Source organism: Rhinatrema bivittatum, chromosome 3 (genome assembly GCF_901001135.1).
Source record: "Rhinatrema bivittatum chromosome 3, aRhiBiv1.1, whole genome shotgun sequence".
NCBI lineage: Eukaryota > Metazoa > Chordata > Amphibia > Gymnophiona > Rhinatrematidae > Rhinatrema > Rhinatrema bivittatum.
The window spans coordinates 520,417,012-520,561,190 of record NC_042617.1 but is presented as its reverse complement, the minus strand read 5'-3'; the positions used below and the strand labels follow the sequence as shown (position 1 = coordinate 520,561,190).

At 43.4% G+C, this 144,179-nt stretch overlaps 1 protein-coding gene across 2 annotated transcripts; it reads left to right on the top strand.

Annotated features, from left to right (window-relative positions):
- Nucleotides 1–60,474: 60,474 nt before the first annotated feature.
- SLC35F6 (solute carrier family 35 member F6) lies at nt 60,475–142,935 on the top strand. Of its 2 annotated transcripts, none has more exons than XM_029596239.1 (6): nt 60,475–60,662; nt 100,729–100,801; nt 101,538–101,709; nt 125,711–125,923; nt 136,532–136,642; nt 142,138–142,935. In XM_029596239.1, the coding sequence occupies exons 1-6, from the start codon at nt 60,586–60,588 to the stop codon at nt 142,608–142,610; spliced, it is 1,119 nt and encodes a 372-aa protein (XP_029452099.1). In that variant the 5' UTR covers nt 60,475–60,585; the 3' UTR covers nt 142,611–142,935. The 2 variants fall into 2 exon arrangements, with proteins under 2 accessions (XP_029452099.1, XP_029452100.1); XM_029596240.1 differs by lacking the exon at nt 60,475–60,662 and adding an exon at nt 60,907–60,987.
- Nucleotides 142,936–144,179: the final 1,244 nt, after the last annotated feature.

Below are 144,179 nucleotides of genomic sequence, written 5' to 3'. Positions count from 1 at the left end.
TTGCACACAAGTCAGGTGAATTTTAAAAGGAGTTACTTTTATGCATGTAACATACTATGGCCAGAAAAGAGGTGTATGTGGGGGGGGTGGTGATAGTGTGCAGCTGGCCACATCGCGGCAGCGTGGCAACGCTGCACACTATCACCCTATTACAGCACAGGAAAAGGTGATGTTTCCCACTGGGCTGTCGGCGATAATGCGCTACCGCTGTCGCCTGCTGCGCTACCGGGCCACAACCCCGCCCAAACCCCGTCCACACTCATCCCCTTCCCCCGATTTAAATACTGCCGCCGCGATGCGGCTGGTATCGCATGCAATAAGGCCCTAAGCCACGCGATGACGGCCCATCGCACAATAAAGAATGACCCATCTGTGTGTGTAAAGTGCTTTTATACATGTTTCACCTATGGACAATTCAATGGCATATATTGTATCAATTTTCTAAAGCCCACTTACACGGGTAAAGTGCATTTACACATGTAAAACCCAATTTTATAGCATGTAAATCCTTTTGAAAATTACCTGCTTACACATGTAAGTACACTTTTGCTTGCAAAATTGCTACAATATATACCATTTAATTGCAGGTTTGGCTTCCACTCCCTTGAGTGTGAAACTGTTCATACATTTATCACTTTTTCTTGTGAAGAAATATTTCCTTATATTACTCCTTAGTGTTCCTCCTCCTCCTCCTCCTCCCAGTCCCCCAACTCATACCATGAGGCCCTTGTTATGTAAATTCCTTTCCACAGCAAAATGTTTTGGAGGTGAATGGGGTTAGGAAAGCAAAAAAGCCTTCCTAGTGAGGATAATACTCTGATGGAAGACAGAGTTGAGAGAATGGAGAAAGAAATGAGTTCTATGCAGTCAAACTAAATCCCTCTGGTATGTTGGGAACAGGGTTAGATAAAAAAAAAAAAAAAAAGCAGACTGTGCTTTCCCCCATGACAATTTGGGAGTTTTCTTACTTTTTTTTTTTTTGTTTAAAAGGAAATGAGCTTATTTAATATTTTATTATACTCTGCAACACAAAATCTCCCTGGACCTTCTTTAAATATTTCTTTTGCATGTTTACCTTTGAAACAACTCATGTTTGAATATGCTGGCTTCAGGATGACTGCTGACTCCGTGGGTGAAAGTGCAGCTCTTTGCCTGCCCCCTTACCCTGCTGATGAGCAGCATTGTCATGCAGTTTAAAGGGCTTTGATCATGTCCCTTCTTTGGTAAGGAAAGGATGACTATATGAAATCTGAGCCAAGTCTCACTTTCTGCAGAGAACTTGGTATGTGTGTTCTCTATTTCTGTGACTGTTTGTTCTTGCAGTTATATAATGGATTTCTGACATTATCTCATCCCTTTTTTTTTTTTTATTAAGAAAATGAAAAAAAAAAAAAGATTTATTTTTGTTAAACCTGATACAGTATTAGAATGTAAAAAGACTTTGTTAATGATAGTGAACTTTGTGATTTTGTGTAGAACTATAGATGTTAAGGTAAGACTCCAGCTTTCATCTTCTGGCCCCTACATGGTTAAGGATTCCTTTAAAACTGCAGAATACATAGGTTTGCTGATCAGATTTGCTTCCCACGGCCAGTTAAACATTTCAGTACCCCCACCCTTTCTAAGCCCCCTTCTAAAGGCCCTGGGTTTAGGCTTACATGAGAAGAGGCAATGAACTCCTGAGTGAGACAGTGGGCCTGAATTTTGGAAGCAGGTACCCAATAGTTTTCTTCAGGACCGAATCCCTTCCAGGAGATGATAGTGCAGTTTATGTTGGGTATAGTTAGAGACAAGAATGTCTTGTACTTCGTACTCTGTCTCTTCTTCAATATGTTATTATCCGGTATGGTTGTGGACCCTGGATCGTAGTGAGAGCTGACTCCACCCACAGGGAGGAGCCCTGTGGGGACTCACTACGATAGGCGTGGCCTCAGCTGAGACAGACACAGAAGTAAGAGACTTTATTAGACTGGAACGTGGGCAATACTTACCGAGTGAAGTTAGGACAGTCCAGAGTAGTAGGGTTGCTCAATGATGATATCCCTGGTAGTGGCCCGCAGAGCGGGATACACCAGGAACTCCTCTCCCAATGACACATCTCTCAGGGTAGATCTGGTAGTGGCCCGCAGCGCGGGGTACCCGAGAATCAGCAAGTAGTAGTTCAGAGAGGTGCAGGAGGTCAGCAGAGCAAGGTAGATGATGGAACTCACTCCAAAGTGAAGATGAAGGTAGCTGAGATGAGCATAGCAGTGGCACGAGGCACGGGGTACCGGCAAGATGGTAGAAATGAGAAGAGTACTCACAAGGCTGAACTAGACAGGATCCTGAACAAGGATAGATGGAATCTCCAGACAGGAAGGCCCTCCAAGGAGCAGATAGCCAGAACATGACAAGGCCCCTGAGGAGCAGGTACCTAAGGCATTCTAAGTCCAGGAGTTCAGGGACGAGTTCAGAGTATTGAAGTAAAGCATCTCTACGAGGAGTGGAATAAGCAGGAAGGAAGTCCTTGCTAACTTGTAGGAAGCATAGACTGGATGGATTAAATACACTGGTGGGTTACATCATGAGGAGGGGATACCCCCGAGGTTTCCACCATGACGTGAATAAGAGAGGGCCTGGCACATGCGCGTGCCCTAGGTAATCCCCGATTCAAAATGGTGGACGGGCTCGCCCACGCCGTCCCGGGAACGCCGAGGAAGGCGGTGTTTGCAGGCTGAGGCCGCCATGGCTTTGAGAATCGCTGGAGCAGGGAAAAGAGAGGTGAGCAGCAGAGGTCGTAGCTGTCTGCAACCGACGGGCGCAACGCAATAGTTATCTCAGTTGCCTTGGGAAGGGTCCATGAAGGTCAAGACAAGAGTAGAGGCTTGATCAGAGATAAGTGGAACATGCTGAGTACCTTGAGTGTCGGTGGCAATTTCAATTGGTATGTGACTGGAACTATCTGGCAACTGACAGAAAAAGGTTTAGTGAGGTAAAAAACTTTGTGGAAGTTTTCAGGGGAAGATTATTGGTGCTTAGCCAAATCATATCTCCTGGCTGAAGGTGAGGGGCTGGTCAACATTTGTCTGCCTGGTTTTTTATACCTCTCAGTAGCCGAGGTAAGAAGTTGACGCGTCCATTGACACAATTCTTCAAAATCTTGGCCCACCTCATCAGCTGTGGGGCAGAGGACTGCCAATGGAATCTGAAGTAGAACCTATGGGTGTCGGCCTTACACAAGCTTGAAGGACGATGACTCTGTAGAATCTCTTTTGTGAATTCTGCCCAGGGGAGTAGAGAAGCCCAGTCATCCTGTCATTCATTTACATAAGCCCTTAGGAACCCTTTAAGAACCTGATTGGTCCTTTCTATCTGCCCATTGGTTTGCAAATGGTATGCAAAAGTCCAAGAAATCCCAAATTTCTGGCAAAGACTCTTCCAGAATTTTGCCGTAAACTGCACTCCAGTCAGAGAGAATATGTTGGAGCAAGCCATGGAGTCTAAAGATATGTTGAAAGAAAAGACGAGTCAGTTCCGGGGCCGAGGAACTCCAGAGAGCAGTATGAAGTAAGCCATTTGAGAATCGGTCCACCACAACCTAGGTGATAGTACATCCACTAGAGGGAAGAAAGTCTGTGATAAAGACCATGACCATGTGGGACTAGGGCTTTTCGAGAACTGGTAACAGTTGGGGAGGTACCCGTAATGGAGAAGGTTTTCATGGGTAGTGATTCAGATGGACTGAATCAAATCACGGTGAACCTAGAAGATGTGGTAGATCTGATTGACAAACTGAAGAGTAGTAAATCACCTGGACTGGATGGTGTACACCCCAGAGTTCTGAAGGAACTAAAAAATGAAATTTCAGACCTATTAGTAAAAATGTGTAACCTATCATTAAAATCATCCATTGTACCTGAAGACTGGAGGATAGCAAATGTAACCCCAATATTTAAAAAGGGCTCCAGGGGCGATCTGGGAAACTACAGACTGGTTAGCCTGACTTCAGTGCCAGGAAAAATAGTGGAAAGTGTTCTAAACATCAAAATCACAGAACATATAGAAAGACATGGTTTAATGGAACAAAGTCAGCATGGCTTTACCCAAGGCAAGTCTTGCCTCACAAATCTGCTTCACTTTTTTGAAGGAGTTAATAAACATGTGGATAAAGGTGAACCGGTAGATGTAGTATACTTGGATTTTCAGAAGGCGTTTGACAAAGTTCCTCATGAGAGGCTTCTAGGAAAAGTAAAAAGTCATGTCCTTTTGTGGATTGCAAACTGGCTAAAAGACAGGAAACAGAGAGTAGGATTAAATGGACAATTTTCTCAGTGGAAGGGAGTGGAGTGGACAGTGGAGTGCCTCATGGATCTGTATTGGGACCCTTACTTTTCAATATATTTATAAATGATCTGGAAAGAAATACGACGAGTGAGATAATCAAATTTGCAGATGATACAAAATTGTTCAGAATAGTTAAATCACAAGCAGATTGTGATAAATTGCAGGAAGACCTTGTGAGACTGAAAAATTGGGCATCCAAATGGCAGATGAAATTTAATGTGGATAAGTGCAAGGTGATGCATATAGAGAAAAATAACCCATGCTATAATTACACAATGTTGGGTTCCATATTAGGTGCTACAATCCAAGAAAGAGATCTAGGCGTCATAGTAGATAACACATTGAAATCATCGGTTCAGTGTGCTGCGGCATTCAAAAAAGCAAACAGAATGTTGGGAATTATTAGAAAGGGAATGGTGAATAAAACAGAAAATATCATAATGCCTCTATATCGCTCCATGGTGAGACCGCACCTTGAATACTGTGTACAATTCTGGTCGCCGCATCTCAAAAAAGATATAATTGCGATGGAGAAGGTACAGAGAAGGGCTACCAAAATGATACGGGGAATGGAACAGCTCCCCTATGAGGAAAGACTAAAGAGGTTAGGACTTTTCAGCTTGGAGAAGAGACGGCTAAGGGGGGATATGATAGAGATGTTTAAAATCATGAGAGGTCTAGAACGGGTAGATGTGAATCGGTTATTTCCTCTTTCGGATAATAGAAAGACTAGGGGGCACTCCATGAAGTTAGAATGTGGCACATTTAAAACTAATCGGAGAAAGTTGTTTTTTACTCAATGTACAATTAAACTCTGGAATTTGTTGCCAGAGGATGTGGTTAGTGCAGTTAGTGTAGCTGGGTTCAAAAAAGGTTTGGATAAGTTCTTGAAGGAGAAGTCCATTACCTGCTAACCTTGCCAGGTTCTTGTGGCCTGGATTGGCCACTGTTGGAAGCAGGATGCTGGGCTTGATGGACCCTTGGTCTGACCCAGTATGGCATTTTCTTATGTTCTTATGTTCTTAAGTTCACAAAGGGGCAGATTTTCAGAGCCCTGCTCGCCTAAATCCGCTCAAAACCGGGCGGATTTAGGCGAGCAGGGCCCTGCGCGCCGGTGAGCCTATTTTACATAGGCCTACCGGCGCGCGTAGAGCCCCGGGACTCGCGTAAGTCCCGGGGTTCTCCGAGGGGGGCATGTCGGGGGCATGTCGGGGGCGTGTCGGGGGGCGGGCCCGGTCGTTGCGGCGTTTCGGGGGCGTGTCGGCAGCGTTTTGGGGGCGGGTACGGGGGCATGGCTACGGCCCGGGGCGGTCCGGGGTCGTGGCCGCGCCCTCCGTACCCGCCCCAGATCGCGGCCCGGCGCGTAGGAGGCCCGCTGGCGTGCGGGGATTTACTTCTCCCTCCGGGAGGCGTAAATCCCTGGAGAAAGGTAAGGGGGGGGTGTAGACAGGGCCGGGTGGGTGGGTTAGGTAGAGGAAGGGAGGGGAAGGTGAGGGGAGGGCGTTAGAGGATTCCCTCCAAGGCCGCTCCGATTTCGGAGCGGCCTTGGAGGGAATGGGGGTAGGCTGCGCGGCTCGGCGCGCGCCGGCTATACAAAACCGATAGCCTTGCGCGCGCCGATCCAGGTTTTTAGCAGATACGCGCGGCTCCGCGCGTATCTACTAAAATCCAGCGTACTTTTGTTTGCGCCTGGAGCGCAAACAAAAGTAGGCCTATTCGCGGAGTATGAAAATCCGCCCCTTAGAGAATAGCCACTGCCATTAGCAATGGTAACATGGAATAGACTTAGTTTTTGGGTACTTGCCAGGTTCTTATGGCCTGGATTGGCCACTGTTGGAAACAGGATGCTGGGCTTGATGGACCCTTGATCTGACCCAGTATGGCATTTTCTTATGTTCTTATGTTCTTAAGAGCCTCTCGGGACGGGCATGAGAGGACTTAACCATATAATTAGGCACAACTCCACATAGCAATGAACATCTTGCCTCACTCAAGGCCACCAATATTGGCGAAGGAGTAGTTCCAGTGTTTTGGCTAGGCCACGATGACCTGCCAGCCAGAAGTCATATGCTCATTGAAGTACTTTCTCTCAATTGCGTTTAGGAACAACTGTCTTCCCCAGAGATATAAAGACGCTATTGGCCACCAGAATTCTCACAGGGTCAATGATGTGGTGAGGGGGTTCCTGCCGATCTTCTTTCTCAAAGGATCAGGATATTACATCTGCCCACTGATTCTTCTCCACTGGGAGGCACCTAAGTTCAAAATCTAAATTGTTAAAAAAAAAATAAGGATCAATGAGCTTGTCGTGGATTTAAACGTTGGGCTTGTTGAAGGTACTGAAGATTCTTTTAGTCCTTTTTTATTGTGACCAGATGTACTTGCTCCCTCCAGCAAGAGGAGCCATCCCTCCAAGGCTAGTTTAATAGCTAGAAGCTCTCTACCACCAATGGTATAATTCCAATCCATGGGAGTGAACATCTTGGAATAGAAGAGACAAGGAATGAAAGCATCTTAATCGTTTTGCTGCCCCTACCACAATGCAGAGGCATCTACCTCCTTGATAAAGGGGTTTGACTGGTACAGATGCTGGAAGCAAGGGCCTTGAGGGAACACTGTCTTAAGGCAGGTGAAGGCATGGACAGCCTCTTGCAGCCAATTCCTGATATTGAGTCCTTTTTTATGAGGGCTGGGAGAGGTTGTCTGTAGTAGTTGTCAAAGCCTAAGAAGCTTTGCAAGGCCTTGAACCCTCCAGTTGAGGCCAGTCTTGGATGATCTTCACCTTTTCAGGTTCCATGCACAGACCATGAGGGGCGGTCGCATTGGAAGGATGGCCAGGAAGAGGTTCTCCATAGAGTGAGATCTATAACTGGTTTCTTGAGGGTCACTATTGGGAGACTGTATTAGTGTACCAATGCTTCCTCTATGAAGTTGTCCCCGGCTCCAGAATCCAGGATTGTATCTGTGTGAAATTCTGTACCATATCAGGTAAGGCTGAAAGGGACAAGTATTTGAGAAGAGAATGTAGTCTCTCTGATGAACCCTAGGCTGGGAAATCTCCCACCTTTTTGGGACATCGGCCGTGAAGTTCCCCTAAGTGGCATAATATAGGCAAAAGTTAAGCCATCGACATCTGCATTTCTCCTCCTCCATCAGTCAGATCCAGCTGAGTTGCATAGGCTCCTTGGTTGAGGTGGCAGGCATGGTGTCCTTGTTAAGGGTCACAAAATGCTGGAATTTGGGTGCCAGCTTGAAATGCCACTGAAAAGCTTCTCTCTCCCAGGCTCGCCCTTGGAAGAGGATATTGACATGGATAGTAAGCATAATGGGGTCTTCAATGCTGGGTGTAAGATCTCTACCAGCCAGTTCATCCTTGATCCATTCTGCAAGACCCTGCTAGAAAATGGTGACCAAACTTTCATTGCTTCAATGGAGTTCTGAGGTTAGAGTCCAGAAATATATGGCATAGTCCCTATCTGTTCTGTGCCTTGCCTAATCTTGAGCAGTTTGGTAATTGCCAAAGAGGACCAACCTGGCTCTCAAAGATTCTTCAGAACTGCCTGAGGACATCATCCTATGAGGGGATCACTCCTTTCCCGTAGGGGTGATGCCTAGGCTAGAGCTGACCCAGCAAAGAGAGAGAAGATATAGCTCACTTTGTTCTGATCAGAAGGAAAGTTGACAGCCTGTAGCTCAAAATGCATTAAGCACTGATTAGTAAAGCCTTTACAGGCCTTGGGGTTCCCTTTATACCTGGGAGAATGTAGCAGGTGTAGTATGAATTCTAAAGGCTGGACCAGTGCTGCTGGAGGAAGTGCGATGAGTGCTGGGGCCAGTAGATAGCCTGGATGGCATCTGTTCATATGGCCAGACCCTGGAGTAGCCCCACTATTTGGTTGAATTGTTCCTGCTGGTGCTGGACTCCGTGGGCTGAACCAGGTATGGCTTGAGCTGAGGGCGAGTCCACCTAGCTCATGGTTTCAGCCATCTGTCACAAAATGTGAGCCCTTGGTGTGGTTTGGTTGAGGCAGCCTAGCAGGTGAGCCTATTATACCCATGCCAGAGGACACAGCAAGGGAATCCAGGCTTCAGGTTCCACAGCACCAGCTTCAAGAGTCCTCATATTGCTTACAGCAGTAAAGGACCAGAAGGGCGTGCCTAACAGTATGTGCATCTTAGCATTCCTTACTATAAATTTACTACACATTTCATACAGAATGAATTTGCCATATTTATTCGTGTATAAGTCAAAAATGTTTGCCTCCAAAACCGGTCCTTAAAGTCACAATCGTCTTATCAACAGGTCAATCCACATAATGCCGGTACGACGGCACTTGCAATTGCGCAGGCATGTCTTCTCCGCTCCCAAGCCAGGGTCTAAATGGCGCATTTAGAACCATGTGGTTCAAAGCGTGCCACTGGGACACCGCAGATGAGGAGGGAGGACATGCCTGAATGACTGAAGTTTGTCACCATCCTCATAGCAACAGCAAGGGATCCAGAGGAGTTATGGGGAAGAGGCTGTCCTACCACTACACTGGGAGACCGTGAAGAAGGAAGAACATTCCTGAGCAAGTGCCTTTGTTGTCCAGATAGCAGCGGGTGAGTTAAGGAATCGGGAGGGGGAAGGATTCAGAGAGCAGGAGCAGCCATTAGAACAAAAACATTTTACCCTCAGGAAAACGAGCGCTGAGAAGAAAACAAGAGAGCATCTTACACCACATCAATGAAACTGAAGGCTATAGAACGTGCAAAGGAGACCAATAACTATGTAGCTGCAAGAGAATTTGACATTAGTGAAAAACTCAGAAATTGGAGAAAAAAGCAAAGAAAAGCTGCTAGAAATGCCAAAGTCAAAGAAAGCCTTACATTTCAAAATTGCACCTTTTGAAGGAATGGAAAAGAATTTGAATGGTTGGTTCTTGGAGGAGAAGTCCATTAATTGCTATTAATCAAGTTGACTTAGGGAATGGCCTCTGCTATTACTGGCATCAGTAGCATGGGATCTTCTTGGTGTTTGGATACTTACCAGGTTTCTGTGGCCTGGTTTGGCCTCTGTTAGAAACAGGATGCTGGGCTTGATGGACCCAGCATGGCAATTTCTTATGTTCTTATGGGTAATGGAATGCAGACAGAATGGCTTCACTGTGACTCAAATGGCAAAAGAAGAAAAATATTCAGTGATCGAAGGTCTGAAAGAATTCACAGCATTGTCTGGTTGGTGTTCACTGTTCATGAACTGATATAGATTGTGCCTTCGTCAGCACACAAAGATTTCACAGAAACTGCCTAAAGAGCTTGATGAAAAGATCTGTTCTTTCCAAAAATTCATTATTCAGTAGAGAATAAAGAATTATTTTGATATGAACAACATTGGTAATATGGATGAAATGCCTATGACATTTGATATGCCTGGCAATAGCACTGTAGCTGGAATTGGTGAGAAAACCATACTTGTAAAAGCAACTGGTCATGAAAAGACCCATTTCACGGTGTCCTGTCTTGCCTAGCAGATGGCACAAAACTGCGTCTGGTGGTAATATTCAAGAGGAAAACAATGCCAAAGAACCTAAAACTTCCAGCAGGCATAACTGTTCGGGTTCATCCTAAAAGCTGGATGGATGAGGAAAGAACGAAATGGTGGTTGTGCGATGTGTGAGGTAGGCAACCAGGCATGAGGCTAAGAAAATGACGATCACTATTGGTGCACAATATGTTCCGTGCACATATAAACAGAGGATGTGAAGGACGATGCAAAGAAAATGGTGATCCCATTAGCAGTGGTTCCAGAAGGTCTGATATCATTGTTCCAGCCTTTAGATGTCTGTCTCAACAAGCCGTTCAAGATCCAATTGTGGCATATGTGGTAATGATGGATGTGTTCCAGTCAAGCAAATTTAATGAAAGGAGGGAACCTGATGAAACCAGGCATTGATTTGGTAGCATAGGTAAAGGATGCCTGGAAGTCAATTCCTCCAGAAATGGTAGAGAAGTCATTCCTGAAATATGGCATTAGCAATATTATGGATGGATCAGAACATGACATCTATGAAGTGAAAGCTAAATCAGCATGGATGATGATTCAACAGATAGAGACAGTGAAAATAACATTTACACTGATGGCATCACAGAGAACAGTTCCATGATTTGGACATTCCGACAATGAAGAATCGGAATTGGAATGGATTTGAATTAAAAAAGGATTCAAACAGCAGGGACAGCCATGGGGGAGGGAGGCAAGGATTCATACAGCAGGGACATTTTCTTAAGATGCTAAATAATGTTTCTTATGAGACGCTTTACTCTGCTTTTAAAAAATAAATAAAAGCTATTTTCTTAAATTATCAGTTTGTTTCTTAGTATGATTTCACCATTTCATAAGCCCCCTAAGTTTTACCCTCGACTTATCCACAGGTGACAGATAGTTTTTGATTTTGGGGCCCAAAAAATACCCTTAACTTATACATGAGATTGACTTATACACGAGTATATTCAGTAGTTCAAAATGATAGTTAATAAGGTGGGTAATTAATATCTTGATTAATTGTAGTGTTTTGAGGGTCAATTTCAGACAAATCTATATAAATAAAAATATAAATGTTCGTTTGTTCAAAATCTTAAATCTCTGAAAGTTCTTCACCGATTGCTTTGAAATTTTGACACAACGTTGCATTCGAATATGCGCGTTTTTATATACCTATATTACATAGATGTCACACCTGCGACAGGTAAAAACATACTTTTTGGGAAAAACAGTGCCATCTGTTGACTGTAAAAGCAACACACGCTATCTACAATATAAATGGGCTCTGACCGACGGACAGCAAATGTGCAGTAGAGAGCAGCTCTACCACGCATGTGTGGACCATAGAGCTCTGCGCTATGGGGTAGATTTTAAGAGGCGCGCGAACAGCCTACTTTTGCTTGTGCATCAGACTCAAGCAAAAGTACGCTGGATTTTAGTAGATACGCGCGGAGCCGCGCGTATCCACTAAAATCCTGGATCGGCGCGCGCAAGGCTATCGATTTTGTATAGCCTGCGCGCGCCGAGCCGCGCTGCCTCCCCCCGTTCCCTCCAAGGCCGCTCCGAAATCGGAGCGGCCTTGGAGGGAACTTTCCTTTGCCCTCCCCTCACCTTCCCCTCCCTTCCCCTACCTAACCCACCCGCCCGGCCCTGTCTACACCCCCCCCCTTACCTTTGTCGGGGGATTTACGCCTCCCGGAGGGAGACGTAAATCCCCGCGCGCCAGCGGGCCTGCTGCGCACCGGGCCGCGACCTGGGGGCGGGTACGGAGGGCGCGGCCACGCCCCCGGGCCGTAGCCACGCCCCATACCCGCCCCCCAAAACGCTGCCGACACGCCCCCGGAACGCCGCGACGACCGGGCCCGCCCCCCGACACGCCCCCGACACGCCCCCCTCCGAGAACCCCGGGACTTACGCGAGTCCCGGGGCTCTGCGCGCGCCGGGAGGCCTATGTAAAATAGGCCTCCCGGCGCGCAGGGCCCTGCTCGCCTAAATCCGCCCGGTTTTGGGCGGATTTAGGCGAGCAGGGCTCTGAAAATCTACCCCTATGTGCTGGGTGTTACAGAGGGGAGGAGAAAAGGGCAGACGAATCGCCGCTCCGAGAAACGGCTCAGCCCATTCCTCCACCGCTGGGGAAGGGGGGAGAGAGTAGGGACTGCTGGACAGTTACACACAGGAGGAGGAAAGGGTAAAAGAGTCGCCGAGCCAGTCCGTCCACTGCCGGGGAAGGGGGGGAGGGAGTTGGGACGGCTGGAGCAGAGCTAATGCGTATTGTGAAATTAAACCAGACTGAGCCACAGCAACGCACTCCGAGAAACGGCTCAGCCCGTTCCTCCGCCGCTGGGGAAGGGGGGAGGGAGTAGGGACTGCCGGACAGTTACTCACAGGAGGAGGAAAGGGTAAAAGAGTCGCTGAGCCAGTCCGTCCACCGCCGGGGAAGGAGGGGAGGGAGTTGGGACGGCTGGAGCAGAGCTAATGCGTATTGTGAAATTAAACCAGACTGAGCCACAGCAACGCACTCCGAGAAACGGCTCAGCCCGTTCCTCCGCCGCTGGGGAAGGGGGGAGGGAGTAGGGACTGCCGGACAGTTACTCACAGGAGGAGGAAAGGGTAAAAGAGTCGCTGAGCCAGTCCGTCCACCGCCGGGGAAGGGGGGGAGGGAGTTCGGATGGCTGGAGCAGAGCTGATGCGCATTGTGAAATTAAACTAGACTGAGCCACGGCAACGCGTGGCTGGGTACAGCTTGTGTTAAATAAATCAATAGAATAAAAGTATGTTACATTAGCTTTACTTCACTATTCACTTAGAAATTTTAACTCATCAACAAATCAACTAAATTAAGATGCAGAAACTAGTCCAGCAGCGAAAGGGAGGTCAGTCTTTTTCACTGAGTGCCATATGCATGATTATCTCCCAGCTGGCGAGAGATTGTATGTGTGCTCTAGCGGCAAAGAGCTCCTAGAACTCAGAGAATGAGTCCAATCTCCGGAAGCTAGAGTGGGAGACCTGGAGGAGCTAAGGGAGACAGGAGGTATGTACAAGAGACTTTCAGGGACATAGCAGAGAAGTCCCACCTCCAATCTGGCAGCCCCTGTGCTGCCTTGGAGGAGAAAGGTCATCTGGAAAGAGATCACCACCTTGATGAAGCAGGAAGCAATCTTATAGCGAGGAGCTGCCCTCAAGGTGATGTAGTATAGGGCTCTGGGACACATGCCCAGGAGAGAAGGGATAAGACGGCTGTTGTAGTTGCCAATTCAATTATTAGGAAGGTTGATAACCGGCTGGTAGATGTGAGGATCACTTGATAACTTGGCTGCCTGATGCAAAAGTGGTGGACCTCATGCATCACACAGAAAGGATTTTAGATAGTGCTGGGGAGGAGCCGGCTGTCTTGGTACTTGTGGGCACCAATGACATAGGAAAGTGTAGGAGGAAGGTTCTAGAAGTTAAATTTAGGATTTTAGGTAGAAAGTTGAAATCCAGAACCTCCAGGGTAGCATTCTCAGAAGTGTTCCCCGTTCCATGAGCAGGATCCCAGAGGCAGGCAGCGCTCCAGAGTCTCAATGTGTCGATGAGAAAATGGTGCAGGGAAGAGAGTTTTAGGTTTGTTAGCAACTGGGTATCATTTTGGGGAAGGACAGGCCTTTTCCGAATGGCTGGGCTCCACCTTAACCAGACTTGAACCAGGCTGCTAACACTAACCTTTAAAAAGAAAGTAGCGTAGCTTTTAAACTAGATGGTGGGGGAAAGCTGACAGTCAATCAGAAGCTCATGGTTCAGAATGATGTATCTTTGAAGAATACTAATTGAACAGGAAAATTAGAGCATCCCAATAGAGAGGTTGCAATAAATGCCAAAGCGGACCAGGTGTCTTTAAAGAGCAAAAAGACTGAATTGTCCTTGGCAACAGATGCACAGGTTGTTAATACAAACAAAAAACAATCTTTATAATGTTACAAATGCTAGAAGTCTAAAAAATAAGATGGGAGAGTTAAAGTGTATAGCACTGGATGAAGAGGTAGATATAATTGGTATCACAGAGACCTGGTGGAAAGAGGATAACCAAAGGGACACTATGATATTAGGATATAAGTTATACTGAAATGTTGGGATGGATAAAATTGGTGGCAGAGTAGCACTATATGTTAAAGAGAGCATCGAGCCAAACAGAACAAATGTTCTGTACGAAATGAAATGCAATGTTGAATCTTTATGAATAGAAACACCAGGTGACAAGGGAAATAAAATAGCAGTGGGGATGTATTACTGTCCACCTGGCCAGAATGAATAAACAGGCAATGAAATGCTAAAAGAAATTTGGGAAGCTAGCAAAATCAGCAGCAAAGTAATAATGGGTGATTTCAATTAACAAAACCAAACAGCAACAAGAGCAAAACCTGCACTTCAGCAAGTAACATCCACAAAACAGTGCAAGTAAATGTAGTAGTCCCAAATAAATTCATCAAAAATTATAAGTTTATTGTGTAATCTCATCTTATTGCAGCAACTCCACTGACTTCAAACAGCAAACCTCACACAGAGGTCCCCCGACACGGACCCGTGTTTCACCGTGGCTGCGTCGGGAGGGACATGAGATTTCACGAAAAAATCTAAAAGGAATTACAGACAGGGACTAAATTAAACAATGGACAAACCAGCCGACCAGAATCAAACCTGGGTATTGCAAATTTCATACCTTAAAGTGAATCCTTCAGACGTGGCAGGGAGTTCGCCTATCCCATGTACAAACTAACCTTTACACATAACAGTGTAATGGCACGTTGGGAAGAACCAATCATGAGACTTCAACGAGCCAATCAAAAACTCTCCTGACTCAACGGCACCAAACGCGATCAGATAAACAAATGCCATTCAAGTTCTCTATTAAGACCAGATGGAATTACAGTATCTAATGTGTGAATCCATCTCTGTTCTCTTCAACCGAGGTCCCGGGGTGGCGACTACTTAGAACACCTCATGGATTTAGCCAAAGGAAGCCTTGCCTCACTAATTTGCTACATTTTTGAGGGCATAAATAAATATATAGATAAAGGTGAGCCAGTTTATAAATGCTTTCTGGAAATCTAGATACACCATGACAAAGTCCCTCATGGGAGACTTCTTATGAAATTAAAAATGGGATAGTGAGCAGTGTCCTATTGTGGACTGCCAACTGTTAAAAGAAAAAACGGAGAGTATAGCTATATGGTAAATTTCCCAGTGAAGAAAAGTGAATAATTGAGTTCCCAGGTATCTCTGCTGGGACAACAGCTTTTTAATATAGTTATAAATAAACTAGAAATGGGAACAATAAGTGAGGTGATATAATTTGCCAATGACACAAACTTATTCAAAGTTGTTAAATCATAAGAGGATTGTGAGAAATTGCAAGAGGACCTTGCAAAACTGGGAGACTGGGCATGCAAATGGCAAATGAAAATTAATGTGGACAAGTGCAAGGTGATGCACTTAAGGAAGAGTAATCCAAATTATAGCTGCACAATGCAAGGTTCCATATTAGGAGTCACAATTCAGGAAAAGGGTCTAGGCGTCATCATTGATAATACGTTGAAATCTTCTGCTCAGTGTGCAGCAGTAGTCAGGAAAGCAAATAGAATGCTAGGAAATATTAGGAAAGGAAGATAATAAAGGAGAAATTACTAATTACATGATAATTTCCTTTTCTTTAGTACAGACTAATGAATCCAGAACCATTGGGTTATGCACCTCTACCAGCAGATGAAGTAAGAGCAAAGCTGACATCACAGTATATATACCCTTGCAGTGACATCAGCCTGCCAGAATTCTCTGCAAAAGCCAACTGTGGACAAACTAACAAAAACTTGATTATTAGCTGAGTGCTGGAGTGGTTGTCTGTTAACAGGAACCCACTAAGCTCAGAAAAGGAGTGCAACAATACTAGTCTAGGGAGTGGATTAACACTTACCAGTACTCCCTGGAACACGCAGCCATGCAGGACGACCATAGCACAACCATTCGGCAGCCAAGTGTGGGAAGGTGGATTTACCTGTCTGTACTAAAGAAAAAGGAAAATATCAGGTAAGTAGTAATTTCTCCTTTCTTAGTGTTCAGACAGGTGAATCCAGAACCAGTGGGATGTACCAAAGCTACTCCTGAACAGGGCGGGAGGCTGCCCGCAGTCCAGTCAAAACTGCATGTATGAAGACTGCATCCTCCCGGGCCTGCACATTCAGGCAATAATGCCTGGAAAAGGTGTGGAAAGAGGACCACATCGCAGCTCAGCAAATGTTGATGGGAGACAATCTAACCTCTGCCCATGACACTGCCTGAGTCTTAGTGGAATGAGCCCTAACCTGACTAGGCAACGGCTGCTCAGTATCCACATATGCAGCCATGACTATCTCCTTAATCCAATAGGCTATTGTATCCCGCAACTCCGATTTACCCCTATTATTCCCACCATGGACTATAAATAGCCGATCCATCTTCCTGAAAGGTTTAGAAACCTCTAAATACCTTAAGATATACCTCTTGACATCCAAGGGCCGGAACCAGAGATATTCTTTTGTATCTCTTTCCCTGTCCAGAGATGGCAGGGAAATAGACTGATTCAAGTAAAAATCAGAGACAATTTTTGGCAAAAAGGAAGAACAGTACGCAGCTGTATCGCCCCTGGAGTCACTCATAGAAACAGCTACTGGCAAGACAAAGCCTGTAGTTCATATACTCAACGCGCCAAACAAATTGCCACATGAAACACCATTTTCAAGATCAGTAATGCCAAGGAAAGGTTACGCATCAGTCAAAAATTAGGACCCGCTAAAAAATCCAAAACCAGATTAAGACTCCATAAGGGCACCGGTAACTGTAAGGGAGGATGAAGGTGCTTCACTCCTTTCAAGAAATGGGCCACATCTGGATGGGTTGACAAGGGTCCACCATTCACCTCACCTTGGAAACAGTTAAGAGCCGCCACCTGTACCTTTAATGAATTAAGGCCCAACCCTTTACTCAATCCATTCTGCAAAATTCCAAAATGAGCGGATCTTAACCAAATGAGGAAGAACCCATCAATCTTCACACCAAGCCTCAAATACTCGCCAAACCTGCATATAGGCTAAGGAAGTGGAGAACTTTCTCACTCGTAGCAAGGTGGCAATCACCACATAGAATATCATGCTTCAGCCTCTCAAGGGCCATTCCATAAGAAAAAATCAAGCCTGATCTTCATAAAGAACACATCCCTGCCAAAGCAAGATCCCTGTGGCAGGAACCAGAGGGGAGATTCCAGCAGGAGTCTTCAAAAATCTGCATACCAGATTGGCCCAAAAGACCAATCTGGTGCCACCAGAAGCACCATCCCCCTGTGACTCTCCATCTTCTGAATCATTCTGCCCAACATGGACCATGGGGGAAAGACATACAGCAGCTTGTCCTCCATCCACTCCAGAACGAGGTCATCGATGCCAAAAGACTTTGTATCTCTCCTGCGACTGAAGAAGCAAGGAACTTTCACACTGTAGCAGTCACCAGTAGGTTCATAAATGGAAGGCCCTAGTGATCCACTATTAGCTGAAACACCTTGTTTGAAAATTACCATTTTCCTGGATCCAGACTCTGGCTGCTGAGAAAATCAGCTCTTACATTGTCTTTTCCTGCAATGTGCGAGGCTGAGATCTCATGAAGATGCACTTCTGCCCATTCTGTAAGTTGCGCTATTTCCTGTGACACTTGCTGGCAATTGGTTCCTCCATGCCAATTGATGTAAGCTACTGTCATTGCATTGTCCGATATCTGTACTGCTCAACCCTGCAATCTGTCGCCAAACTGCAAGCATACCAATCGTACCGCACCGGCTTCCAGCCGACTGATGTTCCAAAGAGACTCTTCTGTACTCCAGGGCCCTTGCGCTGTCAGCTTCTAAAAGTGAACTCCCCAACCCTGATGGCTTGCATCTATCGTGAGTACCAGCAAGTCTGGTGATCTTAGGGAAACTCCCTTTTTAGATGATCCGCTTTTAACAACCACTGCAGTTGACCGCAGACCTCCATTGGCAGGTGGAGCCAAATCGAATAGTCTTGAGACTGTGGGCTCCAATGAGACAGCAGAGTGTGCTGAAGATGACGCATATGTGCCTTCGCCCACAGCACCACTTTCAGGGTCGCCGCCATCAAACCGAGCACTAATAGCTAGGATCACACTGTCGGGCATATTGTGCTCGTCAATAGATGCACCTGCGCTATCATCTTCTAAATTCGGCCCTCTGGCAGGAACACTCTGCCCTATTTTGTGTTAAACTGAACACCAAGATACTCTAGTGACTGTGATGGCTGAATTTTGCTCTTTGCCAGGTTCACGAGCCAACCTAGCTCCTGCAACAAGGAGATCACCTTGCACGAGACCCGGAGGCTCTCTTCCAGAATCTTGGCCCACATCAGTCAGTCATCCAAGTTTGGGTGTCCCAGGATCCCATCTTTTCTCAACTCCACTACCATCATAATCTTGTAAAAAGTTCTGGGTGTGGTGACCAAACCATAAGGTAGTGCTCGAATGATAATGATGCTTCAAAACTGTGAAACACAGACATTGTTGATGCTCTAGTCAAATGGGAATATACAGGTACACCTCTGACAAATCCAGAGACATTAGGAACTCTCTCCGAATGTACTGCCATTATAACTGAGTGCAAGGTTTTCATGCAAAAACGAGTCACATGCAAAAGACGGTTGACCCCTTTGAGATCCAGGATGGGACGAAAAGAGTCCTCCTTCTTGGGCACAATGAAATAAATGGAATATCAGCCCATATTTTGAGATGTGGGCACTTGACCCACAGCCTACAGGCTGAGGAGTCTTGACAACATACACTCCACTGCCTGTCTCTTCTTCGGAGAGTTGCAGGGAGACACTTGAACATGTCCTGAGAAAACACTGAAACTCCAGTGCATAGCTAACTCTTATCACATCCAGAACCCACTGGTCTGTCATGAACTCAACCCACCTCCAATAAAAATGAGAGGCAACCTCCTATCTCCTGTTCCCGGGGGTAGGTCAGCACACCTTCATTGGGAGGCTCAGGATGCTCCACCACCTGAGCCTGCACCCCCGTCTGGGCTGTCTGGGACAAAAGGACTGAGATCTAAGCAAAGGTCGAGTCCTCTGAAAAGCCGCTCCTCTGTAGGGTTGAAAATGTCTGAAGGAGCACAGTGCCTGTTTCATATCCTCTGGTAATTGAGGAACCTGGGACTCACCCCACATGTTGGCCATTTTTTCCAGCTCACTCCCAAACAAAAGCGAGCCTTTAAAGGGCAACTTCACAAGGTTAGACTTTGAGGTTGTATTGGCCGACCAATTTCTCAGCCATAGCTGATGCCTAGCTGCTATTACCGAAGCCACCCCTCTGGCCGAACTGCAAACCAAATTGCAGCCCGCATCTGCCAAAAAGGTGGCTGCTGGTTCCATCACTGCCCTGGAATTCACACCAGATTCAATCAATCTCCTGAGAGAGCAGTAAACAAGAGCGAGCTTCCTCTTGTTCCCTGGTGGCTATCTCCAAATTCTTTGCTATTGCTTTAGAAGCCTGCTTAAGGATAGCCTCACTTCTCCTATCCTGTGCATCCTTCAAGGCCACTCCCCCTTCTAAGGGGACAGTGGTCTGCCTGGTAACTGTACACAAAAGCGTATCCACCTTCAGAAAACGCATTTGCACTCTCACAACTGGATCCAGGGGTACAGTCCTTCCAAGAATCGTCCCCTTTTAAAATTTGTTTCTGGGCGCCTCATTCAAGATCAATCAGTTCTTGAATAGACTCGATAACAGGGAAGAAACAAGAGGCTTTACGCAAAAGAATTCAAAATGGGATCTTTCTTTGGCTCAGACAAATTCAACCCCTGGAATTTCCAGCACCTTCAATGTCTTGGAAATCAGAGCCGGTAACTCATTTCTATGAAAGAAACGCAACATAGTTCTATATGGCTCCAAACCCAGAGGAATTTCCCCATCTTCCAGGGAGGAAGGATCGGCTTCACAATCTGTGCCATCTAGGTTCTTGTCATGAGAAGGCCTGCAGCAGATCTAGGCTTACTCCGATGCTTACTCACAGACCAGGTGTGCAGAATCTGCAGCTTGTGATCCTGACTTGTCATGATTGGCCAGGGCCAGGGACTGTGCCTGAAGAGAGGACTGACGTCCTTGAAAAAATTCTACCCAAGAAAAAGCAGAGGGATCCATGTCAAAACCAAGGGGCATCGGACCTGCGACCACTAAACTACCTTCCCCCGCTGACGAATCGATTAAGGGCGTCCCAAATTCAGGTGACACCTCTGGCAGCTCTTTCTCCATCCCCTCACCAGGCTAGGAAGAACCAGGCTTAGCAAAATCTGACGGAGGCAATTCTCCCTGAGCCTCCAAACAGCACAGATGCAAGTTAAAGGGAATACCAGGTTCAGATGCCTGAATATGACAAGCAACACATAGAGCAATGCGCGTAGGCTTCTTTGCAATGGGTGTCATTCTGTCAATAGTGTGCTCAGTTGTTTTTTTTTTCCACACTGCAAAAAACTAGGCGCCCAGAAATTAGGCGCTCAACACTGTGCCTTGATAAGCACACAAACTGAGCTCCCACCGGGATGCATGCACAAGTGGGCACCCCTTTGTGCCTAACCAGAACTGACGGAACTGAAAAGGGCAGTCTTTTGCAGAAAAAACGTGCAAAAATGCCAATGCGGCCTACCACACAGCAAGCAAGCTAAGCTTAAGAGTGAGGCCTAGCCAAAAAAGGCTGCTAAACTCACCAAGCTGCCTACATTCCATAAGCTCCCCCGGAGACAGGAACAACCGTCGGAATAGTGCACAGAGCACAGAGACTGGGGAGGGGGGGAGAGGAATCCTTACTCAATGCCCCTTCCTCTTATTTTTTTTTTTTTTTTTACAGCTAAGTCCATGTCGACTGAAAAACCAGCTACCAAACCAAGACGCTCATCTGAGGGAAAAATCCAAGAAATCACCTCAGGAATTCTCAACTGAGGAAGGAACCATAAGGTAACACCCCAGGAGAGCGAGGCAAATAATTCTTCTGTTCTCCTTTGAAAAATCCTTTTTTTTTTAAGCAATCCCCAGTAGGGCGATGCACGTCCACCATCTGCTAGAGATGGAGAATTCTGGTGAGCTGATGTTTCTGCAGGGGTATTTATACTATGATGTCAGCTTTGCGCCATCACCATCTGCTGGTACAGGTGCATAACCCACTGGTTCTGAATCCACCTGTCTGAACACTAAGAAAACAGAGAATATCATAGTACCTCAGTATCGCTCTATGGTGCAAACTCATCTTGAGTATTGTGTGCAGATCTGGTTACCACATCGCAAAAAATATACAGCAGAATTAGAAAAGGTAGAGAGAAGGGCGACCAAAATGATAAAGGGGATGGAACGATTCTCCTATGAGGAAAGGATAAAGAGGTTAGGTCTCTTTAGCTTGGAGAAGAGACAGCTGAGGGGAGATATGATAGAGGTTTATAAAATGAGTGTAATGGAATGAGTAAATGTTAATCAGTTGTTTACTCTTTGAAAAAGTACAAAGACTAGGGGGGCACACAATGTAGTTACAAAGTAATACATTAAAAACTAATATTTCTTTACTCAATGCATAATTAAGATCTGGAATTCCTTGCCAGAGAATGTGGTGAAAGCTATTAATGCAGCTGCATTTAAAAATAGTTTGAACAAGCTCCTGGAGGAAAAATCTTTAAACCATTATTAATGTGGAGTTGCAGATATCCACTGCTTATTTTTAGGATAAACAGCTTGGAATATATCTATCCCTTAGGATCCTGCCAGGTACTTGTGACCTGGCTTGGCCATTGTTGGAAACAGGATACTGGGCTTGATGGAACCTTGGTCTAAACCAGTATAGCAAGTCTTATGTAAGTGGACATGCTCTTACTGGGACAAAGTCTAGGGCTTCACCTATACCAGCCCCATTCACCACAGGTTGAACCCTTGCATTCCAGAGGTCAACAAGGCTTAAGCGCAGGTCCCAGTCAGGTAGCAGACCAAAGTCAGGGCAGGCAATAGACAAGCAGTGTCAAGATCCAGGCAGAGGTCAAGGCAGGCAGATTATCAAGAAGCATAATCAAATCCCAGGCCAAGGTCAAACCAGATGTGGTATTTGGGGTACGTGGTCACAGGGTCGTTCTGCAGCCGGCCAAAAGTTACATTTACTTTGATGGAAGATAGAGTGAGGAGATGTGTGTGGAACAGCTGCATGGGAAGTCTTTCTGAGCTCTGAGAAAGCACATCTGTCCCATTGCTGTCAGAAGATATTACTCATTTGTGTGGCTGTATTTGTTCCTGTTTATCCATGGAGAAAACAATGTATACACAAACAGCAGGTTTGTATGCATAAATATGAAGAATTAACAGCAAGGTAGATGAGTACAAAAGTGTACAGGCTATTCAAAGTTGTCCCTACAATACCCAGGCTACCTGGATGACCTAATGATCTTTTATATGGTTTCTTAAGGAGATTCCTTGGATATTTTCATTTAATCACATTTCTCTTGGGATCACATTGTGACTGATTAATGCCTTGCACAGCCTGCAGTGCTTAGTCTGCCTTTGATGTTTTCTGTATTTTTGTTGTCTTCTAAACATGTTATTGTTTTTATTGTGTATGTTTTATTGTAACCCGCCCTGCACATTGGAAGGCACTGATAACAAGTTCTTTTAAATGAATAAAATGACTTTTTAATTTGAATCTCAACCTGTTTTATAAGAGCATCAATATCATTCAATGTGTCTTATTATGAGATGAAAGAGTTATAAAATGTAAATTGATAATATACAACAATTCGTGGCACATTATTTTGTGGCCTATCACAGCAAATTATGTTAAGTCATTGTTCTCAAGGAAGGGATAGGTGTGATCTTGCAGGGTCATGTGAAACACCATCTTTGGCTAGTTCTTGTGTTGGTTCACTAAAGGATGTAACAACCTGGAAAGATACCACATTCAGAGAAAAGAATTCATTACTCCAGACAATGCTGGAACATTTTGCCAATGGAGACGGCCAAGGCTACAAGAATAAGTAACTTCAAAAGTAAATTGGACATGATTGTAGAGGATAAAGTCACTCGTGGATATGATCAAGTAATTAGACTCTAGGTAAATGTGTCGATCCAGGTATTGAGGATGGGAAAAAGAATTTTTTACTGCTGCAGAACCGGATTACAGATACATGCAAATACAGCTTCTTTTTCTTTTTTTTTTTTTACATTCTTCTCTACATTATTATATTGCAGAAATAGATATTAGGCAATTTGAACTTTGGACTTGGACTTTTTATTCAACTTACCCAATCATGGTGTCAATTCATCCCTAGTACAGAATGTGAAATCAATTCATCCCTACCATTTTCAGCTTCCCTCAAGCAAAAGTCATGAAAGGGTCTTTTTGTGAAATTTTAAGGACTGACAAATCGCTCTCTGCCACAGCTTTAAAACAATATTTGGGGTGTGCAGGAGACAGAGACTTTGTATAGTCTCCATTAAATCATGGAACGACAGTATATAAAATGTCTAAATAAATAAATAAATAAATAGATAAAATTGATGCCTTCTGCTCTGCCCTTTAACTGGCCCAATAAAATCTTTGAGGTTCATATTCATTCACTGGCCGCATTGTACTAAAATTAGCCAAATAAACGTATCCAGCTAACTTTGGAGGGATATTCAGTGGTTCAGCCACACTATTGAATACAGCCGGCTATCTTAAAAATAGATAACTAAATTTATCCAAATAACTTTAAGACTGCTCTATGAAACAACCAGAGTCAGCTGATATGCTATCCAGCTAACTCCTCCCAAAAGAGCCCCGGAATGCCCCTACAGTATCCAGCTAATGAGATATCCAGCTAAAAGTTTAGCCAGATATGTCCCAAAATATTCAGAAGTCAGCATTTAGCCAGATAACTTGTGAAATTTCTGGCTAAATGCCTCTGAATAGGGACCTTTCTTAAATTTTGATCAGTTTTGGGTTGAAGTGCTGCAATTAATTTATTCTATTAAACCATATGGAGAAATTATTACTTATCTGATAATTTTGTTTTCTTTAGTGTAGAAGGATGGACTCTGGATCAGTGGGTTATGCACCTGCCAGCAGATGTAGACGAAGCAAGCTGACGTCACATTATATATACTCCTGCAGCGACATCAGCCTGCCAGTATTCTCTTCAAAAGCAACTGTGAATAGACTAGCAAAAAACTTGATTAAATACAGTCAACCAATACTGTTCTCAACCCACAGGAAACACTGAACTCAGGTAATGAATATATCTACCCCAATCTAGGGGCTGGATGAACACTTACCAGTAATCCCCTGGAACACATAGCCTTACAGGAGGACCAGTAGACCAATCATTCGGCAGCCAAGGGCAGGAAGCTGCGTCCATCTGTCTACATTAAGGAAAACGAAATTATCAGGTAAGTAGTAATTTCTCCTTTCCTAGTGTGTAGACAGATGGATTCAGGACCAATGGGATGTGAGTAAGCTACTCTCAACTAGGGTGGGAGGCTGCCCGCAGTCAAGTCAACTTCACATGTGCAAAGGCTGTGTCCTACCAGGCCTGCACATCCAGATGATAATACCTGGAAAAAGTGTGTAAGGACCACATTGCAGCTCAGAAAATGGTCGACAGGAGACAACAATCTAACCTCTGCCCATGATACTGCCTGAGCCCTAGTGGAATGAGCCCTGAGTAGGGAATGGCTTTTCAGTCTCCACATATGCGGCCGTGACTACTTCCTTAATTCAGTGAGCTATTGTAGCTTGCGAAGCTAGTTCGCCCTGCTTCCTTCCACCATGAAGGACAAACAGGGATCCGTCTTTGGGAAAGGTTTAGAAAACTCCAGATACCACACAACATGTCTCTTGAAAGCCAAAGGAAGCTGTTACGATTCCTCCCTTAGCAGGAGCCACGGGAGGCCTCTCACCTTTCTCTGGAGGCCACTCCGAAGCCGGGGCCTTGCCTGAACTGGCTTTCCGGATTTTGCTCCACGGCCTGGGAGGCCTTCGATGTCATCGGGGCCTGCCTGAGGCCTGCTCCAGTCTCAGCTTGGACTTTCTGGTTTGGGCCCCGCCCTTCTCCCTAAGGGGTCAGCCCGCAGCTTCTCTCTAAACTTATAGGGCCAGCCAGGTGTGGCCCATCGGAACTCCTCCCAGGGAGTTGCCTGCTTTCTGGCCTATAAAAGGGCTTCACTTTCAGTTCTGCCTTGCATCGGAATTTCCTGCTCCTGGAAGTCTTGCCTTCCAGTGCTCCGTCAGGTCCATGTTCTTTGTTGGAGCTCCATGTTCTGTGTTACCTGTTCCCAATGTTCATGTTCCAGTTCCGTTCCTGATGCCCGTGATCCTGTCCTGATGCTCGCTACCCTTGGTTGCTCGTCGCCATCCTTCTTCATGTCTGCAGCTCAAGCCTCCGGAGGGACCCTCCTGCCTGAAGCCAAGTCCCATCTTGGTCCTGTATCCTTGCCTGAAGTCAAGTCTCGTCTTGGTCCTGTATCCTTGCCTGAAGCCAAGTTCCATCTTGGGCCTGGTTTTTGAACTCTGTCTCACCCTTGGATACTTGAGCTTGTTCCATCCATGCCTAAGACTCTGACTGATCCTGTGCCATTCCCGCGTGGTCCGCGACCAGCCTAGGATGGGCTGTGTAGGGCGCGCCTTGGTACAGGCTTCTACAGTATCTTTGCCATGTTCCAGCTTCAGCTATTCCATACCTCGTCTGGAGCCTGCTTCGCATTCTAGCATGGTCCGTGACCAGCCCATTGGGTCCACCCATTTACGGTGGGCTATGTAGGGCACGCTGCGTGGTAGGGCTCAATCCAGTACTTCGCTTGCTTCTGAATCCTTGCCTGAATTCCTTGAATACCTTGAACCCTGCCTCATTTGAATCCTTGTCTTCAGTGCCTTGTTCCTTTGACTTTGTTTCCAGTGCCTTGTCCTGAGCCTTCGTCTGCCCTCGTCCGGAGTCCAGCCTGCTGCTTCTTGCCATGCCAGTGGCAGGTCCGAAAGGGCCGGAAACAGTCGGAGGACTGTTCATTACCAACATCTTGATTGTTGGTTCCAGAAGCATGCAGGTCCGGCAGAGGGTTGGACTGTCAGCTTCCACCCATGCTGGGACATGCCTCGTCTACCCTCAGTGCTTCTTGGATTCATCTGGGACTGTGCCGAGGCTCAAGGGCACACAATCCCCTCGAGTGGGACCGCTCCCTCAGCGCTCCCATAACAGAAGCAACAGGTGATACTCTTCTGCATCTTTCCCCTTATCCAAAGATGGCAAGGAAATGGACTGGTTCAAGGGAAAATCCAAGACCACTTTAGGCAAGAAAGAGAGAACAGTATACAGCTGAATCGTTCCTGGAGTCACCCGAAGGATCAGCTCCTGGCAAGACAAGGCCTGCAGCTCAGAAATTTGTCGCGAAGAACATATCGCCACCAGGAACACTGTCTTCAAGGTCAATAGCCATAAGGAAAGGCTACGCAGCAGTCAAAACATAGGACCCGCCAAGAAATCCAACACCAGGTTAAGACTCCATAAGGGAACCGGTAACCATAAAGGAGAATGAAGATGATTCTCTCCCTTCAAGAAACGATCACGATGAGATGATAAAGATTCATCATTGACCTGGCCTCTGAAACATGCAAGAGCTGCAACCTCTACCTTCAAGAATTAAGGGCCAACCCCTTATTTAATCCATTTTGCAAAAATTCCAAAATGAGCAGGATCTTCACTGAACGAGGAAGAACACCTTGATCCTCACTTAAGCCTCAAACACTCGCCAAACCCACACATTGGTTAAGGAAGTAACAAGTCACTGCAGAAGAATAATCACACTTCAACAAGTGAAGTTTTTCAAGGGCCAATCTGTAAGAAAAAATTGAGTTGGGCCTTCGTGAAGGATAGGTCCTTGCTGCAACAGATTCTTGACTGGCAGAAGACGAAGGGGAGACTACCATGAGTCTCCTCAGATCCGCATATCACAGTCTTCTGGGCCAATCCGGTGCCACCAGGAGCACCATCCCCTGTGACTTTTGATCCTGCAAACTATTCTATCCAACAGGGGCAACTAGGGAAAGGCATACAGCAGTTTGTCTTCAGACAAGACTTGTATGAGAGCATCGATACACAAGGACTTCAGATCTCTTCTGTAACTGAAGAATCGAGGAACCTTCGCATTGCGAGAAATCTCCAGAAGGTCAAGGAATGAAAGGCCCCAGCAATCCATTATCAGGTAAAACGCCTCGTCCAACAACACCCATTCTCCCGGATCCAGACTCTCCCGGCTGAGAAAGTCCACTATTACATATTCTATTCCTGCAGTGTGAAAGGCCGAGATCGCCTGAAGATGCCCTTCCGCCCATTTCATAAGCCAGTCTATTTCCAGCAACACTTGCTGGCTCTTGGTTTTTCCCTGTCAATTGATGTAAGCCACTGTTGTTGTGTTGTCCAATGTTATCCGGACCGCTTGACCCTGCAGTCTGTCACTCAACTGCAAGCACGCCATCTGGACCGTCCAGGCTTCCAGTTGATTGATATTCTAGAGAAACTCTTCTATGTTCCAGTGCTGTTAGTTCCTGACAGTGTGCTCCCCAACCCAGGAGATTTGCATCTTTCCTGGAGAATCAACCAGTCTGCCAATGTCTGGGAGACTCCCTTTCTCAGATGAAACACCTGCAACCAGCACTGCAGATGAGAGCAGATTTCCATTGGCAAGTGGAGCTGAACCAAATAGTCCTGCGACTGTGGGTTCCAATGAGATAGCAGGGAGCACTGAAGGGGATGCATGTGTGCTCTCGCCCATGGCACCACTTCCAAGGTTGCCGCCATCAAACCAAGATCCTAAAGATAGGACCACAGTGTCGGGCGTATAGAGTTCACCAAGAGACGTACCTGAGACATCAACTTCTGAATCCTAGCTTCTGGAAGAAAACTTTGCCCTGCCTCGTGTCAATTGAACACCCAGATACTCCAGTGACAGAGCGCTTGGCTTCTGCAACAAGGAGATCACCTTGCAGGTCAACAGGCAGCTCTCTTTCAGAGACTTGGCTTGAATCAGCCAATCGTCCAAATACAGGTATATTAGAATCCCATCCTCTCTCAACTCCACTGCCACTACCACCATATCCTTGGAAAAAATTCTGGCAGCAATGGCTAGACCAAAAGGCAGTACGCAAAACTGATAATGGCACCCCAGCACCGTGAGACGCAGAAAACGTTGGTGTTCCAACCAGATGGGAATATGAAGGTAGGCCTCAGACAGATCTGGGGAGGTCAGATATTCCGCCGACTGCATGGCCATTTTCATTGAGCAGAAGGTTTCCATGTGAAAAGGGGTCACCCTCAAATGATGGTCAACTCCTTTGAGATCCAGAATGGGATGCAAGGAGCCCTCTTTCTTGAGCACAACAAAATTAATGAAATATTCCCCATACTTTCCTGAGATGGAGGCACTGGGACCACAACCCTCAGACTGAGGAGCTTTGACAGGATAGGCTCTACTGCCTGCTTCACATGCAGGACTGGCAAGGAAACACCATGAACACGTCCCAAGGAACACTGTGAAATTCCAATGCATATCCTTCTCGTATTACCTCCAGGATCCACTGATCCAATGTGATTTCGGCCCACCTCTGATCAGAGAGAAAGAGATATCCCCCTATCTCTTGACTCAGGGGGTGGGTCAGCAAATCCTCATTGTGAGGCTTGGGAGGATCCACCCCCCTGACCCACGCCTCTCTTGTCTGGGATGAAAGGACTGAGACCTGCCGAAAGGCTGAGTTCTCTGAAAGGTTGCTCCCCTGTAGGGACAAAACCACTTTGACCCCTGAAGATGACCCCTCATACCGAAGGGGTGCTGCAACAGCTTCTTATCCTCTGGCAATCAAGGAATCAGGGATTTGCCCCATTTACTGGCCAGTTTCTCCAACTCACTCTCGAGCAAGAGGGAACCTTTAAATGGCAACTTTGTAAGATTAGCTTTGGAGGTCAATTACGCAGCCATAATTGACATCTGACCACTATTAGCGAAGCCACTCCCCTAGCCAAGGTACGGACCAAATTGCAGTCTGCATCTGCTACAAAGGCGGTGGCAGGTTCCATAACTGCTCTGGAATGCACCCCAGAATCATCAACCTCCTGAGAGAGAAGCAGACAAGAGTAAGCTTCCTGCTGTGCCCTGGTGGCTATCTACAACAATCATCACTGCTTCATATGCTTGCTTGAGAATTGCTTCAGTTCTCCTATCATGCACATCCTTCAAGCCACTCCTCCCTCCATGGGGATAGTCATCTGCTTAGAGACAGCACAGACCAGCGCATCCACCTTCATAAAATGCTCTCTCGCTGCTGGGTCCATGGGGTACAGGTCCTCCAATGTCTGTCCCCCTTTGAAATTCACCTCTGGAGCGTCCCATTCAAGATCAATCAACTCTTGAATGGCTTCCATAATAGGGAAAAAGCAAGGAACATTTAAGCAAGGAACTCAAAATGGGATTCTTCTTTGGCTCATACATGGAATCTGCCCAAGGTACTCCCAGCATCTTCAAGGTTTGGGAACTCAGGGCTGGCAGCTCATCCCTATGAAAGAACTGCAATATGGTCTGATACTGTACCAGTCCCAGAGGAATCTCCCCATCCTCCAGGGAGTCAGGATATGCCTCATCATCAGTGCCATCTGGGGTCCTGTCTGGAATACCCGCAGCTAACCAGAGTATGCTTCAGTACTTAAACATAGGACTGGAAGAGGGAGGGCCCACTGGCTGAGGATCCGACTGGACCAGATTAGCCAAAGCTGAGGACTGCACCTGAAGAAAGGATTGCAATCCCTGAAAAAAGCTCTACCCATGAAAAGGCAGAAGGATCCAGGCCAAAACCAGAAGGCACATGGCCCACTGAGCTGCCATCTCCCGCAGAGGAACCAGTCAGGGGAGTGCAAAGGTCTGGCGTCCCTCCAGACAATTCCTTAACCAGAACATCATCTGGCTGGGAAGAACCAGGCTTAGCAAAATCAGAGTAAGACAATCCTCCCTGAGCCTCTTAGCAGTGCTGACACATGTTAGAGAGCACTTCATGCTGAGATGCCTGAATATGACAGGCAACATAGAGAGAAAGGCGCTTAGGTTTCTTGTTCACTGGCACCATTAGTACAACAGTTGGCTAAGAATGTGCATCCAGTCGGCTCACGCTGAAAAATTTCAAAAGCACAAATTTTAGGCACACAAAAATTAGGCACCCCAGAATAAGCACCACAAAAACAAATGCACAAAAAGTGTGCCAAAATCTGGATGCATCACCGCTATGCCAAAAAATGTATGCATAGGAAGTGCATCCAAAACTGAGTGCACAAGATGTATGCAGAGCCAGATGCACTGTGCACACCACGTTCCTGTAAAGTGCAGTGGAACACGCACCGAAGCAGGTGAAAAAATGCCGCCAAGGCCTACCATGCAGTGCGCAGGAAAAAGCTTAACAGCAGGGCCTAGCCCACTTGGGCTATTGAATCCGCCAGGCTGCCCACTTCCCTTAACCCCCACGGGAGCAGGAAGGGATGATGGAATGGTGCACCAAGCATGGAAACCGGAGGAAGTCCTACAAAACTCTTTTACACTGTCTGACTTTTTTTTTTTTTTTAAACTTGCCTGAACTCAGCTCTTCCCAGCTGAGTACAGAGACTGTCTCCGGCTGTTGGGGAGAGGGCATCTGTCACCGCCGTTCTCTGCTTCCTGCACCTGCTGCCTTTCAGCTGTACAATCGGCTAAGTCCACGTCGGCAAAAACAGATACTGGCCTAAGGCACACCTCTGAGGGACCATGAAAATCACCTCAGGAATTCTCAACTGGGCAAGGAACCAACCGGTATCACCGCAGGAGAGCAAGGTTTTTGGAGAGTTTTTTTGTTTGTTTGGGTTTTTTAAATCTCTTTCTCCAATCTGAACCAATTCCCATAGGGAGATACACATGTACCATCTGCGGGAGACTGAGAATACTGGCAAGCTGATGTCGCTGCTTGCTCCGTCTCCATCTGCTGGCAGAGGTGCATAACCCACTGTTCCTGAGTCCATCTGTCTACACACTAGGAAATATACCTAGAATATCATTATAGAGTTGCCACTGTCACATTAATTTTTTGTACACTGAACACAGAAACCCCTGAAACTTCCATCATCATAAATAGGCATCTACAACATACAGCATGCTACCAAAAATGATTAAATATAAGAGTGTGTGTGAAAAAAGAATCTCCTAGATTACTTTCCTACCTAGGTCTTCTCTTTGTCAATCCTATTCTTATATGGCTCCTTCAGAATCCAGCTTTTGAGAAAACACATTCAAGCACATTCCCACACTGTCATAATTTCCTTTAACGCTTGGTGATTTCTCTGAGAATGTCAACATTTGCAGGACAGCTTTGTCTAGTACATAGTGCTTACCAGTGGACTTCACTTCAGCTAATCAGGAAATGTAAACTCAACACTAACAACATGTTTCAAGATTTACTTTAGCCACAGATTACAGACCTCCCTTCCCAACTGTGCCAGACTGTGGCAGGAAAGATTTGATCCGAACACTGTAATGATTAGCGTTTTCTACATATATTTCCAGATAACAGAAATGTTTCCATGTTTTTATCTGGCAGTAGGAAAGCATTGTCTAATACTGTCAACCCCCTAGAAGAAACATCCTGTCTCAATGCAATGTTTTTTTTTAAGTGTACAGTGACTGAATGTGGAATAAAAGGAATTTTCAACAAGTCAATTAAGCAGATAGGATCATTAAAAGAAGAACCTCACAAGGAGGTCTTATTTTTACAAGTGACCTTTGTCTTCAAAGGCAATCTTTAAATGTAGAACCCCTTCATCCCTCATTCTTCTCTCCCCAGCACAGAAAACAATTTAAATATACACTTTAATTATTGTTTCCTATTACCAGATTTACATTTTTGGGGAAAACAAATAAGGACAAAAATCCTGCAAGTCAGTGTGCTTGCTCAGGTTTGCAATAGCACAGTTTTGTTTAAAGATTTAAATTGCCTGTAAGGAAAGAAAAAAAGTGTGCAGAAAACAACTTACACAAAAATCATTGAAGGATTTGCCCATTTCTTAAAATTTAGCATTTCAGGGCAATTTTCAAACAACTGGATCATCCACCTTAAACCAAAACAAAAACATAGGAAGCTACCTGTTTACTATGAGCCAGTCCTGATTTGCAGTTCAGATATCCAAGAAAGAAGCAGAACGATATAGGGAGGGTAATTTTATAATACTGCACATAGTGATAATGCCTCTGGATACTTGTTATGTGCAAACTTTACTGCCAATTTGTAAAGCAATTTTATGTGTATAAAATGCAGGGGTGAAATCCCCTAGTAAATGCCCAAGTTACCCGCAGAGAGTTACACTTTCTCCTAGCACTGCATAACTTCTGGATGCAAGCTTAAGCACAGACATTAGAAAACGCAAAATTCTGCACATAAATCCTATCCCTGCCCCAGCTCTCCCGCCACCCCCCCCCCCCCCGAATGTCTACCATGAGTGTGCATAAAAGTACATGTGTACGGTAATTAATTTTGTTGTACAGGTGTTTTTACAGGCATACCCACCATGGCTATTTTCAAAGAGCTGCCTGCATGCATAAAAGCGGGTTCTCTGCATGGTAAGTGGCTTTGAAAATTAACACTCCCCCCCCCCCCCCCCCACACACACACACACACATACACACACACACACACACACACACATTATGCATACATGCAATAGGAGAGGTTGAGTCTGTCCCTTATGACAGAGGGGCCAAAGCACTAGAGTGCAAACAGCTTTGCAAAGGCAATTTCATGTGGGGAAAAAAAGGCAATTACACCTCACAAAGATCTAGTTTGTTTTTCTTTGCAAATAAGTTTACAATTTTGTGCTGGAATTTTTGCAAATTTTAACCTTGTGAAGCAATTAGAATATTAATATTAAATTAGCCCGTACCATGAGAAAACTTCAAGCAGTACTGGTTCATTTCTGTGAAAAAGTTTGCCATTTAGTAAGTCGACCACTTGGTCTGTTCCCAGTGCCCAGCCATAGTAAAATCAGAGTTGTTAGTGTGCATCCATGAGATATTAGTTTGGTCCTTATTTTATAAGTCCCATTCCAGTGCAGACTACAGAAAAATAAGGACTGGACTACAATGAGATATCAAACACAAAATCAGGACTGGGCTTACATACCATAAGATAGTGGTTCCCAAACCTGTCCTGGGGGGGCCCCGGTTAGTCAAGTCTTCAGGATATCCACAATAAATATGCATAAAAGAAACTTGCAAGCACTGACACCTGTTGCGTAGGAGGTGGATCCTTGGGCCAAGGTAGGGTTGACGCTACCCACAGGAAGGATCCTATGGGTTCCCACCATCGGCAGGCGGAGTGGGCTGACTGATGGAGGCCGGCTGGAGCATCGCCAATACCAGCCCTCGTTCCCCGCGGGTTGAGCCTTTGGATGCCGGGGCCAGCTGGAGTGAGGTGGGCCTCCGTCTGTAGTCAGCGAAGGAAGGATGATGTGGCCAAACCAGAGGCAGCAACAGCTGAAGTGGAAAGTCTATACTGGATGAGGCGGAGTCCCGGAGACCCGGGCACCAATGGGTACCAAAGTATGGCAGGGGGCGCCCAAGCAAGAACAGGCCGAAGCCTGAAAAGCCAAGTCAGGACATAGAATGAAGAGGCGTCGTTGAACAAGCTGGAGTCAGGGCTGGCGGCAATCAAGGAGCGGTGGCAAGGCAAGGCTGAGGTCTGGTCAGGGAGATGATCAGTAGCATATTCAGGCAAAGCGGAGGTCTGGGCTAGCAGATGATCAATGGTGTGGTCAGGCAAAGCAGAGCTCGGGTCCAGGAGACGATTAATGGCATGGTCAGGCAAAGCAGAAGTCAGGTCCAGGAAAAGATCAATGGTGTGGTCGGGCAAAGTAGAGGTCGGGTCCAGGAGAAGATCAATGGCGTGGTCGGGCAAAGCAGAGGTCAAATCCAGAAGGAGATTAGTCCATAAGGAAAGCTGGGGAGCAGGAACACAGGAACGATGAAGACAACCAGGAACAGGAACTCAAAGGGAACAGGAACCAGGAACACGGAGGAATCACCAGGAGGCAACGAAGTACACGACCAGCGTGGAGACCTGTTGCAAAGGCGACTAGTAGGAGCCGAGCCCAGCCTTATAGTTCCCGCTGCAGGCCCTTCATAAGCCGCAGTGATGTGGGCGCGGCACTGAACAGTGGCGTCTCTCTGCAGGCCACACAGAGAGGCCCGTCGCGGAGCACAGGAGCTTGTCGCAGTGTCAGAAGCACCAGGGACGGTCCGAGGATGGAGCCGGTGACCTACCGCTGTGAGGGACGTGGAGCCAGACGCTGGATTTGACAGTAGAGGGTAAGAGGGCCTGGCCACAGGCCTGCCATGGCCGGCACTCGCAACACCTCCATTGTATGGAAATTTATCTCATGCATATGAATTGTGGATATCCAGAAAACTTGACTGGTTGGGGGTCCTCCAGGATAGGTTTGGGAACCACTGCCATAAGACACTGATGTTAGCTTAAGTCCATGTTTTATGGGATGAACAATTTGACAAGTCTTGGGGGACCCTCCTGACCCCCACAAGACTTGCCAAAAGTCCCTGATGGTCCAGCAGGGGTCTGGGAGAGACCTCCTGCACTCGGGCCGTCGGCTGCCAGTAATCAAAATGGCACCGATAGCCTTTGCCCTTACTATTTCCCCCTTTGAAAAAAGCCCACCTCTCCTCTACTAGGGACCGTGCACTATCCATTGCAGGCCCTAAACAATGGAACACCCTCCCTACCACTCTCAGGCTAGAGCCATGTTACGCCAAGTTCAGAAAAAAACTTAAAACATGGCTCTTCCGACAAGCCTACCCTGATTAAGTACACCGACTTCTGCAAGTATCTTGCCTACGCCTTGTATATTCCTGTAAATAGTCCGTTGCAGTTTTTATTTATTGCTTTAATTCCTCCACCTCCTGCTCTTTGTATACTCCTCCTTGTTCGCCCTCCCTGTTCATTGTAATTTCTACCTTTAAAGTTACATTGTAAACCGGTATGATGTATGCATACTAATACCGGTATATAAAAGTTTTTAAATAAATAAATTTTTAAATAAATACTATGTCACAGGGGCTACCGGTGCCATTGGTCAGCCCCTGTCACATGGTAGGAGCACAAGATGGCGCAGTACTGGGGAGTTTTATCTAGGACAGCATGTTCTTTGCTCCTGTCTGACAAAACAGTTTCACTGAGGCAATTATTACAATTAACTAGGACTGGGAGGAGTGTCCATCCTACTAGCTGGCACTGGCTTGTAGCTTCAAGTATCTGGTTAATGGGTAGGAGTTCACTCCAGTATACTTTGGTTTACTAATCAAGGGCCAGCTTACCCCTCAGTCACTTCCAGACATGATTAGTTATTTAGGGAGTGCCTTTCCTTCTCTGAGGTTTAGAGTTCTTGCTTGTTAATTAGGAGGAAGGGATTTACCCCTTTGCAGTTCACATAACAGCTTACTAATTAAGACAGGTCTTTTACTTCGGTCATATCACTAATGCAGTTTTCTTTTATTTAGGATTTAAAAAAAAACAAAAAACTGTTTCTGTGCACTTCACAACTGCAGCTTATTAACTGAGGAGAGGCTTACTTCTGGGTACATCACAAATGCTCTGTTTGCTTATAAAAGCCCTTTGCATGCATCTTTTATACTTCTTTGAAATACCGTACTAGGGATGTGAATCGTTTTTGAACAATTAAAATTATTTTGAACAATTAAAATTGTCCAAAATCGTTAGAGTGCACGATACAATACAAATGCCCCCGATTTATCGTCAGGGGCATTTGTATTGTATCGTTAATAGGGCACGGGAAAACCAGCACACCAAAAAAACCCTAAAACCCACCCCGAACCTTTAAAACAAATCCCCCACCCTCCTGATCCCCCCCCAAATGTTTTAAATTACCTGGGGTCCAGTGGGGGGGTCCCGAAGCGATCTCCAGCAATCTGGCCACGGCTACGTTGAGAAATGGCGCCGGTGGCCCTTTACCCTTATCATGTGACAGGGCAAAGGTAGCGCCGGCACCATTTTGAAGATTGGCAATACAGCCCGCGTGCAGGAGGTCGCTCCCGGACCCCCCTGGACTTTTGGCAAGTCTTGTAGGGGTCAGGAGGCCCCCCCCCCAAGCTGTCCAAAAGTCCCTGGGGGTCCAGCGATCTTGTGGGGGTCAGGAGGCCCCCCCAGGTCCGGGGGCGATCTCCTGCACGCGTGACATCAGGAGCCAGGAACCAAAATGGCGCCGGCGCTACCTTTGCCCTGTCACATGATAAGGGCAAAGGGCCACCGGCGCCATTTCTCTTAACGCAGTCGTGGCCAGAGAGAGGGAGATCGCGCCGGGACCACCCCACTGGACCCCAGGTAATTTAAAACATTTTGGGGGGGTTCGGGAGGGTGGAGGATTTGTTTTAAAGGTTCGGGGTGGGTTTTAGGGTTTTTTTGGTGTGCCGGTTTTCCCCGCCCTCCCCGATTTACGATTTTTAACGATTTTTAAAAAAATAAAAACACGACGATCACATTTCCCTCCCCCCAGCCAAAATCGATCGTAAGACATTGATCACACACGATTCACAACACCCCTATACCGTACATCAATCTCTTGATGCAGCAGTACAACCTGGGCAGTGTCAACACAAACAAATACAAACTCAAAACAGGACACAGCACTACTAGGTTCTGCTTTGTTCATCATTCTGTGTGGCTTATCTCACTACTAGCCGTTAAGGCCCGTAACAACGGGCTCGGTCCCGTTTCCTTCCCACTCCCTCCCCCGCATTCTCCCTCCTCCTTCACTGCCCCTCCTCTCACTTTCCCCTCTCTTCACTTCACACTTCCCCCTCCTCTCTCCTCTCGTCCTCCCTATCCCCTTCCATCCCTCCCTCACCTTCCCTCCTCCCCTCTCACACCCGCCTCAGCCGTTCCCCCCTCCCGCCTCACGCTACCCCCATCAACATCTCTCTCAACAACCTCCCTCCTCTCTCACCCGCCCGCTCTCACAACCTCCCTCCCCTCTCTTCTCACACCTCTACCTCACCTCCTCTCGCACCTCCTCTCTCACACCTCCCTCCCCCTCTCTCTCACCTCCCTCTCTCATAGACATCCCTCCCCCCCTCCCCCTCTCTCTCCTCACCTTCCCTCCCTCTCACCTTCCCCTCCCTCTCCTCAGTCACTCTCCCCTCTCTCAATCCCTCCCTTTAAGATCATCCACAACCGGCAAGTCTCGGGGGGTGGGGTCCGCTCCCATCCCGCGGCGCTAGGTGCCGCTACTTCTCCTCCCGCTCCTGCCGGCAGATCTCGGGGGGCTGTCACTCCCGCGCACACACGGCGCCGCTGCTTCTCCTCCCGCTCCTGCTCATCATCGCGGCTGCCGCCGCTCCTGCTCCTCCCACTCCTGCTTCGCGGCCGCCGCCGCTCCTGCGGCCCCACCGCCATTTTTTCGTCGCTGCTCTGCCTGCCGCTACTGCTCCTCCCACTCCTGCTTCGCAGCCGCTGCCGCTCCTGCGGTCCCACCGCCATTTTTTTTTTTCGGGCACGCACGGCTCTGACCAACGTGCTCGCCCGCACATGCGCGGTAGAGCTGCTCTCTACTGCGCATTTGCGGGCCGTCGGTCAGAGCCCATTTATAAGGTAGATACTTCTATCAAACTTTACATTTCATTTTCAGATTAGTAGTTTGAATCAATCCCTATCCTAGCAAGCATAACAAAAGGCCGATACAGAAAAAAGTGCGGGAGAGCCGGCGAGCGCCCATTCTCCCAGCGCGCGCACAGGCCACTCTCCTGTGCACGCGATTTAGTATCGGCCCGCATGCAAATGAGGGCCCGCGGTAAAAAGAAGTGCTAGGGACACTAGCACGTCCCTAGCGCCTCCTTTTTGACAGGAGCGGCGGCTGACAGCGGGTTTGAGGGTTTGACAGCCGACGCTCAATTTTGCCAGCGTCGGTTCTCAAGCCCGCTGAGAGCTACGGGTTCGGAAAATGGATGCTAGCATAACTGAGCATCAGTCTTCTGACCCACGGGCCGCCGGCCGATTTAAATTTTTTAATTTAATTTTTAATTTTTTTTTAATTTTGCGGCCTCCGACATAATATCTCTATGACTGATATTAAGTCGGAGGGTGTACAGAAAAGCAGTTTTTTCTGCTTTTCTGTACACTTTCCTGGTGCCGGCAGAAATTAACGCCAGCCTTTGGGCAGGCGTTAATTTCTGAAAGTAAAATGTGCGGCTTGGCTGCACATTTTACTTTCTGTATCTGGCAGGAATAACTAATAGGGCCATCAACATGCATTTGCATGTTGTGGGCGCTATTAGTTTCGGGGGGGTTGGACACGCGTTTTCGACGTGCTACTACCCCTTACTATATAAGAGGTAAAGCTAGCATGTCAAAAAAGCATGTCCAAACGCGGGTTAACAGTGCACTCCATGGAATCGGCCCGAAAGTCCTGTCTCTGAGTCTCCTTCCATGGTAAAAATGCTGCTTTCTTTCACAGGGTTGGTTGTGCTCAACTTGCATCCTACTCTTCCATATCTACTTGTCTGCCTTCACCTTTATACAACTAATAGCCAATCTATGTAGGCTTTCTGCCTCTACCCAATGCCAACTGCTCCCAGCTGAGACTCTCCCAAAGCTAATGAGTAAGGGTCCTTGGGAAATGAAGTTCCCTAGCACAGCCATCTTTTTCTTTTAGTCTATCCAGCTCCTAGCCAGATCTTGCCTTTCAGTTCTGAGGTACCAATTTCTGCACAGGGACTAAACAAAAAACTATTAGTAAATCATCACACAACTCTATAGCCTTTTTGCTTTCATTTTTGGAAACTTGGAGTATCAGCAGCCTCATCCCGGTTACTATGTTTGCTACTATCTTTTGGAGGATTTTTATTGTTACTGTATGTATCAAAGATGGTTTGCATTACCGATCATAAGTGGAATATACTTAATTGTCTGTAGGTCACCACTTACAGATAGAAAATTGTTGGCAATTATAGGAGAGGTCATTACAGCATTTTGGCTCCTTACTGTATAGATTAGTACATTTTCTGTTAATAAATCACTTTGGCAAGTCTTGAAAGACCATAATTAAGAGGTAATTGTGTAACACTGCACCTAAATTATGTGGCAAATATGCCCATAAGTTATATTAATTTTCAAGGTAGTCATACACACTTGCTTTGAAGATGATCATGCCTCACATACCCTTTTACCTATTTGAAGCATATAAATATATATATTTCTTTTTAATTTATGTGAATTTTCAGACATATAAACATGATTACAAACCCCTCTGTAACTCCAGACCAAGGAATGCCTCAGCTCAGTCTAAGTAAATTTATGTGCATCCATGATATATGCATGTACATTTATCCACATATCAAGAGGGTAATTTTATAAATTGCCATTTCTGCATGTAAAACATTGCAGAAGGTCCATTTGACCTCCCTATTTCTAGTCTTTTTAAACATCTATTAAGAAATCTGCCATCTAATGGCCTTCCAATATTAATATAGAAATCCTCATTACCACAACCATTCCTGTAAATTTCCACCCTGCCTTCAGGTGGCTATAAAGGAACTGGCTACATCCACCCTGTAATACCTGCTTCTGATATCAATTTCAAGACAACTCATCACATTCTGTGTAATTCTACAACTAGAAAAGATATAAAGCAAATTCTTAGAATTGCTGTAGAAGAAAAATGAGTAGAACCTTCTATTATTGTCCACCTAAGGATCAATGATCTGACTGGGAACAAAGTCAGCATAGTACAAAAAGAATTCAGGGAAAAGATTAGCATCCTGAGCCTGGTCTAATGTTATTTTAAATGCAAAAATTGTAACTGTGCTTGGGGAGGGCAAGGCTGGGGGGGAGAGAGGAATACAAGGCTGTGAGCCAAGCCGCACATTTTACTTTCAGAAATTAACACCTGCCAAAGGCTGGCATTAATTTCGACCGGCACCGAGAAAGTGTACAGAAAAGCAGTAAAAACTGCTTTTGTGTACACCCTCCGACTTAATATCATAGAGATATTAAGTCAGAGGCCCCAAAAGTAAAAAAAAAAATTTAAATTAAAAAAAAAATTAAAAATCTGCCCGCGGGTCGAAAGATGGACGCTCAATTTAGCCGGCGTCCGTTTTCCAAACCCGTGGCTGTCAGCGGGCTCGAGAACCGACGCTGCAAAAATTGAACGTCAGCTGTCAAACCCGCTGACAGCCGCCGCCCCTGTCAAAAAGGAAGTGCTAGGGACGCGCTATTGTCCCTAGTGCCTCTTTTTACCGCGGGCCCTCATTTACATCTTCTTCCCCCCTGAATCGCGCGCACAGGAGAGCGGGTGCTTGCCCGCTCTCCACAACTTTTACTGAATCGGCCTGATTGAAAATTCTTTTTCCTCTTGCCTCAGGATACTAGGAAGTACTATTGGGATGGAAAGTTTCTATTTTTCTTTCACTCCCTGACTCCCTTAGAGGGAGCTCATATAACCAGGGTTCACAAGGTCTGGGCTTTTTGGATCTGTCCACTTGCCATTTTCCCCAGTGATAACCCCAGTAACAAAGCCCGCACCCTTAAGCAAAGTAAAATGTGGCAATTTGTTAGAACATTGCAAATACTTTTTTTTTTTTTAATTGAATGCAAATATTCACAGAGAAAAATTGTATTTTATCAGTCAAAAACAAAATATACAACACCCTTTTTTCCACTCTCAAATGCCTTGATTTGTTACTTACATTTCTCTTGCTTTGTCTTCAGAATCCAGTTCCTGAAGCACTCTCTCTCCACTCCAAATCATTCCTGGTTCTGCTGTGTCTGCATTTAAGCTGTCTCAATCTAGGATAAAAGAACGAGTCCTGTAATTCTCTGAGGTTCCTGACTAGGTCACAGATATGCAGCTTGCCTGGATCCTGCTCTCAGGTCTGCTGCCTCTGTCATTAGGGCCTCTGGAATAAAGTAACCCCACCCTATAGAAGACTATAAGCATGCACTGAGGGGGTGCAGTGCTCCTCAACATGGTTGCCTCCATGGCCCAAACTGCACATTGTACCCCTCACTGTTAGCTCTTCTTAAAGGAAAATTCAACAGTACTAGGGTTGTGCACTTGAAAATGTGTTTTATTTACATGTAACCCAATGCAAGGCATATTACATGACGGAAAAGCTTTCCCTATTGGGTGAAGGTTTATTTAGTGGGTTCTTAAATTTGGTCATGCAGATGGTGACATGGGCCTGAATAGAGTCAGCATGGGTGGAAGTAATCACTGTTCTTGATCTGACTGGAAAGGGAAGACACATCTCATCTCTCCTCCATGAACTCTGGCTCCATGCTGCTCATTAATGCTGGCTAAAATAAAGCATAGGAGACACCATTTTCAAACTTCCAACTCCTCAGTTTGGGGATCTACCTACATATACAAAATGAAATTAACAAAAAAAAACCCACACAGAAAAACATAAATGTTTCCTCTCCTCTCGCTCACTGAACCTGCTTAAATAAAAGGGTACCTCTGACCTTCCTCCACCCCTCCATCCCACTTCTTATTCCATCAGTGGATCTTCCAGGGGCAGGAGCCATCTGCAGTCACTCCTGCCCAACAGATTTCTGTTTTAAAAATGGCCACTAGTCAGCCTGAATCTATTTCTATTATGTTGTACAGATGGATTGCAACAGCTAAATATTTCACCCACTCCTTGTCTAGGTAACTGTATCTGCGCAACCTTTTTGTGCAAACTTACTCAGACAAAAAGGGGCAAGCATGGAGTCAGGATGAGTACAAACTAAAATATTTAGCTGGACAGTGACATATTGAGCACTATTTGGCTAATTTTGTGCAGATCTGTCAGGTCGCACAAATATCTATCCTAAAGTTATCTAAATAACTTTAACCAGATTTTCAGCAGAAAACTTATCTGAATAAGCTCCACTCAATATCCAGGTAAAGCTTATCTAGATAACTATCCATGGATAACTTTCCTGCTCGCTAGTTTAGTGAACCTGGACCTCTAGTTTACTGATAGGAAAAATCCATCTGTAAAAGCAAACAATTTGCAAAATCTGAATCCTTTTCTTTCAAATGTCATTAATATGGATAAAACCAAAATAGCCTCTCTCATTGGCCTGTATATTACATCCATTTTTAAAATATGCAATTTTGGTTGATTTGAAGACTAAATTCTACATGATCTATATTATCCTGCAAGAAAGTCAAAACCAAACCCAAACAGGCGACAGTATCATAGTAACGTTCATGGTTCCTTTGGGGTAAGAAGCACCAAACACTGGGCTGGTGCTAAATAAAGAAAATTAGAAGTGCTGGAATGGCAACTGTAGGCATCTCTTTTGGCCACTAGAGGTCACTTCAGTACGCACAAATCTGCATAGTCATTATTAAGAGGTGGAAGGAAATCTACTCAGAAATAGCCAACACCCAAAGATACCTTCTGCAGTTCATGTGTTTACTGAGCACACTGCCCAACTAAATATCATTCTATCTATCCATTCTAAAATTTACTTGGACAGAGATAAACATTACATGATTTACTTCTCAGGATCTCTTTACAGAGGGTTTCTGGAGAATAACATAGAAAGGTGACATTTCATAGTTACCATGCAATGCAGTTATTCAGATGTTAATAAAGGTGATGTCATCGAAGCCCATGCAGGCAAGTGACAGAGGAAAGAGGCAACTAATCTTAACATGAAGCACCCTTGAGATGGTGAAGTGAAAGGTCTGTGCTTCTCCTACATTATGATGGTGGGAGGAATACTGCACACTGAAGATGGAGGCTGTGGTATGTCAAGCCAAATAGAGATGACTGACTAGGGTTGCCACTTCACCTCAGGTCAGCCAGCCATGGTTTTGTCCCACTGCAAGCATGGAACTATTAAGGCTGCTTTAGGGAAATCAATGGGAAAACCAAAAATAATAAATCCACATGTACTTTGGGTTCTCTAGGAGGTTTCAAAGGTCGGCTAGGTTTACATACATTTTAAGTGGAAGCCCAGCCCAGAAGTTTTCAGACAGGCCAATTTACCTGGTAAATGGCTTTGAAAATTGCCATTCCCATATGAATTCCACTGCATGCACAGAGTTAATTAGATTTAACTTTTATTATTTATTTATATTGTGAAACAGCAGTCCAGCTGTCTTCTTTGGAGGATGATCAATAGGATTCATTTTCAAACTTGTACATGTTTTACTGTAGAACAAAACTGAAAAAAATGTAAGAATCGGTTTATGGCTAGTTTATTGAATGAGACTCTTGCCATTCAGGATTCCGCATTTTTTAAATTTTTGTCAGACTGCCTGAAAAACACTGAGAACTCCATATTCAAGGAAGTTTGTCCGGCTAAGTTCAGTGCTTAGTTTTGAATTTTCCACCCCACTGAATGGGGGCAACTTGTAGCTGGGTAAGTCATTACTTGACTACAATTTACTCAGATAAAAAAAGAGGTTGTGCAGGGGCATTCTGGGAGAGGGGCTTAAATTTAGCTGGGTAGCACAGATATTCACTGGTACCCAGATGACTTTATCCGGATATGTCTAGTTGTGGTGCAGAGCAGATCTAAAGTTATTGGGGTATGTTTTCTCCGATAACTTTAGAGGTAACCTGCTATATTCAGTATATAGCCAGTTAAGTAAAAAAAAAAAAAGACAGGCCAGCAGTGGCCTTATCTAGCCACCAACCCCCCACCCCCCCAAACCACCTAAAATAAATTTAAAATGTGCCTGGGGACTAGAACCATGATTATCCTTCCCCTGTCCCAGTTGCCAAAAAGAAGTCACAAGATACAACAGCACGAGTGTCCCCTCCCCATCACAAATAAAATTAAAAAAAGCTCTGGAATTTGTTGCCAGAGGGTGTGGTTAGTGCAGTTAGTGTAGCTGGGTTCAAAAAAGGCTTGGATAAGTTCTTGGAGGAGAAGTCCATTAACTGCTATTAATCAATTTTACTTAGGGAAAAGCCACTGCTATTAATTGCATCAGAAGGATAGGATCTTCTCAGTGTTTGGATAATTGCCAGGTTCTTGTGGCCTGGATTGGCCACTGTTGGAAACAGGATGCTGGGCTTGATGGTCTGACACAGTATGGCATGTTCTTATGTTCTTATTATGAGTTTTTGCCTCTATGGCCAACTTCATTTCAAATTCTCTCTTAGATGTTTTACACTTACCTTGACAATGCTTATGTTTTATCCTATTTTCTTCAGATGGATAATTCTTCCAATTTTTGAAGGATTTTTTTTGGCTAAAATAGCCTCTTTCACCTCACCTTTTAACCATAATGCTTGGAATACATCTGGACTGCGCCTCTAGGATTGAATTTTTAAACAATGTCCATGCCTGTTGAACACTTTTAACCTTTTCAGCTGCAGCTTTCAGTTTTTTCCTCATTTTATCAAAGTTTCTCTTTTGAAAATGTAGTGTTAGAGCTGTAGATTTACTGATTGCCCCCCTCCCAGTTATTAGTGTGATCACTATTGCAAAGTGGCCCCACCACCATTACCTCTCTCACCAAATCCTGCGTTCCACTAAGAATTAAATCTAAAATAGCTCCCTCTCTTGTTGGTTCCTGAACCAACTGCTCCATGAAGCAGTCATTTATTACATCCAGGAACTTTATGTCTCTAGCAAGTCCTGATGTTACATTTACCCAGTCAATATTGGGGTAATTGAAATATCCCATTATTATTGCACTGCCAAATTGGTTAGCTTCCCTGATTTCTCTTAGCATTTCATCATCTGTCTGACCATTTTGTCCAGGTGGGTGGTAGAATTCTCCTATCACTATACTCTTACCCAACACACATGGGATTTCTACCTATATAGATTCTACTGAGCATTTAGTCTCTTGTATGATCTTTATCCTGTTCGACTCTATACCCTCCCGGACATAAAGTGCCACAATCCCATCATGATGATCCTCCCTATCATTGCGATATAATCTCTGTGATGCCAGTTTTGGAAATTTCATCAATTACTACTATACACTCTAAATCTGCCATCTTACTTCTTAGACTTTGTTGCGCCCGTCAGTCGCAGACGGCTGCACCATCTCTGTCTTACCTCTTTTTTCTCTCTCTCTTCTCCTCTGGGAAAGATGGCCATCTCCCCTTCACTTTGCCGACTTCTCCAGCGTCCCCAGTCCGGCATGGGCGATTGCATTCGCCATGTTCTCTGAGGCCTCCTTTTGAATAAGTCAAGGCGGGAATCTTGGGGGCGTTCCCACCGCATGACGTCAATACCTCCGAGTACTTAGCCTCCGATCTCCAACACTGCTACAAGTCAGCAAGGATTCCGGTCCAGCTAATTCCGACCACTTCTGAGACGCCCGCTCAGAGTACCGACTCCTACAACCCTCCAGGGTTCACTGATTCCAGGACACTCTGGGTACCCGCTCCTCGGGGGCACTTCCGCTCCTACCTACCCTCTGGGGTTTCTCGCTCAGCAAGGACATTCAGGACATCCGCTCCTCTGGGATTTTGCTTTCTTCTATTTATCTCAGGTACCCTGCTTAGAAGGATGCCTTGTCGGGGGCCCGAGTTGGAGGAGAGAGGGGCGACCAGTCCTGTCATCGCTTACTGCTTGACCCGATAACACACTTGGGTAAGCCCCGGTACAGCTGAGACCAGATTTTCGGGACTCTAAAGGAGGCGGAAGTGACGTCAGTGGGCGTCCGCTCCTTAAATTGAGGAGCAAATCGGCGCATACCTGGGGCCCGAGTTGGAGGAGAGAGGGGCGACCAGTCCTGTCATCGCTTACTGCTTGACCCGATAACACACTTGGGTAAGCCCCGGTACAGCTGAGACCAGATTTTCGGGACTCTAAAGGAGGCGGAAGTGACGTCAGTGGGCGTCCGCTCCTTAAATTGAGGAGCAAATCGGCGCATACCTGGGGCCCGAGTTGGAGGAGAGAGGGGCGACCAGTCCTGTCATCGCTTACTGCTTGACCCGATAACACACTTGGGTAAGCCCCGGTACAGCTGAGACCAGATTTTCGGGACTCTAAAGGAGGCGGAAGTGACGTCAGTGGGCGTCCGCTCCTTAAATTGAGGAGCAAATCGGCGCATACCTGGGGCCCGAGTTGGAGGAGAGAGGGGCGACCAGTCCTGTCATCGCTTACTGCTTGACCCGATAACACACTTGGGTAAGCCCCGGTACAGCTGAGACCAGATTTTCGGGACTCTAAAGGAGGCGGAAGTGACGTCAGTGGGCGTCCGCTCCTTAAATTGAGGAGCAAATCGGCGCCCGTCGCCGTCGGCGCGTGTCGCCTAGGCGGCGGATTGAGTCGTGCGCATCACTACAGGCTGGGAGGCTGATTTCAACTAGCCGATAAATTGCTGATTCTCGTCCTTCTACCTATATTTTTGCGACGAAAGAGTGAGTAATCCCACAAGGTGTTTATCTACAATATTGACAATGCCCCATACTAAAAGAAAAGGCAAAGTCAGGCAGGAAGCCTCTACCCCTGCCAGACCAGGTCCTTTACAAACCACCTTGACTGGTTTTTACTCACGCACGGATAATGTAACCCCGGAGTATCCCATTACAAGTGGAGATTTTGAGCAGATATCTCCCTTGTCGGGAGAAGTGAGCCTTAGTCCCGGGGTTCCAATGACACCAATTCCACCAACGATCCCTGTTGGTATTTATGATCAAGGCTCTCCAATGCTACGGACAGCGTGTGCATTGGTCAACCCGTTAGAGGAAGTTCATGAAAATCCAGCAGGGATAGTAGAAGGGAAGTGGGTTAGCTCACTGTCCCAGCGATTGGATCAAAGATCTGGTGAATTAATTGGAACTACTACGATAACTGAAGTTTGTCCACTTGGCACCCCCCCTGGAAATGCCTCTGAACAGGAACGGGCTCAACTTTTTTGTACTCCACCTGCTCCTAATGTTGATCTTGGGGACCCCAAAAAAGTGTCATTGGAAATGTTATGGACAGCTATTATGTCTTTACAGAAAAACGTAGAAAGTTTAAATGTTAACATAAAGGATGTTCAGACTACACTCCAGGGGCTAAGCCCGAGAGTAATAAATAATGGGACTACTCTTAAGGTAGTTGAGGTAGAGATAAGTAAAATAAAGGAGGTGCAAACATCTATAATAAAAGGGGAAAGTATTATGGCTAAAAAACTTGAGAATTTGGAGAATGTGGTACGCTATCCTAATTTAAGGTTTGTAAATTTCCCTAAATGTAAGATGATTTCACCCATTGAACAGCTTAAGAACTACTTTTTAGAAGTTTTGTCTCTTCCATCTGATAAATTTCCATCTATTATTAATGCGTATTTCCTGGGTGAAAGAATTCAAAATCAAAATGTTAATTTAACTATCCCCCCACAGGAAAATACTCTGAATATTACCGAGCTTATAGAAACCTCTTTCACTGACCAGATCGAAAAAAGGGGAACATTAATAGTAAAATTTGCCCTTTCCATGGAAAGGGATAAAATTTTAAAACTTTTTATGCAGAAAAGATCCCTTTTATATTTAGGTCAGAAGTTATGGGTTTACCCGGACGTAGCAAAAGACACCCAATTATGTAGAAAAAAGTTTATTATGTTAGCTAATTTAGCTAGAACTTATGGAATCCAGATTATAATACGATTCCCTTGTAAATGCATTATGAGGGTAGATGGTGTAAAATATATCTACTATGATCCATTAGAACTGGAAAGGTTCCTGGAAGAACGCAGAAGTCAGGGTCAGGGTCAATAATGGCCCTCTCCAGTTAAAATAGTTGGATTTAAATAGATCTGTGTATCCTTTCGTCATACCTGATTAGGAAAGTGTTCTTTTTTCTTTTGAAATGAATAAATTAGGTCTGCTCTTCGGACCCCTATATTGTTTGGTAATTGGAAAAAAAGGAAACAAATGTTCTTTTTTCTTTCTTAATAATGTATATAATTTATTTATTTATTTTATTTAAAAACTTTTATATACCGGTATTAGTATGCATACATCATACCGGTTTACAATGTAACTTTAAAGGTAGAAATTACAATGAACAGGGAGGGCGAACAAGGAGGAGTATACAAAGAGCAGGAGGTGGAGGAATTAAAGCAATAAATAAAAACTGCAACAGACTATTTACAGGAATATACAAGGCGTAGGCAAGATACTTGCAGAAGTCGGTGTACTTAATCAGGGTAGGCTTGTCGGAAGAGCCATGTTTTAAGTTTTTTTCTGAACTTGGCGTAACGTAATATAAGGTTTATGTTCCTTATTTTCCTTAAAACTTCAATGTTAAATTGGAAACAGAATATGTGAATTTTAATTTGTTTTGAAAATTCATAAATAAAGAATATAAAAAATAAAAAAAAAAGAAGGATGCCTTGTCTGCACCTGACTACTTCCTGGGTTACCTGCTCCTCAAGAACCATGGCACTGGGATTCGCCCTGCCTTGCTATCTTTACTACTGCGCAAGCTTTAACCTCAGCAGCATTAACCAGCCATGTGAGTACCTCATTCTTCAGTCTCTCTACCTTGTCTCACCACTGACCAGATTCTCGGCGTGCTCCGCCCTGCGGACCATACCGGATCTTTCATCGCTGTCTACATCCTCTGGGACTGGGTTCTCGGCCTACCCCGCTCCGCGGACCACTACCAGACCCTTCACTTCCCAGCATCGGGTGAACATAAGAACATGCTATACTGGGTCAGACCAAGGGTCCATCAAGCCCAGCATCCTGTTTCCAACAGTGGCCAATCCAGGCCATAAGAACCTGGCAAGTACCCAAAAACTAAGTCTATTCCATGTTACCGTTGCTAATGGCAGTAGCTATTCTCTAAGTGAACTTAATAGCAGGTAATGGACTTCTCATTTTTATTTTTTATTAGTGGCATTTTTATTAGTGGCAGCCGACAACCTGAGAGCGGGAGATCGCTCCTGGCGCCCCCACTGGACCACCAGGTAATTTTAAAACGTTTTTGGGGGGGTCGGGAGGGTGGGGGAGGCTAAGGGGTCAGTTTTAAAGGGTCGGGGTGGGGGCTTTTTTTATCGGGCCATCGGCGCCATTTTTATTAGTGGCAGCCGACGGCCCGAGAGCGGGCGATCGGTCCCGGGGCTTCCACTGGACCACCAGGTGATTTTAAAACATTTGGGGGGGGTTTGGGAGGGTGGGGGAAGGTAAGGGATTAGTTTTAAAGGGTCGGGGTGGGTTTAGGGGATGTTTTGGTGTGCCGGTTTTCCCGCCGCCCCCCCCCCCCCCAAATAACTCCCGTTAGTGGACACAAACCCGATTAACGGTTTTTCATGATAAATCGGGGGAATTTCTATTGTATCGCACTCTTTAACGATTTTTGACGATTTAAAAAATATCGGACGATATTTTAAATCATCAAAAAACGATTCACATCCCTAGTGGCCAATCCAGGCCATAAGAACCTGGCAAGTACCCAAAAACTAAGTCTATTCCACGTTACCATTGCTAGTAATTGCGGTGGTTATTATCTAAGTCAACTTAATTAATAGCAGGTAATGGACTTCTCTTCCAAGAACTTATCCAATCCTTTTTTAAACACAGATATACTAACTGCACTAACCATATCTTCTGGCAACAAATTCCAGAGTTTAATTGTGCGTTGAGTGAAAAAGAACTTTCTCTGATTAGTTTTAAATGTGCCACATGCTAACTTCATGGAATGCCCCCTAGTCTTTCTATTATCCGAAAGAGTAAATAACCGATTCACATCTACCCATTCTAGATCTCTCACGATTTTAAACACCTCTATCATATCCCCTCTCAGCCGTCTCTTCTCCAAGCTGAAAAGTCCTAACCTTTTTAGTCTTTCCTCATAGGGAAGCTGTTCCATTCCCCTTATCATTTTGGTCACCCTTCTCTGTACCTTCTCCATCGCAATTATATCTTTTTTGAGATGCGGCGACCAGAATTGTACACAATATTCAAGGTGCGGTCTTACCATGGAGCGATACTGAGGCATTATGAAATTTTCCATTTTATTCACCATTCCCTTTCTAATAATTCCCAACATTCTGTTTGCTTTTTTGAATGCCGCAGCACACTGAACCATCGATTTCAATGTGTTATCCACTATGACGCCTAGACCTCTTTCTTGGGTGGTAGCATCTAATATGGAACCTAACATTGTGTAACTATAGCATGGGTTATTTTTCCCTATATGCATCACCTTGCACTTATCCACATTAAATTTCATCTGCCATTTCGATGCCCAGTTTTCCAGTCTCACAAGTTCTTCCTGCAATTTATCACCATCTGCTTGTGATTTAACTACTCTGAACAATTTTGTATCATCTGCAAATATGATTACCTCACTCGTCGTATTTCTTTCCAGATCATTTATAAATATACAAGCCGTTAAGCCCGTCACAACGGGCTACATTACATTTTTGTTTTCGGTCCATTTTCGCAGCACCCTCCTACACTTTTTCTCCCTCATTCCCCCTTCCCCTCAGTCACTCACCCCCTTCCCACCCCTCAGTCTTACTCACTCTCTGTCTCCCACTGCCTCCTTCCCCTCACTCTCACCTCCCTCCCCTTCCCTCAGTCACTCCCACCTCTCTCCCCTTCCCTCAGTCACTCCCCACCCTCTCTCAATCCCATCCCCTCTCCCACAGCCCTCCTCCACTCCCTTTTTCTCTGCTCCAAAACTTCTTACCCTTCCACTTACTCACATCCCTGTCTCTCACCTCTCCCTCATTCTCCCTCTCCCCTCACTCTTCCCCACCCCCTACCTCCCTCCCTCTCAGTCCCTCCCCCTCCCTCCCTCTCACTCAGTCCCTCGCTCCCCCTCCCTCCCCCTCCCTAAGTCCCTCCCCCTCACTCAATCCCTCCCTCCCCCTCACTCAGTCCCTCCCTCCCTCCCACTCAGTCCCTCCCTCCCTCCCTCCCTCTCACTCAGTCCGTCCCTCCCTCTCTCTCTCTCTCCTCCCTCCCTCGCTACTGGCCGCCGCTGCCGCCGCTCCTCGTCATCGTTGTCGTTCGCCGCCGCTCGCTGCCACCCGACGCCGCCGCTGCCACCCGACGCCGCCACTGCCGCTGCCACCCGACGCCGACTCCTGCCGCCGCCGCCGCTGCTCCTGCCACCCGACGCCGCCATTTTTTTTTTCTGACGCTGGCCGAGACCGACGTCCTTGCCCGCACATGCGCAGTAGAGCTGTGCTCTACTGCGCATTTGCGGGCCATCGGTCATGGCCCATTTATAAGGTAGATTGAAAAGTAAGGGTCCCAATACAGCCGCTCCTGCGGCCCAATACAGGCACTCTTGCGGTCCCCACTGGTAAAACTGTGGTGGTTCGGAGGATAAGGAAGAAGCTATTGAGATGGGCCCATGACTCTCATTTGGCCGGTCACCCCGAACAAGCCCGTACATTGGCCATGCTTCAACACTTTTATTGGTGGCCCACGATGAAGGCAGATGTACAAGCATATGTAGCTTCCTGTGCTACCTGCGTGAGACAGAAACCTCCTCCCTGGGGCCTCCTCCAACCCTTGCCAGTGCCTGAAGAACCGTTGACACACATCGTGACCGACTTCATGGTGGATTTGCCATCTTCTGGTGGAAACAACATGATATGGGTGACTGTCGATCGCATCTTGAAAATGGCAGACTTCGTGGCACTGCCTGGGCTACCTTCCGCTGCTGAACTAGCTAAACTATTTGTGAAACATATCTTCCGTCTACATGGCATGCCCAAGCATATCCTGTCAGATAGAGGCGTCCAGTTCACTGCTAAATTCTTGAAAGCACTTTGTCGAAAATTCGACATCTCCTTGGAGCTAACTTCAGCCTATCACCCGCAATCCAACAGACAGACGGAGAGAATGAATCGGACACTCAAACAATTCATACGTTCGTATGTGAACTCCAGGCAAAGCGACTGGGTAGATTTACTTCCCTGGGCTGAGTTCGCCCTGAACTCTCATCCTACTTCTGTCACTGGATCTACTCCATTTCAAATTGTTTATGGTCGCCAGCTGTTACCTCCACTGCCTCTGCTTCTGTCTGTAGCTTCTCCGGCAGCCCAAACCACCGCAGTAGAGTTGCAGCAACTTTGGAGGCAAACCAAAGACCTACTGCTCAAAGCAGGGCAGAAGGCCAAGAAACCCTATGACGCTCATCACAGAAAGGCGCCTCAATTCCAGCCAGGAGATAAAGTATGGCTCAGTATGAGATTCCGTTGCCTCAAGCTACCTTCTGTGCGTTTCGCGCTGCGTTACATCTGACTTTTCTCCATTCTCCGATGCCTAGGAGAATTGACATTCAGTTTGAGATTGCCTTCCTCTATGAAGATACACAATGCCTTCCATGTGGCACTCTTGAAGCCGCTCATCCTTTCAGAGTTCTCTACCAAGACTCCTGACCCAGTACCTCTCGATGCTGAGGAAGATATCACATATCAAGTTGATGACATCCTGGATGTACGTAAGAGAGGAAAACACTGGGAGAACTTGATTTCATGGGAAAGATACGGACCAGAGGAGAACTCCTGGGAGTCTGCTGTCAACATTCTTGATAAGGACTTGATCAGACATTTCCATCAGACCCATCCTAGGAAAGCGAAACCCCCTGGGAGGGGCCCTAAGAAGGGGGGTACTGATGGGCCCGTCGGTCGCAGACAGCTGCACCCTCTGTTGCTCACCTCTCTTCTTCATAATCCATCAACTCTGGGTAAGATGGCTGCCTCCGCCTCTGAATGCCAACCTCCCCAGAGTCCCCGAGACAGCGTGGGCGATTGCATTCGCCATTTTGATCCTGGAATCACCTAGGGCACACGCGCACCAGCCCTCCTCTTATGCGCGTCATGGCGGGAACATCGGAGGCGTCCCCTCCGCATGACGTCACTGCCTACGTGTATATAATCCCTCTTCTCATTTCCGCCTACGAGTTAGCAAGGATTCCCTTCCTGCTGATTTCGCCTCGTTACAGACCCTCGTAGCTGTGTTCCTGCCTCAGACGACTCAGGTACCTGCTCCTCGGGGGCCTTGCCATGCTCCGAATCTACCCTACGGGATTACCTTGTTTCCAGCTCGGACGCCTAGGGTACCCGCTCCTCGGGGGCCTTGTCACATCCCGGACCTCCGCTCCACAGAGGCTCCTCTCTACTACTGCCTACTGCTATCAGACAGGCCGATTCAGTAAATTCCACGGGAGAGCGGACGAACGCCCGCTCTCCAGGCACGCAATGCAGTATTCAAATTAGGTGGCACAGTAGAAACGGGGAAAAGGAGGCGCTAGGGACACTAGCGCATCCCTAGCGCCTCCTTTTTGACAGGAGCGGCGGCTGTCAGCGGGTTTGACAGCTGATGCTCAATTTTGCCGGTTCTCGAGCCCGCTGACAGCCATGGGCTTGGAAACCGGACACCGGCAAAATTGAGCGTCCGGTTTTCGGCCCGAATTCAAATTTTTTCTTTTTTTTTTACTTTTTTTACTCTTCGGGACCTCCGACTTAATATCGCCATGATATTAAGTCGGAGGGTGCACAGAAAAGCAGTTTTTACTGCTTTTCTGTGCACTTTCCCGGTGCTGGAAGAAATTAGCACCGACCTTTGGGTCGGCGCTAATTTCTGAAAGTAAAATGTGCGGCTTGGCTGCACATTTTACTTTCTATATCCCGTGTGCATACCTAATAGGGCCATCAACATGCATTTGCATGTTGAGGGCGCTATTAGGTGCCGAGGGTTGGACGCGCATTTTCCTCCCCTTACTGAATAAGGGGTAAGGGAAAACGCGCGTCCAATAGCAGGCTAACAGTGCGCTCCGTCGGAGCTCACTGTACTGTATCGGCCTGAGAATGAGTACCCCTGCTCTACAGCCTGTCTCTCTCTCTCACCATCTACAGTGTGGATTCACGGCGTACCCCACTCTGTGGACCACTACCGGATCTACCTCTCTCTGGCCTACCATATGTGTGTGGATTCACGGCATACCCCACTCTGCGGACCACTACCGGATCTTCCTTCTACTTCAACTTGGTGAGAGTACATCTCCGCGTTACCCACGCTGCGGAGTACTGACAAGACAATATCATCTGGGACCCTCCTCCTCTGTGCAGAGGCTCCCTGCCCGCTCCTCGGGTCATATTCATTGCTTGTTGTACAATAAAGACTCTCTATAGTCTGTGTGTGTGTTACTACTGGGAACCAGCCTATCGTAGCAAGTCCCTACAGGGCTCTGCCCTGTGGGAGGAGACATCTCTTGTTGCAACCAAGGGCCCATGATTCAAGTCAAATTATAACATGAAGTCAATTATTTCCTCCTAATACTTTTAAATGAAGGGACAGTTCTCCCACTACACCTCTTCCAGCAAACACCAGACCATAAGACCCCTGTTCACCAGTCAGTCAGAGGTACAATACCACTGAAACAACACTTCAATGCTATTCTCTTCACATTGATTAACATTTAGCCATTGAAAACCAAACCTCAGCTCCTGAACTCCTAGTTTTCTCCCCACATCCTGTTCTCATAATTTGCAAAAATTTGATTCTGTTTGACTCATGCTGTAATAGTAATGAGTAAATCCCTTATAATTATTTAACAATTAACAACTCTCCATAGAATCCCTGGCAAATGATTATAATTATGCCACCCTTTGTTTTATGAGAATGCCCTTGTATTCCAACAGGGCTATTTTCAGTTAGAGACCCTGTGCTTTCAGTGATGGGTTGATTTATCAGTTTAACATGGAAAATCACTGTCTTCAGAATTACCAGTCCAAGAACTAAATTTAGCATGAACAAGCAGAGAAATGCATATATTAAAACAAAAGCACTCATTTATATTGTAACTCATAAAGGTCAGAAGAAATGGGGGGGGGGGGGGGGGGAGCTTAGAAAAGCTGAGTGTAGATCAGACCAGAGATATATAGCATTTGTCTTGCCACCGTAAAGATTTGGTGTCACAGCACAATATCTGCTCAATGTACAGAATCGGACAGTTTTAAAAGTAGACTTAAATAAAATATGAAGGGTAGAGCCTTTTACTCTGCAACAGACCATCTGTTAAATGGTATCAAAAAGTACAGTACACTTAAGCTGTTTCTAGTATCCCTATAAGCTCAGTGATATAGAAAACACGGGGATAGAAAGGGATACACTGTTTAACAATAACTAAATAGGATTATTGAAATGGTTAGAAAGGACATCTGTTCAGGACCTCATTTGACTTAGGATTGCTAAAAAAAAAAAAAAAGTTGCTTCAGTAGCTGTGCATTTAAAGGATTGCTGGTAATTGAGCGGCAGTGTTTCCTACCAACAGCAAAGTAAAAACTGCAGCAACTAATAGGACAAGTCTTTCTAAAGCAAGGAAGAAGCTCTGGGTGCATTTGTTTTTCTGATGACAGACACAATTTAAATGGTAAATTAACTAGGAGCTGAGTGGAAAGGCCCAAGGGCTCCAGGCTTCACTTTTCCTCTGCCTTGCTTTCTTAGCGTGTAACAGGAAGCAGGGAGTCTAGATGAGTTATTCTCATCAGTAATCAGTAATGAAGAGTCACTGACAATAGCACACACAGCAGAAAACACTTGTTCTAATGCTTGCTAAAGACTCCGTTTCCCACCTCCACAGCGATGCTGATCAATGAAGAAAACATTGGAGGGATAACTATTAACTCTCTGTGTATAATATCTTGGAGGACAATTTTCAAAATCATTTACATGGGTAAATAACAATTTATTTTTCTCTAGGAAAGTCTCTTGACTTTTGCAGCAAATTTTCTTCTTTAACTATTAAAGCTTTACCCTAAGTACATGATGATAGGATAGCGTGGTATCATTTTTGACCTGTTTCAAATGCTGAGACTCTTCAAATTATGACAAAAATGAGATCATCCTCATGACCTTTAACTCTACTCCATATTTTAATTCAAATCCAGTTTCCTGGCTACTGGGGGACAAGTCGTCGGATTCTCTCACATTTTCATTTGTAAATCCTGAAGGATTGATTGAACCAGGATTGCTGCAAGCTTGGACAGAGTTTCCAGAATCAGGAAAAGTCCAAAGAAATCCTTGTTCTTACAGACATTGACTCCTATTGCCTTACCCAATTTGTACAAGAATCTGAAGTATGAGACATTTGGTGGCGAAGAATGCTTCAGCAGATCAAATGGGGAATCTGAAGGAAAGCCTATAAACCCTTCCTTGGAACCAAGAGGTGAAAGGACACTCACATCCCCAGTGATGATTAAGGTGAACAGGGTGAGGTCCTCATTCCTCTTGAAGGGAAATATCTCCAAGGCAAGTTCCAGATGGTGGTATCCCATGCTCCTTCCTCAAACTGGCTACATTCCTCCACAGAGACAGATGGTTAGGTGCTAGATCCCACTATTGGGATGTCTAATGGGAGCTCCCAAGGTGTGGAGGTCAGAGGGACTGCTGCAGGGAACAAATCCACCACTCTGGAGAGGAGAGGTTGAAAAATGCTCTCCTTGTCACTTGCTGCCAGTGAGGAAAAGAAAATCTTCACCACTACCTGGTCTATGGACTGCTGTGCCTTCTGAGTAGGAGTTAGGGAAGAGACATCCTCTTCTGAGACCAGTATGGAGTCATTCTCTTGAGAAGATCCTAATGAACTCCAAGAGGGGACACCTGAACTGGTGGATGGAGACCAGAAGCACTACAGAGCATATTAGATCTGGCATCACCAAATGAAGTCCCCAATTGAGGAGATGGTACAGAGCAGGGATTATAAAGATGGAGGGAGGTAAGTGCAATGAATCAGCCTCAGGGCCTCTCAATGATCGTTCTTGCTTTGAATGCATCGGGTGTACCGAGGGGGCTGAAGACTGGTGCTCCAGTTGTGCTGAGGTGTGGAACATTGATGATTTGGAGGCTGGATGTGTCAACAGAGCAAACAGCAGCATCAGTTGAATTGAGGTCGGATATATCTATTAAGGTGTAGGGTCTAAGGCCCAGTACATCGATGGTACCAAAGGCGAGTTTAAAGAAGAAAAAAAAACTATAAACAGATTAGAAAGGATACATGTCCATGCAGAAGTTCAGACAAAAAAAGACTGACTCTTGAAGCAGTGCACACTTGGGAACTCATGCACATGCTCAGTAGAATAAAAGCTCTATGAGCTAGGAGAGAAGAATCTGATCAGCGCTATTGGATGGTATGTGTCATGGAAAATTCAGTCCTGCTTGTTGACAGAGAACTCTGATTTCCCTGGATCTCAGCTCATTGTTTTAATCACTAGGCTACTCCTTTGTCCTATTTTGGATTTAATCATGGTTCCAATGCAGCTGGACCACTGCTATTAAGACTGTAAATACCACTCTGTTCACGCTACCCAAATATCTTCTTGGTAGCCCAATGTGGACATACCACTGCTGTTCTGGGTTGTGACATTGAAGCCATTAGTCAAATTTTGACAGGATATTGGGGAGAAAATGAGACAAAGTGGTCAGGGCTTCCTTGGCTGATTTCTTTAATGTTCACTGTCCTGGGGATGCTGCTGGGAATCTGTGCTCCTCCCAGTAGCCTCACTTGCTTCTTGTTCAACTACTATAAACGTACATTCTGGTATTACACCCTTTACAAGACCCCAATACCTGGAGATCCTGACTCTTAAACATTTCCTCATGATGCTGCAGACAGTTCTCCTCTCCTGTCAACTGTTGGTGCAAGATGGATATGCTGCAAGTAATGTTAGTCACACTCCTTTTCCTCCTTCACCCCTTGGGACACAGCAGGCTGCTGACTTAAGATCCCAGAAAACCTCTGGAGATCCTATAGCTAACCTTTGTATTACAATGATAGGGTTCTTTCCTTTTTCCTCCTTTGGAACTGAGAATTTGTTATGGTTGAGTGGTGTTTAGATGGATCCTTGGGCACTGTGGCAGATGACCAAGCGCACGGGGAGGAACCCCATGAGGAGTCACAGTACTAGGCTAGACTCAGAACACACAAACACAGTTAGTTCTTTATTATACAGCTTGAAGAGTATCACCAGAGGTAGCATTAATGAGGCAGTCTGGTAGTTGCAGTCTCAGGGACCTCGGCAGAGGGAGCCCTTCTCACCCCGTTGGTATTGGAAGGTTCCAAAGCATGTTTCCCAGCAAGGAAGTACTGTGAATGAGATAGACTGAGAGTTAGAGTACTCACAAGGTGTTTGCTGTAGGTATGCAATTCCACCAGGTTTGTAGAAAGGAAGTGCAGGCACCGAGGCAGGGAGAGCAGGCCCTCGAGGAGCGAGTACCTGTTCCCTGTAAGGCACCTGAAATAAAGCAGAGGGCACCCGAGGAACGGGTACCCAGGTTAGCAGTTACCCCGAAGGGTGGAGAGAAAGCTTCCAGCAGCAGCACGGAAGCGGCAGAGTAGCGTAGACAGGAACGGATTTGAGTCCTTGCTAACTCAATGAGTTAGCAAATTAGAATAGGTTATATACCTGGATGGCATGACGTCAGCAAGGCGAAACGTCCCCGAGGTTCGCGCCAAGGTTGGAATAAAGACGTGGGTGGTGAGAGCACCCTAGTAGGTACCTGGGAGGAGCATGGCAGGAGGCTGCACCATAGCTGTTCCGGGAACGTCGAAGAGGTCGGCTTGTTGACGCGGCAGTAGCCATCTTTCCTAGGTAAGCAGGAGGAGCTGTGAATAATGTGAGGCAAACGGGGCAAAGCCATCTAGCACCGACGGACGCAACAGAATTTCTCTCTGTCGGAGAGGGGCACTCCTCCTCTCACCTGGTCCTTTCAGATGCTCTTCTTTGGAACTCAAAACTCTTTAGAAACTCATTAGGGATCTCTATATCCCTCTCTGGGAGCACTCTATTTCAAGGCTCAAAGGGGTGGTTTTATAACTATTAGAAACCATTGTAGTCCCTATACTAGGAGCATTAACTTTATACCTCACTGAAAAAAAACAACTAGCAAAGAAAAGTATTGGGAGTGAGAACTGCCATCAGTGGTGCTTGCTGTCCTTAGTATCCTACATTCTTAAACAATGAATGACTTCAGAGCGTATGAAATAGCTCTTAGTATTTGATTTTAAAGCTCCTGGATTTTCAAACTCTCAGAGTCTAATAGATTATATTATATATAATGCAGCAGTATTATCAGACTGAATACTGGCCAATATTCACTTTCTCTGACTGGTAAAACTGGTTATCTTCACTAACTTGCTTGGGAAGACTCATTCTACTTATAAAATTTCTGCAATAACGCTGGCAGAACTATTTCCCTAGAGAGGGAAATTCCATAGAATGTTTGGTACTAATTCATGTCAGTACTTAAGCACATAGATGCAACAACTGACTTGGATATTTCTAACTTTAACATGCAAAAGAGATCTGTAATCAATTTATTTTTGCATGGAGATATGGTGGACTGTTTTTTTCAGTTGTAAGTATTGCAATTAAAAGACTTAAATTTTAGACCAATATTAAATGTCTATTCAATGATTCTTGCTGAAAGATTATTTTTGTGAGACTGGAGATTACTCTTCCAGACTCTTTGAAGAACCCAGCCCATTTTCTTCCTCCTTCCCGCAGCAAAGGGACAACTCCAACCTACACTGGAAGTTCATTTTAATCAGCCCCAGGCACCCATGACAATTGGACCTATATCTATATTTTTTTCCACATGTTCCTGGTTTCTGATAACACTCTTGATACTTTGGTATTTGACAATCTTCAGTCTCACCACAGGTGGTACAGAATAGCAGGGCTGACCTTAGGAGTGTGCAGGGTCTTGGAATGCTTAAATAATACTGTTGCGAATGGGGCTACCATGGCAGTGCAAGGCCCAAGGTGATAACCCCTATTGTCCCCAGAGGTGTAGGGCCCAGGCAAATCAGTTGCAATTGGATCCTGGAATGCTGAAATTATAATGTTGGAGTGAGGCTACAGCAGTGCCCCCCCCCCCCCTCCAAATTGCAAAGCCCGCAGCTGTTGCTTGTATTCCCTGCCCACCCTTCTTTTAAGGACTGCCAGAAAGAATAGTTACTTGGTGCCCACAGATATTAATCTATAAGGTGACACCAGCTACTCTTTCGTTTTTAATACTGATACTGAGCGTTCCCCATGTCTTCGTAGTGATGTGTGGTGTACAAACGTATGTCAAAAGTTGTGTAAGCAATGCTATGTCAGAGGTCGCGACTTTGCACTACTCTATAGGATGTGTGTATACACATCTATCAGCCTCTGATAGATGGTGTGTAGTGGCATAGGCTCAGAACAGCACAGGGCCGGATTTAAGATTATGGCACCGACAGGCAGAGGATCGGGGAGGGGGAGGGGGAGGGGGGGGGACGTAGGGGTTCACTTCTGGACATTAGAAAACACTGGGAATTCTGTTTTTTGGCCGGCTTCAGAATTTGGCGCCCGACACGGACCTATGCTGCCTAAGCCTAAATCGGGCTCTGAATGCGCTGTGTAGGCGGCTGTGAATTATTGCGTGCGAGTGTTTTATGGTAAGCGCGTGTGTTCGTGCTGTCTGCGAGCGGCGGTGGGTTTCGCTGACAGTATTGCTCAATTATAATTCCGTTCCCCTTCCTCCTCCCACACTTTAATGCCCCGCCAGGTCTCAGCTGACTGGAAATCACGTGACACCGCCCCACCCCCTTTCTCGTGCTGGAAACGGGCCGGAGCTGAGGTGCTCGCGCCCTGGTGGATCAGAGGCTGCGACAGAAGCAAAAGAGCAGATACGTAGTCATGGCCTGGACCAACTATCAGCTTTTCCTGGCTGGGCTGATGCTCGTCACCGGCTCCATCAATACCCTGTCCGCCAAGTAAGCGCTGCAAGCGTGTGTATGCGCGGGAGAGAAAATGCGAGCGAGGATTACGGTCTCTGCGGGTGGGCTTCCATTAGACAGCAGTAGTAGCTTGCCTATCACGAGGATTCTTGGGAGCCTCTCTCCTGTTTGTGTGAGAGATGGAGAGACCCAAACCCAGCTGTTTGCGTCGTCCTGTGCCTCTTCTCAGAAGGCGTCCGGCCGGTTCGTAGGTCATGTGATCTTCCCCGGCGGAGCCACGTGCTCCTCGCAGCTCGCCCTAGCCTCCGTTGCTGGGTGACGAGCTTCCGCCTTTGTTCGTTTTGAGAAGTTAAATTCATCGGTACACTTTTGTTTTGTTTAGTTTCTTATTTTTTCACGTTCTCCTTCCTGCAAGTCTTATGTCGTCAAGGTTTTGATTGGTGGCAGGATTCTATATTCTATATCTTTTTATAGTTGGCGTTTCCGTAAATAGTGCTGATTTATTGAGAACATAACTTCTTGTGCTGTAATTTGCTTTGTTTTTTATATTATTGCCTAGAGCTCTTGGTTGGATTGTCAGGTTTATATTCGTGAGAAATAAATCTGCTTTTGGAATTAGTTGGCTTTAAACCCTTTTCTTCATGGTTTAATTTTATGTAACGGATTTTAGCACTATTTTTAGCAGTTTCCTTCATGCTTAGCTCTTCATTGACCCTTGTGATGCGGAACAAAATTAATCTTGCACATTTTCTAACACTTTAAAATAAACTTAGCTTTAGAACTGTGTTCTATTTACTATATTTAAATGATTGTAGAAAAAAAGCGTATAGCCTATTTAATCTGACCATCTATCAAATTTAATTGTATAATTCCCATCATACTCTCTCAAGATAACTCCCATGCTTTCTTTAATTCAAATAACTGGCTTTGTCTTTACCACCACCCTCTCTGTTAAGAAATATTTGCCAAGATTACTCCCGAGTCAATCCCTTCAGTCTCATCGTATGGCACTTCATTCTGGGCAGGGAAGGCGGAGGGAAGTACCGTACTTTGCTGCCCATGATAACATGGGTACCAGGCTAGGCTTCAAGCTGCTTGTGGGGGTGGAGAGGGAGAAAATCCTTTGGCAGGGTCATGCTGGGTATTGTTGAGAGAGGCGTTTTTGAATTTGGCAAACGTGACCCTGGGCGCCTGATTTGATAGGGCTTTCGGAGACAGGAGTGAAGTCAGGGTGGTCAAAGACAAGGTGCAGGGGTTTATTTATTTTTTTCCATGTCTTGGTTTTGATGCAGTGACCTGCGTTCTTCCCACCCACCCTTATTGGTTTTGGAATTTTCTTATGCAAGGGGGTTACAGCCCCAGCTGGTTGGGGCTGGTTGCCTGAGCCTGATTGAGGTTTCACTTCAGGACACCAAATCCTGAATAGTCAGTGCACTGTGAGGTAGTCATCACCATCAATCTCTTTTTGCGATATACTTTGAAACTAAAGAAATCTGACCATTGCTGTGCTGGGCTCCTCAGAATGCTATGCACATTCATCATAGATCCATGTAAAGAATAGTGCGAATAATTAGTGGGCTTGGGGAAGGAGCTATTTTAAAAGTAGAAGGCTTGTCCCTTAAATGTACACAGTGTATATTGTAAAAATGTAATATTTTAGGACAAGAAATAAGACCAAGAGGCAAATAAGTTACTTTGAAGAATTTCTCTAGCACTGCTCATTTATGGTACAGTAATTTTTTACTTAAGGAGTAACAAAGCAATTGACATTTATATTAAGCTTTCTTCTTTCCTAGGTTCTTCCAATACAAGATTGGGGGACACCGTTGCTGGCACTGCCACTGTTCTTGCTGCTTTCTGCCTGGTCTGTAGATAAACTGAGCGTTTCAGTTTCCAGGTGTCAGTGAGATATTTTCTACCAGTATGGAGTAGATTAGGGGGGAAAAATCAATGAAAATGCTCCAAGTGAGAGTTCAACTTCTGCTTTTGCTTGCTCTAGACAGTTGTAAGTGATGTGATTCACACATTAGCCAAAAAAGGGAATACTATGAAAATAACTGACTCCCAGAATGAATTGTGGTCAGGTCAGCAGAAAGCTGTGGTTTAGAAGGCACATGAAGGCACTCTCAGGGTCTCATGACCTGTTAGCTAACAAAAGAACCTGAATCTGCAGTTCTTTATGAACAAGCAAGCAGGGAGTAAACCTGCGAAGCACAAAGTTCTTGCAAAACTAAGAGCTATGTCATTAAAGGAGAGGAACTGACCTAGAATCCCTGAGCCTTTGATGTTCAGCTGAGTTACTCCCTCTTGTAAAATTCTCAGTATCTTTCCGCATTATTTTCTTTGTCTTTCAGCCGAATCTCTTGAACAATTCTATAGTAAGCAGTAATTTATTCTGCTCAGCTCAGTACTTCCCCCAAACCTGTCCTGGTGCCCGCTTAACCAGTCTGGTTTTCAGGATATCCACATTGAATATGTGAGAGCAAAAGTTTGCATACACTGGATCCCCAGTATAGGCAAGTAGATCTCATGCATATTCATTGTGGATAATCTGAAAACCAGACAGGCTATGCAGTCACTAGTACAGGTTTGGGAAGCTCTGGTGATAGTTTTCATACCATGCTGGTTTTTTTTTTTTTTTTTTGCTTCTTAGAAGAAACGTTGCACTTGTCTAGACATCAGGCATAACAGACTGGCTCTCTTTCTCCCATTTTAAGGTTGCATCTTTCGTACTAACCAGTGAACAAAAGAAATGCCTCCAATTAGTTTTAGTACAAGTTTGCAGTATAACCTATAGAACTCTCCATGCCATTAGCCTACCCATCATAGTGGCATTCCACTGCTCAAAGCACTCAACTATGTATTCTTTGGAGACCTTTGTTTTCAGTTTGATTTTTTTTTTTTTTGTGAATTTCAATGTTATAAGCAAAAACAGGAGAAAAATCAGTGGATTTTTATCACATTGAAATTTCAAGATAAAATAAAATTGGAACAAAGGTTCCTAGTCTTCTTTAATAGCCCAGTTCATGTACACAATTGAACTAGCCAGGAGATGCTACCATTAATGGAAAGGACTCTTTCCTAGTAGCTGACCCCTGCCTCCACAGTACTTCTAATTCCCCCATGCTGGCTCCATGAGCAGGAGTGAGGACTGAGATTCAAACCTAGGGCCTCATTTATTGTTTTTCACTATTGGTTTTGTAATCAGTTGCTGTTTCAACATGTATTATTGCTGTCATTAAATATTTTTGTGTGTTACTTGTAATCTTCTAAGATTTGTAGATCAGCAGAATAGAAATTGTTTAAATAAATTTACTAAGTATTTTTCCCATAGGCATAGAATGGGAGAAAAGCCTTAGTAAATCAGGCCCATGGTTTGTTTGTTTTTTCTGTGTGGCAAGCCTGTGAAAAAGTTCATGGTGGTTTTTGAAAATAAGATTTTTGTGACTAAATTAAAGTGCTGTTGAAATGTAACATATTAGTTTTATAGCGAAGGGCCACATAAATTTCAAGAGGGCCAGGGTGGGAGCCCGTTGGAGTTTTTTTGAGGGGTTTGTTTGGTATGTGTGTGTGGTGTACCCATTCCACTCTTCGCTTTCACGCCCTTTCCTCTTACTCTTCCCTTGCCCTCTCCTCCTCTTCCTTTTTTTTCACTAACCTCCTTTGGGCTGGCAGGGCCTGGCCTTCTGCCAACATTTTTCAACTGCAAAATAGGACTGCCTCTTCTTATTTCCACTGACAAGGCCTGGCTTCCTCGTCAGTGGCTTTCTTGCGTGCCTCTTCTGCTGTTGTGGGTTAAAAAATTAATTCCCTCCATGGGCTGAATCTGGCCGCTCAAAGGAGAAGCATAGCAGACCAGCCAAATAGTCTCTGTGGGCCATAGTTTTGGACCCTTGTTTTACTGTATAGCAGTATACAGCCTGAAATGAAGAAATTAACTTCTGATTTGTTTTAAGCATTATGTAGCCAGCTACTTTCTGACCCTTGTAGGGCCTATCTGGGAACAGTTCCCAGAATACACTATTCCCTGAGAGAAATTGCAGGGGCTTGGAGCACGGCTAGGGAGAGAAACAGGTTTTCTTTTTATTATATTAATCCTTTTTTACTTTAAAATTATTTATATATTACTAATGTTTCAAAATACAAAAATTCACTTTGTTCAGAAAGCTTAAGAGGTATGATATTAACAAAATATAAAGTTATCACTAAAGAAAATAATCCATTATAGATCACAAAATATTTAGGAAGAGGAAATAGGAGAAAAAGAAATAACCAAATAGCTATTAACATGAGTATCCCTTCTGCAAATAATTTAAAATTCACCGAAAAAAAACTAATACATGGGGGAAAAAATGAAAACAAAATTAAAAAATAAAACATTTCAGCGGCAGAGTATTTCAGCTTATCACACTTCCTAGCAAAGGTTTTCAAGGCTTATCTGAAAATCTCTGAATCCCAAAGTATATATAATCGTATATTTTTAGGATTATATGCCCTTGGAGTATTTTTTTTTTTACTTCTCCAACTACATCAGTATACAAAGTAGATTTCTTTTAAAGATTAATATAATGGGGAGGAGTCAAGATCGTGGCATGAGGATGCCACAGATTTCTGCTGCTTTTTCAGGTTTCTGTGACTGTTTGTTACCTGCAATAATGCTTCTGAACAGGAAAGGAAGGTGAGAATGTTTCCTCCCACCAAGTCCTCAATCCCACCTGGGCAGCGTTTTATCTCTGAGTTTGTGATTCCTGCTGCAGCTGGGGCTCTGGAGGTACCCACTGGCAATTTCCAGGGAAGAGGTGTCACTCAGCCCCTTGATTGGTCGTCTACCAGCAGCTCTTTGGAGATCCCCCTGTCATGAAAACTTTGGCGCCAGATGATGATGTCATGATTGGGGCCGCTGTCTGAGAGAGTATTCAAGGGAGAAAGCTCTGAAACAGAAACATCTATTGCAAGATAGAGTTCTGATTTAACATTTCCCGGTTCTGTTTCAACATAGGAGCCTTGCTTGGTGAGTGCTCTCGAGTCATCTGCCTCCACACCATCGATGTCCCTTGATATGACGGAACTGGTCACTACTCGGCCTTTTGTCCTGCCAACTAAACTGGTGGTAGTAACACTGGATGCTGTATGGAACTTGATGGCCAATTTTGCCACATCTTTGTTTTGCTAAAGTGGATATTTCCTCCAGAATGAAGTTACTATCTCAGGATACCTTTAGACAGTATCAGGAACATCTGGAAGACATTAATGCTCTTAAGGAATATGTTAAACAGTTGTTTGATAAATACTGCTATAATTAAAGATCGGAAGACTTTGTCAAAAAGGGTAGAATTCATTGAAAACAATGACATTTGAACTTAAGATTCCTAAATTTTCCTCGATTAGTGGGAGAACAATCTTGGATAACACTGAGGAAATATTTGATTGATATCTTGCAGGTTCCTTCAGATAAGGTTCCTGTATTTAATAAAGTGTGTTTTTTGTGCCTTTTCATGCTGCTAATAAGGTAGAAAATCCATAGATTTTGCTAATTTATCAGCTATCTTGGGAAAACTCTACTCAAGTTATTGAAAGAGCACCTTTAATGGTTTTCTTTATGAAAAGATCTTTCTTATATAATGCAATGTTTAAAAAAAAAGTTTTGCTTTCATGGTTATACTGTTAATTTTTCCTGATTTAGCAAGGAATACCCAGGAAAGAAGTAAAGGATTCCTGGCTTTACACCAGGAAGCAAGGGCCTTCTGAGCCTCCTTTCTCCTGCAGTATCCTTGCAAATGTAATCAAATGTAATCAAGTTTAGGGCAGATCATTTTATATTTTTTCTTGCAAAACAACTCTGTACTTTTTTAGTTTCTTGACCGTTCATTGGGCCCTCAACGAACCATCTGGAACTTTTTAATTGATACCTCTATCAGTGAAAGAGAAATTCAATATACATTCAAGTTGGGTTTTTTTTTTAATATTTTGAAAAGTTATGAGTGAAACTAAAGTTAAATTTGTTTTTATATTAAACCTTAGACCTCATTAAGTTCACAAGCTGGCTGCAGGGGCAACTTTTGAGATGGGAAGAAGGTGTTTTTTGGGGGGGGTTTCCCTCCTGTAGTTGAAACAAATCTTTAAAAATAGAGAATCTTTAATTTAAAAAAAAAAATGTAAATTTAAAAAAAGGGGAATTAACCTCATCTTCTTAGTTGTACAAGCCATACTGCTGAGAATGTAGTGAAATCCCTATTTTCTGTCGATAAGCAGGCTGAATTAGCCATGCTGTCTGGGTAATTTCATCTGTTGCACGGGGTGGAGCCATCTCGCCAAGCTTAGAGCTTTGCTCTCCTGAACATGTGCAGTCGTTCCTGCTTGGTTATCTGTGAATCTCTTTAGTTCTATTTTTTCTGCACTACATATGGTTGTGTGGAACACCTTCTCTCCATATTTTCTCCTCAGGAAAATTGATTTTGCAATTGGTGAACCTCCAACAGCACTTAAGTGCTACCATGTCCAAGAAAGCACAGATGGATATAACTTGTTTATATTTTTCTGCGACCTGACCATGCCCAATCCATCTGCTGGGATTGCAGTCTGATGTCCCCGAGAACGCAAAGGCAGAGAGCCCAGAAAATAGCCTGTTTTAAGAGGAGAACATAGCATACTCTGCATCGGGCAGTTATACTCCTTCATCACTGGATGACAGGGGAGATCGACTCAGTCCTCTCCGGGACCAAGAGTCGTCATAGGCCTGCAGAGACTAGTTTTATCTACAAGCCCAATAGGAAAATCCAGTGCCTCGACCAAATCGAAGAAGGTGACGAGTCATGAAAATGCGCCAAGCTCCCAGGCAACAATCTCAGTCAACTTAGCCAAGAGATCACCAAAGAGGCCAAAGACCACAACAGTCTTAACAATGTTTTTGATTCCCATTCAGCCACAACTGCAGTTTCAGGTCTGGGCAGAATAAGATGATGGACAAGTGGTTACTAAACATAGTACGTCAGGGGTTCTATCTGGACTTCTTCAAATGTCGTACCATTCCACATTTAGTAGCACCTCCTTTAGGACCCATCTCAACTAGTACTCTTAAAACAGGAAGCCCAGAAGCTACTTGCACAGAACGCAATACAAATGGTACCAGAGCCTCAGTGCAACAGAGGTTACTATTCCCAATACTTCCTCATCCTAAAGAAAACTGTAGTCCTTTGCTTGATCTTGGACCTCTGTTCTCTCAACAAGTATCTGCACAGAGAGAAATTCAAGAATGCATTCCTAAAATTGATTTTACTATTCATACAGCCCAACAATTGGGTGTGCTCCCTCAATCTCAAGGATGCTTATATGCACATGCCAACCCACTGATCTTTGTTGGCCCTACCTCTATTTCAAGATAGGACCCAATCACTACCAATACAAGGTACTGTTTGAGTTCTCCTCTGTCCTCAGAGTCTTCACGAAGTGCCTAGCAGTGGCAGTCCCTTATCTGGATGATTGAGTTATAGTTTCCCCAAATTCAGAAAGCCTATAGTCAAACCTCAGATACTATTCAAGTCCTAGAGGAGTTAGGATTCCTAATAAATTACAAGAAGTCGGTACTTGAGCTCAGATTCTACAATTTATTGGAGCAAGGACAGATACAGTTTTTTCAAGGGCTTTCCTTCCCAATGACAGAGCCCAGCTGTTGTCAACTGTCTTCAACTTCATTAGCGATCATCTGTATGCTCAGCACGCCGCATCTCGGAGCTACAAGCACTGTCCTGCCGGGATTCGTTTCTCAGAATCACTCCAGAGGCTATCCATCTTCGCACGGTTCCTTCCTTCTTACCCAAAGTAGTCTCACACTTCCACCTCAAACAAACCATAGCCTTGCCTACCACGGAAAGTTTGAAGAAGTCGGTAGAAGGTCGAATACTACGCCATCTCAACATCGGCAGGCTGCTGTCCAGATACCTGGACATGTCAGAAGCAGTGCGAAAGACAGACCACCTATTCATCCTTCACAGCGGGAAGAAGCAAGGGGAAGCAGCCTCGCAGGCAACCATCACCCGCTGGATCAAAGAAGTTATCAAGGCGGCCTACGTAGAAGCAGGAAAGCCACCACCTCTATGGTTCAAGGCTCACTCTACCAGAGCGCAAGCGGCCTCTTGGGCAGAAACGAGGATGCTGTCGCCTGCAGAGATCTGCAAAGCGGTGACGTGGTCCTCCCTCCATACCTTCTCCAGATTCTACCGTCTGGATGTCCAGGCCAGGGAGGACACGGCATTCGCGAGGGCTATCCTGAATGGACCTCGGGCAGCTTCCTGCCCAGTCCGGGAGTAGTTTTTGTACCTTCCACTTGGTTTGAGTCCATCTGCTACACGCTAGGAAATGTTGAGATTACTTACCTGATAATCTCCTTTTCCTTAGTGTATGCAGATGGACTCAGCATCCTGCCCGGCTGCTGGTATACATGGGGATTCACAGACTCACGGTAAGCCATGTTTTCTGATAATAGGGCATCCACCCTGCTGGGTGTCGACGCCTTCCAAAGGTAGGCGCTAATTTCTTCTGGCACTGGGAAAGTGCACAGAAAAGCAGTAAAAACTGCTTTTCTGTGCACCCTCCGACTTAATATCATGGCGATATTAAGTCGGAAGTCCCGAAGAGTAAAGAAAAGTTTAAAAAAAAAAATGGAAGTCGGCCGGTGGCTGTTGGGTCAAAAAGCGGATGCTCAATTTTGCTGGCATCCGGTTTCCGAACACGTGGCTGTCAGCGGGCTCGAGAACAGATGCCGGCAAAATTGAGCGTCAGCTGTGAAACCCGCTGACAGCTGCTGCTCCTGTCAAAAAGGAAGCGCTAGGGACGCAAAAAAGAAATATACAGGTCTTTAACTTATACCCTCTGATTTACCTGTGGAGAATGTGGCATTAAGGGATTTCTAATGGACAGTGTTTTTGGCAATAGGTTACTGGTAATGGACCAGGACCATGCCTCTCTTATAGCCCAGAGTGAGTCATAAGAGGTGTGTCCTCTATCTCCATCAGCTGTGGAGGAGGGAAATCCCATACATGAAGACTGGTTTAGCAGTACTCAGGAAAGAAAATTGGTTGTATATTTGATTTTTCTTTTTGCAACTGTTTATTACTATTTACAGATTTGTATTTTTTTTTGGCTTCAATACATTGCTTTGAGCTTAATGGATAGGCAGGGAATTAGCTTTAAATATGTACACAGACGCATTTATATTAATGTGAACTCTATTCCTTTCCATTGATTTGAAAACTTGCTCCAGACTTATTTGCCAGAGATGAAAATGCATTTCCCCCTTCCCCACCCTAATAATTCCCTTTAAGTAGATAGGTAGAAAAAGTATGTGGCAAGTGCATTTAGGACTATTGCTAGGGATGTACAAGAAGGGCAGTTTCCTTCGGTGCCAAGCTGTTTAGGAGGCCACATCATACTTATGAGTCTGTGAGCACGTCAGCCTGAAAGGGAAAGAGGGTACCAAAAGTAACCCTTGTCTGAAGCACAATTTTGTCCTATGTCTGCTCTGAATGTGTTTCTTCTCTGGTACGTGCCCACCCTTCACCCCACCTTCCATACAGTCCTTTCACTCTCCTCCCACCTCACCTAGGTGCAGTCCTTTCCTCTTTCTTGCCCCCATCCCTCCAGTTTTCTCTTCTACTCTAGCCCTTCTGCTGCTGCCTCCCTCCCAGGCCCTGATTGAGGTCAAAGACACCACCTCTTCCCCATGACCTGGAAGACAGAATATGCATATTCTGCCCCAGTTCAGACTATATTGCCAGGCAAATGAATTTTCAAAACCCTGTCCTTGACATCAACATTAATTTTGATTATATGCATACTGAAACATCTACATTTTCTAGGAGTGCATATTATTTGGTGCACTACATTTAGAAATGTGTTTTAATTGGGGCATGTATATGGAATCCATTGTTTCATTTGGGACATAGTTTACTTGTATATGACTAGTAGGGATTGGGATCCAGTTAATAATTAAGATAGCTTCTAGTGCTATTCATCTTTACCCTGGAACATTTTAATCACACAACACTGTGACAGCCCCAGGAATGAACTATAAATAAGGGTGACTTTTTTTTTTTTTTGTTAACTGGATTAAGAATGTACTATTACATTTCTTGTTCCAAGTTAAAGATTCAGAGTCACACAGCTGAGGCTAGAATTTAAGATATCTGAGAGTTCTGCTGATTATCTGTTCTGTACTCTTGATTGGTCAACCATATTTCTCACCAGCAGGGGGCAGCTTGGCCTATCGGGGCTTTGGGCATACCCCAGTGGTATGATGAAAGGTGGTAACATGATTGCTGCGATGGTTGCTTGCTGTGTTCTTGCACTCTGGTGAGCAAAGAGCCTAAAGAAGCCGCTAGCAGCCAATGGAGGAGGAGAGGATATGGGCTGCTGCCAAGCTGCAGGAGAAGAGAGAATATGAGTAATGTGGCCGAAGGATAAGAGGAACAATGCAGAGGGAGAACCCAAAGGAGGAGAAGAGCAATGTGGCAGCGGGCCACCAACTTAGACCAGGCCAGCGGGGCCAAAAGAGAAGAGGAACGACGGGTAATGGGCCGCCACTGGAGGCAGGGCCGGTGGGGCTGAAAGAGGAGCAATGAGGCAGTGACCGCCGCTGGAACTCAGGCTAACAGGGATCCAGGTCAGAAGTACCTGGCATTAGAACAGAAATTGCCATACTGGGTCAGACCAAGGGTCCATAAAGTCCAGCATCCTGTTTCCAACAGTGGCCAATCCAGGCTACAAGTACCCAAAAACTAAGTAGATCCCATGCTACTGATGCTAGTAATAGTGGCTATTTTCTAGGTCAACTTGATTAATAGCAGGTAATGGACTTCTCTAAGAACTTATCCAAAACTTTTTTAAACCCAGCTACTCTAACTGCACTAACTACATCCCCTGGCAACAAATTCCAGTGCTTAATTGTGTGTGAGTGAAAGAATTTTCTCCGATTTTTAGTTTTAAATGTATTACATGCTAACTTCATGGAGTGCCCCCTAGTCCTTCTATTGTCCGAAAGTGTAAATAACAGATTAACATTTACCCATTCTAGACCTCTTATGATTTTAAATACTTCTATTATATCCCCCCTTCAGTCGTCTCTTCTCCAAGCTGAACAGTCCTAACCTCTTTACTCTTTCCTCATAAGGGAGCTGTTCATCCCCTTTATCATTTTGGTCACCCTTCTCTGTACCTTCTCCATCGCAACTATATCTTTTTTGAGACGCGGCAACCAGAATTGTACACAGTATTCAAGGTACAGTCTCACCATGGAGCGATACAGAGGCATTATGACATTTTCCGTTTTATTCTCCATTCCCTTCCTAATGATTTCCAACATTGCTTTTTTGACTGCCGCAGCACACTGAGCTGACTATTTCAATGTATTACGCACTGTGAAGCCTAGATCTCTTTCCTAGGTGATAGGTTCCATATTAGGAGCTAACATCGTGTGACAGCAAGGGTTATTTTTCCCTATATACATAATCTTGCACTTATCCACATTAAATTTAATCTGCCATTTGGATGCCCAGTTTTCCAGTCTCACAAGGTCCTCCTGCAATTTATCACAATCTGCTTGTGATTTAACTACTCTGAATAATTTTGTATCATCTGCAAATTTGATTACCTCACTCGTATTCCTTTCTAGATCATTTATAAATATATTGAAAAGCATGGATCCCTGAGGCACTCCACTGCCCACTCCCCTGCACTGACAAAATTGTCCATTTAATCTTACTCAGTTTCCTATCTTTTAACCAGTTTGTAATCCCACGAAAGAACATCGTCTCCTATCCCATGACTTTTTACTTTTCTTAGAAGCCTCTCATGAGGGACTTTGTCAAATGCCTTCTGAAAATCCAAAATCACGATATCTACCAGTTCACCTTCATCCACATGTTTATTAACCCCTTCAAAAAAAGTGAAGCAGATTTGTGAGGCAAGACTTGCCTTGGGTAAAGCCATGCTGACTTTGTAACATTAAACCATGTCTGTCTATATCAGTGGTTCTCAACCTTTCTAATGCCGTGACCCCGCAATACAGTTCCTCATGTTGCGGTGACCCCTCGCCCCGCCCTCGCCCTGTGAGGGTGGGGTGAGGGCGGGGCTTTGGTCATATGGGGGTGGGGTTATGGATGGGGTTGGATTTTAGTGCACACTTATCATTTAATTATGACATTTATAATGTGAATGTAACTCAACTCACCATAGGTTCTCACATGCATGGCACACTGACCCATGATCGTCACGGGGCTAGATGTAAAAGTACAGTTTGTATCCACAGGAACCCCCCTGACCCACAATAATGGATGTAAAGCAGAATTATGACATTCCCCATACAACTCACCCTACAAAAAAGATATTCTGGTTCTAGTGACATCTCAGTAACAGCAACTCAAACTCCTTCTATTTCCAGGCTCAATAGCCCTACTTATGAAAAGACAACAGTTTACCACCAATGCATGTCCTCTGAGAAAACACAACAAATAAGACCGATACAAACGCTTACATGCTAGCAAAATATCTCATCTCGGTAACAGACACAGAACCGACCTAACATACTCCCAGGATCTGTAGTAATGCACATAAACTAATCCGCACACAGTTACACCTGTATTATGGAATACACTCAAACAGGAGCAACCCTATCTATGAAAAGGCAACACTACAAATATTAAATCAGGCCCTAAAAACCAATACACCTCTTATTAGGAAAACAGAACTAGCAAGCAGCTATATATCCCCACACAGAAATAATTGTAAAACTATACTAATAAGCAGAATAAATGTTTCAAAACAGCTATGAACATCCAACAATTAAAAACTCATAAAAACTATTAAACATTCTCCAAACACCAATAAAATATTTCAAAAAAGCAGACATCACACAATTAAAATGGCAGTCAAGAAAAATAAACTTAAAAAGCCACCTTTACTTACCCCCTCCAGCAGCTCTCCTACTCCCCTTCCCTGCAGGCCGTGGCACTCACCAGAAGCAGCAGTAGAAGCTAAGCTCTATACTTATGGTCCTCTTCCTTAGTGCCCATGTCTCTCACACACACACACCATACCAGTCATGCCCCCATGACCAGTTTCTGTCTCTCACACACCAATCATCTCCCAAACAGTCTTTGGCACACACACACCAGTCACCTTCCTGAACAGTTTCTCTCATGCCATACACACACACACACACACAGGCTTCCCACTCCCGTGTTCTACTTACATATACGGGCTTCTCACTCTCATAATCACTTTCTCACACACACACACACACCAGTCACCTTCCTGAACAGTTTCTCTCATGCCATACACACACACACACACAGGCTTCCCACTCCCATGTTCTACTTACATATATGGGCTTCTCACTCTCATAATCACTTTCTCTGTCTCTCTCTCTCTCTCTCACACACACACACACTCACTCACTCACCAGTCTCTCACTCCCATGCTTGTTCTCTCCACATGCACAGGCTTCTCATTCCCATAATCACTTTCTCTCTGTTACACACACACCAGTCTCTCTCATTTCCATGCTCACTCTCCACGTGCACAGGCTTCTCATTCCCTGAATCACATTCTCTCATATTCACACACACACACCAGTCTTTTTCTCTCACAAGCACCATCACCTTACCAAGCAGTCTCTCTCTCTCATGCATGCACACTCACCCAGGTTTCTCACTCCCATGCTTTCTTTCACCCCCACAACACCAGGCTTCTTACGCCCATGGTTTCTCACATACCCAGACTTCTCACTTCCATGCTTTTTCTCTCTCTCACACACACACATCAGTCACCTCCCTGACTAATGTCTCACACTCTCACATACACATCAGTCATCTCCCTGAGCAATCACTTTCATTGTCTCTCACATACACACACACACACACACATCAGCTCTCTGACCAGTCAATCACACAGGCTGGCTAGCTGCTTCTCTCTCTTTCTCTCACTCACTTCCTCCCCCCCCCCCCCCCCCCCCCCGAGCACAAATGGGAGCTGCAGCAGCCTCCGCTGGCCAAGAAAGAAGAATCCCATCGGCCGCGGGAGGCTCATGCTGCTGTCTCCTTTCTCCATTACTGGCTGCTTCTATTGCTCGAGGACCGATGCTGCAGCCGCTGCTGCTACTTTTTCGCGCGGCGCGGCTCTCTCTCCTTCCCGCGCACCGCGATTCACTTCCTGTTCCGGGTCACGGGAGGGGGGGGGCAGGCGCAGGAAGAAGAAAAGGCCCAGCCACGGGTGCACAGCTTCTTCTAGCGCCGCTGCCGTTCCCGCTGGGCTTGAACGTGCTGACAGCCCGGCGGCAACGGCAGCGGGAGAGACCGGGAGCGCGCGACACAAGGCGACCCCTGTGTTTTGGGCGTTCGACCCCCGCCGGGGTCGCGACCCATAGGTTGAGAACCGCTGGTCTATATGCTCTATGATTTTTATCTTTAAAACACTTTCCACTATTTTTCCTGGCACTGAAGTCAGGCTAACTGGTCTGTAGTTTCCCAGATCGCCCCTGGGGCCCTTTTTAAATATTAGGCTTATTAGCCACCCACCAGTCTTCAGGTACAGTGGATGGTTTTAATGATAGGTTACAAATTTTAACTAATAGATCTGAAATCTCATTTTTTAGTTCCTTCAGAACCCAGCAGTAAATAAATCCCATGCTGCTAATGCTTGGTAATAAGTAGTAGCTTTCCCTGAGTGACCTTGGTTAATAAGTTTGACTTTTCCGGGAACTTATCCAAATCTCTTTTTTAACCCATCCATACTGACTACCTTTGGCAATGAATTCCAGAGCTTAATTATACCTTGAGTGAAAGAATTTTTGAGTATTTGAAATGCACTACTTGTTAACTTCATGGAGTGTCCCCTAGTCTTTGTATCTTCTGAAAGAGTATATAACATTCACATCTACCCATTCTATTAATCTCATGATTTTTATAGATGTCTGTCATATCTTTCCTCAGCCTTCTCTTCTTCAGGCTGAACAGCCCTAACCTCTTCAGCCTTTCCTCATAGGGAAGCTGTTCCATCCCCTTTATCATTTTGGTTGACCTTCTCTGTACTTTTTCCAGTGCAACTATATTTTTTCTGAGATCCGGCGACCAGAATTGCACACAGTACTCGAGGTGCGGTCTCATCATGGAGCGAGAGAGGTATTATGACATCCTCTGTTTTTTTTCTCCATTCCTTTTCTAATAATTCCTAACATTGTTTGTTTGCTTTTTTGACTGCCGCAGCACACTGATCTTTTAAACCTTGGAATTTTAGTATTCTCTTCGATGCTGGTTGGCAGATTTTGGGGGAATGGAATGGAGTTTCTTTTCATAGAATATTTAGGGACTGCATGGTTATTTGACGATTTTCTATCTTCTTCATACATTGCAGGTAGGTATATTGTTTAAATGTCATTGTTACTTATATATAATTGTCTCCACGTCAATCTGCTGGTGTAGCATTTGTTTTGGTTTTCGTATATTTGATGTATGGATTGGATGGGAATTTTATTCTTTCAGTTAAAAAAAAAAAAAAAAAAAAAAAAGGATGAATAAATCAATCCTAGTAGACTGATATTTTTTTAAAAGACAAATAATTAGGATTTTTTGTACTGTGAGGTTGCTCTTGCAACCTCACAGATTTCTTGTGATTAGTTTTCTACTTAAATTTTGCATATTTGGGGCCATATTCAGAGGTTTGTCTGGGTAGCTTTGAGTTATCTGGACCAATTCACAGGTTTACACTTCCAGTCCCTTTAATTAGATAAATGCTACCAGGCATAGGTCAGTGTCTGGATACGTTTCAGGTGTGCTAAATCTGGTTTTGCCTGAGAGCAGTCCTGTCCTCTGTCCAAGGCATACCCTCCCCCTCCCCCCCCCCCCCCCCCCCCTCACACACACACACACACACACACACACACACACACACACACACACACACACTTTGTTTAATCCCTGCTGGGGGAGGTATAGTTGAAATCTCTTCTGCCATATAAAAATGTAATGCTGTGGGGAGCTGCCAGTCTTCTTCCCCTGCCCCTCATCCCCACCTGATTCCTGAATAAACAAATGGTCCAACAACCGCACATGCAGACATTCCCCTCCAACCTACTAGTAGCAAAATCACATGAAAGTGATCACTCCCCAGGCTGAAGTTAAAACAATGCTGCAGGCCCACGTAAAGCAGAGGGGAATTCTTAGCCAGGAATCCAGAAGCCCTGTCCTCCCTGCTAAATGTCCCCACTTACTTTGCCAATAATGCAGTGTATGATCTCAGTGACACCACAATGGCCATGCTCTCTAGGAAGGAGTAGAATTTCCAGAGTTGGAGCTCAGAGGGAAAAAAATCATGTGTGACATTTTTCTTTAGTTTTTTGCAGGATAAATATTTAGTAATACTATTTGCCCAAGTGTCTTTTTGAGGTATTGTGCAATGAGTAGTCGTTCTTATAACAATAATCAGGCTTGTTGCTGGGCCAAACCAGTACCCTAGATAGTACTTGGGGGCAGGGCCAGGTTTGGGGGGACGGAAGGGACCTTCTGATGCACCCACATAGGAGCTACAGAGAACTGCCACTACAGCTGTGGCATACAGTGCTGGTGCTGTGTACCCAGATGAGGTGTGTTGGCACTCACTTTGCCTTCCCCTTCTGGCATCTCTGATAAAATGCTGCCTGGCATTGGCATGCCCAGCTTTAAACTATGGGGATCAAATACTCAAGGCAGCAGATGAAGCTTTCTGAGATGCCACACCTCCACTGTCATTCTCTGATCAGAGAGCCTGGTTCAGCAGCAGGGATAGAAAGGAGTGAATCAGGAGGGGGAAAGGTTTTAATATGTGCGATTTAGAGAATCGGAGGAGTTGTGGCGTGAGCATGAGTCAAGGGGTCACAGGGTGTGTGGGTATTAGTATTTTAGGAGGAGGACTGTGAGAGAATCGGATTTGTCCCCTCCTCTGTTTCATTTATTCATCGTATTTTTCTCCTGCCTGGTCGCAAGTAGCATTCAAGGTTAGCTGCAAAACACTTTTAGGGTAACAGCATATTTAGGATAATGCCATTCTTTTCCTCTTTCAGCAAGGATAACTAATATGTCCTTTTCTCCACAATAAAACAAAAAAACCCCCAAAATTATCCAGACACAAATTTCAGAAAAACACTTTTTTTTTTCCTTAAAATAAAAATGTACATTTTAATATGCAAATATGCTGCAGAATCTACCCTTGAACTGCTGCAGGACGCTGGAGGCTGGTATTATAATATAGAGCAAGTGTGAGTGGGTCTTTCAGACACCTGAAAAGCACAAATGAGCCATTACAATATCAGTAGCTTATAGCACTTTGCCTCTTGTGTGCATGTCATGGGATGCCAAAGGTTGAAGACCACTGAGGTAGCACCTGCCAGACGCACAAGTTGGAAGATTAATGGGAAAAATATAAGAGGCTTTCACATTTTACTGTATTTTCACCAGTGCTGACTAGGCCCCACTATGCTGAGACTGATTTATATTCAGTTGCCATCATAATTGGCACTTTCCTGATGGATGCGATTAAATGATCATGGAAATTTCATTTCTCCCCAGAGATAATTTCCTCCTCCAACGCCTATCAAAACAAGACTAAGGCAAGCTAGCATTATAGGGATGCTGGCGCTTCTGCTACCTGTACTGAGTTTGTCCTGTTTTATATTCAAGTTTCCAATGCTTTGGCACAAACAGAAAAACTGCAAACCACAATTAACATCATAAAAGAATTAAGTAACTGGCAGATGTATGGACTTGTCTATATTTATTGAATATATCTGGTACCAAGAGCCCAAAAAAAAAATGTAGTTCACAATGGGATTTCTGCAGAGCCAAGTCTAACGTGGGTAGGCATTGATCTTATTTTGTGTATCGTGGCCTGTACAGGTGATGTAGTTGAGTGAAACAGATACAAAAAAATAAAATTAAAAGGCTGTAAAAAATAGAAAACTGATTCCAATTTTCAAGAATGTCTGCATTCCCATTCTGTGTACTGCACTTGGAGGTTGTCTTATTCCTGATGCCAAACTTGCCTAATTTTGCTTAACATATGCATGCCTAGTCTCTGCTTTCTAAGGCAGACATCGTTGAGATGAGGTTTGCAGTCTGCTGTATGACAGTACCATGTAAAACATCCAACAGCATGATACTGGATTCCCAGAAATCAAAGTGCTTTTCCTTCATTGTTATACAAACGTATCAGGTTCTCCTCTCCTCTTGCAGGATGAACTTGCTGCTATAATGGAAAGCATGCCAAGCATTTAGACAAGTTGTTACAAAACCTGTTGTAAACTGGAATACACACATTTATTCTTTGGACTGATCTTCACATAGTAAATATTCAGTTTTCTTACTCCCTTTTTCCTGTTGGTGAATTCCCAGACACACATATATCAGGTCTCATGACTTGGCCCTTGTGGTTTATGCTGCCAGTTTTGGCATGTCATTGAACACCTTGATATGAGGGCATGCAGGTTTCAAGTAGATGTTTTATGTCTGTAGTAAATCTGTTGATTCAAGGAAATCCACTTTGGATTTATTTTTTTAAATTGTAGTTTGTCTTATGTGATAGTTCATGGAAATCAAATGCAAATCTCTACTAGGCAGTCTAAGCTGAGTTCTTGACCAGACTATTTTCAAGCATAAATAGCAACATGGAATATGTTCTTACTGTTCACAGGAATATTTACCTTTTTATAAACCATTATCTATAGAAAGTGAGGGGGGCAAGCATGTTCCAGAAGATGAGTTTTAGATGTAAACATACACATTTTAAATTCAATTTCTGATTTTTAAACTGAAAAAAATCACTAGTGTCACCCTCCCCAATTCCTATTCATTAACAGTGATGCAGTATCTCTCAGGGAGGACCAGCAGTTGCACTGTTCTATTGCATTTTGGTTACTTGAAAGTTTTTTTTTGTTTTTTTGTTTTTAATTTGAATGAGAAGCACAACCAAACCCATTTCTACTCCTTCAGGCTCATGAAACGTTCACCAAAGTGACATAACATAAGAAATTGCCATACTAGGTCAGACCAAGGATCCATCAAGCCCAGCATCCAGTTTCTAACTGTGGCCAATCCAGGTTAAAAGTATCTGGCAAGTACCCTAGTATATCCCATGCTACTGATGCTAGTAATAGCAGTGAATATTTTCTAAGTCAACTTGACTAATAGCAGGTAATGAACTTCTTCTCCAAGAACTTATCCAAACCTTTTTTAAACACATCCCCTGGCGACAAATTCCAGAGTTTAATTGTGCGTTGAGTGAAATAATTTTCTCTGATTAGTTTTAAATGTGCTACATGCTAACTTTATGGAATGCCCCCTAGTCCTTCTATTATCCGAAAGAGTAAATAACTGATTCACATCTACTTGTTCAAGAACTCTCATGATCTTAAAGACCTGTATCATATCCCCCCTCAGCAGTCTCTTCTCCAAGCTGAATAGCCCTAACCTCTTCAGCCTTTCCTCATAGGGGAGCTGTTCCAATCCCTTTATCATTTTGGTTGCCCTTCTCTGTACCTTCTCCATCGCAACTTTATCTTTTTTTGAGAAGCGGCCAGAATTGTACACAGTACTTAAGGTGCAGTCTCACCATGGAGCGATACAGAGGCATTATGACATCCTCCGTTTTATTTCACTATTCCTTTCCTAATAATTCCCAACATTCTGTTTGCTTCCTTGACCGCCGCAGCACACCGAGCCGACTCCAAAGTATTATCCACCATGATGCCTAGATCGCTTTCCTGAGTGGTAGTTCCTAATATGGAACCTAACATCGTGTAACTACAGCATGGGTTATTTTTCCCTATATGCATCACCTTGCACTCATCCACATTAAATTTAATCTGCCATTTGGATGCCCAATTTTCTAGTCTCACATGGTCCTCCTCAATTTATCACAATCCACATGTGATTTAACCACTCTGAATAATTTTGTATCATCTACAAATTTGATTGCCCCACTCGTTTATAGTCCTTTCCAGATCATTTACCGAAAAGCACGGGTCACTGCACAGATCCCTGAGCACTCCACCACCCACCCCCTTCCACTGAGAAAACTGTCTATGCAATCCTACTCTGGTTCCTGTCTTTTAACTAGTTTGCAGTCCACGAAAGAACATCAATTGTTGGTATTGTAATTGCCTGAAGATTTAGTATTGCTGAGCCTTTAAGATTTGAAAGGCCGATATTCAGCCTTTCTTAACCCGATAAATAGCAACTTAGCTAAGCTGTGGTGGCTGAATATCCAGCTATGATCATTGTTTGCCACTTAACATGATAAGTAGTGGGTGGGATATGGGCAAATCAGGGAGGAGCTACTTATCTGGTTAACTTAGCTGGATAAGTGTTGATATTCAAACTTATTTGGATAAGTTAGACCTGTTCAATAGCAGGTCTAAAGTTGGCCAGATAAAACTTATCTGGCTATCTAGCGACCTTTACCGGGATATTTAGCAACATAGCTGTGCTGCTGAATATCCTTTGTAAGTTAGCCTGATTAAGTCTTATTCGGCTAATTTGCTTATTCAGCTATGTTTGAATATGGAGCCCTTTGATACTAAGCTGGGGCATTTTTGGTCAGTTTTGGGATGGGACATCCTAGGAACACTAGGAGGCTCATATTCAAAGGGATTTGTCCAGGTAACATGTGCGTTATTGCACAAACTCTGAGATTAACATTTCTGGCCCCTCTAAAAATTTTACCTGGATAAAGCTAGAAGTGTTCCAAAATGGAGTTAAGCAAGCTGCATAACTTCCCGACTAGCTCATGATATTAGAGTTAGCTGGATAACTTATCCGACTAAGTCTGGACATACCTGAGAGCCTCCCAGCCCCTGATTTTTCAAAAACACATGGACTGGTAGCCCCCTCCTAATACAACCCTCCCACCCAACTCAGAATCCCCCAAGACCGAGGACAGAGCCATTGTTAGTTTATTCCATAAGAAATGAAGCTAGTCAGGCCCAGACCCGTGCAAAATGGTGTGACCTGGAAGAACTTAAAAATGCAGTGGCACATTTCTGCTAGCACCATGTCTAAGCAAGCCTTCAGCAAGACAGGCGGGATAGGGGAGAAGGGGAAAGAAATATGTTATGATGTAGTGGGATTGGAAAAATTGGAGGGAAGACCTGGAGGAGGTTATTTTTCTTTTCTCAGAGTCCAGATGTTTGTGTTTGTTTTTTCCTTTCTAAATTTTATTTTAATTAAAAAAAAGTCTGTGCTCACCCCTAATGTTTATACATATACATACACACATGAGGTATGTATGATATTGCAGAGGATGCAAAGAATTATTACTACTACTAAAACCCACTATCACTACTACTCTTCTTTGTTGCCAGAGGATGTGGTTAGTGCAGTTAGTATAGCTGTGTTTAAAAAAGGATTGGTTAAGTTCTTGGAGGAGAAGTCCATTACCTGCTATTAAGTTCACTTAGAGAATAGCCACTGCCATTAGCAATGGTAACATGGAATAGACTTAGTTTTTGGGTACTTGCCAGGTTCTTATGACCTGGATTGGCCACTGTTGGAAACAGGATGCTGGGCTTGATGGACCCTTGGTCTGACCCAGTATGGCATTTTCTTATGTTCTTTCTGAACCAGTTATTTTGGATATTTGTGAGATAGTTGCATACAATAGAAATGATGCATGCAAATAATATCTAATAAATATTCATTGTGGATATGTGAAAATCTGATTAGAGTCCCTGAGAACAGGTTTGGTAACACTGAACTAATTATTTTACATTTGTTTTTCTTTGAGGGCAATTTTTATTCAAAGGCATTTATCCAGATAACTAAAGTTTCCTGTCAGTAAGCAGGGCTGAATTAGCCATGACATGTGAGTGATGTCTCTTCGGTGCTACCAGATTGACCTATCTCTCAGCTAGTTCCCTACTGAGCATGTGTGTAGGAATTCTTGCACAAGTGTTGCCTGGTGAACCTGCTCATTCTTTTTTGTCTGAGCTTTAGCAGAGACGTGTACCTCTCTATCTCTGTTTTTCTGTTAAAAAAAAAAAAAAATCAATACTTTTCTCTTTAAAGGTTTTCTCGTTACCTCAGCATCCCTGAAACAGCAATTTTCAGTGCTATTTAAAAAAGAAAAAGGAAGAGAATTAAGAACTTATTTTTTTTCCTTTCAATGTCTGGAAAGAAAAAATCTGCAAGTCAGTGGATTCAAAGACTACTAATTTCAAAGGAAATACTCTGTTAAGACTATTTTGCCCCCTCACTTTCTTGGCATGACTTGCGGTGTCTATGCCACTGTTGGTGCCACTTTGCCCCACTCTTGGTGTCTTGGGAGTGTTCTTCCTTCTGTGGCTGATGCCTGCAAGTTTCACTAAATTTGGACATGAACCCCAGTTTTTGTGCCAAACTATATGTATTATTTCCCCACATTGCCTTTTTAATAGGAAACGAATGACACGGAAAATTGAATAATATTTTTAGTCCCAAATCAAACAAATCACAGAGCCCAATGAACTGAAAGCTTTTTTTTTTTTCCTATGCACATTCTTGTTGCTATCACTTTCATAATACTACCTCTGTACTTTGCAGCTTATATATGCTCCTAATGCAATTTTTGGCTGCAGCACAGTTAGTACCACCGGAAAAGAGATCAGTAGCAAATCATCCTTGGGTCTTCCAGAAACAAAAGTGTGTGTATAAGCTCCTAAGGCGTTTGTATGTGTGTGGGATGGAGATCAAGTTTACAATGCCATGGTGGACTGACCTAAGACACGGAAATATTTTTACCCGATACCACCAAGAAACAGGCACATAGGATATCTGATATTACTTTTTGATAGTTTAAAAACATGAACCCCCAATAACATACATGCTTTCTCAAATTTCTTCTGGTTTTTTGTCTAAAGTAGTATAGTTGCCATGTTAGTCCACTTAAATGCATGGAAATAAGTTAAACAAAATTCAGTGATAACGTTTTATTGGACTAATAGCGCATCTACCACCTTTATCCCTTGTACCGTGTCCTGTGTCCACTGAGAGCCAGATCTAAAAGTAGTTCCTGCTGTTGACTGCTTCTGAAGCAGCTGTTCCAATGGCTTCTAGGAACTTTATTTCCCCAGGATGTCCTGAAGTGACATTTGCCCAATCAAGATTTAGGTAATTGAAATCTCTCATTATTATTATTGTATTGCCCATTTTTTTAGCTTTTTCAATCTAACATTTTATACTCAGTTTCCTCATCCTGTCTAGATGGGTGAGTGGTAGTTATAGCCGGTCTATTGCATTCTTCATCACACTTGGAATTTCTATCAATAAGGATTCCAAAGTGCTGTTTATTTCTTGCAGAACTTTTTTCTTCTAGGGCAAGCAGGATGGGTAGTCCTCACACATGGGAGATATCATCGGATGGAGCCCTGCACAGAAAACTTATGTCCCTATTCAGTCTCTTTTTTTTTTTTTTTTCTTTTCCGCGGAGCTTTTGCCTTGCTGTTAAGTGAGCTCTTGGCTTTTCTTCAGGAAATTGCCTTGGAAAATCTTTCATTGATTTATTTTTTGTTTTTTGCACATTTCATCGATACTGAGTCCCTCTCTGTTCCCCCTAGGTGCCCCAGTTAGGTTTTTTGGCAGTTCAGTATGTTTTTCACTTCGGTTTCCCCTGTGGCTGCGATGCCTCTGTGCCCACCAACATCTACCACTCGCCATCACCATCTCTAGTCTTTTTTTTTTTCTTCCCCTTTTCGTTCATCTTGGCCTTGTCTGGTTTCCGTCGATGTCCCCAGTGTCAGAGATCATGCCCATCATGGGCCCCCATGTGGTGTGTGTCCTCTCCCTGGGGGCATCACATGATATCCGGGTTTGCTGCTCATGCACCCAGATGACCTGTATGGGATGCTACGCTCAACTTGATAAGATGGAGAAATGCTTCGGGTCGAGGAAGTCCGAGCCATCAGCATCTGTGCCATCTGCACTCATGGACCTTGGAACCACACCAATGGACATCGAGCCATCGACTGTTCCATTGATACCGGTGGATAGAGGTGCTGGGGATCGGCCCCTATTGGTCTCTTCCAGGTCGAGGACATCGGGTTCATCGTCATCGACCTCAGCACTGGGGGAAGATTGGTCCGAGCACCAAGGAAGCATCAGCACCCCAAGTGATCCCCGCAGCAAGGACTTCCCATCCTCCATCGATGCTGGCAGTCTGCAACTATCTCCACTGGCCCTGGTGCCAGTCGCAATCCCCCTTGGGGATCTGACGAAGATCTGGCCACCCCTCTTTCTCAGTCTGTTTTGCATCGGCAACTTTCGAGGAGTTGGAGCGTAGAATCCAGCTGGTGTGTGGCATGAGCATTGAGGGCATTGAGCCGGTAGCACCAGTGGTGCCCATGCCTGTGCTTTCCCTGCTGGAATGGCTTAATGTGCTCATCAGTGTATTACCGATCCAGTTGGCATCTGTTCCCGGGAGGCCATCAATGACCAATGGGGTACTGATACTTGCCCCAATCGAATCAGTGCTTGTTGCTGGTTCCTCAGAGGAGGAATCTTCAAGTCCAGCAGGGACACAGGCCTACAGCCCCCCCCCCCCTCCGGTCCAGCTTTGCCAGGGCCAGCACTGGTGCCCATGCTTCTGGATGAAGGCCAGCACCTAGGGCCCCATCCCCTGTGGATTAGTGAGGATGAGGCCCCGTATGACTCCTGGGAGATGGCACTGCAGAATACTTTGAGCATTCTGAGGATCTCCCTTCAGAGCTGTCTCCTTCAGAAGAAGGTCTCCACTGGAGGATTTGACCTTCGCAGGTTTTGTGCGGGCAGTGGCCAAGGGCATCCTTTTTCAGTTCATGATGGAGGAGGATGCCAGGCACAAGATACTAGAAATCGTTCAGTTTGTGGAGGCTCCTAAAGAGATCTTGGTGGTCCCGGTGCATGAGATCTTTAAGGAATTGCCTCTGAGGATCTAGGAACACCCCTTCATGGTACCTTCTGTAAACAGGAATGGTGGATGGGGTTTACCTCATCCAACAGGCTACTGGATTTGAGAAGCATCTGCTATTGCATCAGTTGGTAGTGGTCAAATCTGCCCTTGAGGGCTAAACACTCTTGGACCCATGCCTCGGTACCCCCAAGGAAGAATCAGAGCGATGGACACTCTTGGGAGGAAAGTATTCCAGGGGGCCATGCTCATTGCCTGCATTGCCTCTTAGCTATATATGAGCCAGTACTCGGGCAACCTCTGGAAGCAGGTGCAGGAGGCAGCAGCAAGTTGAACAAAGGAATAGATGCCGGTAGTCTTGAAAAAAACTTTTATTAATGTGGAGACACGAGGTAGCCCGACTCAGGCCGAGTTTCGCCGTATCAGGACGGCTGCCTCAGGGGTTTAGTGCTGAAATGACAGTGGATAATCTCTGTTCCACTACAGCAAGGACTATTCCTGAGTCGGGCTACCTCGTGTCTCCACATTAATAAAAGTTTTTTTCAAGACTACCGGCATCTATTCCTTTGTTCAACCTGACGGCTTTTATAGATAGTCTTCCTTTGTGTTTTTTGGAGGCAGCAGCAAGACACCTTCTTATTGTTTGGTGTGTCCAAGGCCTGGAGTGTGGAAAACACGAGGGTCAAGATGGCGTTGAAAGCCTCTGCAGTGGGAATTGGCCCCCACAGAATGGCATGGCTGCGGGCATCAAATCGCCAATCAGAGGTACAGGAAAGACTCACTGACTTGCCATGTACAGGAGAGACTCTCTTCGGAGATAAGGTGAGGGATACGGTGGCTCAGTTAAGGGATCACCATGAGATCCTCAAGCAGCTCTCTGCCAGCACTTCAGACCCACTCTCCTCAACCAGGAGGTCTGTGAGGCAGGGTCAGAGGAAGTCTTTCTACTGTCAGAAGAAGTACTATCCTCTGGCCCCTTGCTCCTGTTCACAGAGGGTGTGCTCCCGTGGCCGTTAGAGGCAGCAGAGAGCTCCCAAGCCCCAGCCAAATGTCCGGACAGGGTTTTGACTGGATCATAGGAAGCATGAGCCAGCCACCTGTACCAGAGATGCTAGACACCCACCAGGGGCAGGCTATGGTTCTTTGCAGATCGGTGGCCCAGTATAACCTCAGACCAGTGGGTTCTGTCCAAATTGTGGGTTCTGCCAAATTGTCCTCCAATCCTGTTTTGGGGGCCAATAGTGTTAAGAGGGTGAAGAACTCCTGTTAAGGGAGTTCTCTGCCCTCTTAACAGCCAGAGCAGTCAAACCTGTCCCACCAAGTTAAAGAGGATGGGGTTACTTCTCCTGGTACTTCCTGATTCCAAAGAGAACAGGGGGACTGCATCCCCTCCTACACCTGAGGGCCTCGAACAAGTTTCTCAAAAAAGAAAAGTTCAAGTTGGTTTCTCTGGGCACCCTGATTTCCCCTTCCTAGAAAGGAACCGGCTCTGTTCCCTTGATTTATAGGACACATACATTCACATCGAGATCTTCCCAAGTCACAGGAAGTATCTCAGATTTGTGGTGGGAAAACAGCATTTCCAGTACAGAGTGTTTGTTCAGGCTAGAGTCTGCCCCATGTGGTTTTACAAAATGCATGGCCGTGGTGGGGGGGCGCACCTCTGCAGTCTGGGAGTACGTTTTCCCTCACTTGGACAATTGGCTGGTCAAGAGTGCTTCTCAGGCAGGGGCCAATTGGTCCATGCATTAGACCATCCGAGTTTTGGAGTCACTAGAGTTTGTCATCTACCTGAAGACCCATTTCAGCCTGTCACCTCGATTGGACTTCATAGGAGCCCTGCTAGACACAGCTCAGGCAAAAGCCTTCTTGCCGTGATCCAGGGTGGGTACCTTGGCATCCATAGCAGCAATGATTCAACAGAGCCAGCAGGCTTCAGCTCGGCACATGTTAAGGCTGTTGGGCCACATGGCCGCAACCATCCATGTTACTCCCTTGGCATGCTTACACATATGCAAAGCCCAATTTTGAATGAAGAGCTTTTGGAAATAATAGCCTCTTTCTCCTCACTTTTTAGTCATGCTGGCAATCGTTTGACCTTCCTACCACCTTTATTAGTTGAGGAATACATATGGACTGTGCTTCTAGAATGGTATTTTTTAACAGCATCCACACCTGTTGTGCACTTTTTACCTTTGTAGCTGCACCTTTCCATTTTTTTTAAACTATTTTTCTCATTTTATCAGAGTTTCCCTTTTAAAAGTTTAGTGCTACAGCCGTGTATTTACTTACTGTCCCCTTTCTAGTCATTAATTCAAATTTGATTATATTATGATGACTATTGCCAAGCAGCTCCACCACTGTTACCTCTCTCACCAAATCCTGCAATCCACTGAGAATTATATCTAAAATTGCTCCCTCTCTCATGTGTTCCTGAACCAGTTTCTCCTTAAAACTGTTTATTCCATCAAGGAACTTTCTCTCTAGCATGTCTTTGTTTCACTTATGCAGTCAATATTGAGGTAATTGAACTCTCCCACTATTACTGCACTACCAATTTGGTTTTCTTCCCAAATTTCTCTTAGCCTTTCAATGTCTATCTCACCATTTTGGCCAGGTGGACGGTTATATACTCCTATCACCATACTCTTCCCCAACACTCTAGGGATTTCTACCCATAAAGATTTAATTATGCATTTAGTTTCATGCAGGATCTTTATCCTGTTGGACTCTATGCTACCCCAGACATAAAGCTCCACCCTGCCACCAGATTGCGATATAATTTGTACCCTGGTATAGGACTATCCCATTGGTTATCCTCTTTCCATCATGTCTCTGAGATGCAATTGAGTCTGTCATCATTCATTGCCATACACTCTAATTCTCTCATCTTACTTCTTAGACTTCTGGCTTTAGCATACAAACATTTCAAAGTGTGTTTTTTGTTTGTATTAATATTCTGCTTTTCAGTTGACAGGGATAAATTGGAATCTTTTAGCTCATGGAAGTTTTTAATTATAGGCATCTGGAATACTTTTCTTATTATTGGAATCTCTTGTTGGGAGCCCTAACTCTAATGCTTCATTAGTATCCTTTGAAGATACCTCCCTCCGAACCATGTGCTGCTGAGCAACTGTCAGCTTTCCCCTTTGATTTAGTTTAAAAGTTGCTCTATCTCCTCTTTAAAGGTTAGCGCCAGCAGCCTGGTTCCACCCTGGTTAAGGTGAAATCCATTCCTTCGGAAAAGGTTCCCCAGTTCCTTATAAAACTAAATCCTTCTTCCTTGCACCATTGTCTCATCCACGCGTTGAGACTCTGGAACTCTGCCCTCCTCTGGGGACCTGCGCGTGGAACAGGGAGCATTTCAGAGAATGCTACCCTGGAGGTACTGGATTTCAGCTTTATACCTAGGAGCCTAAATTTGGCTTCTAGAACCTCCCTCCCACATTTTCCTATGTCATTGGTGCCCACATATACCACAACAGCACAGTCTAAAATCCTATTTAGGTGACATGTAAGGTCAGCCACCTTCGCACCAGGTAGGCATGGTCCCAGGCGATCCTCACGCCCACCAGCCACTCAGCTGTCTACATTCCTAATAATTGCATCACCAACTATGATGGCCGACCTAACCCTTCCTCCTGGACAGTAGCCCTGGGGGAGAGACATCCTTTGTGCCAGAGGACAATGCACCATCTGGAGAGCAGATCCTTGCTACAGGATCATTTCCTGCTGCACCAGGTTCATGCTGTCTGATCATGACACCTTCCTTCTCTAAGGCAACACAAGAGCTGCCACACTGCAGCTGGGGCTTGGTTATGATATCCCTGAAGGTATCATCTATATGCCTCTCTGTCTGCCTCATCTTCTCCAGGTCTGCCACACAAACTTCTGATTTTTTTGCCTGCCTTTCTGATTAGTTGTTCAATACAGACACACAAAAACACTAAATAATATACTCCAATAGTTTTACTTCTCCCCATTACTTTTAAGTTTTAAAAATGTCTTCAAGCAGTACTTACTGATTTTCAGCCACCAGCAAGGTGATCCTCTCCTCTAAATACAACTTTATTCACTGTGATTTGAACCTGATGGTTTCCATTTGCTGTAATGCAAGTCAGCAAATCCATTAAACATGGAAGCTTTATGCTGAACTAATTGAACAAGGGAACAGAAAATAGAATTGTTCTTGAAGTATATGGGGGCTCTCCAATAAAAAGATGTTAACAGTTTATTCAGCTGTTTGTTTTTCCTTTGGTTGCCACATCGGCAATGTGACTAGCATACCTGACTTTGCTCCTGCTTTGCAAGAAGGCACCCAAACAGGCAGGTAATTTCCTGGTTTTGTTTACTTAACAAATCTGTTATGACTTTATCTGTGACATATCCCTGTTAGCCTTGACATGATCAGTAAATAAATATTCTAGCCAGCATCAGTTTACATTCTGTTCCTCCCTCAAGATTATGGAGAGTACAATACAAAGAATAGAACTGAGATAAGAAATGGCCCTTTTCTGTGTCTGTTGAATTTTATAATTTTTAGAGGCAGGAAAGGAAAGCAATTTAGCTTGCTTAGATCTTGGGCATAGGGTTGAAGCATATGGCTTTATCTTGTTAATGAACAAACATTCTCATGGTGTAATATCCTATATGAGAACTAACCCCTAGATTCATCTTTCTGCTATATTTATAGCAAAATGATGAGTCGCGGGGGAAAAAAGGGGCGGGGCAATAGTCACCAGCCGGCCGCACCAAATACTATCACCTCCATGGTGCCTCAGGAAAAAGTGGTGTTTCCTGCAGTGCTGCTGGCGATTAATGTGGAAAACATAATCACTGGCAGTGCTGCCAGGCCATAACCTTGCCCAAACTCCTCCCCCTCACCTAATTTGCATGGTATCACTGAAGAGGATGTTGGGGAGGTACCCGTAATGGAGAAGGTTTTCATGGGTAATGATTCAGATGGACTGAATCAAATCACGGTGAACCTAGAAGATGTGGTAGGCCTGATTGACAAACTGAAGAATAGTAAATCACCTGGACCGGATGGTATACACCCCAGAGTTCTGAAGGAACTAAAAAATGAAATTTCAGACCTATTAGTAAAAATTTGTAACCTATCATTAAAATCATCCATTGTACCTGAAGACTGGAGGATAGCAAATGTAAACCCAATATTTAAAAAGGGCTCCAGGGGCGATCCGGGAAACTACAGACCGGTTAGCCTGACTTCAGTGCCAGGAAAAATAGTGGAAAGTGTTCTAAACATCAAAATCACAGAACATATAGAAAGACATGGTTTAATGGAACAAAGTCAGCATGGCTTTACCCAGAGCAAGTCTTGCCTCACAAATCTGCTTCACTTTTTTGAAGGAGTTAATAAACATGTGGATAAAGGTGAACCGGTAGATATAGTATACTTGGATTTTCAGAAGGCATTTGACAAAGTTCCTCATGAGAGGCTTCTAGGAAAAGTAAAAAGTCATGGGATAGGTGGTGATGTCCTTTCGTGGATTGCAAACTGGCTAAAAGACAGGAAACAGAGAGTAGGATTAAATGGGCAATTTTCTCATTGGAAGGGAGTGGACAGTGGAGTGCCTCAGGGATCTGTATTGGGACCCTTACTGTTCAATATATTTATAAATTATCTGGAAAGAAATACGACGAGTGAGATAATCAAATTTGCAGATGACACAAAATTGTTCAGAGTAGTTAAATCACAAGCAGATTGTGATAAATTGCAGGAAGAACTTGTGAGACTGGAAAATTGGGCATCAAAATGGCATTCGGATATAATTTGTACCCTGGTATAGCACTGTCCCATTGGTTATCCTCCTTCCACCATGTCTCTGAGATGCCAATTAAGTCGGTCATCATTCACTGCTATACATTCTAATTCTCCCATCTTACTACTTAGAGTTCTGGCATTAGCATATAAACATTTCAAAATTTTTGGTTTTTGTTTGTATTTTCATTCTGCTTTTTAATTGATAGGGATAAGTTTAGAATTTTTTAGCTAAGGTGAGTTTTTAGTTACAGGCATTTGGACTACTATTCTTATTATTGGATCCTCACTGTTGGGATGCCCTAATTCTAATGCATCATTAGTATCCTTTGAAGATACCTCTCTCCGAACCATGCACTGCTGAGCGACTGTCTGCTTTCCCCTTTGTTCTAGTTTAAAAGCTGCTCTATCTCCTTTTTAAAGGTTAGCGCCAGCAGTCTGGTTCCACCCTGGTTAAGGTGGAGCCCATCCCTTCGGAAGAGACTCCGCCTTCCCCAAAAGGTTCCCCAGTTCCTAACAAAACTGAATCCCTCTTCCTTGCACACCATCGTCTCATCCACACATTGAGACTCCGGAGCTCTTCCTGCCTCTGGTGACCTGCGCGTGGACCAGGGAGCATTTCAGAGAATGCTACCTTGGAGGTTCTAGATTTAAGCTTTCTACCTAAGAGCCTAAATTTGGCTTCTAGAATCTCCCTCCTACATTTTCCTATATCGTTGGTGCCCACATGTACCACGACAGCCAGCTCCTCCCCAGCACTATCTAAAATCCTATCTAGGTGATGCGTGAGGTCCGCCACCTTCGCACTAGATAGGCATGTTAGCAGGCAATCTTCACGCCCACCAGCCACCCAGCTATCTACATTCCTAATAATCGAATCACCAACTATGACGGCCGACCTAACCCTTCCCTCCTGGGCAGTAGGCCTTGAGGAGATATCCTCAGTGCGAAAGGACAATACATCACCTGGAGAGCAGGTCCTTGCTACAGGATCCTTTCCTGCTGCACCCAGTTGATGCTCTCCAATCATGAGACCTCCTTCCTCCAAGGCAGCACCAGGGCTGCCAGTCTGAAGTTGGGACTTGACTACTATGTCCCTGGAGGTCTCATCTTTATACCTCTCTGTCTGCCTCAGCTTCTCCAGGTCTGCCACTCTAGCCTCCAGAGATCGGACTCGTTCTCTGGGAGCCAGGAGCTCTTTGCATCGCATGCACATGTACAACTTCTCACCGGTGGGTAAATAAATCATACATGTGACACTCTATGCAAAAGACTGGGAAGCCCCTCTCTTGCTGCTGGACTGCTGCCTTCATCTCAGTTTTGATCAGTTCCTAGTTAAGTTTTAGGTTGCTATGGGAGCAGGAATGTGTCTAACTTCCTTTAAATATATTAGTGAATTCACTATGTGTCTGGTAGTGGCCTACCGGGGGTCTGATCAAACTCTCAAAGTTTTTGTTGTTGGTGTTTTTTTGTGAAACTTACTGATTCCTTTCCTTTCAGTCACCAGCAAGGTGATCCTCTCCTTTCAGTGCTCCCACTTTGGAATGCTTCTGCCCATAAAACTTTTCACATCTCTTGTCTCACTCCATCAGTCAGTGCAAGGGGGAGAGAATGGGGTATTATAAAATTATAGTTCAGTTAATTTTCTCAAGATTTTATATAGTCTATGATAGTGTAAATTCAAGCATAAGACTGAGTTCAGCTCTAAACAGTAGTTAACATGTTCACCTCCTACGAATTGTCAATTATTCTAGGACTGGATTGTCCAGTGACTTGTAGGAATACTGGTATTTATTTATTTCGAGGCTTTTATATACCGAAGTATAGCGGGTTGCCTTCACTCCGGTTTACAAGATAACAACTTATACAAATTGGTAACACTGGGACACCCTAGCAGTGAACTGAGTTAGGGGTGAGGTCAAGGGGGAACAACGATTACAAACTGATGGTGCAGAATACAGCTGCCAGAATTCTGACCAACTCCAGGAGATTCGATCACATCACCCCTATCCTGAAAGCCCTTCAATGGCTACCAATACACTACAGAATTATGTATAAGTCCATCACCACCATTTTCAAAGTCATCCATCAACACGCACCGTTAAATTTACAAATTCCCTTCAAAAAACACACTTCTGTCAGATCAACAAGGGAACATTACAAAGAATCGCTACATGTTCCACAAGCCAAAACCTTCCAACACAAATCACTCGAAGACAGAGCACTATCAACAGCAGGACCACGCTTATGGAACTCCATCCCATCCGAGCTTCGCCAGGAACCGTGTTTACTCACATTTAGGAAAAGGCTAAAAACCTGGCTTTTTAAAAAAGCCTATCAGAGCTCAGACTGATCCTGGTTACCTTCATCCCATAATTTCGTCACCCCTAGCTACTATCATCCCTTAATCCCAGTGTAAATAACATCACTCTATCATCTACTACATCCTCGACTTCATTCAGTCCTCGACCTCATTCAGACATGGATTTAATTTTGCATATTGTGTAAATATTCTCTGTAAATGTGTTTTTATTAATTCATTCTCTTTTTTTCTTCTTCCTCCCCTCCCTGTTGTATACTTCCTTGTTCATTGTAACTACAATTCCTGCACCAGTTCAGTTGCTTTAGTTCTCTGTTCAATGCACGACTTGTTAAATGTAAACCGGCTTGATGCGACCGCTGGTCGTGAAAGCCGGTATAGAAAATAATAAAATAAATAAATAAATAAACTGGATAGAGCACTTTATAACAAATGGTGAAATCAAGTAACATGGGGGGATAGAGGGTGGGACTCATAGGGGTAACTGGAGGTGGGATGAATCTGGGAGGAAGAAAAGAGGTGGGACGGGGTGTGGGGGAGTGGATGGGGCGGGGGGAGAGGTAGGAAGGGGGGAGATCGAGAGAGATGTGCGGGAGGAGGAAGGAAGAGGCGAGGAGTTGTGGATGGCTTAGCCGACTCAGTCACGGAAAGTAAGGTTGAAATACCAGGTTTTGAGTTCCTTTTTGAAAGATTTAATGTCACTGAGTGATCTTAGGTATTGAGGTAGGGTGTTCCATAATTTGGGTCCTGCGATGGAGAATGCTCTGTTCCTCGTGGTTGTCAGTTTGGCTATGCTGGGGAAAGGTATGTCTAGGATCGTTTTGCCTGCTGTTCTGGTAGCACGTTGCACATTGGTATAGATCCTAGCTCAGGTAGTTAGTGACTGAAATTCATTATACTCTGATTTAGTAGCCTGTATGAAATGATTGATCATTTTAGCCCAAGTCTCTGCATATAGGAGTTCATCACAACAGTATTGTAGTTAGCACTAAACCGCAGACATCCAGGGCCGCTTTTACGTATGGCAAAAGAGGAAGTGGCCCCTCGTAGCAGAGGGCTCATTGCATGAGCATACAGTGTTCTGCCCAGTTGCTTTATTGGCCAATTCCCTGAATCTCAGGCAGCAAAAAAACAGTGCTCTAGCTTCTCCCCTTCCAGACAGAGTGCAAAGAACAGGAGGGGGAGAAGGGGAGTCTAGAGGAGAGAAGAGCAAAGAATAGTCACTTTGGTCCCCAATGAAATCTTTTTCCCCCCTCCCTCCCTCTGTGTCTGCAGAGAATAGGAAGGGAGACGGTAAGGCTGGAGTAAATACTAGAACAAAGAAATATTCAGGTTTTGTTTGCATATTTCTGTTTTTAATTTGTGGCATTTCTGCACTGGGGTGTGTATATATGAGATCACAGTGAAATGTTCTGCTAGCAAGTAGTGTCTATGGAGGGATTTGTAGCTTCTGTTGTCCCACTATGAGATATATTGATGATCTAGGGCCCTATGGAATATTTACAGCATTACCTTTTGATAGAAGATTTATGCTGTTTTAATGCTGGGAGATAATGTTATTTTGGTATAGCAGGTTTGCTGTATAGGTTCTGGGTGACTTTTTTTTTTTAAATAGGATTTTGTGTGACTTCACAAAGAACCGGCGTGATGTGCTTGCACGAACACCGGTATATTCAAAGCTGTTAAATAAACCCTTAAGAGAAACATGGGAGTAACCTGCATGGCAGATACTACCATAAGAAACTTGCTGGGCAGACTGGATGGACCATTTGGTTCTTTCTGCCATCATTACTATGATAATGTTATACAGATAGCTTGTGTCACTGTTGCTGAGGGGAGAGTAATTTGAATGTTTTTTCTATAGTAAGAGAAAAATATCCTAGTTCAGCCCAGCCAGCTATTTCAGATAATTCTGGATATTTTCCACTCTGTCCCCAGAAATCAGATGACACATTCATCAGATGCGGACATGATTTCTGAAATGCACACTATAAATATTTTTAAAATACATAATTGAATGGGATCCTTTAAATAGGATTGTTCTGGGAGGGATGGTGGGATCATAATGACTAAGTTTAATTAGCAAAATCTCTGGAAGGTGGAAGAGATCAGAAGGCTAAAGGTTCACTTAGGATGCCTAAAACTTTTGAGATCTGACAAATATCCTCATCAATTTTGGGTAGCTGCGACAATTTCGGCTAAATATGCAGGGGTGGGGATATTGATGCACAGAGATTTTCACTTTGAATTATTGCAAACATTCGCAGATGCTAATGGGCACTATATTTGGGTCACGATAAAAATGGGAGAACAGCTAACATTACTTAACTTATATGGTCCCACGACTCATAAAGAGGATTTTTATAAAGTTATCAGTACCCTGGCTCTAGAGAGATCGATCGGAAATATGATAGTAGGGAGAGAATTCAATCTCACTCTGAACCCGACTCTAGACACTTCTATTGGGCATAGTGCTGATCCCAAGTGTGCAAGAGCGGTTTTAAGAACCTTCAAGGAGCCGGAAGTGCTAGTCGATATCTGGAGGGCTCGCTTCCCCAAATCGAGAAACTATACTTTTTTTTTTCTACCCCGCATAATATCCACTCTCGGTTAGACATGTTCTTGCTTTGGCCATTTACAGTTTAAAGATATGTTAGTAATGTACCAAAATTATTGATAATCTTTTTGAAGTTACCCAATCAATGGTGGATTCAAAGAAATAGTGTTATTTTTTCTTGTTAAGGTAATTGATGTTACTGTAAAGACCATATTAAGGACAAGTAGAATTACTATCTTTATGATTGTTAAAAGTGCATAAATAAACAAATTAAAAAAAAAGACATGTTCTTGCTTAGTAAAAACCTAACTAATATAGTGTGTGCTACAGACATTGAACCCATAATATGGTCGGATCACACCCCTATTTGGTTTACATTGCATTTTAGCAACTATGACCAGGGTCAAAAATTGTGGAGACTTAATGATTCCCTCTTAAGCGACAAAATTTTTGTGACTCAAGTAAACAAAGAGATTAGCAAAATATCTGAAGTGGAATGATGTGGGTAATATGCAACCTGGGGTGCTATGGGAATGTCTTAAGGTGGTTTTGAGAGGTACATTTATAGCTAGAGCACCCTTTCTTAAGAAGATACGAGAGGGGGAAAGGAAAAAATTAATGGGCCTCCTTAAACAACTGGAACTACACCATAAAGCTGGGAATGCGTCATCTCAGCTAAAGCTCTAATTACAGGAGGTACGAAACCAAATAACCACCCTAGATACTGCGGTCATTGCTCACCAAATGGAGCTGGCACAACATAGATATAAGGTAGGGACTCTACTAGCTCGCACATTAAAGAAAAGGCAGGCGCAGAATACAATAGTGAAAATCAAGAGTCAAGTCGGGTCTCCTCACAGACAAAGCGATAAGAGAACGATTCCATCAGTTTTATTCCACTCTGTAGAGTTCAGATTCACAAATATGGCCATAGAATATAGCGGCCTACTTGTGAGACACACCACTACAGGGTCTGACGGCATCATAAAAACAGTTTTTAGACAGAGATCACTGAAGGGGAAATAACTGTGGTTATTAAGTCTCTTAAAGTAGGCAAATCACTGGGCATTGATGGATATACATCGAGATTTTATAAGACCTTTGCTCATCTTTTAACTCCGTTATTGGCGAGGTTCTTTAATTCTCTACGAGAGGGGGGTACGCTTTCTCCACAGGTGAACACTGCTGGAATTACCATCTTAGCGAAGCCGGGTAGAGACCCGACATTATGCAGATCTTACAGACCTATCTCCCTAATTAATATCGATATTAAACTTCTTGCCAAAATATTAGCCACTCGCTTGAATTGTTTTATAGCACAGCTTGTCTATCCAGATCAAGGAGGCTTCATCCCTGGTTGCATGACAGCCGATAATGTCCATAAAATACTAGACACCATCTGGTATGTCAAGAAACATGCCATGCCAGCCGTAGCTCTTTCAGTGGATGTTGAAAAAGCTTTTGATATGGTGCATTGGCCCTATCTGTTTCAGACCTTGGAAGGCATGGGATTTGGAGTGCATTTTTTTACAGTGGTTAAACCAACTGTACAATTCTCCTAGGGCTTGTATCAAGGTTAATGGAGGTTATTCCCCCACTTTCATAGTAGGAAGGGGAACGCGTCAGGGTTGCCCACTCTGACCACTTCTCTTTGCTTTATTTTTAGAGCCATTTGCTATTGGGGTCCGTCAGAATGAAGACATCCTTGAGCCTACCCCGTCCTCAATTACCTGTATACCGAATTGATATATAATTTATGAACCTCAGTTAATCTATTTAACCATCAATCAGTTATAGATGTTATCTTGTAATATATAATAACTACACCTTGACTATTTGTTAAACTTTTTCTCTTTTAGAAACGTTCCCTGTGTTAGACAAAGGGAAACGCCTTGTTTCCTGTATCACTCAGTTGTTTGTAAACCGCTGTGAATATGTAAAATCGAGCATCGGTATATAAAAGCATAAATAAATAAGGGTATAATTGTGGGGCGCTATACCACGACACTATTGCTGTTTGCTGATTATATACTGCTAATGCTGACAGATCCACCTGCTTCTCTTCAGGCACTAACTACAGAAGTGGAGGTTTTTAGCAGTGTGTCGGGGTTCCGTATAAACTGGGAGAAGTCTGGAAATTTTAAATATCACTGTCAGTGCTGCTGGGGAGAAGTTTATACAGGATAAGTTTCAATTTAAATGGGCAAAGACTAATATAAAATATCTGGGGGTGCTTATTAGTGTACATCAAGACATATATTCCCTAAATTGACTCATTGTGGCGTAAAATAAGCAAAGATCTTGAGTAATGGAGCCGCTACCATATTTCATGGTGGGGGCGTATGGCTGCAGTAAAGATGACGGTGTTACATTAATTTGGGTATCTATTTCAAACTTTACCGGTATAGGTACCTACTAGATTGTGCTGTGGCAGAAGAAGATTATGCATTATATATGGGTGAGCAAACTACAGAGGGTGGCCAGGAGAACGTTGTATTTAGCCAAAGAACGGGGAGGTTTAAGTGTTCCTGAACTAGAACGGTATTATTTAGCATCCTAACTCAAAAGATAGTTGATTGGCATAGGCGACAATCACCCAAACCCTGAATCATGTTCAGCCAGGAACTTTTGGGTCTAATACCAATTACTAGCTTCATATGGCAGCCACGGAAGACATGGCTGCTAGATCCCAAAGTAGTGTTACCGCCATCTCAGAAAAGCACTCGCCTTACGGGAACCAGAGAATATTTTCATAGCACATATCTCTATGCTAATAACACTTTTTCACCGGGTTATGAAAACTTTGCTTTTCACATATGGAGAGCTAAGGGAATTCAGACCTGGGGGCAAGTTTGGGGTAATGCCGTGATTAAGACCTTTCAGAGTCTCCAGTTAAAATTTGGGTTACCCACTACAGAATTATTCCCCTACTGTCAAGTATGTCACTTCTCCTTTGCCTGCCTGTTAGGGGGGCACTTACAGCAAGGGGAATCAGACTTTGAAAAATTATTCTCCAAAGCTGATAGGGTCACTAAGATGGTATCCATTCTCTATAAGCTGCTAGGGCAAGAGGAGTACCCTAAGGCGATACATATCAAAGCCTGGGAACTCTGTCTTGGGCAGACCTTGCACCCGTGGGAATGGAAGTTGAGATATCGCTTAATGGGCAAAGGATTTATTGCTGCCAGCCTCATGGAACACGCTTTTAAACTTTTGTACCGTTGGTATTTATATTCCACCAGACTGCATACTATGGCTAAGACCCATAGCCCATTGTGCTGGAGGGATTGTGGAGAACTGGGGACCTTCCTACATATGTGGTGGGATTGTCCAGTTATCCGCAAACTATGGGACGCAATCATAGATTGGCTCTCTGATATGGAACTGGGGCATAGGTCACTGGAACCAAAACAAGCACTATTAGGTATGCCAGCCCCGGGACTTAGACATCGCTAATATACTCGTTGGCTATGTATGTACAGCCACCAGATGTAAAATAACAAAAAAAATGGACTTCTCAAAACCCACCCAGCCTGAAGGAAATACCTCACAGACTTGGTTCAATATATTTATTATCGCAAATTTCAGCTCATAAAGGTAATACACTACATAAGTTTCAGAAAGTATGGCAGGTGTTGGAAAACAAAGGTTTCTGCTCAAGATATTTAAATATTGAGGCCTGATCAAAAGTATACATGTTTTTCTGCAATATTTACTTACAGAATTAAGGAAAGCAAAAAATCTGGATAGGAAGATTCTTAAGCTCCTTTCTACTCCATTCACAGTTAGCAGGTGGTGGGGTGATTTCGTAAAGACATGTGTTTTTGCTACTGATGCGACATGTTTTCAATACAGCTGTGTTCCTATGGTTCTTTAATGCTCAATTTCCTCACGTGATTGATATGTATATGTACTTCTGTGATAACATAAAGCCTCAATGTATACTTATTGTGACACACAATAAAAATTTTGAATTATAAAAAAAAAAGGATGCCTAAAACTTGTCTGCCCTGCCCTTATTGCAATTAATGCCCCATTCATGCCGGAATGCACATGCTGGAGGGTGGATGACACCTCCATACTGCACTTGTGTTGGGTCGGAAGAATTTAGAGGCATGATTGTCAGCCCACATGAGCTAGAAGCAGGTAAAAGTATGCTTGCATTGGCCCATGTGGGTCATGGCCTGTGTGTGGCTGCCTTCCCATCAGAGGAACAGAGGAAAGTTGCAGCGGTAGGCTGGCAGCATCAGATTAATTTGGAAGGGAAGAGCGGGATGGATAGAGGAGAACAAGGGTGGCAATCAGCATGGAGAAAGGGGACCCATCCACAAAAGTTTGCCACTTAAGTGCTTAGTTTCTCTGCAGGCACCCTATCCATAAGTCTCTTGAGAGAGAGACCAAGGATTAAATTGACATAAAACTGAATTCCTCTTACCCCTAATCATTTCAGAACACATTTTTAGGCATTTCAGGTTTAATAACAATCTGTTGCTTTCTGTTTCAGGTGGGCTGATACTTTGGCTGCAATGGGATGTAAAGGGTCCACAAGTCATAATTTTCAGCATCCTTTCCTGCAGGTACATCCCATTCCCTTCCATAATCCATGCCAAAAGGGTAAATAGGAGCTTGATATCTGCTTGGTCTTACTCATCTTCATTATGATCAGCTTGATTGTGTTCTTTATCACAAACAATTTGCAACAAATGGAGATGCCATGTATTAGAGATTGCATGCACAGAGGAGTAAATAGGAATATGCATTCATATCTGTAATCAAAGAATTTGACAGATTACTAGAAGTAAGAAATTATGTATACATCACCCAGTCAATACTGCCACAGGAGCCATTGTGGATGTTTTATGAAACTCTTTGGTGCTGCAAGCTGAGATTTCGGTCTGCACACATTAATAGCGGTGGCTTCCCTCCCACCATTTGGTTTGTCAAGTTTTTGTACTGATCGTTGCTGATTGGAGGGATCTCAATATTTCTTTTGTAGCTCAATTTTGAGGAGAGAACACTGAATTTGCTGTTATAAAGTGGAGTGTTTTGGGCCAGTTGTCAGGACTGCAGCCTCTTTACAAGTTGAGGCCTGGACACCAAAGTTAAGCTAACCATCTCTAAGCTTGTGGGTGTACCTGCCACCTTGGCTAGATTAGGCACTGCATTCTATAAATGAAGTTGGGTCCATGTAGCCACATATGTGGGGAACCAGCAGACTTGCTCCTTTTCTGCGGTTGTCTGTCTTAGGAAAATCTGAGGCTCACCTGTTTATCCCAGCTCTTTTTTTCTTTTCTTTTTTTCTTTTCGTCCTAGGCTACGGGTATGTTTTTGGGAGAGCTCTCCTGTTTGGCAGCCTTCTACCTCCTGCTCTTCAGAGACAGACGAAGACCAGAATCCAGCTTGATGCCTTCTCAACCCTTCAACTCACTGCTCTTTCTGCCACCTGCACTGTGTGACATGACAGGCACCAGCATCATGTATGTGGGTGAGTTAATGCAAATGTTCTAAGTACATTCTGAGCTAGTCTTCTGCAGTTCTGAGGGATTAAAGGGGAGGCATCTTAACCTGTTTCGGGGAAATTCTGTAAGGGCTGACCTTTTACACACAGAATGAGGCAAAGCAGATCTTACACAATCGGGATGCAAAAATACAACAAAAAGAAAAGGCAACATGTATTTGAACAGTTTCGTACGTGGAAGAAAATAATTTTTCTGATGGCAATCAGAAATAGGGTTATGAAAATTCAGTTTTCTCGGCTGCTCTAGCACTAGGATCAGCAATTTTGGCCTCTATTAGGTTCTCAGGAGGCAGTAGCAGTGCTGACAAGGGAGGGAGTACTGAGAACAGAAGGTGATTTTGCTGGAGACTAAAGAGTAGTTGTAAGTATTGCTTTGCTAGGAAACTTTGTGATTTAAAACTTGGGGGAAAAGAGAGATTGTGGCATAAACTGATATGCAATGTTTGATAAAAAAAAAAAAAAAAAAAGCAAGGTTAACTTTCATTGCCTATCCCAAACACATTCTTTGATTTGTAGATTATCCCAGTTAAGAGGACAAGAGGGACACTTTACACAACTAGAATCGATCAGGGAATTTAGATAAAACAAGAGTAACCCATCCTTTATTAATAGATCAGTGTTTATCCCAGGACAAGCACAATGCTAGTCCTCACATATGTGATGTCACCGGAGCCCTAGCGCGGGAAATCTTTCTGTCAAAGTTTCTAGAAACTTTTGACTGGCCCTGTGAGGCCACTGAGCATGCCCAGCATGCCATGATATTCTCTGCCACAGGTGTCTCTCTTCAGTCTTCATTTCCTGTCCAGCTTCAGGCATCGCGGGACAGGAGCCGTTGCGAGTTCTTCACAACATTCTCTGACTGAAAAGTCATAGTTTTTCGAATATTCATTCTCATAGAAGTCTCTTGGGGTTCTCTTTCACCAGCTGGTGAGTACTTCGGTCTCGATTTCTCATTTTTGAAAATTTTTTCTCATGAATTCCCATTCTCTTTCGACGGCCGTCGATAACAAAATGTTTACAGGCTTCAAAAAATGCCCTATATGTAACAGAACCATGTCGATCACCGACCCACATCTTGAATGTGTCCTCTCTCTGTGAAAAGCACGATGTGAATACTTGTCCTAAATGCGCTGAGATGATGGCGAAAGGCTAGGCAGGAAAAAATGGAACATTTGTTTCAGCTGCAACTGATTCCTTCCCCTTCAAAATCATCGAAGTCTTCTCGGCTGGAGTGACTAAATGAGCATTACTTAAAAAACCTTGCCCGGAAGGATCCGGTGATCGTCCATCCTCGCCATCGTCCACAGCATCGACGAAGTCGACCAACCAACTAAATAAAGCTAAAACATCATCATCGACCATATCGACGTCCCAGGAGGAATCGACGGCAAAGCAGCCACGGACCCAGGAAATAGCGGTCCCCTCAACGCCTGGGCCTTTGCCTCCATAGATGCCGGATCCTCCACAGACTTCTGCACAGGATCCATCATCGCAGCCTCCGCCACTGCTTACAACTGCTCTGATTCCATCAGTTGTATAGCCGGAATTGTCTGATCTCATCAGACAAGCGGTCATCCAGGCTTTAAAAGATCAAGCACCTCCGGCGATCCCGCCGATGCCGGTGGGTCCACCGATGCCGGTGCCATTCTTGGCACCAAGGACAACGATGGACTCGATCACTACAACACAGAGACTCACTACGTAGTCATCGTCCATCTTCTCCCAGATACCATCGGGCTCTTCGATGCCGCTCTCGATTCCAACGACGTCTAAGTCTTCCAGAACACTTCCACAGACTACATCGATGACAACCACTGTATCATCGAGGCAACCATCATCTGAGCCTCCTGAAGTACAGGATCTCGCATTCTATCGACGTCTTTTACAAAGATATCAAAATGTCATTGATAACCTGCCATCAACAAAGCCTCAGGACACCTCACATTTGTTTTCCTCCGATGATCCACAACCAGGCCCTTCAGGCCTTCATTACCCTCCCAGATCTCCTCCAAGGTCTCCTTATAGGGATGACCCAGACGACTCTTGGGATGACCAGCAGTCTGTAACATCTTCTGAAGGATTCATGTCTGAACCATCACCTCCAGAAGATTTATCTTTCTCGACATTCGTACAGGACATAGCTGACTTCATTCCCTTCGAACTAACAGCAGAAGAAGATACCGGGCAACACACTCTAGAAGTTCTACAGTTTGTAGACCCGCCTAAACAAGTGTTGGCTGTTCCAATCCATGAGGTTTTCTTGGATCTTCAACGCCGCATCTGGGAGCATCCATCCATCTTCTGTCCCCGCAGTGAATAAGCGTGTGGACACAACCTATTTAGTGCAGACAGCTCCAGCATATCAAAAACAACAGTTACCACACCAGTCTGTTGTAGTAGAGTCTGCACAGAAAAAGTAAAAACGTGTGTGCCCACACTCATCAACTCCACCTGGTAAAGAACATAGGTTTCTCGATTCATTAGGCAGAAAAGCGTATCAAAGTGCCATCTTGACCACACAAATCTCTGCTTACCAATTGTACATAACACAATATCAGAGGAACCTATGGAAGCAAATGGAGGAATTTATTACTTCTTTGCCAACGCAATTCCAGGAACCAGCACAAGCCATAGTCAACAAAGGCCTAGAAGCCGGAAAGCATGAGGTAAGGGCAGTATATGACCACTTTGAGACAGCTTCCAGAGCAGCAGCAGCTGGAATCACCACCCGTAGATGGGCATGGCTTAAGGCCTCGAACCTCAGGCCTGAGGTCCAAGAAAAACTTGTGGACCTACCATGTGTCTGCAACAATTCCTTTGGAGAAAAGGTCCGAGAAGCAGTACAACAGCTTAAAGACCATACAGAGACTTTGTCAACTGTCTCAAATACCACAAGATCCCTCTACACAATCTTCTCGTCGCCTACCTCGAAGAGAAACCAGACGTTCTTACTATAGGCCAAGAAGATACTACCCCCAAACTTCTAAGGGTAGGTTAACTAGACCATAACAACGGTCCCAGGCCAGACAGCCTAGGCCTACCCGCCCGCAACCCCCTGCACAGACAGGACCAGCGGCGGGCTTTTGAAATACAGGCCAGAGAACAAGTCCATCCCCTAAATCCTTGACCAGATCTGCCAGTGGGAGGAAGAGTCTCCTATTTTCACACACATTGCCTAAACATAACATCAGACCAATGGGTACTCTCCATAGTGTCTCGAGGTTACAAACTAAATTTCCTCTCAATTCCTCCAGAATCTCCACCACATTTCTTCCCACAACAAAATTCTCAACTACTTCAATTACAAGTAGAATTATCCATCCTTCTGAGAGCCAGGGCTGTACAGCCAGTACCCCAGACTCAGCAGGGCAGAGGATTCTACTCCCGGTATTTCCTTATTCCAAAGAAAATCGGAGGCCTACGTCCCATCCTATACCTCAGAAACCTCAACAAATTTCTGAAGAAAGAAAAGTTCAGAATGGTTTCTCTAGGCACCATGCTTCCACTTCTTCAAACAGGAGACTGGCTTACACTCACATTCCAATATTCCCTCCTCATCGCAAATACCTGTGCTTCATGGTGGGCCATCAACATTTCCAGTACAGAGTTTTGCCATTCGGCCTAGCCTCTGCCCCCAGAGTTTTCACAAAATGTCTGGCAGTAATAGCAGGACGCTTGCACAAGGAAAGTGTCCATGTTTTCCCATATCTGGACGACTGGCTCATCAGTCAATCTCAGCAAGGAGCTCTCACTTCTCTGACTTGAACAATTACACTACTTCACTCATCAGTTATCAAAAATCCCATCTCACTCCAACTCACCTGCTTCAATTCATAGGAGCAGAATTGAACACCAATCTAGCAAAGGCCATTCTACCCGTAGATCGGGCAAGGACACTTACTCTACTAGCAAGATCCATTTACTTACAGAAACAAACAGCTCATCAGTTTCTCACTTTACTAGGTCATATGGCCTTCACAGTTCATGTCACTCCTATGGCACGGCTCGCCATGAGTTACTCAATGGACTTTAAGATCACAATGGATCCAAGCCATTCAACCACTGCATTATCCAATTCAAGTGACCCACCAACTAAGATCATCTCTACTTTGGACAAACATGGACAACTTGCGCAAATGCCTACCCTTTCAGCAACCAGACCCACAGATGACGTTAACTACAGATGCATCCACCTTGGGTTGGGGAGCTCACATAGACAATCTCCAAACACAAGGGACTTGGACAACACTCGAAGCAACATTTCAAATCAATTTCCTAGAGCTTCGAGCTATACGTTATGCTCTGCATGCATTCAAGGACTGCCTTTCACACAAGACTGTTCTGATCCAAACAGACAATACAGTAGCTATGTGGTACATCAACAAACTCAGAGGTACGGGCTCATATCTTCTTTGTCAAGAAGCTGCACAGATTTGGGCCTGGGCCCTATCACACTCAATGTTTCTCTGGGCCACTTATCTGGCAGGCACTCAAAATATACTAGCGGATCACCTCGGTCATCAATTCCAACCACACGAATGGTCCCTGGATCCCTCAGTAGCGACCAGGATCTTTCAACGTTGGGGACAACCAACAATAAACCTCTGTGTCACATCTGAATTACAAAGTGGACATGTTTTCTTCTCTTCACAAACAGAAGAATCAGCCAGCCAAGGACACCTTTGCTCGCCCTTGGAACTCAGGCCTACTATACGCGTATCCTCCAATACCGCTCATAACCAAAATTCTAGTGAAGCTTCAACAGGACAAGGGGTCCATGATACTCATAGCCCCATATTGGCCTCGACAAGTATGGTTTCCCACACTTCTAGACCTCTCGATCAGGGATCCCATTCGTCTGGGAGTAGCTCCCACTCTCATAACTCAGGATCAGGGTTGGTTGCGCCATCCCAACCTTCAATACCTATCCCTGACAAGCATGGATGTTGAAAGCTTGATCTTACAGCCACTCAATCTTTCCACCAACGTATCTCAAGTGCTTCTAGCTTCTCGTAAACCTTCCACACGTAAGAACTACTCTTCCAAATGGAAAAGGTTCACTCTATGGTGTAGGCAGAAAAAAATTGACCTTTTTACTTGCCCCACTACTTCTGTACTAGACTACTTATACCACCTTTCAGACTCTGGTCTCCAGACTTCATCTGTAAGAGTACATTTAAGTGCAATCTCAGCCTACCATAACAAGGTAGAAGATGCACCTATATCCACACAACCTGTAGTCAGTAGGTTTATGAGAGGTTTAATGCATCTAAAACCACTAATTCGGCCACCAGTCATAGAATGGGACCTCAATCTGGTCTTAACAAGACTCATGCGTTCCCCTTTTGAACCCATAGATTCATGTGATTTTAAATTTCTCACATGGAAGACTATCTTCCTCATAGCCATTACATCAGCTAGAAGGGTTAGTGAGTTACAAGCACTTGTCATGTACGCACCCTATACAGAGTTCCTACATGACAGTGGTTCTCCGTACACATCCAAAATTCCTTCCCAAGGTAGTTACGGAATTCCACTTGAACCAATCCATAGTTTTACCCACATTCTTTCCAAGGCGTAATTCCCATCCAGGAGAAACAGCCTTACATACCTTGGACTGTAAACGTGCACTAGCATTTTATATCAACCGCACTGCAGTCCACAGAAAATCCACACAACTTTATCTTATGATCCAAACAAACCAGGAAAAGCAGTGGGTAAACATACTATATCCAATTGGCTAGCAGATTGCATACAGTTTTGCTATGAAAAAGCAGGCCTTCCTCTCCAAGGGCGAGTAAAGGCGCATTCAGTAAGAGCAATGTCAACCTCAGTAGCACACTATCGTTCAGTACCAATCCTTGACATCTGGAAAGCAGCAACATGGAGTTCTCTTCACACTTTTGCAGCTCATTACTGTTTGGACAAGCAGGGACGACAAGATTCAGCCTATGGACAATCTGTCTTAAAGAACTTGTTTCCAGTATAATTCCAACTCCTTCTACAACCAACCTACTGTGATCTTCAGCTGACTCATATTCAACAACAATACATCACTGTTGCTTCACTACGAAATGACTTAGCCTCTAGCTTGCTAATCACCCATATGTGAGGACTAGCATCCTGCTTGTCCTGGGATAAAGCAAAATTGCTTACCTTGTAATAGGTGTTATCCCAGGACAGCAGGATGTAGTCCTCACAGAACCCACCCGCCACCCCGCGGAGTTGGGTCTCGTTCCTTTTATTTTATTTTTTGCTAAAGCTTATTGCTACATACGAGACTGAAGAGAGACACCTGTGGCAGAGAATATCATGGCATGCTGGGCATGCTCAGTGGCCTCACAGGGCCAGTCAAAAGTTTCTAGAAACTTTGACAGAGAGATTTCCTGCGCTAGGGCTCTGGTGACGTCACCCATATGTGAGGTCTACATCCTGCTGTCCTGGGATAACACCTATTACAAGGTAAGCAATTTTGCTTTCTCAACCCTTTCCTGGAGGCACACCTAACAAGTCAGGTTTTCAAGATTACCATAATATGCATGAGAGAGAGTTACATACCCTGGGTCTCCAATGTATGTGATTATATCTCATGCACAACTCTATTTACCTGGGTTTGCCCGCATCAACATTTAGAGCTTTACAACTGCTTTAAAAAGCTGCATCCCAATTGATCCATGGCCGTAGCATGAAAGAATATTTATCTCTGGTTCTTGCTGACCCCCTCTAGCATCTCTACTCCTTTAGCAGCCTTAATTAACTAAAGACTCAACAATACTTAAATGCGGACAACAGTCCAGTAGTGAGATGGGGCCTTCCAATCTTTTTGAGCCGATCATCTACCAGGTGGTGAGAGGTTGTATTAGCTTAGTTTGGTTTATTATAAGTTTTGATTCATTGCCTTTCTTATACACAAATCAAAGTGATGCACAATATAAATTTAAAATAAAATAAGTTTTAATACAAAATAAGCATACAAATTATTAAAATCATAAAATTAAAAAAAAAATTAAAACTAATTATAGTAAAAACTGGTAAAACATAAAAATGGAAAATTTGTAATCAGAGTAAATACTGAATAAGGCTGACATCCTGAAAATCAGTTGTTTAAAGGCTTAAAAGAAGAGCCAAGTTTGTTTTTCCTAAATTTAGAAAAGTCATTTTCCAATTGCAGGGAAAGTTAGAGCGCATTCCATAAAATAGGGGCCAAACAAGAAAATTTTAATTTCTTTCCTCTGTTCCAGATGGATCTCCCTTGGGCATGGTATTCTAAGCAGTTCCTCTTGGAAAGAGCGTAGGGAACGTCCTGATTAAATTTGCCAAGTAAGAGGGGAGGTACCACAGTGGAAGGCCTAAAAGGTTAAACAACCAATTTTGAATTGTACATGACTGGAAATAGGGAGCCAATGAAGGTTATATTTCTCTTTTTCCCCGAAGATAAGTTTAGTTGCAATGTTTTGAACAATCTGGAATCTAAGAATTAGGCCTGATGAGATACCTTGGTATAAAATGGTGCAATAATCTGACTTAATACTAAAAAAATGAACAAGATCTTTAAATCGAGTAAATCAGACAGGTCTAAGGTGCTGGATGAATCGTAGGAAATAAGACCATTGAATTAGACTGGAAATCTGAGGGGGAAATAAGTGAGTGTAGGTTCTATCATGACACCTAAACTAGTAACAGAATCTTTGATTTGAATGGTACAGCCAGCCAACAAAGGGGATGAAAGTTTTTTATAACCCATATTTCTGATAAACCACATGGCCTCAGACTTATCAGACATAACCTTTTATTTATGAGAATAAAACCAATTGGCAAATTTGGTCAAATGCTTGTTGAAGTCAATAAGGGAGGTCAGTGTCAGTGTCCAATAAGGGAGGTCAGTGGCCAAAATCTGAATGTCATTAGCATAAAAAAGCACCAAAGTCAATGTTTGGATTAGTGTGGCCACAAGTAATAAATACAGGTTGAAAAGCACTGGGGACAAAATAGATCCCTGAGGAACCCCCCACATCTTCTCACATGTTAAAGGATGTATTTGGAATCATTTAAAGTTCCAATCAACCTGAAAAGTTCTGTTGATAAGGAAGGACTTGAAGCAATGAATGGAGGATCCCTAAATGCCAATATCCATTAGGCACTTGACAATTGATTGATCGTGTTGAAGGCGGCGCTTATTTCTAAGAAGACCACATGCACCGCTTTCCCTCTATCAAGAGTGAGTTATGTCGGCAGTCAAGGCAGTTTCAGTACTATATCCTTTCTTAAAGCCAGATTGCTTAGGATGGAGTACCAAAGTTTTATCCAGAGAATCAGAGAGTTGTATAGCAATTACTTTCTCAATAACTTTAGAAAGAGAAGGCAAGTTAGAGATCAGTCTGTAGTTTGTAGGAATGTGAAGGTCTAAATGATGCTTCAAGTGCAGGATGGATGATAGCTGCTTTTAATTCAGTTGGTAAAAGACCCTAAGAGAAGCTGACTTTGGTAATAGTAGTTAGAAATGGTTAAAAAATGCAGAGCAGGGCTCTTAAGTAATTTAAGGGGTAACAGATCAAGAGAAGAGGATGGATTAATTTGTTTCAGTACCAAAGACAAACTAGCAGGAGACATCCTATTTGAAAGCTAAAATTTGCTAACTGAGACAGTAGTAGAAGGAGATGCTGGTACTTCAGACATGTCGAAAGTGACTGAAAACCGTGCTTCAGTGTTCCTAACTATCTTCAGAAGTAAGGGCAAGGCCACCTGCTGTAATAGTGACGTAAATCAAGTTGGATGAAGGTAAGGTTCCAGAGGCTTGAGTCACAGGATTGAATAGACACCCAGGTCTCTTCTCAGCTTACTTAGTCTTCTTTAGTAAGATCTTTAATGGTCTTAATTTCTTGCAAGTAGTATTTAAGGCTGTTTTTTGTAAAACCAATTTATTTTCAGAGGATTTGTTTCTACGCCGTATCCTCTCGTAATGTCTTATCTGTCATTTAAGAGTTCAAAGCCCAGAATGATACTGGACAAAATCAGAAAAGGTTGTTTGGGTATGAAAGAATAAGGGAGCAACTTTGTAAAAGGCTCCCTTTAATCCTTTGTTCCACTCTGTCACTTGAACTTCCAGTGACAAGTTATCAAAATTGATAGGCAAGCTGTATGTTGTGCTAGATCAGTAATGTCAAGGCGAGGTAAAGACCATATCTATATGACCATCTTTGTGTGTAGGGGAATGTATCCATTGAGTTAATACAAGATCAGACATGGCTGAAAGGAATTTAGATTTGGCTTGCTTATTTTATTTTTATTTATTTAAAAGAATTTATATACCGCAAATTAAACAGGATCTGTCTGGCTAAGCGGTTTACAAGTATATAAACATACATAATAAGATACACAAATTAAAACAAGTATACTATATCAAATAAAAAACATTACATCCAATCTGCAGCAAATAAAAACATTACATCCAAAACGTTAAAACTAGTTAAAACTACATTTGGCTTGCTTAGAAGGTTCATCGAAGTGTAAATTAAAATCTCCCAGTAGAATTAAATGGGAACTCCTGACAGCACCTTTGTTAATTCCAATAAGGCATAAAGAGAAGATTTACTAACAGGAGGATCACTATAAATTAACAGTAAATTAAATCTGAGATGGTGATTCAGTTGAAGGAAAAAACCTTCTATAGGAGACTTAGCATGGGGGTAACTTGTAAGGCATGGCAGATGTCGCCCCCTGATGCTACCTGTATGGGGCGGCTGATGCCTCCATAAGCTTGCTGGGCAGACTGGATCAACTGGTTGTTTTCTGCCAACATTTCTAGATAGTTAACTTGAGTTCTTTAATCCTGAGAGAAATATAACAGATCAAAGCCATTCCACCACCCTTTCTTATTACTACTACCACTGCCTCTACTACTTAACATTTCTCTAGCATTACACAACATACACAGCACTGTACAAACATACAAAAAAACAGTCCCTGCTCAATAGAGCTTACAATCTAATGACACACAAAGGACAAGAGAGATTTGTGAAAGAAGGTATAGTTGGGAGGGCAGGCTTGGGTAAGAAAGGGAATGTTCCCTGGTCTTAGCCAGGATTAAATTATAAACACTGTGTACGGAGATGGTGAATGGAAATTAGTTCTGGGATTAGAGTAAATCGAGTAACAATCAAAAGGGTGTTGAGTAAAGCACAATTGAGTGATTTAGAGGAAACATTATTAGGTATAAAGAAACAAGGAGGCAAGGGATTTTATTTATATTCTACCTTTTGGCACTTCAAAGCAGATTACATTTAGGTACTGTAGGTATTTTCCTATTCCCAGAGGGTTTACAATCTAAGTTTGTACCTGAGGCAATGGGGTGTTAAATGACTTGCCTAAAGTCACAAGGTATGGCAGTGGGATTTGAACCCTAGCTTGCAGCCCACTACTTTAACCATTAGGCTGCTACTCCACTCCAACTGCATCTCTTTTTGAGATGCATTGACCACAACTGCACCACAGCTCCCCAGGAAGCAGTTCACTGCTCGTGAGAGTTGTGCATCTGTAAGGAATTAGGTATCGAGCGGTCACTGTTTAAGGGGTGATGTCCTTCCCATGCAAGTGGAAATAAAGGACATAGGCATAATTTTACACAGTGGAAATATGAAATAAAGATAAGTAAAAATAAGCCTGATGGAGGAGAAAGATATGTGTGAGGAAAATCAGTTAATGGAGACACTGGGGTAGATTTTAATACCCCTGAGCGCGTAAATCCAGGAGGATTTACGCGCGCAGGGCACTAGCATGCCGGCGCGCCTATTTTGCATAGGCCGCCGGCACGCGCAAAGCCCTGGGGCTTCGTAAAAGGGGCAGGAGGGGGCGTGTCCGGGGGCGTGGTGACTGTTCGGGGCGGGCCGGGAGGGCGGCCTGTGCCGGGGATGCCGGAGCGGCGCGCGCAAGTTACGCCTGCTTCAAGCAGGCGTAACTTGCCCAACAAAGGTGGGGGGGGGATTTAGGTGGGGGTGGGGTAGATAGGGGCAGGGAAGGTGGGGGGACCCGGAAGGAAAGTTCCCTCAGAGGCCGCTCCAATTTCGGAGCGTCCTCGGAGGGAACGGAGGCAGGCTGCGTGGCTCGGCGCACGCAGGCTGCCGATTTTGCGCAGCCTTGCGCGCACCGACCCCGGATTTTATAAGATACGCTCGGCTACGCGCGTATCTTATAAAATCTGGTGTACTTTTGTTCGCGCGCCCGTATGTTTTGAAGATCTACCTCACACAGAGCAGCGCCCACAGAAGTATGCTCCATTATCATGCTTCTTTGTGCACATGGCACTTCTGGCATCAGCGCAGTGATTTTAATGGGCAAATCTCTAGCATCACCAGGTGACTAGAGCCAAAGTGGCTATTGACAGCTATGGAAAGCTTGGCGCAAGGAACTGTAGGTTAACACAACTGAAATAAAGGCAAGCCAGTTAAACAACAAAACACAGTTGTGCAAACAGCTCTTCAGGTAGGCATACAGAATCGTGGATATGTATGTTCGATGCAAAGAGTACTCTTGGTTCACTGAAAAAAAGTCCTTATCTTGAGGCCAGGGTAGCTACCCCTGTACTAATTTGGAGAAATAAGATCACTTGGAAGGGGGGCATCGCCCTGATGTAGCAAGAAGTGATCATGTAGCTATGATCTGCTCTCCAGGCAACACAGTATCCTCTCATAGTGAGAATGGATTTCCAAGGCCTTGTGCTCAGGAGGGATGGGTTAGGATGGCTATTGTAGTTGCGAATTGATCATTAGGAATGTAGATAGCTAGGTGGTGGACACGAAGATTGCTTAGTAATTGCTTGCCTGATATGAAGGTAGCGGACCTCACATGTTGCCTAGACAGGATTTTAGACAGAGCTTAGGAGGTGCTGGTTGTCTTGATACATGTGGGCAACAAAAACAACCCAAAAAAAATTGAGGGAGGTTCTGAAAGCCAAATTTCAGCTTTTAGGTAGAAAGCTGAAATCCAAAATCTCCAGAATAGCATTTTCAGAGATCCTTCCCATTCCATGCACAGGACCCAGAGCTAGGTAGACCTCTGGAGTCTCAATGTATGGATGAGACGATTGTGCAGGGAAGAGAGCTTTGGATTTGTTAGTTACTAGGCAACATTTTTGGGAAGGGAGAGCCTGTTATGAAAGGATGAACTCAGCCAGGGTGGAACCAGGCTGCTGACACTAATGTTTTAAAAAGGAAATAGAGCAGCTTTTAAATTAGAATGTGGGGGGGGGGGGGGAAGCAGACAGTCTCCCAGCAGTGCATGGTTCAGGGGAAGGTATCTTCCAGGATACTAACAAATAGGAAAGTTTAGAGCATCCTGATAGAGAGGTTCCAATAAAGGCAAGGCAAAAGTAGCCCAGGTGATCTTAAGGATCAAATTAAGATTCCCACCCTCCCCTACCTCCCCATCCCCCCTCCTTCCCCTCTTCTATTATTCCTCGTTTGCTATTGCTCCTTTTTTGGTTCATTTTGTACTCTGAATTTTGACTCTGTTATTAATGTTATATTGTTACATTGTTATATTGTTTTATTGTATTTTCCGCCTGAGTTCTTTGTAAACCGGTATGATGTGTTTCACGAATGTCGGTAAATAAAAGTTAATAAATAAATAAATAATCCCAGTCAGCTGCTAAGAAGGTTGTAAATACAAACAAAAACCAAATCTTGAAATGTCTGTATGCAAATGCCAGAAGTCTAAAAATAAATAGGAGAATTGGAATGTATAGCAGACATTAATTAGCATTTCAGAGACCTTGTGTCATACCAGGGAACAAATTATTTCACAATGATAGGGTGGATCATATTGGTGGAGTGGTGACAAAGTCAAACAAGATAAAGATCTTTCAAAAAACTAAATGCCATGTGGAATCTTTATAGATAGAAATTTCATGTGTGTTGAGGAAGAGTGAGGCTTGTGGGGTCGTCTTGGCCAGAATTATCCCAATATTGACTGGGTAAATGTCACATCAGGACATGCTAAAGTTGTTGTGTTTTTTTAATGAATTAAATGACTACTTCGTGGAGCAGCTTGTCTAGGAACCAATACGAGGGGGGGGGGGGGGGGGCTATTCTAGACCTAATCTTTAGTGGCACACAGGATTTGGTGCAAGAGGCTATGGGTAATAGTACCATTTAGCAATGGTGATCAGAACAAGATCAAATTTGACTTAACTGGAGGCAGGACATGAAGGAAAACTACTGCTCTAGCATTTAACTTTCAAAAGGGAGACTACAATAAAATGAGGAGGTGTAGCTCCAAAGGTTAAGAATTTGCATCGGGCATGGACATTGTTTAAAAATACTATCTTGGAATTCCAGACCAGATGAATTCCACGCATTAAAAAAGGTGGAAGGAAAGTCAGACAACTGCTGGCTTGGTTAAAAGGTGAGAGGCCATTCTAGCTAAAAGAACTTCTTTCAAATAATGGAAAGAGGATGCAAATGAAAATATGAAAAAGCATGAGCACTGGCAAGTTAGATACAAAACATTGATAAATCCAGCAAAAAGACAATTTAAAAAGAAGCTTACTATAGAGGCAAAAACTTATAATACAAACTTTTTCAAATACATCCAAAGCTGGAAGCCTGTGAGGGAGTCAGTTGGACCATTTAGATGAGGGATAAAAGGAATACTTAGGGAAGACAAGGCCATAGCAGAAAGACTTAATGAATTCTTTGTTTCTATGTTTACTGAGGAGGAAGTTGGGGGAAGTACCCAAAATGGTATTTAATGCTGAAGATTTGGAGGAACTGAAACAAATCATGGTGAACCTGGAAGATGTAACAGGGCAAATTAAAGAGTAGCAAATCACTTGGACCAGATGGTTTATACCCCAAAGGTGTAAAAACTTAAAAAAAAAATATTTAAATTGTAGACTTGTTGCTAGTAACTTCTAACCTATCATTAAAATCATATCTGTTGTACCTAAAGATTAGAGGGTGGCTAATGTAATACCAATCTTTTAAAAAGAGCTCCATTGTAATCCGGGAAGTTATAGACTGGAGAGTCTAATATCAATTCCAGAAAAAATTGGAGAAACTATTCTAAAAAATAAAATTACGAAGCATATAGATAAACATGGTTTAATGGAACATAGCCAACATGGATTTACCCAAAAGAAGTCTTGCATCACCAGGGGTTAATAAACATGTGGCTAATGGTGAAACAGCATGAACCGACAAAAGCTTGCCGTAGCCTGTATTTCTGTGAACAGTGAGACCTCATATATTGTGGCGGGCTAGCCGTATGAATGCCCTCGAACGCCACTATCAGAGTTGTGCGGTGATAATTTTTCGAATGCGCAGTCAGGAAGTTCAAATCATCGGTCTCTCTGTTAAGGTTTGCACATTAAGGTAATGACAGCTTGTGTCAGTTTACTACAATATAAAGGCAGTGAAAAACACTTATCGTAGCAGGAGTATGCAGTAAGGATATACCCTGTTTCCCCGAAAATAAGACATCCCCCGAAAATAAGACCTAGTAGAGGTTTTGCTGAATTGCTAAATATAAGACCTCCCCCAAAAGTAAGACCTAGCAAAGTTTTTATTTGGGAGCATGCCTGTCACACAGAACACCAGAGCATGCAGCTGTGATTTTTTTACCCTGCAGGATTCACAGTTAGTTGTCATCACAAACCAGCATAACCAGACAACTATTCAGAATATAATAAATGTTCATTTTTTTGTTCAACAATATATGTGAATTCTTCTTCATGGAAAAATAAGACATCCCCTGAAAATAAGGCCTAGTGCATCTTTGGTAGCAAAAATTAATATAAGACACTGTCTTATTTTCGGGGAAATACGGTAGTACGCTGGCGATGGCCCGACACGGCTCGTGTTTCTGTCAAAAGCTTCCTCAGGGGCCGCACTATGCCAATACTGAAAAATAACAGGAACAGGTTAATCAATTCCTTGAAAAACAACATTTTAAATCCAGATCACAAACTGCTTAATACCTACGATTCCCAAACACTGCCACTTGGCTCTGCTACTAGGCTGCAGCTTTTCTCGGGCAGCAGGATCCGCCATTTTGCGCAATGGTTATGTACCTACTGCAGTAGGCGGAAACAATTAGTTGTGACGTCAAAGTGATTAACTTGAAACGGATGGAATGACTAGAAGAGCGATGTCCATTCAACAGAATCATTAAGGCCATTGGGGGATGCAGATGCTAAAGTGAAAATCCACCATTGTTCACGTGTATTCAGAGTTTGATTAACATCACCTCCACGAGTGTTGGGTACAATTTGTTCTAGGATGGTCCATCGAAGTTGATCGAACGTGTGTCCCGGTAAGGTACAATGAGTCACAATGGGCGCCTCCATGTTTAAGTGTTCAGACGACTCCGATGTTCAAAAAGCCGAGTTTTGATTTTTCTGCTAGTTCTGCCAACATAAACAATTGGCAGGGGCACTGTATAAGATATACCACAAATGTGGAGTTACAGGTTGTCACTGATCGTTTGTAGAATATATGACCCGTTCTGGGGTGTTGCCAAAACGATCCCTCCATTGTGATGGAGCACATATCGCAGTTGCCACAGGCGGTGTGGTTTCCTTGCAGACTGCCAGTATTGTGTGGAGTGACAGCCGCGTGCACTACAAAATCTCTCAGATTTTTACTTCGTTGGTAGGCAAACATCGGAGGTTCAGTGAATATCTGGTGTAACTGGAGGACATGCCAGTGTCTTTTGATGCTCTGCATAATTAAATACGATTTATCTGTGTGTGTAAGCACACAGATATCTGTAGTCACCGGCGCCTGAATTTTGTATTCCAATAAGGCTGTCCGTGGGGAGTACCATGCTCTCTTAAACGCTTTGTGGACTGCACTGTATGGATATCCCCTAGAAAAAAATCTCTCGGCTAGTTTGCCAGCTTGAATTTTAAAATCGCCGTCTGATGAACATAGGCGTCTGAGCCTAAAGAATTGGCTCACAGGAAGGCCTTGTTTAAATGCTCTGGGGTGAAAACTGTGATATCTGAGGAGATTGTTTCTTTCTGTCTGCTTGCGGTGAATGGATGTGTGAAGTTGCTGATTTTGAATGGAAATAGCAATGTCTAGAAAAGCTATGTGTGTGCTACTGTATTGTGTGGTGAATTATAAATCCTTGTCAATTGTGTTAACCCAAAGAAAAAATGCTTGTAGTGAGACAACATCTTGTTTCCAAAAAATGAGGAGATCATCAATGTAACGGATCCACGTAGAGACCGCTTCAAACCATCTTGACCTGTAAATATGAAGTCTTTCTAATCTATCCATAACCAGGTTGGCAATAGACGGGGCTGCTGATGACCCCATTGCTATACCATGGATTTGCAAGTAAAATTGAGCATTGAAAGAAAAATAATTTCTCTGAATGACTAATTTGGCTACTTCAAAAATAAACCAAAAAGGAATCCTAGAACCTTCCATGTTGGTCTTAAGTGTTTCTTCGATGGTCAGTAGAGCTGTGGCATGGGACACAGTGTATAAAGAAACAACGTCCATTGTTATCAAAATTGTTGGATCCTTTAATGTTGTGTGATTTTCCAAAATTTTGAGCACTGCCGTGGTGTCTTTAATATAAGACCTCATTTTTTGAACATGAGGTTTCAAGAATTTGTCAAGAAAAAAAAGAAATTCTTGACATTCTTGAAACCTCCATCACAATGGAGGGATCGTTTTGGCAACACCCCAGAACGGGTCATATATTCTACAAACGATCAGTGACAACCTGTAACTCCACATTTGTGGTATATCTTATACAGTGCCCCTGCCAATTTGTTTATGTTGGCAGAACTAGCAGAAAAATCAAAACTCGGCTTTTTGAACATCGGAGTCGTCTGAACACTTTAAACATGGAGGCGCCCATTGTGACTCATTGTACCTTATCGGGACACACGTTCGATCAACTTCGATGGACCATCCTAGAACAAATTGTACCCAACACTCGTGGAGGTGATGTTAATCAAACTCTGAATACACGTGAACAATGGTGGATTTTCACTTTAGCATCTGCATCCCCCAATGGCCTTAATGATTCTGTTGAATGGACATCGCTCTTCTAGTCATTCCATCCGTTTCAAGTTAATCACTTTGACGTCACAACTAATTGTTTCCGCCTACTGCAGTAGGTACATAACCATTGCGCAAAATGGCGGATCCTGCTGCCCGAGAAAAGCTGTAGCCTAGTAGCAGAGCCAAGTGGCAGTGTTTGGGAATCGTAGGTATTAAGCAGTTTGTGATCTGGATTTAAAATGTTGTTTTTCAAGGAATTGATTAACCTGTTCCTGTTATTTTTCAGTATTGGCATAGTGCAGCCCCTGAGGAAGCTTTTGACAGAAACACGAGCCGTGTCGGGCCATCGCCAGCGTACTATATCCTTACTGCATACTCCTGCTACGATAAGTGTTTTTCACTGCCTTTATATTGTAGTAAACTGACACAAGCTGTCATTACCTTATTGTGCAAACCTTAACAGAGAGACCGATGATTTGAACTTCCTGACGGTGCATTCAAAAAATTATCACCGCACAACTCTGATAGTGGTGTTCGAGGGCATTCATACGGCTAGCCCGCCACAATATGAGGTCTCACTGTTCACAGAAATACAGGCTACGGCAAGCTTTTGTCGGTTCATGCTGATGGTATTTAGAAATTTGGGATTATAAGATTCCATCACTCAGTTGTACAGATTTGATTTAAAACGTGTAATGGTGAAACAGTGCATATAGTTTATCTGAATTTTCAGAAGGTGTTTGACAAAGTCCTTTATGATAGACTCCTCAGAAAATTTAAAAGTTATGGGATAGGAGGCAATGTCCAATAGTGGACTGTGAACAATCCACAATAGGACAGTCAGGACTAAATGATCAATTTTCTTAATAGAGGAAGGTCTATAGTGGAGTGCCCCAAGAATCTGTACTGGGATTGGTACTTTTTAACATATTTATAAATGATTTGAAAAAGGGAATAATGAGTGAGATGATCAAATTTGTAGACACACAATTATTTCAAGTTGTTAAATCACAAGCTGATTATGAGAAATTGCAGGAGGAACTTGCAAGACTGGGAGATCGGGCTTTCAAATAGCAGATGAAATTTACTGTGGATAAGTGCAAAGTGATGCATCTATGGGAAAATTATCCAAACTGTAATTACTTAATAGGTTCCAAATTAGGAATTGCCACCCAGGAAAAGGATCTAGATGTCATTGTGGGCAACACATTGAAATCCTCTTCTCAGTGTGTTTCGTTGGTGAAAAAAGCAAGCAATGTTAGGAATTAGGAAAGGATTGGAAAATAAAATACAGAGCAATTATGATATTGTCTATCACTCTTAGTGCGACTCTTCCTAGATTAATGTGAGTAATTCTGGTCGCTGCATCTCAAAGATATAATGAAATTTTAGAAAAGGTGAAGAGAAGAGTGACGAAAATGGTAAAGGGGATGGAATGGTTTCTTTGAGAAAAAGCTAAAGAGATTAGAGTGCTTCAGCTTGGAGAAGAAATGGCTGAAGGGAGATAGGTAGAAGTCAATAAAATTATGAGTGGAGTAGAATGGGTAAATGCAAATCTGTTCTCCATGGACAAGCCAGACAAATAGCCACACAGGTGGGGGTGATGTCATTTGGTGCCAATGTAGGCAAAACGCTCACAACTCTTGACTAACCAGTCCTTTGAGCGTGCACGAAAGTTCCTGCACTGCCATCCCCATGCAAGTCCTGTCAGTTTTTTTTCTATCTGCGGTAGCGTTCAGAAGTTAGAAAAGATCTCTCTCTCACAATGCTATCTAGATGATTTTTTTTTATTTGCTCTTATTTTCTTGTATTTTTGCGTTCTTTTGCCTCTTTGAGCCTACAAAAGTTAGTTTCTTCATTCACAGAATGGCAGTAAAGGCTCTGGGACAAATTAATAAAACATAGGTAGTCTAAAAACAGTCATCAAATAAAGTCCCCAATGAACTGAGCTGCATATATAAGAGAACAAATGTGGTGCTGGCCCCTTGACTCACTAATAGTTGTTGGGTCACTGATATTCAGGAGATCAGGGTTTGAATACTGGGCCCAGATTTTGCTTTCTAGGTCAGCCAGGCTAAAGATGATGTAGCCGTAGCATTCAAAGCCTCTTAAGGGAGGGAATCCTGGATATCGCTGTTTGGAAATACCCAGTGGTCGGATACAGGATCCATGTTAGCTGAGTTCCTCAGGGAGTTGCAGTTTATAGCCCCCGGTCTTGTACTGTTGCTGTGATAGCTGCAATTGAAGGCTCATTGGACCCTAGCCAAATTCAGGTATGATCTCATCTTGAGACCTCCTTTTTCAGTTTTCATTGTATTCATCCCCAGAATTTACCAGTGTAAAGGACAAACATAATAACTTGGAGAAATTGATGGTTCACTTTTTACCCTGATTTTTCCCATTTTTATTCTTGTAATAAACACTGAAATTCCTGGGAAAATGAAAACTGAAAATGATGGTCCCTACTCGATCTGCATCCTTTTCTTGAATTGTTAAATTCATCTTCTGATTTCTATACCCAGTGGTATCATAGTAGCAAAATATTTATTTTATTTATAAAATGCATAGCCAGCCAATCCACAAATCTCAGCAAGTTACAATAAATATATGCAGTACTTTTAAAAAGCCTAAATGTTACATCTCAATATTGTATTGAGTTAAACACAGGATAAAAACATACATGCAAGATAGATGTGGTTGAGAATAAGAACATAAGAAATTGCCATACTGGGTCAGACCAAGCATCCTGTTTCCAACAGTGGCCAATCCAGGCTACAAGTACCTGGCAAGTACACAAAAAATAAGAGTATCCCACGCTACTGATGTTAGTAATTGCAGTGGCTATTTTCTAAGTCAACTTGATTAATAGCAGGTAATGGACGTCTCCTCCAAGAACGTATCCAAACCTTTTTTAAACCCAGCTACACTAACTGCACTAACCACATCCCCTGGCAACAAATTCCAGAGTTTAATTGTGCGTTGAGTTAAAAAGAATTTTCTCCAATTTAATTTTAAATGTGCTACATGCTAACTTCATAGAGTGCCCCCTAGTCCTTCTATTATAAGAACATGCCATATTATCCAAAAGAGTAAATAACAGATTCACATTTACCCATCTAGACCTCTATCATATCCCCCCTCAGCCGTCTCTTCTCCAAGCTGAACAGCCCTAACCTCTTCAGCCTTTCCTCATAGGGTTGCTGTTCCAATCCCTTTATCATTTTGGTCACCCTTCTCTGTACCTTCTCCATCGCAACCATATCTTGAGATGTGGCGACCAGAATTGTACACAGTATTCAAGGTGCGGTCTCACCATGGAGTGATACAGAGGCATTATGACATTTTCCGTTTTATTCACCATTCCCTTTCTAATAATTCCCAACATTGTTTGCTTTTTTGACTGCCGCAGCACACTGAGCCGACGATTTCAATGTGTTATCCACTATGATGCCTAGATCTTTTTCCTGGGTGGTAGCTCCTAATATGGAACCCAACAATGTGTAATTATAGCATGGGTTATTTTTCCCTATATGTATTACCTTGCACTTATCCACATTAAATTTCATCTGCCATTTTGATGCCCAATTTTCCAGTCTCATAAGGTCCTCCTGCAATTTAGCACAATCTGCTTGTGATTTAACCACTCTGAATAATTTTGTATCATCTGCAAATTTGATTACCTCACTCATCGTATTTCTTTCCAGATCATTTATAAATATATTGAAAAGCATGGGTTCCAGTACAGATCCCTGAGGCACTCCACTGCCCACCCCCCTCCACTGAGAAAATTGACCAGTTAATCCTACTCTCTGTTTCCTGTCTTTTAACCAGTTTGTAATCCACAAAATGACCTCGCCTCCTATCCCATGACTTTTACTTTTCTTAGAAGCCTCTCATGAGGAACTTTGTCAAATGCCTTCTTATATCACAGTGGCCAAGCATAGAAGGCACCAAAAGAGTAAATTAGACTGCAAATGCAGAAAGAAACAGATGATGATGGCAACCCCCCAGAAAACTGGCCCTTCCAGTCCGTCCCATTATTACATCCCAATTGCTAGGCACAGAGTGTGACTGATTGCAAGATGTGGCCGCCTTCTCCAGGACAGTCTTGCCTTTTTTGGCCAGCTCTTTGGTACTCCAACATCCATGGAGGCTTGTGGCCTTTGCACATTCTTTTAAATAAAGAGTTAAAAACAAAAAATATGCAAGCCATGCCTTCCCTGTCACCAGCACTAAAGCAGCAGCATAAGTTGGAATATATTGGAAGATTTTTCATGGTTTGGTGTTCTGTGTTCCTGGTTTATAACTTTGCATGCCTTTGCTAATCAGAACTTGTTATAAGAACGTGTTATATAAATAGACTTTTTTTCTGATTGTAAAAATGATTAATTCCCTTGCAGTCCTTCAATTTCACAAGGAGTAACTTTTTAAAAAAAATGTGAGGCCTGCAACAAATTTTCAAAAGGGAGTTTCCCATTTGAAATTTCTGGAGCTGATGGCACTGAAGTTATTTTGCTGCCCATGGCCTTTACAAATGCAAAGTCCTGTGCCATGAAGCAAGTGCAGAGATTTCAAAATGAAATGTCCATGTGTTCTCGCCAGTCCCGCACCTATACAGCACAGGCACTTTCACCCACAGAGGGGGAGGGCAATTTTCAGTCTCTAGTTCTGCTCAGGTAACTTCTTTTGAAAATTGCTCTCCTCCCCCCACCCCTCCCCAGGACTCTGAAATTGGAAATATCCATTGCAGCTCGGTGAGCATCAATGAAACATACTATTGGAAGCATTGATTTTATTAATTGAATTTTTTGAATCTGTATGGTTAAACAAAAATATTAATTATATATGCAACCTCCTTTTATTAAGGATTTTGTTTTTGGTTTTTATGTACTCTATCCCCCATGTTCACTCACTGTTTTGTATCCCCACCCCACCAGCCTCAGATACCACGCCTGGGTTATACATATCCCTAACAAGACCTCTTCAAGACTTTACTCTGTGTGCCACCCCTGTGGTCAGCAGGAGTTGCTACAATATTCACCTCCATGGGATCAATCAAGCTCCTTACCTGCTGGCTCCATTAAACAAGAGGTCCTAACTCGATCTATAAGAACCAGCGTAGCTGTCTTCGGGGGGGGGGGGGGGTTTGTGTAAACATTTTCTCAAAACTATTTTTCTATGCAAATGTTTAGGGGCTTTTTTTGTTTTGTTTTTATTCTTTGATAACAGTTTTGAAAATGTCTGCATACTGCATAAAGAATGAGTCTATTTTGTCTGCTGACTCTGGTAATATTATTCAAAGGGGCAGCTGCTTTTATGTTAAGTCCCTCTCCAACCCACCAGATTGCACAGATGAACTGTTTTTTGTCGTATATAGGACTGCAAAAGACACCACCATACAGTGCAGCATAGATGTACCATAAAGTCTTGTAAAAACACAGTTGCCCTATTAGGTATCTCTCCTTGTTAAAAGCCCAACAGGTTTGTATAGTCTTACATCCAGTGAATGTCTGAGACATGTACAGTTCATTGGAAGCAAAAGGAAAATGCTGCTTCTAGGGTAGATGCTTCTGTAACAGAATTTTGAGTATTTTCATTGGTGAAAACATCTGTCACTGTGACATTTTCATTCCTTGATATCTGGATATGAGGAACAGTGATAAAACAGTTGAACTATGTAATAGCTGTATCTGAGAGAGACACAGCTGTTGGGGTACAGTCATTCATTCAGAAAATGTATCCATGTTACTAGAATATATACGTTCATTTATTGGTGAACAAGAGGAACTGTATAGTTTCATGCCTTTCATGTTTCCACAAAACAATGTTCCACCGCTGATATTCAGCTTCTCCAAGGCCCCTGGTTGTTGGTTTTATTTAAAAAAAAAAAAAATCCAGCTATATTAATAGCTATTTATCATTCAGAATTCTTTATTTTGGATGTATCCTGAGAGAGAAACATTTGTTTACTCTAGCATCTCCAATATATTTTAGTGAGGTGCATTATGGGGGTCAATTTTTGCTCAAATTTTGGATTTGAGGGTAAATGGTAGGAATTGAGTGTTGTTGAATAGCAACTGTTATAAAATCAGATATTTGACACAGCTCAAAAAACATATTCAGAGAAACGATTCAGTGCAAAGTACATAAAGCTTTTCTTAAACCCTGCTTAACCACTAACTAAGGTCATGTTGAATTTCACACCTGCAAAGATGAAGAAAAACTTGATGATGGAAGTGACCAGGGAATGAAATATATAAAAGTGAACACAGATGTGAAATCATAGTATTTCAAAAAAGTATGAAATCTGTAGCCAATCAAATCCAAGCTGGTAGCATGGAATGAAAGGAAAGTACAAAAACTTTGAAGGTGGGTGTGTGTGTGTGTGTTTGTGTACACAAACCTAAACTGCAGAAGGAAACTCGCAAGTCGCTCCAGAGTAACACTGCAAACATACAGTAAACAACCAAAATCTGCTACTTCACACATGAATACGGCATGGATAGCATATCAACAGAAAAGGCATGTGAATATATAACAGCTCAGCCAGCCTTGCATGTATGAATTTGATCTGGCAGCTATATAATCACATGAGCATTCCCAATAGACAGGATACAATTTTGTACAGGTAGCCAAATGCATGTGGCTGTTGCAAAGTTGATAAAACATCAGAATATACTCCCTACCCTGCTGGATAAGATGCACCAGTGCTGCCTATTCCTTGCCCCTCCCCACCCTCCAACCCGCAGCTCCCTGAAACAGAAAAAGGGTCTTGGCCTCCATCCGCATCAATATGAAAACGAAAACTAGAAAAATATATGTGAGGCAACTCCCATGTAATATAGATAGCTACACCTGAAAGCATTTTAGTCTGTAATGAAAGACTTCTCAGCCTGGCTAAGACCCTTCAGTATGATGATTCCATTTTATAATTCTGTCTCCTTTCTCTGCAGCTCTGAACATGACCAGTGCTTCCAGTTTCCAAATGTTGCGTGGAGCAGTCATTATCTTCACGGGGCTACTTTCTGTGGCCTTCCTAGGGCGAAAGCTGCAGTGGAATCAGTGGATTGGTATTTTTGTCACTATCGCTGGCCTGGTGGTTGTGGGCTTGGCAGATTTGTTAAGTGGCTCTGATGGAAAGCAGCTGCTCAGCAAAGTTATTACAGGTATGTACTAAATGCAGCAACAAGACTTAAAACCAGAGCTGCCTTGGAGACTATAAGCTCTGATGTAGACTTTTGGTAATTTTAGCTCTGTAAGGGAAGATGGCAGTCTGCATACAAAATCTCATAGTGCAATCACAGCCTTTCAGTCACACTGCCACTATGCAATGTTCTGTACAAGTACCTGCAGTAAGAGACTTGTTTACATTAACACGCATTCATTCTGATTTGTTTGAACACATATCGATGCTGACACTTAACCATTCTGTTTCTCATATCACCAATGAAAATCTGGAGCAATAGGATCTACCTTCAGTCTTAGAATTTTAGACGTTTTGAATGATGGGGGAGAAAACCTCCAAGTCTTTCTCTCTGTTTATTTAATTTTATGCTGTACCTTATGTATGCTAATTGTAGTTAAAAGGAGAGAAAGTAGTATAATTCTATAGCACTGTTAATGGAAACTGCATGATAATTCACATAAATACAATGCTTCTGCCTAAAGCATTTTAAGTTTGATTATAGGAAAGTTAAGTGATTTGCACACAATCAAAAGGTGAGTAGTGGACTGGGGATTTGAACTCAAGTTTTCCAGGTTTGCAGCTGTCCAGGAGGAGATGTAGACATGCACTGGAACAGGTGTAGGCAACTCAGGTCCTCGAGTGCTGCAAGCCATTTGGGATTTCAGGATATCTACACTAAATATGTATGAGATGCATTTGCATGCGCTACCTTCACTGCATGCAAATGTATATTCATTGTGGATATCCTAAAAACCTGACCGGAGATGTCTACCCTTGCACTTGACTAATGATAGCAAGAGACAGAGGTAATGGATTTAAGATGCTTCATAGTGTATTGGAATAAATAGAGGGAGCTTGATGCCACAGACTTTCTAGCACTGGCCAAACTGAGGAGCAGAAGCTGAGCTCAGATCAAACCTAGATAACTCACTTGATGGCATACAGCACTGCTGCTTAAGCCCTCAGGCTTTTGTATGTGTTTAAAAAAAAAAACTTGGAGGAAGACAAGACATACCTTTTTCAGTTATTTGTCTTCCTTTTTAAACACCTAACTTTGGCCTAGATTCATTAAGCCACAAAATGTTATGGGAGGGGTCCCCCTATCGCGAGGAGGTGTTGCAACAATAGTGGTGCCCCTCCCCCCCCCCCCCCCCCCCCCCCCAAAAAAAAATTCACAGTTCTATGGTGCGATTCTTTTCTCGTGGCCAAATACCTCAAGGTAAAAGAATGCGCTTAGTGGCCTTTCAGCACAGTAGCAGCCCCTACCTCAAGGGACTGCTGGCCCAAAAAATAAACTTGCAGGAAAATGGGGAGGTTGAGTGGGTGTCAGGGCTGACCCCTGGCTCAACAAGGGGCTGCCACTTGAGTCGGCCCTGACTCCCTGAAAGTTTAAAAAAAAAAAAAAGTTTAAAATGCAGCTGTGCAGTGACAATCCTGTTCACGGCACATAGTCGTAGGAATAAGCAGCCCTCTGCCACTTCATCCCCCCACATAGATGCAGGAATAAACAGCCCCCTGGCTGCCTCCCCCCCCCCCCCCCCAATAGTAGTCAAAATAAGTAGCACCCCTGGTCCTCCTCCCCCCCACCCCCAATATAAGAAAAATAGAAAGGCAGTACCTCACCCCCCTCCTAAGAGGTTTAAAAAAAAAATAGGGTCCTAAGCCCCAGCCTCCCCTTCCCATACCTACCCCTCACATCTGGAACTGCATTGGGGCCAGGGTGCACCCTCATGTCCAGCCTGATTGGTGTCATTTCCTGGACCTCGCCCTAGTCACATGGCTGGGGAAAGGTCAGGTCGGCGCCATTTTGGGAAATGACACCGACCCTACTGGGTGCAAGCGTGCGCCTTAGCCCCGACTTGGGAGCTGCTACTGTAAATTAAGGTTCCGGGGGAGGGGAGCGCCTCACAAAGGGGCAGATTTTTAATCCTGCGTGCATGGGTACATTTGTGCACGCTACCCGGCGCGCACAAATGTACTCCCGATTTTATAACATGCATGTGCTACCGCGCACGTTATAATATCCAGGGTCGGCGCGCACAAGGGGGTGCACACTTGTGCACCTTGTGCGCGCCGAGCCCTAGGGGAACCCCAATGGCTTCCCCCGTTCCCTCCAAGGCCGTTCCAAAATCGGAGCGGCCTTGGAGGGAACTTTTTCTTTCACATCCACCCCCCCCCTTCCTTATTTTATTTCTTATGCCTGCGTCTTGCAGGCATATCATGTGCGTGCCGGCGCGCCATCCCCCATTTCTGCCCCCTTTTCAAAGTCCCGGGACATACGTGCGTCCCGGGGCTTGCATGCGCAGCAAACCTATGCAAAATAGGCTCTGCGCGCAGGGGTAGGTTTTCAAGGAGTTACGCGCGTAACCCTTTGAAAATCTACCCCTATTTTTACTTCTATTTGGGAGAAGGAGGGCTACGTATTTTGACTACTTTAGGGGGAAGGGAGAGGGCCAGGTGGGCTGCTTATTCTACATCTGTATAAGGGGAAAGGGAGCTGCTTATTCCTATGACTGGGGAGGAATGAATTGTCTCCACATAGCTATATTTTAACTTTGGGCTGCCTCGAGTGGTGGCCCCTTGTTGAGCCGGGGGTAAGCCCTGACTTCTACTTAAACTCCCCTCTTTACTGCACTATTTTTTTTTTCCAGTCAGAACTTGAAATGTGAGGCGGGAGACTCGGGACCTGCATTAGGGTTCTGGGGCTCCTGCTTCACATTTACCGCCCTTGCAATAGGTGTAGTTTATTTTATTGCAGCTGACCACCTTCTCAGATGGCTGCGATAAAATGTTTGCATCAGATTGACTGTTAATGACCACTTTTACATGCATTTGCATAATTCATGCATGCAAATCACACGCAAAGAAGATCATTGTAATAGTACAGGGAATCTGAGCAGGGAGATGCAAAATAATATATATATTGTGTGATATATGCTGTTTAACATGCATTAGAGTACTACTGTGGCTTGATGAATCTCCTAGTGTGTTGAGCAGTTTGGCCACACTGTAAAGGCATTTCTCCATGGACAAGCAGAAATGAATTCAACCGCACAAGTGGGTGACATCGCTGGATAGCACTGATGCGGAATGTGCTCTGAGCTCAAAAAGTCCTAGAAGTCTTTCTGAGCATGTGCAGATATTTCTGTGTAGCTGCCACAGTGCAAGTCTCCTCAGTTTTTCTTCTGCTGAAGCAAAAGATTGCTGCTATCTCTCGCCACTATTTGCTGAATTTTTTGGGTAATTTTTCTGTTTTTTTCTTCATTCTTTTATTTTTCTTTCTACCAGTCTTTTTTGTTGTTTTTGATTCTCCCCCTCCTTTAAAACAAAATTTGGATTAGACTTTTTTGTTCCTCATGTCCATTAATCCTTCGTTATGTCAGGGAAGAAGCCCTTTAAGTGTTCTAAATGCAAGCATAAAATGTCCAGTCCGGATTCCCATAATATCTGCTTCTGCTGCCTGAGCAGCACTGTAGCCTGTGTATGAATGTCTCCTTATACTGGTGTTTTTTAACTGAAATTCCATTTCTTCTCCCTATCTTGGTGGTGGGGGGGGGGGGGGGGGGGGAGTTTAGAGAGACCAGAGTGAAAAAAAAAAAAAGAGAAGGTCTGTTGTCTCCTCTATGTTGAAGTCATGCCTCTGAAGGTTCTGAGCATAAGAGAGAAAATAAATCCTCTGTTGGTGCCAAGGACTTGGAAGCATCCCCGTAAGAGTCCCTGTGCCAAGACTCCTTCACCATCATTCTACAGCACCAATGTCTAACACGTCATTAGATGCCCCATTGCCAAAGATTCCAGCCCAAATGCTTTTCAGCACTGAACCAATCATGACTCAACATGGAGATTTTGTATCTAAATGTACTATCAAGAAAAGTACTCCTCCCATTTTAGTACCAGAGTCTGACACCTCTTTAGTGGTATTTCTTCCTTTCCTCCAGCCATTTATACAAAAGCTTTGGTTGGCGTTTGTTCATAATTTTATAAAGAATACTCCATCCACTCTTCCACCTTCTTTGCTCATAGAGCCCATTTTGGAAAAGTTGTCTGTCCAATTAGAATCCCCATCTTCGAGTCTTCCTTTTTCAGAAGGATCAACAGAAGCATCATGATAGTTGTTTTCCTCCATGGACCCTCTGATTCTGCTTTCCAACACTGAGAAAGATTTTCTTTTTTTTGTCTTTTGATTCTTTCGCCTTCAACTCATTTGAATCGACAGGATTGCCTTAGATAATTCACAACAACCAGCTAGAAGCATCCCTCCAGTAGAGGACATAAACCTACCTGGCCTTCCTCCAAAAAAAAAGAAAGTAAGATCAATTCCATTTAAATTACAAGATTTATTTTATTTATTTTAAGTTTTTCTATACCGGCATTCGCGATAAAATCGCATCATGTCGGTTTACAAGTTTACAAGTGGATAGGGAACAGAAAGGAGGTGGCTGAGGCACTTAAACAAGCCATTTCTATCCCAGTCCATAAAACCCTTCAAGAGGTGCAAGTGGCACACTTTCCTTTCCAGAGAACTGGGCCTTAATTAAAAAGTTCAATTCTCTCCAGGACAAAGAAAGGTACAGCTATCTCATGAATTTGTGGTAATAAAATCCTGCCTTTAAAAGAAAGCAAAAAGATGTAAAGCACAATCCATAACTACTAGTAAGAATGCCAAGTTACTAGATAGCAAAGAAAGTCTTCCAGTTAGCAATGCTGCAAAGCAGAATTTCAGTCCACCAATTCCAAATGGCCCAGTATCTTATAATATATTACAGAAAATAAGAGATTCGTCCTTGCCTCATCTTCTTTTGAAAACATAAGACCAGTTTATGTTGCACCTGCAAGAAGCTGATGAATGTGTCTAATACCTCCAAAAGATCTACATACGGTGTTTTCAAAACAGCTTTGAGATCATCAGCCATAGCTATAGGAGCTAGAAGGCAGGTTTGGTTGAGAGCTTCAAGCTTGCGGGAAGATGTACATGACAAGTTGGTGGATGCCCTCTGGGAGAGACTTGTTTACACACACACTTATGAACAGTTCCTGTGAAATCACCTAAAATGATGTACAAACAGCTGAATACAATAATTTATTTGGGGATAAAGTAAAGGAAGCCCTTGACTTTTTAAACAATCACTGCTCAGACTACCAAATGTTATCTGCAGCTATTTCTGATCAACAGTCTGATCATAATAAATACCCAATACAACCTTACAGAAGACAATACTACTATCCTCATAGAAGGTACCAACAATACCTCTTTCAGAAGCACCGATTGCTGCAACAACATCAGCAACAATAACAGCAGAGCACATCCCAATCAAGGTTCAGTCAGTAAACCGCTCAGAAATCTGGACTTAATTTGACTACAAAACTTCTTCACATCTCTGTTGTTCCCCCTTGAAGCTCTTCTAGTAGAGGGAATGCTTCAGTTTTTTCAACACCAGTTGTCTCTCCTTATCTCAAACTAATGCGTTCTAAAAGGGCTATTGCCTGAACTTTCAAAGTCTACCTCCCCTCATCACCTCTTTCCCCTAGCTCCACATTTAGTGCCCCAGGATTAATTTCAGATCCCTGCAATGGGAACTAGGCCCATTATTAGCAGCTAATCTCAATAATGGAGGAAGACAAGGGGTTTTTCTTAAAGGTGATAATTCCTAGGGATGTGTAATCAATTTTTTACACTTTTTTTTCATTTAAAAGCAGAGGGAGATTTCTGGGGGGTTTTTGTTGTTTGATATTTTGTTCGGTTCATCTGCCAAACTGGAAAAAAAAATACTGCAAAAATTCTTTTCTTTTCAAAGAACTGCTGTAATTTAAAAAAAAAAAAATTTTTTTTAATCCATGTGTTGGATTTCACAGGGGCCCCTCTGACCCTCACTTCAGCCACTAAAATTAAAGCAAACCCAGGGCCGGGAACCTCCTTCCTGCAGTCCTCAAAAATATCCTTAAGGGCCAGAGTGAAGCCCACTCACTCCTGTCCTGGCTCTAGAAACTTTAAAAATGTCATTTTCTGCCTGGAAGATGGTGCGAAGTGATGTCACTTCAGCATCTGCTTCTAGTGCAGCAAGCACCATTTTGATATAGCTTCTCATTTGTTCACTGAGCTGGTGGACTGAACCTTCAAATCTTCTTTATGGTCGGCCTTTTCAACCTTTGCAAACTTAACACGTTTCACTACAGATGCCTCTAACCAAGGTTGGGGAGCAAGGGGCATGGAATGCACAGGAGCAAAGGTTGCACATAAACCTTCTGGAGCTAGAAGCTATTTTCAAGGCTTTTCTAGTATTTAAATCATGGCTAAAGGGAAGAATGATTCATATCCAGCAGACAATCAAATAGCAAGGAGAAACAGAATTCCCCAAAGCTGTGCAACATCTGAAACTGGGCAATACCAAGGAAAATTATTCCTCACTTCCATTCACCTCCCAGGCAAAGAGTGTCTTAGACTCATTAAGTTATCTTCAATCCCACAAATTGTTGCTGCACCCCATCATAATGCAATTTCTCTTTCAACTCTGGGGACCTCCACAAGTGGCCTAGGGTAGAGGAATCTCTATGGCTACTGATGGACATGGGCCTGATGACAGGGCCTGATCTTCATGAAACACCTAGCTCAATTCTTGCTTATGGTTTGGCCATTGAAAGGGCTCACTTTTGTAGTAGAGATCTATCAACCCTGATGATTGTGACCATGTGACCATTTCCATTTTCAGAGGATCTGAGGATGTTTTGATGCTTAGTGTCAGCAACGAGTGGTTTTTCCATTTCAGGACATATATTCCACTTATCTCATCTTTCCTATAAAATGGATTTGAAAAAGGGCTCTCAGTTCCCTGAAGGTACAGGTTACGGCCTTATTAAAGGGAAGAATTCAAAATTCGTCAGTAAAAGTGCATCCATATGTGGTTTGCTGTTTGAAGAGTGTAAGCTATTCAGATCTCCATTTCATTCTTGGGAACTCAACCAGATGTTGAGGGCTCTTGCAGGAGCTTCCTTTGAGCCTATCTAGACAGATAATCCTCGAGGATTTATCCTTGAAGACTATATTTCTGGTAGCAATTTGCTAAAGCAAGATGCATCTCGTAGTTACAGACCCTATTTTGCAGGGATCCATAATTGTTGTTTTCAGAGGAAAAAATAGTGATCCTTCTTACCCAAGGAGGGGGTTTTGTGTGTTCACCCCAGTCAATTTCCTTACTGACATTTAGATCAAACAAATATAAGGGCGAGAATAGAAATCTGCATAAACTGGATTACATAGAACCATTTTGAGATACTTTAAGTAACCAATTCCTTTTGGAATTCATATACTGTTTACCTGTTTAGCGGGCCTCATAAGGGTAAGGCAGCTTCTAAGACATGTATAGCCAGATGGATTAAGGAAGCTATTGGTGCGGCATGTATTAGCCAGATGATATCATTTGCAGAAGAGCTGATGCACATTCAGCGATACACAAGTAGCTTCCTATGCTGAATATAGGATGACTTTCCAGAGGATATTTGCAAGACAGTAAATTAGTTATACTTGCATTCCTTTGCTAAGCATTATTGCTTGGACATCTGGACAAGGAATGATGCTGTCTTTGAGGTCTTAAGAACAGCCTCAATATCCTCCTGCCCAGTATGAGGGAAGCTTGGGTAATCCCACTTGTCTGGACTGATATGGCAGAATGCTAAGGAAGGAGAAATTTTATTCTTTCCTGATGATGACTTCATTTCTTTGAATCCTGCCATACTAGTTCAAGGCCTCCCATGTCAGATTAGGCTAACAAAAGTACAGAAATTAGTGGTTTGTGTTGAGAGAACATGAGGGAGCAGGACCCATTAGTCACTTTTTCAAGCCTTCTTGAAGGGAAGAAGAATAAAAGAGAAGGCCTTAGAGTAGCTCCTATTTCTAAAACGGTAATTATAGAATGTATTACTCATTTTCTGTTTTGATAATTATTTTATTTTAAAAAATTTATTTCATACCCATATCAAACCAGTTGTGCGAGGCAGGTTACAATACATAAAATACAATCCAAAATTTCATACATTTAAAACAAATCAAAGCATCATTTAAAATATACACCAGTAACAATTGCAAAACTAATATAGGGAACACATCACCCCAATCCTTCAGAACCTTCACTGGCTGCCAATCAAATTCAGGATACTTTTTAAAGCCCTCATGATGATCCACAAGGCTTTACACAACATCTCCCCCCTCAACCTAACCTTCCAACTTCAGCCGCACACTTCCAATAGACCCATCAGAAGAGCGTACAAGGACATACTATACACCCAGCCAGCCAAAACCTCACTAAGGAAACGCGCCCTCTCCACAGCCGGTCCTCCACTTTGGAACTCGCTCCCACCGGACCTCCACCAAGAACCCTGCCCTTTGGTATTCAAAAAGAAGCTAAAAACATGGCTATTCAGCCAAGCGTTCCCTGAGAGCTAAGATCCGATGATTGGCGTTTCGTTGACGTTGCTCCACCTATGCCACTGTATATATGTTTTCAACTGTACTAATTATGTTAGCTAATCATGTTTTTTAATTGCATTTCCACTTGTTCACTGTAAGTTCACTTCATCCTTGTTCCAATGTATCCGCCCCTGAGGTGACAGTTCAGTTCTCTGTAAACCGGTGCGATATGTATTCTATACAGGAACATCAGTATATAAAAATTAAAAATAAATATAAAACGGTCTGAACTATCTTTACTTTCCATAAGTGTCTAAAAATAAAAAGATTTTTAATTGTTTACAAAACCATTTTAAATCAGCAATTTCATATAATTCCCTAGGTAAAGAATTCCAGATTATCGGGCCTACAACTGAAAATACTCACTTTCTGGTTTCTGACAATCTAGCATCTTTAATTGATGGCACTTTCACAGTCCCAAGTCTTATGAGCGACGAGAATGACCTGGGACATTAAAATTCAAGACTCTTTAAATACAACAGCCCATCTATTTTCAGTACCTTAAAACTCAAACCAAAAACTTAAAACGAATACAAAACTGGTCCGGAAATTCATACAAAAGGAGAGTAATATGGTCCCAGGGTCAGCCACGCATAACCAAACATTCAGCAGAATTTTGCAATAGTTGTACTGCATCCCGGCAATCCCATGAATAGACCATTACAATAATCTATAGATGAGCATAAATGACTGCACCAAAGAACGAAAATCATTCTGCTCCAAAACATACCTCATGGTGGAATGTTTGCAGTTTATAGAAACTTGATCTTATTATAGATTTTAATTGTGGTAAAAAAATTTAAATTCTCCAAGTAACACCCCAACACTTCTTGCTCCTGCTTTTAATGGTATCTTAGTAACATTTACCAAGATAAAATGTTAAAGTTCAGGTGGAGAATAGTTGTGTTTTGTTTTTTTGTTCAATGAAAACATACTACCTCAGTTTAACAAATTTAACATAAATTATTTTCCTGCATCCAACTATTAATAGTTGATATGCAGTCAGAAATCCGAATCATTGTTAAAGATATAGAAACATCAATTTATTTATTTATTTATTTAAAACCTTTTATATACCGACATCCGTTTGCACATCGCATCGGTTTACAAGTAACTTAATAACTTTAGGCGAAGCCTTTACATTGAACGGTAACTGTGATATTAAGGAAACAAAAACAACTAAATAAATATGGCTATAATTTACAAGAAGTAGGAAGATGGCTATAATTTACAAGGAGCAAGCACCTCTGGAGGGGGTGCTGCTTAGGTGAATGGGAGACAAGGATATTTACACAAAGATTAATAAAGATAGAGAATGGCATTATATAATACTATTTGACAAACAATAGGTGGAAATTACATTAGGAGCAATTGGGGAAAAACAATTGTAAATCATCAGCATAGTCTAAATTTCTATGCCTAACTGATCTAACAAGGTGCAAAGAGGGACCAAATAAATATTAAATAGGGCTGCAGACAAAATGGATGCCTGCTGTACCTCAAACTTCTGCACATGCCACTCTGAACATGTACCCATGATCCTAACTTGCTGTTTCCTTTCACTCAGATATGATTCAAACCAACTGTATACCATACCAGAAATTCCTAATTGTTTCAAATGAAAAAGCAGAACCTCATGACTAATAGTATCATATGCAGCTGAAATATCTGAGAACACAGCAATTACTTATCCATTGCTGTCCAGTCGTCTAAGAAGAAAGTCAAGCACCGAAACTAAAAGTGTCTCAGTGCTATGATTTTTTCAGTTGATTAGTTTTAGCAAAAATATATTGACAAGGTTTATGGCTGCACAAGCTCATGTATTGAGTGATATCACTGAAAAGCTGTTCTATGTCTCCACCTGCTGGCAGAGAGGCATAACCTTCTCATCTCATTTGGTATGGCAAGATAATTAAATTTATCCTTTTCATCTCTTGCTAAAAGGATGTTTTATATTGTGTGAGACTTGGAACCTGCATTTGAAAAATGAAGACTGACTCTCACCTGAATCAGATAAGCAACTAGAAATTGAACTAATGATCACTAGGATCATTCTTTCAGGATTTTCAGAGGTTCCAAGAAAAGCGAAGTACCTGACTTTTGTTTTTCTTTGTCTTTCTCCCCTAGGTGACCTCCTCATCATCTTGGCTCAGGTCATTGTGGCTATTCAGATGGTCCTAGAGGAGAAGTTTGTTTACAAACATGATGTACATCCTCTTCGAGCAGTGGGAACTGAGGGTGCGTAGGCAAACTGAAAAGCGATCCTTTCCTTTCTGGTTTTCACACGATAGTACTTTTCATCTCGGGAGAAGTATGGGGCATTTTGGAATGGCTTAGCAGAAACAAACCTGTAATATCTATTTTGACTTTGCACAGAAAACAAAGGTGGTCTTGAAAAATAGAATAAAAAAATGTGTTCTAATTCCAGGACCAAGAGCAAGCCTTCCATCTGTTTACTGTCTATCCTATCATGAAACATAGTATTAATTGATGGGGTTTAACCCACTTGTGTCTTTTGACATCCCCCAAGAAGTATGTGTGTATATCTATATTGCAAAACTAATCTTTTTACCTTCTTCTCATCATATCTGGTGCTACTGCCACACTTCTCCTAAATCCTAGCAGGGCCCAAGAACATATGAAACGTTGTATCCTAGTAAGGGATCAAGGTTAAAAGATCATATTTGGAAGCCTATATTGGGTTAGGGATGCTAAGCAATGACCTAGTAGATGGGGAAAGAAGGGAGATCAGATTGGTATAATGGCACCAAGAATTACCTGGAGAGTAGAAAAAGGATAGAGAGCTTGTTAACTTCTATTCAATTCCTGCTAGTTATCTGCTTAAGTTTGGGTTTTGGTTTTGTTTTTTTTTGGGGGGGGGGGGTTTCTGCTTTTTAAGCGAATTAAAAATGATGATATTTTTAAGGATGAGTATTACATCCCATGTGTGCGCAGTGCCACCATGGTTAGAGAGTTGTTTATGTAGCAGCAGAATCTCATTGACAGCAGTACAAGAGATACTCTGATTTTCTCAGCTTCAAATCCCTTTATGTTGCATTTACCACTGTCTTGCTACTGTCATCAAATTACACTATTACCAGTTTCTTCTGTCATTTTCCATGAACAAGCCCTATCTCATCCACTCCATTCTTGGTTTATCTCTGTTTTTACATTTTTAGTAAGGTTTCTTTAGTCTATTCCTTACCCTCCTTCCTGCTCCCCTCTCCATTAAACCATTTCTAATCATAAAGCCCACTGTCTCTGATTGGTCCAGTCCCTATTCCTCAAATGTCTATTTCCTGTTTGTGCTATTTTTAATCACTGTTGATCAGTTTCTCTCCTGGCATAATTGTTTTCCCTAATAAAAAAAATAAATAAAATAAACTTTGATCTTCTTATCTGCCCTATTTCTCCTGCTTTTATATCTTTTTAAAGTGCATGAACACATTATTCATCTTCAAAAGCTAGCTATCCACTTCTATACTTTTCGGTCTCTTTCACATATCCCATGCTGCCATGTCACTCATCTCATTTCATATTACTAAAATTTCTGACCTCTTATATTCTTTCTCCTGGACCTTTCTGCTGCCTTTGATGCAGTTGACCACTCGGTCATCCTTGAAATCCTTGGCATTTCTGGCTTTCCTTCCTGCTAGTTCAGCTACTCTCTTGCCTATTGTTTCCTAATCAGGTGTGCCACCTAAAAAGCATCACTGTTTGATGTTCAGATCCAGACCGGCATTTGGGCTCTGCTTTCAACACTTTGCAGACTTAAGACATTGCTTTTAAATGTATGCCTCTCCTTTCTAGCTACAGCATGAGCTCCAGAATGTGGTACTTAATGGCTAGCATGCAGGGTATGGGTAGCTGGGTTCCAGCAAACAGTGCACATAGCACAGCCTCTTCTTGCCCTCCTGAACCTCTTTCTGTGAGTTTTTCCAGACTCTTGTCTTGCCCGCAAGCTGAGTGAAATCAGGAGTGTGTGCACTTAGCACTGAATGTGACTCACTGTGATTGTTGGGAGTAGCAGCAGAGGGGGAGCTCTGCCAGCCACATCTGACTGTCTACATTCACCGACTCTTACAGTTTATTAAAATTTATGAATCGCCAAATGTACGAGAGGCTAGGTGATTTACAATAAAACATACACCTTCTCCTGCACTTGTATATAAGAGAGAATTGGTCTGTCATGTTGGGATCATATGTTTCTGCTTCCCCCCTCCACTTTAGTTTTAAAATTTGGAAAAGAAACTGATAGGGATTTCAGTGCTTCCTTAACTCTTCTTTTAGCCATTTGAGTCTTATCCATATCTGCATTCCCTGCTCCATGGAAGTTGATGTGCCTCACAACATTTTTGTTATAAATATGCCTTGGGCTTGAAAAGGTTGGGGAAACACTGGTCTAGGATATTGGGGATTCTAGTGTACAGAGAATTACAGTTGTCTAGACAAGAGAGAACAGTGGCCCACATAGTCATAATGAAAGCTGAGTCGTCAAGCAGTGGGCAGAAGTGGTGGAGGTAGGGAGACATATATTTTGTCTATGGTGTGGACCTGGGCTTTGATGGTAAGGTGGAAATCTAGTGTGAAGTCTAGACTCAAGACTTGAGCTTGAGGGTAACTTCCACCTTCCTACCACTACCACCACCACCACCATCAAGGTCACTTTTGGGAGTGGATGATTGGGACCTTTTCTCCTGATCCACATGATCTGTCTTGGGGGTTTACCTTGTATTGGTGTAACCAGCTAGCAATTTTCTCTAAGTGCAACCCCTGGGTTGAGATCCTCGATTAAGACTCTAAGGCACTCTTTAATTTCAAGTGCTTAAGATATCTGTATCTACTATATTTCTATAAGCCCCACTCTTCCAGGATTCCCTGTCAGGGTTATAAGAACATAAGAATATGCCATACTGGGTCAGACCAAGGGTCTATCAAGCCCAGCATCCTGTTTCCAATAATTCTGTGAATCTGTAAAGATGATATCTGATTTTTTTTTTTTTAAATACACCTTCCCAATTTCAGGGGAAGTTTGGGAGTTTCCTCCCAAAATGGTGAATATAATACTTAGACTAGGTGAGAATTCAAAATCCCAGTTCTGATATCTTAATCAGATGTCTTGAGAAGTCATCTTTATTGTCTCTCCATCTTCCTTAATGTCTTTGGTATATAATTGGCACCTCCCAACTCCTCCATAATATCTAGATGATATTTCAAGTGGTTAACACTGGATGGGAGTGCCCCTGTGCTCTTCCCTTCTTCCTTCCTCTTCAGGGACATGGTTGGATGTCCCAGACTCCTTGAACCTCCTGCAATTGATAGGGTTTAAATTCCTTTGATAAGGGGAATTTAGGTGACGACAAAAATAGGTCCACGCTCCAGAAATCCAAATACAAAAGAAGGAAAAGTGGATACAACATTCTTCAAAAGAACTTTTACAAAAACAAAGCATGTTCTTAATTAAAAAAAAAAAAAAAAAAAAGAGTAGAAAAGGGATTCTGCTTTCTTTCTAAAAACCCAGGCCTTAAACCATAAAGGCCAAGGATGATCTTTCCTAAAACACAAAAGGAAAGAAAATAGGAGCAGAAACAGAGCCATGCCTTCTGAAAAGCTCATCTAAAAATCCACAATCTAAGATGGTGTTTGGGGTTTATAAAAACAGGACATTACCACTACAACAGCTCACATGGGGAAGCGGTGAAACAAAGAACATGCCTGACCTTTCTCTACTTTGATGGTATATTGCTCTTAGTAGAGATCCAGTAGGGCTCTACATAAGATGGACCTATCCTCTGCCTGAACGATGGACTCTGGTACTTCTAAGCACATCATGCTTTAACCTGTTTTCTCTATTGTATTATATTTATAATTACTGCCGGCTTTAACCTCTCTTTCCAGCTGATTAAGCTTCCAAGTTCATTCCCCTTGTTGAAAGTAACTTTGCCTTTTCCACTTCATTTGTTTATTTACTTTAGTTGTCGCTCCAGTTTTTACCCTGTTCGATGTAAACCGATCCGATATGGTTTTACTATGAAGGTCGATATAGAAAAGTGTTAAATAAGGATCTGTTGAGGGGTGAGGCAATTTGATCTTGACCTGAGTGGATTGAGAATAAACTGAATGTCATCCACATAGGAATAGTGGGTGATGCAGCAGTTCCTGATTAATTTGCACAAAAGTATTAGAGATATATTAAAGAGCATGAGTGAAAGGATGGCTTTTTCTTCAGCTGCCTTTACCAAAGTTTTGTGGAGGATGATGAAACTTCATTTTTACCTTTCTTCTGTCCTGTCTGCTACACTTTCTGGATGGGTTCACACCACCTCTTGAACACGTCTAAAACAGACCTGCTACTGACTGCATGCCTTATCCCTTTTCGGGATTCATTATCAGCTCTATCCTGCTTGCTTTCTGATGCAACTGGAGACCTCCTAGTCATCCTCAACTTAGTCTTTGCATTCCCATGTTTTTAGTGTCTGCACTTTTCTTACCTTCTCTATTAAATTAATTCCTTCTTCTCTTTTGATGACTACTGGCTTGTAATTCACACTGTCTCATACTTAGACTATTCCAGGTCTTCTGCTCAGGCTTTCTGCTTCCTCCCACCAACCTCTACAACATTTTCAAAATTCCAAAGCACTCCAGACTTCCCCTACATCTTCTTTTCATGCTTCCTTGTACTGGTTACCTATTAAAAACTACTCCCATTTGAAGATTATACTTTTTACTTTGTGTATCCACAGCCTTGCATGTACCTACCTTCCCCATTTCTTTCTTCCCATCCTGCCTATTAGGCTCCCAATCCCTGACTCTCTTCTTGGAGTACCTCACTATAAACCAGCCCCTTATGTTTACGTGCCTTCTTTTAGCCCATATCTTTGGAACAAGATCTGCTTTCCGCATCCACACCATTTCCCAAAAGTTAGGAACTCCCTTCACTCTCTTCCCTCTACTGCTTAAAGGATCATCTACAGATGAGCTGTCCATTTATTTACTTGGATTTGTTACCTTCATTCCACAGATTTTTATTTTATTTATTTTTTGCCATTGACCATATGCCTTGTTCACTTCTTTGCTGTGGCTTTTGTAGGGGCCCTTTTTAACTAAACTTCCCATGTTTGCACAGTGCAACTATGTAGTAGTAGAATCTTTCTAATCGAGACCCCTAGACCTTGTATTTATCCACTCGTGCTATATGTATTCTTTAGAAAGTCTGTCTGCAGGGAAATTGTGACAAAACTGAGAACTAAAGCCAATGTTGTTGCAAAATAATTTGATAGTAGGGGAACATGAATTAGACTAGATAGGATTTACCATGTTGCTGACATTTTGGTGAAATTACAAGAGGAGATGAAAATGCTAACATGCTTGATAATATATCTCAAACTGTACTACTGAAGTAGTTACTTTGAGTAACTTTATTTTTGCTATACAAACTGGTATATTATGAAAATATTGATAATCACATAGAGCTTGTTTGGCAAGAAGCCCACATTGTTAATTTATTGCTGGTTAACCAAGTGTGCAAAATAGTTTCGGCACCAAGTTAATATAGTCTGATATTCATATAACACAGTAGTGTGTACAGTCAAATACAAGACAAGTTAGAGAGCTATTATATTCTCGCCATAGCAATCAATGAAACAAGTTGCTGAAGTCACAGTAAGTGGCATAGGTGGGATTTGAAACTATAGCACGTTTCTTTACTGATTTTCTTTAATTGTGCTTTGTAGGAGGCTTTGGCTTCATCATCTTGTCTCTGCTGCTCATTCCCATGTACTACATTCCAGCCAATGATTTCAGCAACAATGATAGGCACGTCCTTGAGGATGCTGTGGATGCCTTCTGCCAAATGGGCAATCAACCTCTCATCATTGTGGCCCTGTTGGGTAACATCAGCAGTATTGCTTTCTTCAATTTTGCTGGCATCAGCGTCACCAAGGAGATTAGTGCAACTACCCGCATGGTGCTGGACAGCCTGCGGACGGTAGCAATTTGGATCGTCAGCTTGGCTGTGGGGTGGGAGACGTTTCACTCCCTTCAGATCCTGGGCTTTCTTATCCTCTTGGTTGGTACGGCTCTCTACAACGGACTGCACAAACCATTGCTGGCTAAGCTGCCATGGTGTAAGACGTCCCAGAATGACACTGCTGAAAGAGAGAGTCTCCTGGGTACCGATCGGACTCCCATCAATGATGCAAGTTGATGAAAGGGAGATTAAGATGGACAATTCATGGCTATACTTTTCTTTTTTTATTTCTTTAGGACTTCCCTAATACATTGGGAAAAGGGACTGACTCTGAGGAAAAACCAATAAGAACAAAACTTTCTGCTGGTGTTGGGGAAAATATTTTTAAGGATAATGCACTTTTGTATGTATGTTGTTCTTCTATCCATTAAGGATCCTGATGCCCTCTTCAGGAACAAATACAATGACTCTATGTACTGCTGAACAGTATCATAACAAAAAGTGAAGAATAGTACTCAGTCTGTCTTCTTTAATAAAATCAAGTACTGCGATTGATTAGTCACATCGTTATACTTGTAGTACTGTTTTTACAAAGATTTGACTTCAAAGGGCCTATGCTCATAGGATTTATTAGGCTCATGTTCTACAGATCTATCCATAGAAATATTATAAGAAAATTATTTTATAACTTGGAGCCATTTATTAATAGCAAGATCTCATGCCAGGACCTGTACAGTATAGTTCCACAATTGCTCTTTCCAGGAAGTTGAAGTTATTTGGTGTCCACCCTTTTGCTGAAGTGTTCACTGTAAGACAGTTCATGCCCAACAACACTAATACTGGACATATGTCACAGCAACTATACAAGCTGGCAATCTCATTGGAGAGAGATTTGATATTTGATCAGCTTTAGACTAAGATTTTACTAATGTCTAAATATTCATTTTATTTAAAACGTTCCTAAACTGCTGAATCCAGTGTTTGAAACAGTATACAAGTAAAAACAGTCATCCAAATTAGACAGACAAAATACAAAAGCCACTACTCTGGGCACCATACTAGCAAGTTGGTATTGAAATGTTGAAATCCTATTGCAAATAACAGCTTTCTGGAAACTTGATAATACCTCACAACAGTTCAAACTTAAGAACTTTCAGAAAACCTAAGCCCTTAATGAATTTTACCCTGCTGCTCAAAAGCCTACAGAAACAAAAATGTGTTCAATTGTTTACTAAAGGTTGACAGACTTGGCATCTTAGATGCTACAGAATAGAACTCCGAAGCAGAGGATCTGCTGTCGGAAGATTTCTCTCTCTCATTTCAGTCAAATGTGCCAGTTTCAGAAAGGGCACATCCAAAGACCTTGGCAGATGGGAAAGTCTATATATTTTTAGAAGGGAGCGAAAGGACTTGGGTGTTTCCAAGTTCAGAGCCTTATAAATTAACTTCAGAACTTTAAAACTTATCCAAAAATGAATAGGAAGCCAATAAAGGGAAGTGAAGATAGGTGTTAAGTGTTATATGATCCCTTAGTGGGTTCAAGATACAATGCAGCTGCATTTTGAACAGTTTGCAGAGTTGAAAACGGAAGGCTCAAATATAGTGAATTAGAATAATCAAAATAATTGAGCACAAATACCTGAAAAAATCAGAGTAAAAATTTTAATTTCCATAGGAGGTGTAACTTAAAGATGTTCTTAGCCATTTTCTTTTCTTGGGAATGTAGAGAGAGAGATCTTGAAAATGACAACCAAACTATACACTTGCTGAAACACAGGAACATTGTGACCCTCAAAACGAAATATT

Coding starts and splice junctions, on each gene's coding strand:
- SLC35F6 (XM_029596239.1), top strand. CDS start 60,586: ATGGCCTGGACCAACTATCAGCTTTTCCTGGCTGGGCTGATGCTCGTC. Junction 125,924..136,531: donor GCTCAGCAAAGTTATTACAG/GTATGTACTAAA, acceptor TTTCTCCCCTAG/GTGACCTCCTCATCATCTTG. Junction 136,643..142,137: donor TCGAGCAGTGGGAACTGAGG/GTGCGTAGGCAA, acceptor TGTGCTTTGTAG/GAGGCTTTGGCTTCATCATC.